Here is a 111729-nt window from a genome sequence, read left to right on the forward strand (position 1 = left end):
ATACATGTTACAAGTTGAAAGCAACTGCTGAAACTTAATCTTCCTTTGTGTTGCTTCAATACCTTTACTTTGATTTATTGCTTTATGAGTTAACTCTTATGCAAGACTTATTGATGCTTGTCTTGAAGTACTATTCATGAAAAGTCTTTGCTTTATGATTCACTTGTTTACTCATGTCATTACCATTGTTTTGATCGCTGCATTCACTACATATGTTTACAAATAGTATGATCAAGGTTATGATGGCATATCACTTCAGAAATTATCTTTGTTATCGTTTTACACCTTTCGGGACGAGCGAGAACTAAGCTTGGGGATGCTTGATACGTCTCCGACGTATCGATAATTTCTTATGTTCTATGCCATATTATTGATGATACCTACATGTTTTATGCACACTTTATGTCATATTCGTGCATTTTACGGAACTAACCTATTAACAAGATGCCGAAGTGCCGGTTCCTGTTTTACTGCTGTTTTTGGTTTCAGAAATCCTAGTAACGAAATATTCTCGGAATTGGACGAAACGAAGACCCGGGGGCCTATTTTGCCACGGAGCTTCCGGAAGACCGAAGAGCATACGAAGTGGGGCCACGAGGTGGCCGACACCACAAGGCGGCGCGGCCAAGGGGGCCGCGCCGCCCTGTGGTGTGGGCCCCTCGTCAGCCCCCGACTCTGCCCTTCCGCCTACTTAAAGCCTCCGTCGCGAAACCCACGATGCGAAAAACCACGATACGGAAAACCTTGCGAGACGCCGCCGCCGCCGATCCCATCTCGGGGGATTACGGAGATCTCCTCAGGCACCCTGCCGGAGAGGGATTCATCTCCGGGAGGACTCTACACCGCCATGGTCGCCTCCGGAGTGATGAGTGAGTAGTTCACCCCTGGACTATGGGTCCATAGCGGTAGCTAGATGGTTGTCTTCTCCTCATTGTGCTTCATTGTTGGATCTTGTGAGCTGCCTAACATGATCAAGATCATCTATACGTAATACTCTATGTTGTGTTTGTCGGGATCCGATGGATAGAGAATACCATGTTATGTTAATTATCAAGTTATTACATATGTGTTGTTTATGATCTTGCATGCTCTCCGTTACTAGTAGAGGCTCTGGCCAAGTTTTTGCTTTTAACTCCAAGAGGGAGTATTTATGCTCGATAGTGGGTTCATGCTGCATTGACACACAGGACGGTGACAGAAAGTTCTAAGGTTGTGTTGTCTTTGTTGCCACTAGGGATAAAACATTGGCGCTATGTCCAGAGGATGTAGTTGTTGATTACATTACGCACCATACTTAATGCAATTGTGCATTGCTTTGCAACTTAATCTTGGAAGGGGTTCGGACGATAACACTGAAGGTGGACTTTTTAGGCATAGATGCGGTTGGATGGCGGTCTATGTACTTTGTCGTAATGCCCAATTAAATCTCACTATACTTATCATGTCATGTATGTGCATTGTTATGCCCTCTCTATTTGTCAATTGCCCGACTGTAATTTGTTCACCCAACATGCTTTTATCTTATGGGAGAGACACCTCTAGTGGTTGTGGACCCCGGTCCTCATCATGTTGATGTCTTGAAGTAACTTGAGGGCTCACTTCATCTTCATCTTCAAGACATACTTGACACTTGATATCCTTCATCAATTTCTTCTTATTGCAACCTTGAAGCCAACATATGGTTCAAGAATTGCCTATGGACAACTCCTACAAATATAACTCAATGCAAACATTAGTCCATAGGGATTGTCATTAATTACCAAAACCACACATGGGGGCTACATGCACTTTCAACTGCCCTTTTTATCAGACCACTCCTAAACTTTTGCTTGGCATCTCGAAGCAAGGATCGCATTCCTCTCCCCAACCTGACTCCCCTGCTCTCCTAGATCCAGTTCCGGCTGCTAGCCCCTCCCCTTCTCCTCTCCAACGGTGGTCAGTGTTGAGATGGGACGAGGTCCCTCCCTGTACAGCAGTAGCCTAGTATTATTTAGTATCTAGGGTTCGTTTAGTCGTTTTTCCTCCATGGAGTCTAGCTATATGCCAATGTCGAGCTATTCTTCGTCATCTCCGAGAAGCGGCAGAAGAAGCCTCCTTCTGCTGCTCTATTGTTGTGCATGGTGGATGGGGGCAGGTTGCAGCGAATTTGGAGAAGGTGATGAGGTGATCTATTAAATATGCTCTAGCTATATGCCAATGTTGAGCTATTCATCGTCATCTCCGAGCAGCAGCAGAAGAAGCCTCCTTCTGCTGCTCTATTGTTGTCCATGATGGATGGTGGCAGGTTGCAACGAATTTGGAGAAGGTGATGAGGTGATCTATCAAATATGCTCGAAGACCCCTGATGGTGTGTAACTCACACGTTCGTTGGGAACCCCAAGAGGAAGGTATGATGCGCACAACAGCAAGTTTTCCCTCAGAAAGAAACCAAGGTTTATCGAACCAGGAGGAGCCAAGAAGCACGTTGAAGGTTGATGGTGGCGAAATGTAGTGCGGCGCAACACCAGGGATTCCGGCGCCAACGTGGAACCTGCACAACACAACCAAAGTACTTTGCCCCAACGAAACAGTGAGGTTGTCAATCTCACCGGCTTGCTGTAACAAAGGATTAACCGTATTGTGTAGAAGATGATTGTTTGCAGAGAAAACAGAGAAACAAGTATTGCAAGTAGATTGTATGCGATGTAAAGAATAGGACCGGGGTCCACAGTTCACTAGAGGTGTCTCTCCCATAAGATAAAAGCATGTTGGGTGAACAAATTACAGTCGGGCAATTGACAAATAGAGAAGGGCATAACAATGCATATACATGATATGATAAATATAGTGAGATTTAATCCGGGCATTACGACAAAGTACATAGACCGCCATCCAACCGCATCTATGCCTAAAAAGTCCACCTTCAAGGTTATCATCCGAACTCCATTCGGTATTAAGTTGCAAAGCAACGAGACAATTGCATTAAGTATGGTGCGTAATGTAATCGACAACTACATCCTTAGACATAGAATCAATGTTTTATCCCTAGTGGCAAAAGCACATCACAACCTTAGAACTTTCTGTCACTGTCCCAGGTGTCAATGAAGGCATGAACCCACTATCGAGCATAAATACTCCCTCTTGGAGTTAAGAGCAAAAACTTGGCCAGAGCCTCTACTAATAACGGAGAGCATGCAAGATCATAAACAACACATAAACAATAGATTGATAATCACCATAACATAGTATTCTCTATCCATCGGATCCCGACAAACACAACATATAGAATTACAGATAGATGATCTTGATCATGTTAGGCAGCTCACAAGATCCAACAATGAAGCACAATTAGGAGAAGACGACCATCTAGCTACTGCTATGGACCCATAGTCCAGGGGTGAACTACTCACTCATCACTCCGGAGGCGACCGTGGCAGTGTAGAGTCCTCCGGGAGATGAATCCCCTCTCCGGCAGGGTGCCGGAGGCGATCTCCTGAATCCCCCGAGATGGGATTCGCGGCGGCGTCTCTGGAAGGTTTTCCGTATCGTGGCTCTCGGTACTGGGGGTTTCGCGACGGAGGCTTTAAGTAGGCGGAAGGGCAACGTGGGGGGCCACACGAGGGCCCCAGACCATAGGTCGGCGCGGCTAGGGCCTGGGCCGCGCCGCCCTATGGTGGCGGCGCCTCGTGGCCCCACTTCGACTCCTCTTCGGTCTTCTGGAAGCTTCGTGCAAAAATAGGACCCTGTGCGCTGATTTCGTCCAATTCCGAGAATATTTCGTTACTAGGATTTCTGAAACCAAAAACAGCAGAAAACAACAACTGGCTCTTCGGCATCTTGTTAATAGGTTAGTTCCAGAAAATGCGTAAATACGACATGTAATGTGCATAAAACATGTAGATATCATCAATAAAGTAGCATGGAACATAAGAAATTATCGATACGTTGGAGACGTATCAACCCCCCCCCCAAAAAAAAATCAGGGGGTTATTGTGGTGGAGTTCGGGATTTCAGTACTCCTCTCGATCTCCGTCACAGTGTTGGTTATTGGAGATAGGCGGGCTGGATCTAGAGCTCCATGGGGTGTTCTTGCTACATGTTGGATATCATCACATGATGGCCCTGGATTGTATCCATGAATTTGGGCTGAGAAGGCAGCCTCTCCAAACGTCAAAGATGGCGTTAGTTCAACCTCCAAGTTTGGAGGCCCTCCAAGGGATTCCTGGCGGCATGCATCACCCTTCCTCTCCCAAGTGGCTTTGTCCCTGGCGAGAAAAAGGACAGACGGCGGTGGAGTTCTTATTGTTCTGGTGGAGAAGGATTCGATTGCTTGTATGTTTTATGTTTCAGGGTCCTTTGTGCTAAATTTTAGGAGTGTGATGTAATGTTAGTTTTCTTTGGGTTATTGTTTGTACTTTGTACCACCGACGATAAATATATTACAGCACTAGGCCCTTCTAGGTCTTCCCCTATTCAATAAAAAGTAAGTTAGCAGGTAATAAAAGTGTTTATAAAAAACAAGACTAAAGTGGGCTAGTCCTATTTTTAATAGAAGACTAGTAGTGTAGTACTTAGTACTCCCACTAGTAGAAAAAGGGCCTTTCGTCCAACCCTTTAGTACCGGTTTCGTTACGAACCGGTACTAAAGGGTGCATTAGTACCGGTTGCACTGCCAGATCTTTAGTACCGGTTCGTAAGGACCTTTAGTACCGGTTCGTGTCACGAACCGGTACTAAAGGGTTTGCGTCAGCCGGAAAAACCTTTAGTACCGGTTCGTGTCACGAACCGGTACTAAAGGTTTTTCCTGCTCCCCACGCACCTCCACACCCCCTTGTGGATCGCCTTTTTTTGCTTTGTAAAATACAAATGAAAATGATAGAAAATTCAAAAAATAAAATATTTTTTCAGATTCTTGTATGTTATGCAATCTACTATTCGGTGAAAATAAGAAATTTGAATTTTGACTTTTTTTGTAAAAAAAAGTTTGAAAAATGGTAAAACCGCATTAACTTTTGCATAAGACGTCGGAAAAAAAGTATAATATATCAAAATCATCGTGGGAAAAAATTACATCCGAATTCACCCGGGTTTACCCGGCTAGCTAATTTTTAGATTCTCAAAATTCCAAATGAAAATATGAAGGCAGGAAGATTTTAGGTTTTTTCCAAAAATTTAGAATTTTATTTTTTTTATTTTTTATAAATTAAAATTAATAATTATAAGATTTTTTGAATCCCAGAATATTACTATTACTTTTAGCAAATTATAAGATTTTCAAATTTTCAGGTTTAAGGTTTGGCAAAAAAAATATTAAAAATTTAAAAAATAAATAAAAATAATAAAATTAAAAAGTTAATTTTATTTATTCAACATTATTATTACATCATTAATTTTGTTTATTAAAAACATTATTTGCAATACAAATAATAAAGAAGTGTGACATTGACCAACATGTTAATAGGATTGATATGATAGTACTATCAACAACATGCGCGCGAAGCACTTGGAAGTGGAACGGAAAGGAACCCGGAAGTTAAGCGTGCTAGTGTTGGAGTAGTGTGAGGATGGGTGACCGACCGGGAAGTTTGACCAAGGGTAAGTAATTGACTAGAGATTAAGTGTAGTTAGAGACTAACGGAAATATTAGAAATTGCGAAAAAAAGGGAGTGAAAAAAATGGATGAAAAAAATAAATGAAATAGTCTTTTTGTGAAAATAAAAATAAAAACAAGATCTCCAGCCCCGCGGGCACCTTTAGTACCGGTTCGTAAGGAACCGGTACTAAAGGTTGGAGGCCTTTAGTACCGGATCTTTAATACCGGTTCCAAAACCGGTACTAAAGGCCCTTTCGAACCGGTATAAAAGGGGGGTTTTTCTACTAGTGTCCCTTCTATTCATATTACTTTCATTAAAATAGATATGTCTAGAACTAAAACGTATAGATACATATATGTTAGAGACAGTTAATATGAATTAGAAGGAGTAAGAAAAATCCAGATATTCGTTCCCTACAGCTTAATAGTCGATTATATGAGGCGATTTATCCACTACCATGATCATCGGCACAGTCTGGTTTTCTTTCCCAAAAATCATGCGCATGTCTTCACTCTTCCACTCCATGCATTTGATCGTTCCAGAATCTAGAGGGAGGGTCAGCAGATCGATTGCTTTACGTACGTGAGCAACCAGAAAGAGCACATACAAAAAGCAGCAACCCTTTTTCAGTTCACAACGTACGGAGAAACTTTTTTCGTTCGTTCAGAATAAAAATGGCAAAGCTATGGCAGCTTCCTGGCCCAACATATTCAACCAATTAATTTGCCAGCAATGCAAATAGATATACATCGATCGATGTACGTAGTGATGACGTGCGTACCTAACTCCACGCAGACGTAGGCCAAACTAAAAGTATACGTACAACGTAGGCAGTTTCATCTGTATCAGGTAAAGTAATCTCGTGCTTTCGTTGCTGAAGCAACAACGGTGATCCGAACGCGGATCAATTAAAGTCGGACGGCGTTGGTTTGTGCCTGATAAGGGGACGTTTATCCTCGACACATCGACGATATGCACATGTTCTTTTAATAAACTACTAGTACAAATACCCGTGCGTTGCCACGGATCTCATATTTTATTTTTCAATGCACATATATAAGATGACATTAAGCCCCGTCAGCAACATCTTTAACGAGAAAGGAATATCTCCTACACGGATACTAATCTGGTTCATCAGTTGAATCCTCAAGTGTTCCGATATTTCCCAGACCATATACCATATGTAGTGCCATATCAGCATCTATCAAGGCGATCATTTATGTCGAACATGCTCCAGTCTATGTTTCGTCACACACCAGGTTAAACTCCTTGCACTTGATGAAAACATGTGCTCCTTCCACCTCAGATAGTAAAATGTCTTGCCATGGTCCCGTGATATATTTAGGTTTTGACAACCATGTAGTTTGACATTCAATTAAAATGCATTTCGAGAAGTCATAATTTTCTAGCAACAAGTTTTCAAATGCATTTAGGATACTGATATATATTGAGAAGCCGTAATTTTGCAGCCACGTAGCCGTAATTTTGTAGCCACATATACGCATAATCAAACTTTCTTTTTAAGCCTTAATTAACTTGAAACTTTCCATGAGTCATGACACTGCGAAAAAATAAAAGAAACTCACACCCAAACTGGAAATAAAAGAAACTCACACCCAAACTGGGACACGGCCACCCTCTTAGTGCCTCTTGCATGCCTCCCCACTCTCGACCTTCCTTCTTTCTATCTCCCTCCATTTCCCTTTGGTGAAGAATCCTTTCCTTGCCTCCCCACTACTGGCGACCGGACTGCCAAGTCCCCTGCCTTCCAGCCGCTAGCCTCGATGAACGCCTTCTCCCCACCGCTGCCGCCATTACCTATCCCTGGTGGCACGCCCATGTTCTTCTCCGCCGCTTGTCGTTGGTTATGGTACTCGAGGGAGGAGGCTAGCTTGTGGTAGGTCCACAACCCAGCGCTTGGCGCCATGGAAGAGGAGTGACAGACCTTGTCTCAACAGGATATGTGGTACACGTGTAATCATCTGCATATGTTTAGCATAGGTTAGTCCTCACATAAGTTCAAGTATTACAATATGATTATTCAATAAGCCAAACATATACGCATATGCCATGTAAATGAAAATTATCCATTGTCACCAACAGATTTTCCGAAACAGAATCTCGTAATACTGAGAGAAGACATCATAGTTTGAGGTGATGATGGAAATATCCATTGTCATGCATACATAGGGAGGCTTTGCAGTATTTGGAACGTAAATTTCAGGGAGGTGAACCTTTCTCTCATAGCGCCATAGAAATTAAATTCGTGGGAAGGGGGAAAAATCAAGTACAGTTAGGTAGCAAACAACCAGTTGAGAAAAGTAAGTTTACAAAACCCAAAAAAAGCTCCAGCTCACAAATTGTCCATCCATGAACTTAAGAACATACATTTTTCTCCAACTGAGTTCTAGATTCATGAATATCAAAAAATTGCTTCAAATTGCACATTTCCTTTCCAGTCAAAAAGCAAACTATTTTCCAAAGATCCATCATTGTCATATATACTGTATCGTGAGGATCCAAATCCTTGTGGAATGCGCACAAAGTCTCAGATATACACGTATCATCAGGAAACCTTTCTCAAATAATGGCAGGCATGCAACTTTTGATGAGGAAGAGAATCACAACTGACCTCGTTGGAGGCCATGGCTTTGCATTGCTTGAACTGCCCTCCTTGGTGAAAACATGTTATATCTCAGCGTTAAAATAGTCTTTACCAAATAGAAGGTTCGGATCTTCTACTTTTGTTTTCTAACAATGGTGGAATTTTTTATTCCATAAGGTAAAACTACAGTGGCAACATAGCAGTATTCAATTTTTTCTCGTTATTACAAATTATTTACACAATAATGCAAGTAGTGAGCTACCTGTGATTGGGTTGTGCCTCTATGATAAGCTAATTTGTCCAGGCCCTATGTGTCTGATTGCCCTTACCTTTGTATGGTACATGAAACAAATATCAGATCAAAATTTTGCATTTTTCAGGAAAGTCTAAGAAATTCCGAAAGGGCAAGAGGGTCATTGCTCACCTTGTTTCTCGTCAAGCTCCTCCAGATTTTATGACACTCCTTGCCATGATATCGAATGTATCACCAAATCATGGAAGTCACGCATCATAATCAAAATACTATAGAGACCGAGAGGCGATAGTTCTGATGAGTACACTAAGAAATTTAGCGAGCATGCAGATTTGTCATGTTACTTGAACTTGAACAACAACATAATTTTTTTTAAAAAAAATGGAGGCAAAAGCTTTGCCTCATTCATTGATTAAGTAGAAGGTGCCCGGTTTTTAGAAGAAAACCGGGCGAAAACCTACAGGGTCAAGCCCACACTCACAACTGCCCACTCGCCACCACGAGGGGCACACGCAACCACCCCGGCTACCACAAAAGCTACACATATGCGAAGCTCAAGTTGACCTATGCCAAACAGATGGCTCTTCGAGAAGAGGCTGGCAGCTCCGATTCTGAAGACGAAACCCGTACACTTCCCAAAAGTAGTTTCGACTTCACATCAAGAGGAGACCAACCCGAAGACATTCGGACACGCCGGAACGGAGCCGACTAACATGGGCTTGTGCAACCAAGCCTTGCTCATCACCATTGTCGTTGCCTCGCAAAACCTCCACCCCGAAACACCCGCATCACCGGTTGACCACCAGCCAACCCAGATGCCGTGTGCGGCCAGCCCGACGGAGTGCGGGAAGGGGATCACCGGCTTCAAGACGACGCCCTCAAGAGGGGAAGCGACGATAGAACGACGCCGTCATCCGATCCCGCAAGGCAGGATCTAGGCTTTCACCCGAAGACGTGAACCCGGTGATAGCGAAGGTCGAAGAGCTCCACGACCGCCCCCCAAGAAGGACGGCGACGTCCACGGACGCCGCGCGGTCAGGCTTTCGCCTGGAGCAATCAAGCCTACAACATTCCCACGCAACCGGACAACAAGACGAAGCTTCGCCAGTCCGCACTCCACTGACACACACCTCCCATGCGGCGACAGCGCGACCGCCGCATAGGAGACACCGAAGCTTCACGCTGCCCAAGCCATCCGGAACCCAGCGAGGCCGGAAAATGACCAACACAGCGCGCCCGGACCATCCCTGCACCGCACATCAGCCAGGGACTGCACGCAACGCAGCCTGACCATCCACATGGCCCAAGCGTCGCCGCATCCGCCGGGCCGCCGCCACGGCCCGCCTCCCCATCAGACCCCAACGTCCCGGAGCCGCCCCTCCGGCGTCCTTGCGCCCACCTCCGCGCCACATAGCGCCCAACCTAGCCATCCTCGCACGCCCGCCTGGAGCCACCTCGCAGCAGCACCCGCCTGGCCACCCCCGACGCCTGCCCGGAGTAACCCCTCCGGCAACAGCAGACTGCTGCCGCGCTCCACCGCACCACCTCAGGCGCCCCACACCACCGCGGCCCGGATCGGGCCCCGAACGCCCCGCACCGCCGGCCGCCGCCTGCTGCTACGCCACGGCCGCGCCTCCACAGCCCGCAGCGCCCAGCCGCACCACCCCGCCGCCGCAGCGGACGGGACTCCGTGGCCGCCGCCCCGGCTTCCACCCTCCCTCCGGCGACGCCCCACACGGGCCGGCCACCCCGACGGGAAAGAGCTCGGGCCTCCCTCACCCCCTTTGGAGATGAGGCCCGCCGCCACCGCGGCGAGGGCCGGCGGCAGCGGCGGCGTAGGGTCGGTTGCTGGCGGCGCGGGTAGGGTTTGGCTCCCGGCGTCGCCTGGGGAGCGACGCGAGGAGCCCCTGGCTTCGTGAGATTTAGTTCACTTTTTGGCCTAAAGTAACAACATAATATAGAAGCTATGGTGTCCCGTACTACTACAGAGAGAGAAATATAATGTAGTTACGAAACTTTCAAATGTCAAATATGCATGCATACTGCAAAACAGTTACCACTGATGAAGCAATAGATTATTGCATACAAACAGCATTTTCGTACTTTATACTTAGAACGTAGCAACATGAACTCCTCAAAAATTTCTTATCAATGAGCACTATGTATGCATCCCGTTAATACACTTGTCAATATACAATCAGCAAAGAACTAAAGATGAAGCTCTGTATCTAGAAACTACCGAAGCAGTAATATCATTTTTTCCATGCGTTCCTTCAAACAATGCTCCTTCTTGCAGAACACAGTAAAGAAAACGGAAACCTAATGGAGTTTGATCTTACAACCAACCTCCTCAAGGGGCCTCAAGGCTGATGAACTCGTCGCCCTTGTGATCTGCCACCACAACCATCTGATTGGCCTCCATGTTCACATCATAGCTTCATCTCCACTAACATGGTTAGACATAAAGAAAGAAGAGAAATTGATAGAAAGACTGGAAGAATGAATCATGCAGTCTTAGACATAAAATTAAGAGTGGTGTGGAACAAGGAATCGATTCTAGAAAATAACTATGCAACATTCCTGGAATAAAAAGTATATATACAACATTCCTGAATTCATGAGGAAAATAAATTACCTATGCAACATTCGTGAATGGGAATTGTAGATTGTGTACAAATTGATGCTTGCTTTTGTGTTAAGGATTCTAACATTTATGATGTACTAAAACCATCGTGCAAGTAAGTCTCATATACTGGATATATCTTAGAACAGAATTGCACGGTAACTCTGATGTTGAAAAGAAAGTCAGCGTAAAATGCGATAATCTGATCGTTGTCTGCACAAAGTTCAAAAGAAAGAATAGGGAATTTTCGATTAGTATTTGATGTAAACATTAATTAGTACATAAATTTAGAAATGAAAAGTTTCTAGCAAGGTATGCAGTACCATTCGATAGAACACAAACTGAAAAGAAATAAAAAAAAACCGCGTCGCGGAAGCGCAGAATGGTTCACATCCCTTTGGTGACTGAAGGATCCTCGAGCCATTATAGGATCCTACTGCTATAGATGCCTTGACCTCTCTTATATCAACTCCAACACTCCCGCTCTTCCTCGCTATCTCAGGTAGGATGATGGGATGGAGGGCGACATCGTGCAAGCACTTACATCCAATCGAAGAGCCCCGTTCCATGCTTCCTGAAGATCCTTTCCATTGCTCTGGTCACCTCGAATCTTGGAGTCATGTCGCTACCACCTATCGACACCCCAATGATCTTGGCTCCGGGTGTTTCATCTGCTTGAGAATCTAGAACCAGGTTATTATGACTTGCTTCAAGGGCTATGATATGTCTCCATGCAACTGAACAGGATGTTACTTTGTAAATCAAGCAAGACAGCTCATAGCCATGTGAGCGCAAGAACCAACACAAGGAAAACAAATTTCTAATCTCCGTAGATAACCACCTACGCTTGAGGACGGCGACCATTGTGATGGTCTGAAGCACAGTCCTCCTGGTGGGTTGAGGTTCGGAGAGGCTTGAAACAGGCAGCTGGGTCATTTTCTGAGCAAACAAAGCGGACAATGAACCATTCTGTCTAGAAATACATGCACGATTTGCCAATAGCAATGAGTTTTCAAAATAATGCATGTGCATATCACTGCCAATACTAACTGTAAAACGGTTGCAAGCAATTTGCAATGTTAATCTCATTTCAAATACTGAACTGTAAAAAGGTTGCAAGATTTACAATGCATCAATCTAAGTGTTTTCCCCCAGACAATCATAACGATCCTAGCATGCTTATGTGTGCAAACATGCATCCATAGTTATGTGTTGACATCCATCCATAGGAAGAACCAAGATATAAAGAACAGGATCGCCTTTGTGCTTAAAGGCTTGGCCTAGCTTCAGGAGGTATCTACCGCAGGTTTGGAGGTTGGCATCGGGGAAGAACACGGGCACGAGATGTGTGCACTCTCTTTTCCCTGACTAAGATGAAGTGTAGGCTAAGCCTAGAATCATTGTTGTGAAGGAGCAAAAGAAATTTCTTTGTCAACAAATTAACATAAAACTGAGCTGATATGAGGATCTAGATAATATAGGAAAAATTAAGTGAGTATACTGTAGTAGTAACAACTAACTTGACATGGCATTCATCGGCAGGAACCAACTACATATTGCCGCATACTTCCGTGGTGCGTGTTAAGTGCCCTTAGACTTGCTTCATTTCCGTTCCGCGTTATGCGTTGGCATATTCTTAATACTACTGTTCCTGGACCCAAAAATCGTGTGTTCTGCCTAGACCGAAAAATGTGGGGAAATCATCCCTGCTGCTTTTATCCCCTCTGTTTTAGTTGAGATGCAGTGAATACTACTGCCTTTAGTTCAGGCGAACAGAGTAGAAGATATAGCTCGGACGGAAAACACATGCTAAATAAGTACAAGTCAGAGGGTAAGATAGATATGTCAGATAGTGATAGCTACCAACATCTTTTGGCCGCCAACTCTTGCTTTTGTTGGGCTACAGATCCCTCTCACCCAATCTACTACAGGCCTCACTCAAAATTACCTAGGAAAATTCGGTGCCCACTCATAATAGTGATAGGTAGCCTTCCACGGTAGACAGATGATCACCGTAGCCCGGAGGCTCCCTGACTCGCAAAAGAAGATCTTAAAATTTTATCATTGAGTTATGAGCTAGAAAGCTCTGTTTTGTTTCATTAGACTGCAGACACCAATTTTCACTTTGTGGCCATTTGTTTGATATATAACATAGTAAAGTTAGCTTTCTGTTGCTTTACTGAAGGGCTATGGAAGTGCCGTCATTGCGATTGGATGTACCGTTTGGCTAGTCCGTACGAAAGTGGTGTCCTAAATCATCAGGGCTATCGCCACCAGATTGATCGGAAATCGTTAGTTCAGAAAGAACGGTTTACAGTTCACTGAACAGGGGTTAGTGTCAGAAACTGAAACAATGAGGCGATATGAGAAGATTTAGCATAGCAGGGATCAACTTCAGTTCACCTAGCATATCTGCACTTGGGTTATTTGTGTTTCTTGTTATACTATTTGAAATTGTTTTGCTGCACAAAATAGTCTCATGTGAAAATAAACTGAAGAAGGTCCATCACTGCGTCTAACTCTGTACTGATATTGCTCTTTTTGTTTTTTCAGTTCCTCATATCATTACTGGAGTAAGCGCCAAATACCTGGTCACTGAAGCGGCACAATCAGGCCCTGAAGAGGAGGAGACAAATGGGACTCCGAGTCCGAAGGGCAGAGAAATTGAAACACATGAAAATGGCAGTGCTCAAGAAGCTAATGGATCACACACAAATGGTTCACACCAAGTCTATAAGTCTATAACGTCGACGAACCTGAGATTGCAAATCCTAAATAAGAATCCCAGCTTCAATCAAAACCATATCATAGAAATTAATCAGATTGGTCCGTTCTAGAGAGAGAGAGAGAGAGAGAGAGAGAGAGAGAGAGAGAGGAGGCACCTCACCGGCCGCGCGGGGCGGAGTTGTTCCAAGCGAGGTCGTCGAAGGCCTTCTGCGGTGAACTGGCCCCATGGAGAACGCCGTGAGCTGCATCGCCGCCGGCGCGTTGTGGTGGCCGGCTCGCCGTGGTGCAGCAGTAGCCCCCTTGGCCAAGCGCTCAACGCAGACGGGCGAGATCAATGGAGCCGTGGGTGATGTGCGCGCACACGCCGGCGAAAAGACCTTCCGCTCCGCCATGATTCATGGGCGACCGGCCCATCGTCTCCGTAGTTGTGGGGAGATTGAATGGGACAGGGGAGGGGGAGAGGGAAAATGAGCTAGGGTTCTGGATCGGGTCGTGGCTTTGTTTTGGCTGAGGTCAATCTAGAGGCCGATCGTTATCGGAGGGACCAGATGCAAAGCGAGCGGCAGAGGCCTTGGCCCATTCGCCTGACAGTGCGATGAAGTGCGACGACGAAGGGGTTTGACGTATCGGCAGAATAAGGAACATGTTCCTTCTTTTTAAGTAGTGTAGATTTAAGTCTTGGCCCTCTGCATTCATTGACACATAAGTATAGTGTTTTATTGCATTATTAGGATTTGGTCATATAGTCCCAAAAAGGCGATTTTTTTTAAAATAATACACATTTTTTTGTTTATTTCAGAAATAATACTCGGTTTTGAGATATTTCAGAAATAATACACTGTCGGGTTCAGGAAACCCGAAATTTGAAACTCGGGGTAGAGGAACCCGAAATTTCAAAAATCGGGGTAGAGGAACCCGACTAATCTCGTATCCGCGCGAAAAGAAGGAATTGGGGTAGAGGAACCCGAAATTTCGAATTAGGGTAGAGGAACCCGAAATTTCAAAATCGGGGTAGAGTAACCCGAAATATGCGGGAATCTCGGGGTCGCCTAACCCGATTCACTAATATCGGGTTTCTAAAACCCGATTCTTTCTTTTCCTTTTTTTTTCTCCTTCTTCGCCTCTCGCCAAAAGAGTGAGTCGGGTTCCTCTACCCCGATTTTGAAATTTCGGGTTCCTCTACCCCGAGTTTCAAATTTCGGGTTTCCTGACCCCGACGGTGTATTATTTCTGAAATATCTCAAAACCAAATATTATTTCTGAAATAAACAAAAAAAAGTGTATTATTTAAAAAAAATGCGCCCCAAAAAGAGCAGAGCTCAAAAAGTCACAAAGGGTATATGCATAGATCGAGCAACCATTTTAAAAAGGAAACAGAAAAATGTGGCCGTGCATCAACATGTGCGTCAAAATGTGAGTTGTCGATCAAGCCATCAACATGTGAATAAATATCATGCGCATGTGGAAAGTGAAATCGGTTGCTTCAAAGAGGATACCTATCCATCCATTCCATTTCAGAGCCTAGCCCACTTAATCTCCGGCCTACGACCTTTGCAAGACGATATCAATCGGCGTGGCCCCTTTGAACTCCTCGATCGCTGCCATAAAGTGAAAATTACAGGTCTCCATCTCGTCCTAGGTTTGGCCGGCCGGTACACCCACATATATTCCACAACGAATAGATCGAGCACAGTCACTACATGCCGTGGCTCTGTTCAGGAAAAAACGCGTAATCTGCATAGACCCCGTGCTACACATGCTCAGCATGTTAATGTCAGCTTAGAATTGGCAGGAGCAGTTTGCTCATGGTCATGCCGTACGTCCAAGTCCATCAACACGGTGACTAAATTGTTGTAACCTGCTCTATACCATCATCAGACAGCGTAGGTGTTTTATTTTCAGGGGAGAACGGACGGCCACTCTCCATTCTCCCTCTCGTGTCCCTCTTGGGCGGCACTGGAGTGTCCAGACTCCCCTCCCAGGTTTATCTCTGTCCCATCCCTTCCTCGCTTCCTCCTTCCTCCTATTGGAGCGCATTGCGGTTTCTTACGCTAGATCTGATAGTCGACATCGGTCCTCGACTACACTGCACCGCTCGTCGTGTGCCATGCTCGAGTGTGGGGCACCGAGATCTTTCGGTGGATCAAGCGTGCATGCTGGGCCAGGTCTCCTCCGACCGTCGTGGTCCCGCTGGTGGTGGTACCTTCATCGTTGGGGCGGCGTCAAAATTTGGGCCATGCCTGCCTAGGTAGCGTGGGCTAGACCACAACGCTTCTCTGGGTTGGTGGTTTGGAAGCGACATCTTGCTTTGTCTTATGGCGTCCTCGCAGCGGCGGTCGCGTTCTTGATTTGGATTTGTCTTGACACAAGCTTTGGCTGGTTTTGGGCATTGCTGGCGATGATGTAAGTATGTAACCTCCTTTTGTTGTTCCCTTGTAAACGGTGTCTCGATGAATACCCTCTTTTTCTAGATTGATGGTCTATGTGCCTCCGCTTTAATCTCCCTCTCGGTGTCCTCGCTTTGGATAAGCTCTTGTAATGTCTTGTGAACAATTCTTTGATCTCTCTCCATGGCAGCAGTTCTCTTGCGACCCCAACCTAGCTACTTATACACGGTGTCACCTTTTGTTGTTGGCAGCCTTCCTAGTGCTTGGGGGCTTAGGTTGAAGCCAGACCATAGTTCATGCCGGCGATTTCTTCCAACAATATTGGTTGATGCCTGTGATTTCTATGTGAGTATAAACCGGATGCACTTACACAATTGAACATAGGAAAAGATGGGCACCGCACCGTTACATGGTTCTCAATTCTCATAAGAAAAAAAAACTGTTATGGGACTATCGAGAATACCAAACAAAAAAATTTGTGAACGGGAATACCAAACAAATTAGGGACATCCTTAAAACATTACTTCTTTCGAACCAGTGGGACTAGTCATCATCATCATCAAAAAATTGTAAAGTCAGCATGCATGGGTAGCCACATATTTGCTCTAGGCTTGTTCAAGCTCGATCGCACACTCATGGTCACATCCGTGGACAAATAGATGCATGCATGATAGATGTACATCCAGAAGCTACAACTTGTGGCGACGGAGCAACCATGCAGTTCAGAAGCTTCCGAGGCAGACAGAGACACGGACCGAAATTAACAAAGGTCAACTAGCTAGCTATCCAGCTCGATCCGTCACATGGACGTTCGTATGCAGACGCACGGATTCTCTCCCCTTTTGTGACCTGCTGCAGATAGGTCATTGGTTGTTTACTTGTTTATTTAAGAGGTAGATGGATGATGCCCTTGACTTCTGGGACGAGTGTGCAGTACAGAGGCGATCAGTGTACACTACTATACTGCCTGGCTGCCTGCTGTGCATCGATATAATATCGCTCTCATTTTTCGTTCCATTCAATACCTAGACACAAGACTTTCTGTAGCACTTGAGACCATCAAGAGCCACCACGAGGTATCAACTTGTATAAAGTATGTTGGAGCTACAGGGATTTGGTGAACATGGGCACTGGTACTCTCTTTATTTTAATTTTTTTGAAATTTTAAAACCTACATACCATTTTTATGTTTTTAAAAATTATTGCGTGAAATATGTAGATAGATATGTACATGAGAAGTGCATACAAAAAAACCTGTAAAAAATACTTTAAAATTTTGAAAATACAAAAAAAAAATCTCTGACAAAAATATACACTATTGTAATACTATTTTACTAGCATTTGTTGTTAGAAATTTTTCTTTTTCATATTGTTCAAAATGCAAAATATTTTTAAACGGGACTTTTTTTATACACCCCTCTAGTATATATCTATCTATATATTTAACGTTATAATTTCTTGGAACTTAGAAACGTGAGGTTTTAAAATTTTAAAAAATCTGAAAGTGAAGAGCATTGGTGCACATGTGTCAAAGAAACTTTCCTATGTTGGAGGCCCTTTAAAATTGCTGATTGTCGATGGATGAACAATCTCGTTGTTTAGCTGCATAGGCAATCTTTGTATGAAACTACTGTTAAGGTCATCTCTTTTTTTATATTGTGCGTTTTAGCCATGTTTCATCCCCGCTCGACCCTTTATCGCCAAGATATGTCGTACACTGGGACACTGGGTTTTAGTGTTAATATATTTCTATTTGAAAAAAGAATAATTAAGCCAATGCAAGGCATGCATCAATGTACGTGTTGTTTATCTACCACTTGCTCTGCTGCCACCGCACTGCACTGTAGACGACGGCAGTGCATGCATGCATGTGGTGCAGTTGACCTTTGTGTCGATCGTTTTGCTTTTCACTTGAAAGCTACTACTACCAGCTGCGGCTGCAGTTGACCTTTTGTGCCGTTTTGCCATTTGGTAGAGGCAAAGCTCGATCATCAGGTCGCAGCAATGAACAAAACTGCCCTTGTGGGATGCAGATGCGTTCATGTTACGCGTGTGGCGGATCGGTGAGGTCAGTGCCGTTGCGAAGAAACCTTAAGAGGCAGCATCTAGTCAACGAGCTGGACTTTGTGGCCTGCCAGCCGGCCGGGGTAGGACAAGCTTGTCACAGGGCTCACCGCTGACGGGCACAAGCACACGGTACATGGAGACATGGAGTATGTGCTAACCATGATGTATTCACACTTGGTCGCTCTTGGAGACAACACGTTAGTTACCGAGGGTGCACGTGAAAGCCAAATTTACTAATACAACGTGGGATCACATGTTTAATTAACATAGCGGCGGAATATATCGGAGCAAATTAGTCCATCCGTTACCTGAAAATCGGTGACTAAAATCCCAAACATTTTCTTTAGTTCACAACCACGGCACTTTACATGACAAACAAAATGTGCAAATCTTTACAGGAGTCACCGGCCGCAGAGTTATTATCTTCTTTGCTTTTCTTGAATAAGTTGGTCATGTGCATCTGCGATATCTCGAGTATTTCATTGTTGGAGAACCAACCTGTGGTTGGATGGTTAGGAGGGCAGTGACACCCTTAATCCACCGGAGTTTAAATCCTAGATTTGACACTTTCGTGTGTCATGAAGGTGGAATATTCTTTAGTGGGAGGCAACGTTCCCGTCGATAGCGATGCGTCTGTGTTGACTTCGTCAACCTCAAGATCCCGCCGGATCAGTTCTTCGACGCAGTCTCATGGATGTGCTCATAGGATAGGGTGTGCGGTCATATGGGTGGGTGAGTGTGTGCGCGTATGTGTGAGAGCATCTTTGATTGTACTGTGTTTCGCAAAAAAAGAAAAATTTATTGTTGTGGAGTAAATTATAGATGTATCATTTTAATATTAATATATTGCCTGTTATTATACAACCATATCCGCGTTTGTTATCAACATTACGGTCATTCTGGGGAGTACTACAATATGTACATCACACTAGCTTTTTGTCACGTGTAAAGTTTTGTTTATTTCTCTCGTATTTTCAAGGTACCTATGCTCACAGACGCATGACCCGAGTCGAGTACTTTCTCGAGTGCTACAAAACCTTGAGTCGAGTACTTCCTCGAGTGCTACAAAATATGAGTCAAATAGTTCCCCGAGTGCTGCAACAACTTAAGACTATGCCGGCTACAAGTACCCGATGATAGACTTGAGGGCTACCCCCATCCGAAGAGCTCTTCGCGCACCCGATAGAAAGAAATTTTTTGAGAAAGAATCTGGCAAAAAAGATACATAAGAAATAACTTTGTTGAAAGCACCCAAACATAATCTCGGGTGCTACTCCCATCGGGAGTGAGGATTGCGCACCCGAAGAAAATGCCAAACAGCATACAAGCAGGAACTTGACAACTTCAACTAGCGTCATCCAAACAACGCAGTCGATATAAACTTCAAATTCTCAGTTCATAACATGAAGATAAGATCCCGGTATCCGTCAGGAGTGAGGATTGCGTACCCGAAGAAAATGCCAAACATCAGACAAGCAGGAACCCGACAACTTTAGCTATTGCCTCATCCAAACAAGGCAGTCGATATAAACTTCAAATTCTTGGACCGCGTCCGCCGTGATAGCATGTCTGAATGCCACGTTCATAACACGAATATAAGATCCCGGTATATGTCCTTTGAAGCCTGGCAATCGCAAAAGCTATGCTTTGCTGGGAAATTTCCATATCCACCATATGATGAAAAATTCTGACGTACACGTTAGTACCAAGACTACAGAACTGGAACTCATAATTCGATAAGACCTCCACGGCACGAGCTGAATTACACCAGCATATGCCAGATTCGAGTCCGGGGACTTGAGTTTGAGTAGGTCCAAGATGATGTTTTTGCCCAAGAGCAATTAACTGGTTCTGGATCCGTCGGATGCACGAGACTCATTATATCCCCATGGAAAAAAATATTTTGATTTCTTCTTGCACGTTAATGAATCAAGGTTTGGAGACTCAACCTGTCTGCGACTCGAGTAGAGTCGGGGGCTACTGTCTGGGCATACCCTTTCGGATACCCACTATTACTATACATAATTCGGCCCATTATGGATGGCCCAACACGACCGCTAAACAAGCTAGACCTGCACGTCATAGCCACTGCTTGGAGTACAAGAAAGAAAACTCACACTTGTAAATGCTAGCCTGGTTGCATATATAAAGCCAGGCAGGGACACCCTTTAGAGGGGTATCATCATATTAGAAAAATACAACTCCAGCTGCGGCGGCTCCATGTAACACAGTTATGATCATATATTGGATTGCTAGCAGGATGTAGCGATCCTTCTCCGAGGCGACGTGAATCTGGATACATCGTGTGCCACTCTCTCACCTGGATTCTCCTATCCTGCCTTCTTCCCCAAAACACAAGTCAGTAATCTATGGACACTATCAAGTTCACTCCTCGTCACTATCAAACCATGAATGATGTCACTCAGCATGTCATCGAATCATGCAACTAACTCATCTCCTCAAACCTTAATACATTTACCGGTTTCTCTGGTTAGGGTATGTGTCAAACCTTCAAGATTGATATAAAGGACCGAAGACTAGAAATGGATCTCTACTCCCACACTGCAGAATATCCCATAAGTAATTTATATACACATAGTGATGCGAGGCTAGGCCTCAGCTCATAGCCCGACATGATTACTCACACATGATTATATCAGCAATTATAAATCTAAAAGAGATGAATGATGATTAGTCTTACAATGCTGTCAATCGAATGTATCAAGATTACAAGTAGAGGGAGGGATGATAGAAATGATGATGACTATGAGGCGGTGAAGTCGATGGCGGCAGCGAAAGGGCTTCGGTGGAGATTGGATCTGACTATGACAGAGGAATGTGGTTTTTCCATTTGTGTGTTTACTCGAATGTCCTAGGTTCCTTCACAATTTATACTGGGTTTGACGAGGCGGAGCCATCGACACGTGGTACGGTCAGGCCGTACCAGCGGGGCTGACCATACAAGTGTTCGTTAAAGCTTTCGTGTATTATCTATAGATCCTGGTTGAGCTGGTGACAGCTCGTAATTCTTCCTTAATTGCTCTTGATTTCCTCCTAAACACTTCCATGTTAGCATAAAAAATAAAGAAGGAGCATTGCACATTTTGGCATTGATTAGCACTTATTATTGGGCATAGAAAGATATTTAATTCATATTGTAATGAAAATATCTTTGTTTAGATGTAGGTAATGTGGTCGTTTTAATGAGCAATCATACCTCTCCAACCCGCCCTCACTAATTTGGGCCCCAAGTGGTCAGGGTGCGCTGACTCGTGCTTGTGGCCTCCCGAATCCATGACGGCCGCAATTCATTGGCATGGTGGCCTGCGTGGGAAAAGGCCCGGCCTGGCGGGAGATCGCGACGGAAAATAGCGGCGAGGACGGAAAAATGCCGCGCGCAAGCAAGAGGGCTTGGCAGGAATCGGCAGGCACGGGCTGAAAACAGTGGAGCCGTCGATAAACTGCGATTATCATCATCGGCATCCATTAGCCATTGTTTAGGCAGTTGCGCGAACAGCTGGCCCCACAAATGTGGCGCGTCGTTGAGGGACCTGCCACCCGCAAACGGACATGGCCCGCTGGCCTGTGCGTGAGCGAGCACAAACAGACCGATTTGGGGTGCGAAATGCGATGGCATGTGGAAGATGGCCTAATAGTATATTGTGGCCCCAAATATATTAATACATTTGTATATAAAAGGATGTTGCAAGTTTATCTAAATTTAGATGTATCTACTATATTAAATTGTCTATAAATATATTTAAATTTAGATAAGTTTTCAATACTCCCTATGTCCTTGTATACAAGGCCGCAAACTTATATTCCAGATACCAAGAAAAAAGAAGCCAAGTAATAAATAACATGATTAATTATGTGGAAATGCTCTTGTGTATCAGATTAATTAAATGTGTTCCATTTGGTGTCTGCTTCTCTATGGTACATGCAACATTCACATTAATGAGCATCAGTCTAATCAATTTTTCTTCATTAGGCTAGCCATAGTGCTAGTATCATGCATCCTAACCCCACCAAAAATGCTGATATGGCAGGTAATTATGGATGAGAGAGGAGATTAGAGTATCATATGTAGATACTGTATCATAGCGCACATCACGAGAAAAGTTAGTATCAAATAAATCTTGTACACAAATTTGTATTGAGATTCTACAAATCAATTAATATAGCAAAACTATGATACTAGTCTATGATACTATGCATTATAGATCTAGTATCATAGAAAAGTATCATATACATGATACTACTATATGATATTATCCACTATGGCCAGCCTTAGTGTTAGTGGCTTGTATAAATAAAAATTATATTTTTAATAGTGGTCTTGTATTCAAGAACGGAGGGAGTATCTTTTTATGGATGAAGGAAATATGTTTAACGGTCATAGGCTATCCTGCTGAGATGGATGGCTGAGGCGGACTCGGTTAGGAAAAATTCAGAGAACCGGCGGTTGAGAAAAGAAAAAGCACAGGCACGCACGCGCACACACTAGCAGGGTCCAAACGCCCGAAAAGTGTTCCCCTGGCGGCAAGCCGTCCCGCGTAAATTGACCACCACGTCAGCTAATTACTCCGCTCACCAACTGACACAACAAGAGCTAATCGTCTGCCTGAAGCAACACCGTCCATCCGATCGGCATCTAACGGCCTGCACCGACCCCCAGCCCATCACGCCACGTCCACTGACAGCCGGGGCCCACATGAGCACCGGCCCCGCGTGTCAGCGGACGGAAGGATCGGCTTCGAAGCTTCCGGTATAAATCCCGAGGGGGAAGAAAAGCTCTCTTGAAGAGAAGAGAAGAGAACGCACCAACCTTCTCCCTCCCCGCCCGCCCGCCCGCCATTAATGCCCCCAGCTTCCTCCTCCTCCTACTGGGGCAAGTGGTGAGGCAGAAAGAAACGGTGCGGAAAAGGTCAGCCTCCATTCCCGTGATCGGCCGACCAAGACGACGGATAAAGGCGGAGAAGGAGGAGCTAGCTAGTACTCCGTCCGTAGTATATATCGAGCTTCCTCGGACGGGGCGGAAGGGGTGTCAGTTTCAGTCGAGCTCGTCCCGTACCTCGACCTCGCCTTCAACTCAGGGGGCTCCATCGACCTCCTTCCTGTCTTGGGAGCTCGACCTATATCGATCGCCGGCCGCCATGGGGAACTGCTTCGGGAGCAGGATCATCAGCTCCGACACCAGCTCCGCCTCCCCTTCTACTTCAGGTACGCCGGCGCGATCAGCACGCCTCCTTCTTCCTACCGCAGCACAGGCTGCTGTGTTCCCTTCCTGACACCATTTCCTCGCGTAGTTTTGGATTCTTGCACCACCAAACAAACACCTTTTCGGATTAGTCGTCTTCATCCGTAAAGTTGTTGTTTCTTCGTCCCCAAGGAGGAAAATTCAGACTTTTCTTCGATGTTTTCACCCGGCTCTGTTCTTCCCGGTCATAACCTAACCGAATCTGCCGTCGACGTTTGATCAGGGTGGAGATGGAGGAAGAAGGGCGCCGGTGGCCTCAGCGCCTCGAGCAGCCGGGTCTCGTCGTCGCCGTCCACAACCACGGTGCCCCCGACACCTAAGAGGAGCGAGGGCGAGATCCTGCAGTCGGCCAACGTCAAGAGCTTCGCCTTCACGGAGCTGCGCACGGCCACCCGGAACTTCCGCCCCGACAGCGTGCTCGGCGAGGGCGGCTTCGGTTCCGTCTTCAAGGGCTGGGTCGACGAGACCACCTTCGCGCCCGCCAGGCCCGGCACCGGCATGGTCATCGCCGTCAAGAAGCTCAACCAGGAGGGATTCCAGGGACACCGCGAGTGGCTGGTCAGTGCTCTGCTCTCTACCATTCTTCCCTTTTCTGCATGTCTACATTCAGAATCGATCTGTTAACTGAATCTTCTGAATCAGTTCTTACTGAGTATGTTCTCCTTTCTTATTCTGTCTCTGAATCTCATGTGCAGGCTGAAGTGAACTATCTGGGGCAATTGTCGCACCCGAACCTGGTGAGGCTCGTAGGGTACTGCCTCGAGGACGAGCAGCGCCTCCTCGTCTACGAGTTCATGCCGAGAGGGAGCCTGGAGAACCATCTTTTCAGAAGTAAGTTACCAACCAACCTTGACATCTTTCCGTCGGTCAGTTAATCCCACTTCGTCGAACCACTGAGAATGTGATGATGATGATGTTAACAAGTTTGTATGAATGATCATGCAGGAGGCTCCTATTTCCAGCCATTGTCATGGAACCTGAGGATGAAGGTCGCGCTCGGGGCGGCCAAGGGCCTCGCCTTCCTCCACAGCGACAAGGCCAAGGTCATCTACCGCGATTTCAAGACGTCCAATGTCCTTCTCGATTCGGTATGTTCCCCTGTTTTTTTGCCTTCTAATTTGGTTGATAAGATAAAAATGTTCAGTCACTTGTTGATGCTAATTAAATGTGTGATCCATGGATGGAATTGCAGAACTACAATGCCAAGTTGTCCGATTTTGGGTTGGCAAAGGATGGGCCGACCGGTGACAAGAGCCACGTCTCCACAAGGGTCATGGGCACACATGGATATGCTGCCCCTGAATACCTCGCTACAGGTATATTCAATGAAATGATAACATAGTTTTATTTGTTTTTCGAATCCATCATAGATACAGCATATAATTTGGTATTGCTGGAACACTTCCAGTATTGTTCTAGTACCAATTATTATTAGCATGTGGGAGATACTAAAAATGTGATGAGCTTTTGAGAGTGATAGTTTGCTTCTCAGGGTCCAACTATTGTTATTGGATCACACGAGGTTGCTTCCTACCAATAAAAGTCGCCTAACCCGGTTTGTCAGCTTGTGTGTGTCCATAAGCACCATGAGAAGCAGTAAAGAACACTACTCTTGAGAATTCTTTTGGGTGTTGAGGAGGTCATATTAGTTAGGTAGGTGTGCAGCACATACAGCTGGTCCGGTTTTGTCATGGTTTCAGACCTAACTTGACTGGACCCCTTGAGCACATGTGTGTGCTAGGCCAGATTAACTAATTAGGTATCACCGCCATCTACATACTAAATGTGCAAGCTCTGTTTAGTTTAGAGGAATAGCAGGTGATCACTGATCAGTCTGCAAAAGAATAGATATAATCTTTGGAGCTTAGATAAGTGTGCATGCACTTGTGCCAGCAGGTCAACAATGGCAGTACCACTTGTTCTTCCAGTCTAGTGGTTCCTAGGTAGGCATGAGCTGTGTACTAGTGTAATCACCACCATATGATATTATTGGTACGATTGCACTACGCTAATCCATTTTGGGTTATATCATAGTAATCTAATTTAGTTTAAGGGAATAGCAGGTGTGGAGTCCATAAAAGATTAAGAGATACAGTACCAGATTGGTGTGTATGGTTGCACTTGTGCCAACAGGTCAACAATGGTGGCATGTACTTGTTCTCCTAGTTTAGTGGTTCCTAGGCAGGGATGAGCTGTTGTGTGTAATCCCCATACAATATATTGTTAGTGATACACTAGACTAATCCATGTTGGGTCTATATCTAATCTTAATCCGTTTAAACCGGATCACTGTCTGTTCCTCATCATCTGCCCACATGAAACAAAAACTTGATGCCAGTGGAATCTGAAACCGCTGCCAATGGATTGGATGAAGTATCTACTAGGAATAAAATAAGTTATTTTCAGAATCGTGTCTGAACCTTCTCTGAATTGCTGGATGTGCAGGGCATCTGACGGCGAAGAGCGACGTGTACAGCTTCGGCGTGGTGCTGCTGGAGATGCTGTCGGGGCGGCGCGCGCTGGACAAGAACCGGCCCTCGGGTGAGCACAACCTGGTGGAGTGGGCGCGGCCGTACCTGACGAGCAAGCGCCGGATCTTCCGCATCCTCGACGCGCGCCTCGGCGGGCAGTACTCGCTCGCCGGCGCGCAGAAGGCGGCGGCGCTCGCGCTGCGGTGCCTGTCCGGGGACTGCAGGGTCCGGCCCGGGATGGATCAGGTGGTGGCCGCGCTCGAGCAGCTGCAGGACGCCAAGGACGCCGCGGGGTCGGGGGCGGAGCAGGGGAAGGTCGGTGGTGCTGGCGGGTTCGTCAGGATGCGCGGCGTCGTGGGCGGGAGCGGGCGGCAGCAGCGGCCGGAGCCGGCGGCGAGGCGGCATTATCCGAGGGCGTCGCCGCTGCCTGAGTGAGCGGTGGCATCGTCTTGATCGATGGATTGTTGTAAAAAAGGCAGGATTATCCTGATGTTAATCTAGTTTCTGAATGTTAATCTAGTGCTTCTTGCTTCAGGTCTCTGCCATTTTTGATTGATCCTTTAGTTAGCCAGGTGTGGTAAGATGATCGGTCGAGCTTTTTTGTTCCGATGAGGCATGTCGTCGTCTAGCCCGCTGAGTTCCCGCCCGCGAGAAATGAGCTGGAAAATAACATGCAAAAATTAGTGGCTTTTTACTTTGAAGGCTGAAGGGATCGATGTGTGGGGAATCAGTGAGCTGAACTTTTACTCTTTTCTCATGATCTTTGATGGCGTGTGCTTGATGGAAGATGTTGGAAAACCCCAAGAGTAAGGTATGATGAGTAGAGCAGCAAGTTTTTCCTCAGTAAAAAACCAAGGTTTAATCGACCAGTACGAGAAAGACGTGACTTCTGAAGGTATTGCTAGCTGACTAGTGGCAGGGCGCACTACCTGCGTCAGCAACAAAGTGGAACCTGCACACAACATAACCAAAATACTTTGCCCCAATTACAGTGAGGTTATCAATCTCACCGATTTTGCTTGAACATAAAGGATTAAATGTATCGAGTGGAAGGAGATGTTTGCGATAATAAAAGAGAACGAAGCTTACGAGTATGTAAATAGAGCAGGATTGCGAGTGGTTGAATTTATCGAGTATAAAGGAAAGGACCGGGGTCTACGAGTTCACTAGAGGTGTCTCTCCATAAAGATAAATAACATGTTGGATGAACAAATTACAGCTGGGCAAATGACAGAATATCGACCATACATGATAAGATGATTACTATAAGATTTTGGGCATTACAACATAATACATAGACCTAACTGCGTCTATGACTAATAATCTACCTTCTGGTTATCGTCCGAACCCTTCCAGTATTAAGTTGTAAGCAATAGATTATCGCATTAAACAATGTGTGTAAAGTAAACAATAGAACTACCCTTGGATAAAACATTATTGTTTTCTCCCTAGTAGCAACAACACATCAACAATCTTAGAAGTTATTGTCACTCTTCTAGAAAACTAGAGGCATATATGAACCTACTATCGAGCATAAATACCCCCTCTTGGAGTCACAAGCATCTACTTGGCTAGAGTATCTACTAGCAATGGAGAGCATGCAAGATCACAAATAACATATGACAAGAACATATAATCGATCTCAACATAGTATTCAATATTCATCGGTCCAGCAAACACAACATGTAGCATTACATAAAAATGATCTTGATCATGTAGGGCAGCTCACAAGATCTAAACATGGGGCACGAGTTGGAGAAGACAACCATCTAGCTACTGCCATGGATTCATAGTCTAGGGATAAACTACTCACGCATCACTTCGGAGGCGGGCATGGCGATGTAGATGCCTCCGACGATGATTTCCCCCTCCGGCAGGGTGCCGGGAAGAACTTCAGAACCCTCCCGACATGGGTTCTGCAATGGCGGCCGCGACGGAACTTTTCGTGGATGAAGGCTCGGGTATTCAGGGTTTTCCCGAGATCGTGAATAAATAGGCGGAGGGGCGATGTTGGTGGAGGCCAGGCTGCCCCCCTTCGACTCCCCTCTGGACTCTGTCTCCGTTACTAAAAAATATTGACTTCGGCTTTTGTTTCGTCCAATTCCATGAATATTTGATGTACAACTTTTCTGAAATACAAAACATCGGAAAACAAGAGACTGGCACTGTGGCATCTTGTTAATAGGTTAGTGCCGGAAAATGTATAAAATTGCAACGAAGTATGAGCAAAACATATATGAATTGGTGTAAAACAAGCATGGAACATCAAAAATTATAGATACGTTTGAGACGTATCAATCTCAAAACACCCACACAAGTGTATGAACCAAGGAAAAAAATAGCGCCCTAAATGAAATGGCGTGGTCATTCTCTAAACTCTATGCAAGTTGTGGGGAACATAACAAAGCTCGTATGATGCTTAACATGATCAATGTTGTTGTCTTATGGAGTATATGGCTTACCACGAATGATATGTGTTTTAATCGTTCCTCATGGTTGGGCTTACATGTCATCTGGCGGAAAGAAGCATATTTCCTTACTCAGTGGAGTGTTGTGCTGCAGGGAACAGAAACAGAAAACTTGAAAATGAAGGTGATTTCGTTGGAGGCCATGCTCATGCTCCACCTCTTACGTTACGGCTAGATACCGGTTGATGCCTATCAAGAAGTTGATGACAACTGATGAAGTGGAGCTGATGAACGCGTGGTGCTGAGGGTGAGCTCTCAAGATTACGGCTCCGGATCTAGCAAGGACCCAGGTGGCCAACGACGATTGGAGATGGTGACCAGTTCAAGATTATGAACAGAGTGTGATCATCTGCAAGTAGTTGGAGTTTAGTTGCTAGGGTAGCCTGTCTTTAGGATCTAGAACAACTGTGTTTTGGTGGTGTTTTGGGGTGTTTACTGGTGCTTGTAATGATACTTATCTCCCCCGGTGACAAGGGATTAACTTGTCAATGCTTACAAGTTGTAGACTTGGGTTTTCGTGGAAGTAGAGGGCTAGTAGATCTCGAAGGTTTCAGCACGAAAAAGGTGCTCGATCGCTAAAAATCTAGGGTTTGTTGACAATGAGGTTTATCCTCTCTTTGTCCCTCGACTCCCCCTTATATAGGAGGCGGAGCCGAGGGTTTCGTATTACACAAGTTACAAACTCCGGAAGACTCTTCGAGTTCGACCCGTAAAGTTACAAATCTCTTTATTCCTAATCTATCTCTTCTTGTCATAGTCAACGCTTTACTGGGCTTCCGGACTTCATAATCTTCGGGTTATGGGCCTTCATTAAACCCGGGTAACATCTTCGGCAGGCCCATTCGGGATGCCTATGTTACCCGGGTTGTGGTGTGTGTTTTGCAAAAACCTGGAATTTGTTGGATGGTTTCATGGAAATGGAACCGGGGCAAGGCCCTTTTCATCTTTGTTTTTTTTTCAAAATAGAGTTCCGTAAAAAAATAGAAAATTGATAGGTATAACATGTATATCAAGTATCTTATTAGCTAAAAAAATCCAGAGTAATACATGCATAACTAATCAACTAGTTTTGGCTGGATTATATCAACACTTTTTTCCCTTTCTCTCATAGAGATAAAACATGCGGGACGAAGACAAGAACTATGTAACTGAACTGAGCTAAGAAGTATAGAGCTAAACTAAACTAAGAACTATAGAGCTAAACCATGGTGTCTACGGGCTATGGATACCACTACTTTCGGTACTGGCCAAGTTGGAAGAGAACATGCAAGGATGAAACTAGATATGACGATCGTGTGTTGTGCAAGAGGTGGTGGCCTGGCAGCGAAGACCGACGTCAGAACGAGCTCCTGGTCGAGGCGCGCGTCCTCCTGTTGATTCCGGCCAGGAGATGCCACACTGAGGCAGTAAGGTTGAAAGGACACGGATGTCGCCTAGAGGGGGGGGTGAATAGGCGATTTAAAACTTTTACGGGATGGGCTTAACAAATGCGGAATAAAACTAGCGTTTACTTTGTCAAGCCCAAAGCCTATAAACTATGGTTCACCTATGTGCACCAACAACTTATTCTAAGCAATGGTTCACCTATGTGTACCAACAACTTATGCTAAGCAAGACAAGCAACTTATGTGATAGCACGATATATATATAACTTCAAGCACGATGGCTATCACAAAGTAAAGTGCATAAGTAAAGAGCTCGGGTATAGGAATAACCGAAGTGACGCGGAGACAACGATGTAGCCCGAAGTTCACACTCTTGCGAGTGCTACTCTCCGTTGGAGCGGTGTGGAGGACAAGTCACTCCAAATGCACGAGGGCCACCGTATTCTCCTCGAGAATTCCCACCAAAAGGGATGTCCTCGATCCACTATGGGACCTTAGGAAGGTCACCGAACCCGCACAAAGCTTGGGGCTATCTCCACAACTTAATTGGAGGCTCCCAACAAATTGCCACAAAGGCCTTGCCCTTGAAGATTCTCCACAACTTAATTGGAGTCCCCAAGAACACCACAAAGATGCCACAAAGGCCTTGCCCTTGAAGATTCTCCACAACTTAATTGGAGTCCCCAAGAACACCACAAAGATGCCACAAAGGCCTTGCCCTTGAAGATTCTCCACAACTTAATTGGAGTCCCCAAGAACACCACTAAGATGCCACAAAGGCCTAGAATCCGTCTAGGGTTCCAAGAACCCAAGAGTAACAACCTTCTTGCTTTCACCTCCACGAATCACCGTGGAGAACTCAAACCGATGCACCAAATGCAATGGCAAGAACACCACAAAGATGCTCAAGTCCTTCTCTCTCAAATTCCAACAAAGCTACAAAAGCTATTGGGGGAATAAGAGAGGAAGAACAAATAAGAGGAGGAACACCAAATTTCTCCAAGATCTAGATCTAGTGGATTCCCCTCACAAAGAGAGGGATTTGATTGGTAGGAATGTAGATCTAGATCTCCTCTTCGTTTTCCCTCAAAGAGATTCAAGAAGCATTGGAGGAGTAGAGGGAAAGGGAAGCTCTCAAGGTCAACAATGGTGGAGAGCACAAAGGGGAAGAGGTAGCTGCCCAAGGAGGAAGAAGGGGGCTTAAATACCCCCTCCCATCGAAATATGACCGTTTGGGTCAGCTCAGGCCGGATTTTCCGGGCCGGATATTTGCAAAATATCCGGGCCCCGAAAAACGGCTAAGGACATGAGAAAACTGCTCTCAGGATGGGGGCCGGACATTTGGCCGGATATTTGCCCGGTTTTGTCCAAAAACCGGATTTTTCCGGGGGGCCGGATTATCCGCCCCAAACTTGGGCCGGAATATCCGCCCCCCTGAAAACTGGCGAAACATCAAACTGAAACGGGCATAACTTTAGCATCCGGACTCCGATTTTGATGATCTTGGGCTTGTTTTAAAGCTAGGAACAAGCTCTACAAGATCATGCAGGAAACCATCATAGTCCAACAAGGGAGGATAGAAACAAATGATGAAAGGTTTGACCTATCTAAAAAAGACATACCGGTAAAACCTCCAATCTTGAAAACGCAATAAGTTGCCCGTGCAAAAACCATTCTTGATGAACTAGAGCTTGTCATGAGAATAAGCACAAGCTCTAAATCATCACATGGATAAGATCCAAATAATAACCAAGAAATATGATGCAAGGATGCAAAGGTTTGAGCTCTCTCCGAATGATACGATCGAGTTACTCACTCGAGAGCCCTCTTGATAGTACGGCAACTAAACTATAAACCGGTCTCCAACTACACTATGAGACCGGTGAGAAAGAAACCCTATCAAGAGCAAACCTTATACTTGCGCATTCCACTTGAGCTTGATGACGACGATCTTCACCTCAACAAGATGGAACACCTTTCTTGCTTGTGCTTGCTTGACGAAGTCTTGTAGATTGCTCCCCCATAAACCACCATGGGAGAGCTTCTTCTTCGGCGCATCTTCACATAAACATGACCACCATGTGGATTGCTCCCCCATAATCCACCATGGGAGAGCTTCTTCTTCGGCGCATCTTCACATATCCATGACCACCATACGGATGGCAAGACTCAAGCAAAGGATCTCTTCGAGATGGCTCATCTTTAACTTGCACATCATTTCTTCATTCTTCATCATGTTGATGTCTTGAAGTAACTTGAGGGCTCACTTCATCTTCATCTTCAAGACATACTTGACACTTGATATCCTTCATCAATTTCTTCTTATTGCAACCTTGAAGCCAACATATGGTTCAAGAATTGCCTATGGACAACTCCTACAAATATAACTCAATGCAAACATTAGTCCATAGGGATTGTCATTAATTACCAAAACCACACATGGGGGCTCCATGCACTTTCAATCTCCCCCATTTTGGTAATTGATGACAATCTCTTTGAGAGGGTTTATATAAGGAATTTAAGTAACAAATAAGTTGAATCTATAGAGCAAACTCCTCCATAATATATGCATGTGTGAATGATCTTGACTTTCATTGCATATATTGGCATTCAAAGCCTAGTGGAGTTTCCTCTAAATATTCAACTATGCAAAGCAACAAGATGCAATGCAATAAAGGCACATGCTTAAGCACAAAGCAAAGACATAACCAAATTCCCTTAAACCCTCCAAACTTCTCCCCCATTGGCACCAATTGCCGAAATGGGTGAAAAATTTAGAAGGCCAATATAGTGAGAGTTCCTCCATAGCGTGTGCATTTCTCATAATTTGAGTGGAATCAAATGCACATATCCAATTACGAATATTCGGAAGGAGTCACACCATAGATAGGATCAAAGATTGCAAAAAGATAACAAAGTCAACAAGCTTCAACAAATGAAGCAAGCAACCAAATGAACCACAAAGAAGATACCAAAAGAAAGAAAGATATTATGATAAGATCAAGAAGATTGCTCTAAATAATATGAGGAAGCTCCCCAAGGTTTGTGCACAAAACAAGACAATTTGCATTGGAGTATAAAGTGCACAAACATGGAATCATCACTCCCATAATATCATTCAAAAACAAAATATACCAAGTGAATCAAACTCTAATGATCACCAAAAGATAGTGCTCTAAATTAAATGAGGAAGCTCCCCAAGGTACATGCATAAATTAAAATGTTGTATTTGAATACAATATGCATAACATGGAATCCTCACTCCCTCATTACCATTAAAAACACAAACATTTGGAATAGATCATAGATAGAGAAATAAGCTTAACACTTGCAACAAACAAATAGTTGAGCAACAAGTAAGAGGCACCATTATAAAAAGGCTCAACCAAGAGGATATGTGAAAGGCATGATAAAGCATATTATAAGACTATTACAAGGATGAGCAAAAAGCATCATCATAGTCTTCAATGAATTATATTGCTTAGCATGACCAATCAACACGCAATAAATAAATAAGATATCAAAAGGAGATGTATCATCTCTTATGTGTATAAGTTTCTCTAAGTGGGCAATATCACAAAGATATTTATCCACAAAGAAACATGCACACATAAAATAGATACACAAGAAAAATAGTATGATATCCAAGACGAAGTCATGCAATATACCAATAAGAATTTTTGCTTAATAGCATGGCCAAAGGCTCAATTTTATCTTATTGTACATTCATGAACTTCAACCACAAACAACTAAAATACATCAAAAATATCAACAAGGGATAGAAGATAGTTGGGATGCATTTGAGAAAGGCAACAAGTATCACAAACGGGGATACCAAAAGAAGTAACTAAATTTGCACTTTCATCTATATTGCACATGTGAGAGCCTTGAGGAATTGATATGCAACAAAATTGCTAGATATGCATAGTTGGGATGGATGAATCATGAGCATGATTTAAAATACTTCCCAACAAATGCACTCATCTCAAATTACTCACATTCACAATAAAGAGGTTTCATTAAGACTTTTGCAAGAAGCACAACATTTGCAAATCAAGAGATTCATGCCAAGATGCAACCATAAGGTTGGATACAACAAAAGTATGCATGAGAAGATACTTGTTACCAAGATAGCATTGGTGTGGATGTAGTAGATATGTGTTCGTTGATCATCCTATCTTGCCTCACGTTACCATTGAGTCACCACTTCTTTCCAAGAGTGAGACAAGCATTCAATGCATATCCATTGTACCTAACACAAAGGTAAGTAAAAAATGGTCCCCAAACTAATTGGGTCCGAAGTAGTTAGACACACTACAACATATAGGACAAACTTCACAATTCTATGTGCATATAGATATGAAATTGAATTTCATGCACATCTTAGTCAAATTAGGATTTGATGGAGTTTACCCTATATATTGGATCAAAGAAAGTGACACATGCCATAAGATATACATATATTAAATATGCATGCACAATACTTTCAAGAACCAAAGGAAGATACAATTTGGACAAAACACCAAATAAACCAAGAGACAATGGTTGTCCAAATTATATCAAAGAATCAAATCAACACAAGATTGAATCCAAAGACTTATCTCATTATAAGAAGCTAATTAAACCTAAGCACAAAGGAATGAGATAACCAACTCCCAAGAGAGCAAGGTTCCAACAAATAAACCAAACCCTCGACACTTTTTATGATGGCACAAAGTACCAAAAAGAAAATTTATGACTCCCAAAACCAAATTTTTGATAAAGATCAAGAGATGTTAAGCATTCTAATAATATAGAAGAGCTCCCCCAAGTTTGGTGCATTATCAAGGATTTTTTATATGAATACAAAATGCACAAAACTAGGATCATCACGCTACCTATATCTTCTAACAATGCTAAGAAAGTTTGAATAGACAACTTAGATCCATAAGATGCAAGGAAGACACATGGGAGTCAAAGCACAACAAATTCATGGCAATAAATAAGGCAATATAAATACAAGAGCCAATGTAGATATGATCAATAAATATCTACCTCATAATTGATTACCAATTGTCCTAGGACAAGAGGTATTAGGAAATATTTCCCGGTGGTAGTTTGTAAGTATACATAAGATCATATTTACAATGAACAAAGCATATGGTAAAAGATAAGAGTTAACCATCATGCAAAGATAGTTTCTTGATAGCTTCATTTAGTCATACCAACATGCAAGGCAATTAATAGTATTCATACCAACATGCAAAGCAATTAATAGTATTCATACCAACATGCAAAGCAATTAATAGTATTCATACCAACATGCAAAGCAATTAATAGTATGACTTGAAGCACATGGTTTTCCAAAAATGTATTGAGGGACACGTTGTGAAAACCATGCCAAGAAGAACTTTCACAAATAAGATCCACAAAGATATTAGCAATGAAGCCATTTAAGCAAATTGGAGCTTGTTTGAGCAAACATGCCACATAGGAGAGAGATAATTTACGGTATCAATTCTATGTGACACAACCTCAAATGTTCACATTTTCTAGGCTTGTAATATGCACAAAGCTTATTACTCCCCCATAATGTGATAAGGAATTTATTTTCACAAGAGGCAAAAAAAGATCCAACTAGAGATATTAATGGACATTGGAATTTGAATTTCTCATGAAGATGACATACCACATAGAGACTAGATAATCTTGCAATATCAATTCTAAGTGATATTCCTCATGTACACACATTGTTAGGATCATGAAATTCCCAAAGGAATATCACTCCCCCAAAATGGGATAGTCCATTAATCGCTCATAAGAGCCATATAAGATACAACAAGATGCAAAGTGGCTCCAACACAAACACAAATACATGGTGTGCAACCCAACATACATAGACTTGATTTCTCAAGAAAAGCAAGTAGGAAGCACAACATATACAAACACATGCTAGGAACAAAACTAACACATGCAAAGGGGCGAGTAACTTTCAATATAAATGAGTTGAGAACATGTTACCGCAAGGAGGGACATTGGATATATGATAGTAGCAAGATAATCAAAAGACTTGGCTTGATATAATATAAATGATGAAGATCCCTTAATTCTTCATGATGTAGCCAAGTCTCCAATGCCCTCCAACATGCACCTATTGATCAAATTTTGGATTGTTGGTCCCCAACTAAGTTGGGTCCTAAGAGGTTAGTCACAATAGGCTTGGCAACCCAAATGGTTCTTTTCTTGACACCACTTTGAGCACCAACATATTTGGCAAACACATTGCCACCCTCATCCTTACGAAGAGAATAAACATCATCAATGGTGATAGAGTTGGATGAGGTACCAATAGTGCACAAGGAGGAGATGTGGCCCTTCTCACGGCATATGTAGCAAGTTCTTTTCTTCTCCTTCTTCTCACTAGGTTTCTCCACAATGGGAGCATTGGCTTGTTTCTTCTTGGGAAGTGGTATTTCTTCAACTTGAGGTTGAATATGAGTTTGAGCTTGAGGCCGCTTCCCTTTTTGCTTCTTCTTCAAAGGGCAAGATCTAACATGGTGCCCTTCAATATTGCACTTGAAGCAAACAATCTTGGCCGGGTCTTTGACTTGTACTTGGCCATTCTTGTTATTGTTGTTCTTGGACTTGTTCTTGTTGTTGGATTTGAATCCAAGTCCACTCTTGTCACTTGGGGATTGTTGCACACTCAACATCGTGTCAAGTTTGCATTTCCCTTCATGACTCTTTACCAAGTCATTCTTCAAAGAAGTGACTTGGGCCTTGAGCTCTTTGATTTCCTCTACATGGTTAGTAACAACACAAGTACTAGAGGAAGTAGAATCTTCATTGTTAAAGCAACAAGGCAAGGAAGATAATTCATCACAAGATTTAGCAATATTGTGAGTGGATGAATTACTAGGACTAGCACATGGTAATATAGCATTTTGAGTAGTAGTGCTAGTATCCACATGAGGCTCACAAGGTGTTTCCTTTGATATGATAGCCTCATGAGCTAACTTTAGCCTATCATGAGAGGCTAGAAGATCATCATGGGAGCTAGAAAGCTTTCCATGATTTTCTTCCAATTTCCCATAATTGCTAGTTAGCAAATCAAGTTGAGCCCTTAGCTCAACATTCTCCTTCAAGGTAGATGCTTCACAAGAAGTAGAGTTAGTAGCACAAGCATCATTATCAATAGCAATAGGAGAAGGCAAGTTGGCATGCGCTTTTAGATAAGAAGCTTTAAGTTGCTCATGCGACTCGGTGAGTTTGGTGAGCGCACTCTCAATGACCCTTGAGCCCTTTTTGAGTTGCTCAAAATCCTCAAAGAGTTTAGCATTAACAAATACAAGCTTATCATTTTTTAGCTTTAGTTCATTTGCCATCTCAAGAGCTCTATCATGGTTTTCCTTTTCTCTAGACAATTCTAGAGCAAAGGTCTCCTCAAGAGCTTCCTTGATGGTTTGTTCTTCTTCAAGTTCATTCTTTAATGATGCGACATCATCGGCATACTCTCGTTCAAGAGCACCCTTTTTATCAATGGTGTTCTCATGCATCCAAATAAGTTTTTGGCTCTCAATGGCGGTAGTCAAGATTTCAAAGAAGTGAGTGCTAGCAATTTTATCTTTGCAAATAACCTTGAATACGCTCTTACCCTTATCGCGTAGAGAGACAACCCAATCCTCTTCTTCATATTCATCCTCATCCTTATCACCACGAGACATATTAGGTTTCATGGTAGGAGGTACCGTGGAGCCCTTGGCCATAAGGCATATATGAGGACCGTGAGATAAAGAGGAGGAGTTACTTGAGGCTCCTTTCAAGATCTTGTCTTGACCAATAGAATCTTTGGTTTCCTCTACATTGTTAGACACACAACAACTAGAGGAAATAGAAGCATTTTTATCATGGCCACAAGACAATGCAAGCATATCATCATTAGATTTATTCAAGCAACTTACACATGATATGCAAAGACTATCAACACAAGCATGTAAAACATTTCTAGTGCTAGATGTGTTTGAGTCCGTAGATGAAGCATTACAATGAGATAGAGATGAAGAATCATCAATAGTAAGCTCAATATCAACATTGCAATTTTCATCACCACTCACCATATCATTACCTTGTGTCTTACCACACTTGGGTGAAGTGGAAGAAGATGAGACCTCATCACGGCCGGAAGTGGAAGCAATACAATCATCCTTAATAATATTGGACACATCATATTTATCTTGAATCTTTGTCCATAACTCATGAGCGCTCCAAAAAGGCAAGTATGGAAAGAGACCTACATCTCTCAAAGCATTCATAAGAACATAAGAAGCTTGAGAATTGAGATATAAATTTTTCTCATCCTCTAACGATAGATTTTGTGAATCCATAGGAGGAGAAAAACCTATATCTACAATTTTCTCCATATGAGGGTCAATGTCCCGAAAATGACTAAGCATGCAAATTTTCCAAACATCATAATTTGTGCCATCTAATATAAGAGTGTTATCATGCACTAATCCTCTAGCCGACATCTTTACTCTCACGGCGGTGAAGCCTAAGAATGAGAGACCTTGCTCTGATACCAATTGAAAGGACACGGATGTCGCCTAGAGGGGGGGGGGTGAATAGGCGATTTAAAACTTTTACGGGATGGGCTTAACAAATGCGGAATAAAACTAGCGTTTACTTTGTCAAGCCCAAAGCCTATAAACTATGGTTCACCTATGTGCACCAACAACTTATTCTAAGCAATGGTTCACCTATGTGTACCAACAACTTATGCTAAGCAAGACAAGCAACTTATGTGATAGCACGATATATATATAACTTCAAGCACGATGGCTATCACAAAGTAAAGTGCATAAGTAAAGAGCTCGGGTATAGGAATAACCGAAGTGACGCGGAGACAACGATGTAGCCCGAAGTTCACACTCTTGCGAGTGCTACTCTCCGTTGGAGCGGTGTGGAGGACAAGTCACTCCAAATGCACGAGGGCCACCGTATTCTCCTCGAGAATTCCCACCAAAAGGGATGTCCTCGATCCACTATGGGACCTTAGGAAGGTCACCGAACCCGCACAAAGCTTGGGGCTATCTCCACAACTTAATTGGAGGCTCCCAACAAATTGCCACAAAGGCCTTGCCCTTGAAGATTCTCCACAACTTAATTGGAGTCCCCAAGAACACCACAAAGATGCCACAAAGGCCTTGCCCTTGAAGATTCTCCACAACTTAATTGGAGTCCCCAAGAACACCACAAAGATGCCACAAAGGCCTTGCCCTTGAAGATTCTCCACAACTTAATTGGAGTCCCCAAGAACACCACTAAGATGCCACAAAGGCCTAGAATCCGTCTAGGGTTCCAAGAACCCAAGAGTAACAACCTTCTTGCTTTCACCTCCACGAATCACCGTGGAGAACTCAAACCGATGCACCAAATGCAATGGCAAGAACACCACAAAGATGCTCAAGTCCTTCTCTCTCAAATTCCAACAAAGCTACAAAAGCTATTGGGGGAATAAGAGAGGAAGAACAAATAAGAGGAGGAACACCAAATTTCTCCAAGATCTAGATCTAGTGGATTCCCCTCACAAAGAGAGGGATTTGATTGGTAGGAATGTAGATCTAGATCTCCTCTTCGTTTTCCCTCAAAGAGATTCAAGAAGCATTGGAGGAGTAGAGGGAAAGGGAAGCTCTCAAGGTCAACAATGGTGGAGAGCACAAAGGGGAAGAGGTAGCTGCCCAAGGAGGAAGAAGGGGGCTTAAATACCCCCTCCCATCGAAATATGACCGTTTGGGTCGGCTCGGGCCGGATTTTCCGGGCCGGATATTTGCAAAATATCCGGGCCCCGAAAACGGCTAAGGACATGAGAAAACTGCTCTCGGGATGGGGGCCGGACATTTGGCCGGATATTTGCCCGGTTTTGTCCAAAAACCGGATTTTTCCGAGGGCCGGATTATCCGCCCCAAACTTGGGCCGGAATATCCGCCCCCTGAAAACTGGCGAAACATCAAGCTCGAAACGGGCATAACTTTAGCATCCGGACTCCGATTTTGATGATCTTGGGCTTGTTTTAAAGCTAGGAACAAGCTCTACAAGATCATGCAGGAAACCATCATAGTCCAACAAGGGAGGATAGAAACAAATGATGAAAGGTTTGACCTATCTAAAAAAGACATACCGGTAAAACCTCCAATCTTGAAAACGCAATAAGTTGCCCGTGCAAAAACCATTCTTGATGAACTAGAGCTTGTCATGAGAATAAGCACAAGCTCTAAATCATCACATGGATAAGATCCAAATAATAACCAAGAAATATGATGCAAGGATGCAAAGGTTTGAGCTCTCTCCGAATGATACGATCGAGTTACTCACTCGAGAGCCCTCTTGATAGTACGGCAACTAAACTATAAACCGGTCTCCAACTACACTATGAGACCGGTGAGAAAGAAACCCTATCAAGAGCAAACCTTATACTTGCGCATTCCACTTGAGCTTGATGACGACGATCTTCACCTCAACAAGATGGAACACCTTTCTTGCTTGTGCTTGCTTGACGAAGTCTTGTAGATTGCTCCCCATAAACCACCATGGGAGAGCTTCTTCTTCGGCGCATCTTCACATAAACATGACCACCATGTGGATTGCTCCCCCATAATCCACCATGGGAGAGCTTCTTCTTCGGCGCATCTTCACATATCCATGACCACCATACGGATGGCAAGACTCAAGCAAAGGATCTCTTCGAGATGGCTCATCTTTAACTTGCACATCATTTCTTCATTCTTCATCATGTTGATGTCTTGAAGTAACTTGAGGGCTCACTTCATCTTCATCTTCAAGACATACTTGACACTTGATATCCTTCATCAATTTCTTCTTATTGCAACCTTGAAGCCAACATATGGTTCAAGAATTGCCTATGGACAACTCCTACAAATATAACTCAATGCAAACATTAGTCCATAGGGATTGTCATTAATTACCAAAACCACACATGGGGGCTCCATGCACTTTCAAAGGTAGAGCTGGAGGAGACTGCCGCCGTCTTTTTATGTACCTTCTCCCTCTTTACACCTTTTTTTCGCCTTACCGTCTAGAAAGACCTTAACAATTTGATGGTGTGGTGTGAGCTACCCACATGAAAACCACATCATTGGAAGACAACAAAGGCGCGCTACTTGATCAGATTTCCTAAAATCGGTTATCTTGTAAATAGGAAAACACTTTTGTACTTACACGCATGGGTGTGGATGTTTTACTCACCGTCCGTTGTGCTTTGAGATTCAGATAAAAGGAGGAGAGAGAAGGGAATATTTTCATGTACCATGGTGGGCACAAATCTCAAAAAATAGCTGAACGGTGATGGAAACACCCACCCCCATGCGTGTAAGTACAAAATCCACTCATTTTAAATATATTGGAAAATAAAAATACACAACTCATTTTGAATGATTACAAAATGGAAATAGTACCAACAAAATAGGCCGGGCATATGTTGGTAAAAAAATGGGCCGGGCCAGCCCATATGGCAGGATGAAAAGCCCAAAACAAGGGAAGTGGATGAGGTAATCCGTAGCCTCCCTCCCTCCAGGCAGCAGTTCCCAGCAAAAAATGGCCGCGCCGCAGCAGGTCCGCGCGGTGCCCCTCGCGCGCGCGCTCCGCCTCCGGGCACGCGCCTCCGCCGCGCCGGCCAAGCCTACCGAGACCTCCCGCCGCGCGCTGCTCGGCCTCACGGAGCCGGACCTGCGCCAGCTCGCCGTCGACCTCGGCCAGGTACGACGTACCCCAGCATAGCAAACCCACGCCACCTTTCCCTTCCCTTGACACGCGCTTCGCTGACTCGCTCGTTCGCTCACGCCGCAGCAAGGCTACCGGGGGAAGCAGCTGCACGACCTCGTCTACAAGAACCGGGCCAAGCAGATCGAGGAGTTCGCCTACGGTGAGTGCTGCATACCTGCACCGTGTTCCACGGCTCGTGCGCGCAAGCCGTTTGTTGTTTTGCCTCGATTGCACTTGACCGCATTCTTGGCGTTTCTGCAGTGCCCAAGGTGTTCCGGGAGGCGCTGGTTGGGGCCGGCTGGAGCGTCGGCCGGTCGCCGGTGCACCACGCCGTCACCGCCACCGATGGCACCACCAAGGTACGTCGAAGCTCACGCGCAATGTGCTTTGTAAAATAAACTGGAGTGGCATGTGAACTCTCTGTATGCTGGTCCTTCGCAGATACTTCTCAAGCTGGAGGACAACAGGTTGGTCGAGACGGTGGGGATCCCCGTCGACGACAGGGGCACGCCGAGACTCACCGCCTGCGTTTCATCGCAGGTGAATTGGGCAGCGGCGCTTCTCATGCTATTTGCTGGTTCGGCGTCCTTGGTGTTCTCTTGACGGTACCAATGGTGCTAATGCAGGTTGGCTGCCCCTTGCGCTGCTCGTTCTGCGCCACGGGCAAGGGAGGGTTCGCGAGGAACCTTAAGGGGCACGAGATCGTCGAGCAGGTTCTCTCCCTCACAGCATCCTGCGCCTGTCGCTATACCTTGCAACGAAAGATCATTGTAAACAAGCTGAGCTCGTGGTCTTACTTTTTGCTGTGTTGTGGATTGTTGGTCTGGCATTGCAGGTCTTGGCCATAGAGGAGTCGTTCAAGCAGAGGGTGACGAATGTGGTGTTCATGGGAATGGGTGAGCCCATGTTGAATCTGAAAGCAGTTTTGGAGGCACACACATGCTTGAATAAGGTCCGTTGAATTGCAAGCAATTTGGCTGTGCTCGTTTTATTTTCATGAAATATTTGGTCAAATATATTTCTTCAGATGTCCTGTTAAATAAGAAGCTGTTTGATGTGCCCTGTCATTCAACATGAATATATTTCTTTCAGGAACTAAAGATTGGCCAAAGGATGATGACAATCTCCACAGTAGGTGTTCCCAACACGATAAATAAGCTAGCAACTCACAAGCTTCAGTCAACGCTGGCGGTCAGGTACGATGTTAATAATCCGAACTTGGCTTATCAGCATCAATAGTAGATAATGTGGTCTTGGTTCATACTTACTAGGTGCCAATCTTACTTAATGCTCAATATTCCTTGTATGAACCTGCCACTTTTTGACATTGTCCACACTCTGAGCTTAGCTGAAAGGAACTGCCTACAAGCAGCATTTGCTTTGACAATTTCGTTGCTGACTATTCTGCTCTATTGGAATCAGCCTACATGCCCCAAATCAGACGCTGCGTGAAACTATTGTTCCAAGTGCGAAATCATATCCGCTGGAAGCACTAATGGACGACTGCAAGAACTATTTCCTCGAAACGGGACGCAGGGTATCCTTCGAGTACACTCTGCTAGGTAATCCAGCTATGCCTTCCCACTGAATGATCCATCTGTCTGACAAGGATGGATGTTAAAAACTGCATTATCACTTCAGCCATTGTCATCTGACATGTCTGAACCACTTACCCAGCTGGGATTAACGATGACAAGGCGCATGCTGAAGAACTCGCGGCACTGCTGCACGCCTGTGGAGGTGGGTACCACGTGAACCTGATTCCCTATAACCCAGTAGAAGGTTCCGAGTACAAGAGGCCTTACAGAAAAGCGGTACGCAATCTATCTCAGTCTTCATCACATTGCCCACTAGAAGTTTGAGATTGTTGGTATTCATGTTGTTGTTTTTTTCACAGATTCAAGCATTTGTCGATGGGCTGGAATCTCGGAAGATCACGGTCAGCGTTCGACAGACCCGTGGGCTTGATGGTAATGCAGCTTGTGGGCAACTCAGGAATGAGTTCCAAAAGAATCCACTGCTTGAATCATCTATGCCCTTGGAGCCGAACCAGCTGATCGAGTCGTCTACACCCTCAGAGCCCAGTCTCGTTGCTGCTTGACATTGGAGTTTTGTACCTGAATTACGTAGGAACTGAGTTATCTCCTGTGAAATTTTGCATTGTAAAGTTCACACAGGCCCTGAGTGGCTTTTTGCCGATACGTATATTACCAGCTCATAAGATGCAAGGTTGGTAAGAAATGCAGCCTTTAGCTCATGAGATGCAAGGTTGGTAAGAAATGCAGCCGTTTGTGGCCAACAGTTTTATTCCTATTTGGCTTGAGGCCCTGTTTCAGTTGAAGTACCAAGCGCTACATATATAAAGTAAATCTGTTCGATGCAACTTCTATAGAACTGGTGTATAACATTTTGGAAGAAATCAGTCAGTATGCATGGATAAGGAAGATACCAAACCTTACATAACCTGAAAATGTTGAAATAAATCCAAGAAGAACAAGATTGCCATCAGGTAACAAAAAGATCAATCTGATAATGAAGGAAGATAAGGTAGTACCACATCTTTTTCTTCTCGGGAACAGGAGCAATAGTTTCATTACATAGCAGGAATGTAGTCATGCTGGATACAAGTGCATGGGTAATATGTAAAGCGATCAAATTCCTGCTAAACTCTAGTACATAAATTCCTGCTAAACTCTTGTACATGTTTCAGAACTGGCACAAGACTCCGTCCCGTGATCGAATAACAATAGACTACAGCGGTAACAAATTGTTGCGTTATTCTAAACCCTCAGCATTCACAATAATGTACAACAATTTACAGTATCGACAAAGTAGCATCTAAAACCAAATGTGAATTTTTTTTCCAAAGTGCCCCCTTCATTCTATGATGGCTACAACTCTGTTCAGGAGGTTCAGGCCAAACACCGTGTCTTCACAGTTCACCTTGATGGTCAGATCCAGTGGTCCCGAGGCGTGCCCTTCTGCCACAACGGTAATCAGGCAGGGGTATGAATTGCTCAGGATCTCGCTGCAGAATCGCCAGCACAGGCCGGAGGCGTCGTCGATGCTGAAGGTTACCGGCATATCCATCGACACTAGGTGAACATTGGCGTTGCTGAGTAGTTTAGATGCGAGACTCTGGGCTACAAGAAGGTTCTTGTCGGTGTTGTCCGCGCTGTCTTCAGTGTGCTCAGGGTTTTGAAGATGATCTTTGAAGGTGCACCTGTTGCAATTCCAACAGATTAAGTTCATGCACACATGATCATCAGACGTAACCAATAAAGCCTGATTCCATACTAAGAAAATGGACAAGCAAAAAACTTAGTAAGCAAGTCTTGAGGAACAACAAATCAAGTACATACTGATGTTATGGGGAGAGTTCCATTCTGAGGCTGTAGGCTCATATTATGCAATTGATTTACCATGAGGATGAACACTCAGATACATTAGTGCAGATGAAAGTAATCTTAATTTGGATTTGTGTTCCTAAGCATGGTGCAAACTGCAAAATAAGTATCATGCGCCTTACTTTCAGTCTGATAGACTGATGGTACTCATCAAATGCAAACGAAAAATCCTAAAATGATACTCATTTGTTAAGATGTTTCTACTGGCGGATTTGAAGTCATGAATATTTTATGTGAAAGGTTGAATTGTTATAAAATTGAGAACATATTCCTAATTTCTTTCTCCTTTTTTGTGTGTACTATCTATCAATTGAAAACATAATGACGATATTCTTTTTGAATAGCACATGATGTATTAGAAATACTACTCTTTGCAGCAGATCCTCTTAACTTTTTTTAGTCAATAATAATGACCGGTGACAAAAAAAGCTGATTTGCTTTTTCTTTGTTTTAGTTTGCTAAGATCATGAACACAATTCTTAAGAAAAATATCATAGCATACTGAGCATTGAGCAAAGTAGCCAGGAGGTCTTCTGCAGTTGTTAACTAATAATTCAGAAACTATCACTCAGACTATTTAGAGGTACTTTTGAATTATCAAACATACTCGTGAGGGAGGCTGCAGTATCAGTGCATCACCTTACCTTACCAGTTCAGTAGAAATAAGATAAAGCTTAATGTAGCTGTTAATTGTAGAAAATTACTTCATCCTTCATTAGTTACTTCGGAAGTTATTTCCCTGTTTCTAAAATCTTGACCTTTTCTGGCCTCTTCTCCACTGTGATTTATTAAAGTCAATGGTTTTCACTGGTTTTGGCTATGTAGCTATATGTACATGGGCTTCTGATGCTAGCTCTGCTTTTCATTTATGAGCATTATAGTATTCATTTTAGTTCCTAAAGGATCTGCTTTTCATCTTTCATTTTGTAGCTTATAGGTTGTGTATTCAGGATGCGGCAGAAAGAAATCGAGTAGGGGGCATCGAGAGAATCTCATTCCGTGGATGCTGCTCCGGAGATTGGCTGTAAAAGTTTCGCATCATGCAGGAGTCTCAAGAGAAGCCGAACTTGCATGACAAGCTTCTAGGGTGATTCATATACATGTGACAACTGTGCTTTGCATGTTTGCAAATCGCTTCATAAGCCTGTATAACTTTGTTGAACAAAGCTTAAAGAAAAATCAAGAAACGCTGATCCGGTGACGTCATTCAATGACCCTTGGAAGCATCAGAACTACTGACAACAGTAGCACATGCAAGGAAGAGCAAGTGTGATATCCTCACAACTTGAAGTAGAGGTTAATCGCACAACGTTTTAAAATATTATATCCTTTGCTGTTCTATCAGATCTGTGTGTTGTTTTTTGATAATAACTTACATACATAGTGTTCCGACATACTGGATTGGTAACTAGTAACTGCAATTTCCATGAATGTCGGGTAGGAGTACTACAATTATTTCTATTCAGAATCTTCTGTGGAATTTTTCAGTTTTCTGATCTTCAAGATTTATCCAATGATTTTGCCAATGTTTATGCTTGGGATTTTCTTCCCCTGGGGTTTGCTTGTTCTGAGCAACTCTAAATGTTCCCTCATAAAAACATGAGCCCGAAATGTTGAAAAATGAGTATCCATAGATTAAAATAATCCAATATTCTTCAGCTAATTACTCTTCATCCTGTTTTTTCCTTCATCAACTCTTGTGGCATGAAAATAAGTTAACTCAGTAAAGATAAAAAGAGTTTGGTTACCTTCTAGCGTATTCGAACATTCCCCTTAGCTGGTTTTCCTTGCACAGAAAAGCATTTAGATCCATGGGTAGTGGCCGTACAAAATAAGCAATGTCTGGGTGAAGCTTGGCTGGATGTCTTTTCCCATTGCAAAAGACAGACAGCTTCATGGGCAAGATATGGTGATGGAAGTGAACCTGAAGAACCCTCTTAGCTGTCTGTTGCGGAGCCAAGGACTGTATCTCTTCCATTGGAACAGGAGTTGGTATGCTGCACGTAGAGATGATTAACATATATGAGCTGAGAAGTTAAATAAGTTGACCAAGAAAATGTGGTAACACAATTTTATCATAGGCATCTGGCAATATAAGTGATAGTCTAATTTGTTTTCTTTACAGATGGTGCATACCTTGCAGATCCTTCTGATGTTTCCATGCCATGCTCACTAGTAGAAGCCTCTTCAGATTTGATGGTTATATCTACGAGTTGGTCTGGTGTAACATTCTCAACGAACAAGTCTATACATACTAGCAACCGTGAGTTGGGTGAAACCTCCGATGAGAAGGCATATAGAACACTCAAGCCATTACTGTTCGATGGGTCTAATAATACATGCAATTTAGGTTTTCGCTCAAAGCTGCGAGTGGTAAAAGAGACTCTTGCGCATGACGCCTGTATCGAATTCTGAACAAGCGGTGTAGTGGGAGCCTCATCAAGCCACGACTCCAAGGCTGACTTTGACATTAATTCAGTTAAATCCGTGGAGATGAGAGATGCCAAATTTTCATCATCTTGACCTGCATGGCCTTGGCCTACACTACCGTCGTACATATTAACCAGGGGAGCTTCCTGATTACCTTCTTGACGATGAAGGTTATGGCCATCATCATTTGAATATTGCTTAGATCCAGTGCCATCTCTGTCAAATAAGTCACCACCTTCACTTTCTGAATCATAAAGGGAGCCACTCTCATTTGCTGAAGATCCAGATTCAGCATCAGAATTATTACTATCGGAGGAATCAGCTACGCCTCTGGTTGATTCCATTGTCTTATGGATTAAAACCATACTTTGGGGTTTTGGAAGTGGTGCATAACCAGGAGCTGCATGAAGAACAACTTGTGACAGAGAACCGGGAAGATAAATCCGGTAATTGCTGTCTGAATTAGATGCAGAATGTATCTTCCCATCGAAGATATGATCAGCTAGTTCCTTACAAACATCTGCATTCTGTGATCGACATGAGGAGTCATTTTCATTAGCACAGAATGGCAGAAGTCCTGATAGAAAACGTGCACGATCACGGACATCATAATTCATGTCACATGCAGCAAGCTGAATTACATATGCCACTATCCTTTTGAACTCTTGTAGGTGTTCCCTTTTGAACTCTTGTAGGTGTTCTTCTGCAGCATGTATGATAACCTGAAAAGGTAAACCTATTACCGATCTCCATTTAAGTGTAGGAACATTTAAGTTAGAATATACCTTTGCACAAGTATTTAAGATCTGAAGCTTTGTCTCGAGCACTTCAGCAGCAAAGGACCATGCCAGATACTTGAGAACAGCTGGAGCAATCCTCAGGATGAGATTCCCAGTGGAGCTATACTCGCCAAATATCCAAATAATTAAGGATCGTGCTGCAGGCTCCTTAATTACATCCAGAGTACGAACCAAACGGATAATCACCTTTTGAGGCAAAAAAAATTAATGAGCATGTGAAATAAAAATGTAAAGAAGGAAAAAATCCATTCTAACAATAGCACAAAATTACATTGTATATTCCACAATAGGAAATCTACACATCGTCTTAAATTCCATCGCAAATATGTACACAGGTCCACCATGCTTCAGTAGGGGCATTATTACTAATAGAGAAACATGAGCAAATGATCCCGAGCTGATATATGAGAAGAGTCCGGATTTTTGCCCCCTGTGGGCTATACTACCACATGCATGACAATCCAATTGATGCCTTACTGGCAGATTGCATTAATTTCACTCGCATAATTATTGTTTGCTAATTAACACACTAATGCAACCTCTATACAGTTCAATATGTCAAAACCAAGTAGCAAAGCTGTCAAATAACTAGTGCCAGCCAGGTTTGCCTCCCATTTTCTTAGTGACCCTACATTTCTAACCCAAAACTATGACATGCTTGGTTATTAGTTTGGGTGACTTGATGGTTCAAATCTGTATCTAGCAGCCTTTACCGGGTGTCAACAGTGCATGACGCTTGAATCTAAATGTAAAAAATTAGTTAAAGACAGCAGCAATTTTCATGTACTACATCTGGCCGGGAGACAATCAATTCATGGTCTGCCCATTGTTTTTTGCACTAGAAGAGAGTTAATTCTCTTGTCCAATGAGTAAGGTTGTTGGATTGAAATGCACGGTTTTTTTCCATGCAATGATGTCCTCAGATGCATGCAAGAGATTACCTCTAGCTGGGGTAAGATTGTGCTGACTGTGCACTGTATTCACAATTTCACATAAGCGCCCCTTAATCCTTTTTATTCAGTTAAAAAAGTTAATCCTTTTGACGTTACAACTATGCAGTGTTAAATAAAGCGCCCCTAAGCACACGCTTACAGTCGCCTAAGAGCTGAGCGGAGGCAAAACTCCGAGTGCTTAATTGCGCTTAAGTGTGAGCTTAATTGTGCTTAGCACTTTAATCCTTCAGAAAAGGGAAAGGCGGAGGCAAAACGATCGATCAGCGCTTAGCGCTTAACAGAACCTTGCAACTATGGATGGCTATTACTCCCCATGTATTTGGAATGTGGCATAGCCAAGTAAAAAAGTTTCATATCATATATCACCGAGCTATTTTCCATGATAAAAACCTTCAACTAGTAACAAAATTAACAGTCCAGCATGCATGCTCAGGCTTCCAACTTCAACAGATAAGCACAAAATTACATGATCTTTTTCTAGCAAAGTTTTGATGGTAAGCCCCTATTGACTTGCCCTCTAAACCTTCAAGTAGTAACAGTATAGCACTTCCTATGCATGCTCATAGTTTTATGTGTCTGAAATACAAAGTGTGCATGTGTCTCCAAAATAACAGTAGCACAAAGACTTAAATGTTGCAGCTTGATTCTTGAGAGCAATTAGCAACCAGGTAGCCATCAGCTTTCCATAATTAATGAACAGTAAACTATACATTGTGGGGCCAAATGGCCATAACTAACACCTTGCTTCACATATTATAGCCTAACAACACGCTAGCACTAGCAATCAATCATGTCATGCAGCATATGGTTCCAGATCTCAAGGACTGAGTGAATGATTGACGGAAGGCAGGTATGCTCTACCAGGGGCAGCCACATATTCCTATATGAAACACCATAAGTTTTACAGCAGAGCGTACATTCCAGGCACTGATGTGACTGATTTATCAGATGACAATCATAACTTCTCGTAAAATGCATTAGCCATATATTGAGAAGCATGCAACAACAAAACTAGTTCATTCAAATGTGAAAGAAACAAAATATAAAATTATGTGGCAGTACAGGATTAGGAGCTTATATAAAGTAAAATGTGCAGTACCTTTTCGTGACATGCTGCATCTATTTTCACTATTGCTTTGATTGAAAGGATAGCTTGGACTAACACAACATCTTCTCCATCCAAGTGAACTGAGTTTGCGATAGATGATTCTGTAACATGGTGAAATCAAACATTACTCTTCAAGAAGATAACCAACCACATAACATGCAGAGAGAGCAATTATTACCATAAAATACAAGTGCCAAAAGCCCTTCAAGGCAAGTGGAGGTGACAGAGGGGAGCTTTTCGGCACACAGTGCAATTGCAGCAACTGTATCGGCCACAAATCTCCTATTCGGGTCTTTAATATAATCCTGCCAGCAATTACAAAATGGTAGCATGAACTGAATGGCGGATAACTACATACTAATTCTGATAGCTGTTTCCTGAATTATTTACAACAACAAAGCCTTTTGTCCTAAGCAAGTTGGGATAGGCTAGATACGAAACCTAACAGAAAAACAAATAAACTAAAACGTGGAAGAGAGAGAAAAATAACACAGGATGAGTAAACTACTATTCCAGTACAAGAATTGCTGATTTCCATGTTTCCTCAATTATTTTCATAATAAAAATAACCAAAATTAAACACAAAGCTGCTTAAAGAGTCCAGGAGAATTTAGAAAGATGTATTTACCATGGTCACTACAACACAGAGAATGCTAGGTTGATTTCCGTAACTATAGTGGCTAAAAGAAGGCCGAGCTACAATCAGCTCTTTAGTTTGAAACCTGGAAAAAAATCGTAGTGGTAGCCAATGATGTATACTGCAAACGTTAAAATCTCAATACGAACTACTTTTATATTCTAGGCTACAGAAGAAAGACAAATCTGACAGATATTGTCATTTTTGTGTAGCCTAAATTACAAAGTGGTTCCCATTGAGATTTTGCATGTATGTAGTACACATCATTGGCTACCTATAGAATTATGTTCCAGATTTTTTGAAACTTTGAAATACGAATTATGAGTGTTTGAAAATAAAGGGCTACGTGTAGCTCGGCATCCATTTTGAGTTTCTCAAGTGTGTGATGATTATGTAATCATAAATATGATTATGTAATCATAAATAGAAGTTTTATCTAAGATTTGCATGTGAGAAGCAAATATAACAATGCAAGTAATCATGACGACTCAAATGATAAAGTTTATGTTGCACTACAAAAGAATACCTGAAATTCTTCAAGAATGGCTGGAATAGACGACTCTGTAGCGATGGTGGTGATTATTTCAAGCTTCAAAGCCCTAGTCTGATATGGGTCTGAAGCACATATGAAGAAATCTTCATAATATGGAGCAAACAATAAAGGAGCAGTCTTGGCGAAAACTAGTATGTTGCCAAGCATCTGCAAGAACAAAAGTGTTAAGTCAAGAAAAACAGGAACTTAGAAAAAACATACAAATGAAGCTTATGTCTGCACAGGGAACTCAATTTTCAGATTTCTAGATTATCATCCAATTGTTAGTGGAAAGTTGTGTTTGTGCTCGATACACAGTTCAACCAATCAAGTAAACACAACTGAAGCATGGACCAGTCTACCAGTAGCACATGGGCATTACACAATTGTTATTCAGCTCACAACTATATGACATTTACATTCATAAGTTGATTGCTAACAAATGTTACTTATGTGGAATTAGAAATGATTAGCATGCTACCATATTTATTTCTTAGTGAAATCCAGGACACAAAACAAAGAAAAAGTATCTAGAAAGTACCACATATGTTGCATCAGGAGACGAGCGTAGGGTAAATAAAATCGGGCCAACAATTATCTTCACTTCCTGAACTGGAGCCATTATCCAATGAACACTTGCTGCTGCAAGTATCACTCCACTATTTTGGCTCCACAGAAGAGGCGATGTGCATTTTAAAAGAATTGTGACATCTTCATTTGTGCTAGTAGTGACAGGTGGACTTCTGATTTTATCACCCTCTCCATCAAAACATGCTGAATATTCGTCAATGTAATGCCGAAGCAACGTCATGCTTGAGATAGTGCCACACGCTCCATTAACAACAGTTTCAGCTTGGATGCAGGACATATTATCAACAGGAACTGAATCTTTAGCACCCTGGATCTCCCAAGACAAATTTGAAGCAAATATTGCAGACTCCTTAACCAATCCATGTCTAGCAATCACATATCGCAAGAGGATCTCAATTAGAGTAATCTGATACCATTCTTCAATATCGGGGAGTGTCTCACAGAGCTTTCGGAAATGCTTTGCTATCAGCGCTAAACCATTTGGACACACTGAATTAAATGCAACAGCAGCAGCTCCCACTACACCAGAGGAACTGTCACCGAGCAAGACATCCACAACCTGCAAAAACATGGGCAGGCTTCAGATACACATAACTCTATTCAAGCAGAGCATCAATGCGAAAAACAAGAGAAGCAGGTTGCGCAAATCAAACCTCCTCCAAAGTCGTGTTTTCCTCTGGAAGCAAGTCGTAGAGCTTACAAAGTGCATAAGCCGCACATTTCCTGACATATGGCGATGGATCCCTGGCACATTTCTTCACAGCCACTAACACGAGTGGAGCGACAACGTGCAATCGGATACCAGCCATAGTGCGGAGGGCCCAAGCCCTCACTAATGGGTTTATGTCTGATAAATCCTTCTGGAATATGTTGATAGAAAGGAGAGCTTCGTTTTGGCGCCTGCAGCAATAGCGACATTTTTTTTACAATCGGTTTGAGTGGCAGATGCCAGCACAGAAAGAAATAACACTCCTATTCAAAACTCCACTTGTCGACCAAGATTGAAACTACGAAATAGCACGATCCTTGTCTACAACAACATAATGGAATTTTTTACATATCAAACATTGGGATGTAAAGCATCGACAAATTTAAGAATCTGTCTACATTCTTATCCAGGGTCCAATTCAAGCATCCAAAAATTTGCTTTTACTGAAGAACAGATTGTTTCTCTAACATCTTGTTCCACACATAACCCGTACCTACTTATCTACGATCTGTTTAATCTAATCACAGGCAGGAAAAAGATGCAGATGAATCTAGCTGAAGCAACAGCAGCCCTCGCCACATTCTACTTAGGATCTTGCTCTACTAACAGGCAGGGAGAATTGCATGCTAGATTCTCTGTTCCGCGGATTGACATGCTTTGCGTGCATTTCTAGCACCACTACCATGGGTTTGTTCCGTTGTTTATGGATATCTTTTGAGCATTGTGTCTTAGGCCAGACTATGTTGTTTCTTTCGCTTAAAATCTGGGTGCACTGACTGCAGGTGAATTTAGCTCTGATCGTCTAAGCATATCACAGGCGAGGCAAAGTGCAGATGAAAATTTAACTGAAGCAACAGCAGCTCTCGCCGTGCTACTTAGGATCTGGCTGGGCTGGACTAATCCGCAGATGATAGCTTAGTTCTCGGCGTAGTGGAGGAGGTAGAGGTAGACGAGCTTCTTGACCTCCAGCGACTGTGCTGCCACGTTCTTGACCACCTGCCAGCCAGCCAGCAGTGAAAAAAAAAATCCAGTCAGGATCCGTGGCGTGGCGTATGGAGTGAGAGGAGGGGAATTGAATTTCCCAGAGGAACCTGCGGGAAGAGGTGCGCGACGTCGACGCCCTGCGCGATGAGCGCGAGGAGGCGCTTGAGCGCGTCGACCTTGTCGCCGTCGAAGCTGTCAGGATCCCGATGGATCTGACCGAAGAGGATCACGAAGAACACAGATTTGAGGAGAATTCGAGATAAAAGAGATAAATTGCTAAAACTAAATAAAAGGTAAATTGCAGGAAAGTAAGATAAAATTAGGGTTCATATTTCTTGGTTGATTGCAAGGGGATACAAGGGTAGGCTTATATAGACCTAACCAACTACAACATGACAACATAGGTGGAATACCGATACTACCCTTACAGCTAATAACCCACTACTCCATAGCACTACTAGTCCCTGACATTACTCCCCCCTCAAGACCATTGCTCAGCAATGGACAAGTTTCTTCAGAAACTTTTATCATTTGTAAATTATCCTTCCGAATGCATTCACTATCAAGGAGGGAGAAATGTAATGAAGATAATATCCATTTCCCTGTACTGATATATATGTGAAGATGGCAGCAAATGTTTTGTACTGTCAGTCTCATGGACACCTTGCTGACGGACAAACTCCAATTGGCCATGAAAGAATATCAAGATGTATGGATATTGAGATAAGGAGATGCCACTATATGCCATACTAATCCAACCCTTAATCTGAATCAGCTCTGTTATGTTCAGCCGGTTGCATGAAAAATGGAGTGATTCAATACCAGGATCCCAAATATGAGAGGTGTTGCTCGTTGGTAGTTGAATTTTTAAGACTTTGTACAAAACTGCTGCATCTCTTCCTTCTTGAGATATTTTTCCAGAACACAAGACCACTATCGCACACACACTAGTGGCAGTTGACATACAGATTGCAGAGAGAATAGCTTCTGTCCAACTGAACATGCAAGAGTAGCAGGCAAACTGCAGAACTGTTTCTGAATGTGGGCAGTCCAAAACAATTGCCAAGGAACAATAGTGTACCTGGAGGAAATCAGCCGAAGTATTGTACCAGGAATGAGACTGAGACCAGAATTGTGCCCAGAAATGCCTCAGGTCCATTAGAGTTGGCACTGCAGTTTTGCTTGACACCTTATCCATTGAGAACTCCCACAAAAATGCATACCATGGATTCCAAGACAAAATGTGAATGCCCTTTTTCATTGATGAATCAAGAATATGCTGAGCTCCAAATATTTTATCTCCATCCAGAGTTGTATTACGCCAGAGAGCTGATATAGCCCAATTGCCAAGACTGAGAGCACCTCTTTGCCACGATTGGGTGGCTTCAGGAGAGAAAAGATTACCCTGTATAGTCTGTATAGCTGAGAATTGCTTACTGTTGCAGCTCAAGAAGTTGAAATGAGTATGTACAGATAAGTTCACAGCCTTCTGTACTTCCAACAGAATAACCGGCAGTAATGAAGCAGCGATACCATACATATCGGGAGGTTTAGCTGGTGGTTTATTTAGCATAACATCCTCAAATACTCTAATCACAACGGACCGATATTCAGATTGGGACCATAGGTCAGTCGTACCAAGGAAGTAAAAATGACCTGCACTGCTGACTAGTTTCCCAACATGTCCATTGCCAATTGGGTCGTTGCTGCTGTCGTCATTCTGAGGGGTCATTAGAAATATTGAAGCTCCTGGATCCCATTCTTTTCTTCTCTCATGAATTACTAATACATTTGACTGTGGGTCGCTCAGCTGTTGTACATGTACTGATGCCTTCTCAAACTTGTGTTGCTGCTGCACATCAGTGAGATAATTCAGACAAGCAAGTGTTTGTTCAGTTTCTGGTGCCCTGCTGACACACTTGAGAATATGTTCAATGTCTTGCTGCTCTTCTGCATATGACCGCTGCTCAGGAGTGCTAGTGAGCACATGAACAAACTCATTTGAGCGGCCATCTGGATTGTCGTCGTCAACAGCGAACACTGACTCAGGAACGACTCGCTCTAAGGCATAATTATCTGGTAGCGCATAGTAGCTACGCTCAGTACCATCTGCTAGGAACAAACTTTTGTGGTTGAGATTTTGAAAATCATATTGCTGTGACATTTCATCGAACAATTGCATAGCGGTATCTGCAGTAGCTGATTGTAGTGTTGGTGCACTTGTTGCAGAAACAGGGCACACCAGTGTAGGAGCAGCAAAAGATTCGCCAAAACGGGAGCCAAGAGGAATTTCTGATGAGCTTGCTGCTGCACACGTAGAGGACCTTGAGGGAGCAGAAAAGGTCACCTCAGGAGTGCCGTCGAAGACGTCAGTGAGGAGGCCGTCGAGCGGTGGAAGCCTGGGCGCGGAGGTGTAGTCAGTGGCCTGCCTCTCGGAGTTGGCCGAAGCTTGATCTCCATGGTGAGGTCCCTCTTGCACAAATTGGAGCGGAACATGACCATCTTGGCGATCTGGATGCAGGGGGGCTGCACATGATGGCGCAAGGCCATCTCCGTGCACATGATGATCTGGATGCATGGGGGTTGCACGTAGTGGTGCAAGGTCTTCGTCGGGATGGTGTGGGAGCGCCCTGGTCGACCTCATTGCTGAATGAGACCGTCGGCGTCGAGGGGTTCGAACAACGACGTGTGGTCGGGAAACTCGCGCAGGGTACTCGCCCACTTCCTTGGGCGACGACGACGTGTGGTGGGCCGGTGACGAGGAGGTCTTGGAGGAGATGTGGCTCTGGATCGGGCGGAGGTCTCGATTTGGAGTGGTCGGGGCGGTGTCGGGAGCCGGAACTGGATGGTGGTCGAAGCCGGCGGGATGCAGATCTGATGTGACTGGAAAATTGGGAGGAGAGGAAGTGCTGGTGTATGGAGTTGGGTATGGAGCAGGCGGTGGCCAATTTGGCCAGTTTGGGGAGAAGCCATATGCGGGCGTGTACGCGGAGGCGGGAGGTGGGTAGGGGTAGGTGCCGGCGTAGGGGAACGCGGGTGGGTAATAGCCGCCGGGAAAAGGAGTAGGTGTGCAGGTGGCGGCGGGGGAGAAACTGCAGGGGGCGTATGGCGGCGCTCCGCAGCCACACGGGGGTGGGGGAACCATGGTGGTGGGGAAGAAGGGGGTGGGCACGGTTGCCATGGATGAATCGGAAGAGGAGCCGCCGGTGGAAATTTTGGCCGGGAATCGCTCGCTCTGATACCACTTTGTCAGGATCCCGATGGATCTGACCGAAGAGGATCACGAAGAACACAGATTTGAGGAGAATTCGAGATAAAAGAGATAAATTGCTAAAACTAAATAAAAGGTAAATTGCAGGAAAGTAAGATAAAATTAGGGTTCATATTTCTTGGTTGATTGCAAGGGGATACAAGGGTAGGCTTATATAGACCTAACCAACTACAACATGACAACATAGGTGGAATACCGATACTACCCTTACAGCTAATAACCCACTACTCCATAGCACTACTAGTCCCTGACAGAAGCGGGAGTCGAGGAGCGCCGGGAGGGCGGCGTCCTCGGGGTCGTCGTAGAGGTGCGCGTCCGTGCCCATCCGCCCCACCATCCACGACGCCGCCGCGCCGCTCGCCTGCAGCCCGAACATCCCCATGCCGGCGGAGGCGGCGGCGAGGGTGGCCGGATCTCGACGGCCGTGGCGACTAGCCGGAGAAGAGAGACGAACGCACGGGGCGCCGCGATGGTGTACACCGAGTGGGCCGTATTTCTGGTTCGTTTATTCCTTGGACACAAAAGTTGGAACTGCTAAGTCCCTTACTGTGGACAAGGCTTCTATCTTCTTTTTCGAGCCTGTGGATGGTTGTGTACTAGCCATGTATAGACGGTAAACGGGCTGAGTCGAATACTGTAGATTTCTTCGGGTTTGTTCGGGTGCTCCACCAAGGAGGGAGTCGGTACTTTTGATGACATCATCGCCGACGTAGCAACCGCTGCGGCGCAACTGACGGGACATGATCTGGTGGGCCCGACCCACGACTGGGCGGTCAGTTTGGAAAAGACCGATCAATGCGCGTTGACCGAGGCGTTTCCTCGATCCTCGTGCGTAGTGGAGGTAGTGGGCCGGCCGTTTTCTCTCCCACTGTGACACGTGTAGGGTCAGATTCTCTTCTCGGTTTTAACGGCACCGATTTAATGGCTTAGATTGAGGATTAAGGCTCTTTATAAACGGAAAGGAGAGGCCGGTTCATCCCCTTCATCTTCTTCCACCCAACTCCACTCTTCATTGCCACCACACCGAAGCTCTCGGAGCAGTGAGGAAAGCGTCCTCCGGCGAGATGGGGAAGAAGAGAGTCGACACCTCCTCCAGCGCCGTCGGGTCGAAGCCGACCGCCGCCGCGCCAAGGTCATCCACCGTCGTGGATGCCGCTGCCAAGGTTCCACAATGCGACTGGGAGCGATCTACCATGACCAAGCGCGAGGAGAACAAGATGCGCCGCTTGGGGTTGATCTCCAGCAACGAGAAGGACATCAAGTTTCCAGGTGCGGAATCTCGCTCCAAGCCTCCCGCCGGGTTCGTTGTGATGTTTGCCACTTTCTTGTACGTGGGCTCTCTCTTCCAGCCCACGAATTTCTTCGCTGCCTTCTCTTAACCTACGGCATCCAGCTCTGGCAGCTGACGCCGAATTCTATTTTGCATCTCGCCATTTTTATTACCATCTGCGAGAGTTTCCTGGGCATCGAGCCGCACTGGGGCTTACCATAGTATTAAAATGAAGCTCTAATAAATAAACATCTCTGTAGTCAAACTCATATGACTAGACACTACTTGCTCTAGGACCGTAGTGGCGTGCTATTCTAGCCAAGGCGTCCATGATGAAACTGCCGCAGAAGACATATATATACAAGCCAGTAAATCCTCTCGTTTCCTTCATTGCCTCCCCTTCTTCACCTTCATCATCGTTCTTCACTCGCCAACTGCGCTATAAAACATTTTCATCGTCTGGATCTCCTATTTTCACAGATTTCTCTCATCACCCCGTCCGCAACATTGTTCCTTGCATAGCACTCCCTCTTACAAAACTCCAATCACACACTTGCATCCACTCTCCTCCTAAATCAATCTGGATTCGATGGAGTTACACATGTTTGGGTGGGCAACAATCCTTCAGGAACAATCTTTCATTCTGTAAGCTTTGCATAGCCACGGGATTGGGGTGGGGTCTATTTTGTTCTGGGATACATAGCAGGTCCATTCTGGGATAATTGCACATACTTCCTCGGTCTCAAAATATAAGGCCACAACACATTTCGAGGCACAACTTTAACTAACAGTTTGACCAACAAAATATGAGTTATATGTCATCAAAAGTATACCGTTGGATTCATATTTCAAAGATATTTCTAACTATATATTTTTTCTGTCATATAACTTATATTTTATTGATTCAATTATTAGCCAAAGTTTTGGCTCAAAATACGAAGTCTTCTTACATATAAAAACGAAGAGAATGTCAAGTTATCAACCAGATAGAGTTTTTTGTTTGTTTGCTCGGACCCACTTGAACCAACTCGTGCATTACTTTGTACAAGCTTTCTCTGTCTGTTGACAAGAAAAAACAGAGCATGTCAAGCTGCTTGCTCTGCTTCGGCCACTGCCGGTTCCCGAGGATTTGGCACGGATATAGCCATGCTCGACTATCTCGAGGATTTGCCAAAGTGCAACTCCTACACCACCATTCTGGTTGACATCGACTTATTCTCTAAGCATGCTCACTTCATCCCCCGCACCAAGCTATATGGATAACATATGCCGACGGTGTTGATTTCAGACAGGGCGCATCTTCACTAGCTCCTTATGACAGGAACAATTTCATCATAAATCTTACTAGCAAGGATAGGCGCGGCGCGCCCAACCTGGAGTGAATGAATGAAGGATGCTTAAATTTTTGTTAGAATACGGTAGTTTGCTGCGACGCCCAGCCTAACCTGGAGCGAAAGAATAAAGGATGCTTTAAATTATGTTACATTACAGTTGTGATGTGGAGGTCTGATAGTAACAAATGGTAAGCAATGTGCTAAAATACTTAGAAGTGAGTGGACTATTGTTCTGTATGATGGGAATTATTTTCAGAAATAGCGGGTACAATAGGGACTTGAGTACTTGACTTTGGATTTTACTAAGTTCGGTATGTAAAAGCAGCAACAATAACTGCCTTGTTTCCTTTGAATAGTTCTTTAGCGCAAGTTGTCATCGTCCTTATTGCCGGATGATAGAACAATGACTTCTTGGATCTTGACATGAAGGCTGGAGCTGGTGTGGCTCCTGCTCTGCTAGAGGAGGGCCCTGGCTCGTCGTGGGTGCCAACAGCGGAGAAGATATCTCTGGCACACTGAAGTGGGCTATCCGAGCAGTGCTCTCCATGCAATGTCATTCAAATATTCTTTTGAAACTAATAACCATGCTTCTAGTTTTCCATTGATTCGTTCAAAGCGATCCGAAGTGGTGTTTGTGGTCTTGTGGGCCTATCATCATATTTCATAGAAAGAAATCATCAAATTACCACAAAGCAAAAGAAGTAGTGCGAAGATATGAGCAAGGAAGAGATTTGTAAAAGTATACATTCTTATTAAATCATGTCTATTTCAAAACACACCTAGGTCTATCCTGCAACTATGTCCTTTTATCATAGGCTTGCCGTTGCAAACATAGTTCTAGAATACATCAAAATAACCATACAATACAGCTTATGGGCTAAGAGTATTGTAGCTCTGCATAATCAGCAAACCTTAGAAGGAATGACTGACAAAAATCCAAATTAAGCACTCAAATCAGAAAAGGGTTCTCTACAGTTTATACAACACATTCATTCAGTTAGTTGTTTCTATATCTCTGCAAATCGTGTGTTCTAAACCTGCAGAAATACACCACATAAGTTTCCCACGGTCGCCTTTCACTGAATAGGTTCCTATGCATTTAGAGGATTTTTTTTATAGCAAAGGAGAGTATGTACTAACTGAAATAGCATATATAATATAACAGGAAATTTGTGACACTCAAAGAGCTCTCCTTGGATAAACACGTGACACTGGGACTGTTGCTAATTTATTACTATGTAGCACTCAAAGAGGACTACTACTAATTTGTTTCGCTAAACATTCGAACACATAGCAGCACGATAGAATAAGATGATATCATATGGAAGCTAGCACAATTCAATCGGCTAATTTTACTTTCAGTGAACTATAAAATAAGTTGGCATCTACGTTACTTGATGTCAAACGTGAAAGGTAACCTGAAAGAAAGCATCCATTTGATGTAGAATACAGTTGATGAGAAAAAGAACATACTGTGCGCACAGATTGCTTCCATTTGCAGAGTGTTTCTCCTCTTCATGCTTCCTGGAATGAAGGTAAATGCATGTATTCGGCGTTTGAAGCAAGTCACTGAAGTATGTACTTGACTTGAATGTTTTCCCAACACATGAGTGGATGTCATAGATATATGAACTACTCTGAGAACACGTTGTCTAGAAAACACATGGAAATAACTTTGTAACCTGTGTATCAAGGAAGAACAAAAAATCAGTGATTTATACATCAAAGGAACCCGCAAATCTATTTATGAACCCTGTAGTAAAATTTACCATAATCCATATTCTCTGCAAGTAATTCAGGTCACATACAATACAAACCGGAAGATAATGAGAAAGGAAGATACATGTTCAAGCTTCTAAAATTACTCAGATATTCAGATGTTATGAGAACGGATCCTAGAAAAAAGAAATATTTCCATGCGAATTGTTAAGTGAGTGGCTACACTGAAAAAGCAAGCTGAGAAATGACCAAACCTAACAGCGCCTTAAAGCAATTCAGAAGTTTAAATGTTCCTTAGCAATTGTATTCAAGGATACGAATCCATAGTGCAGCTAGAAGGGAAAAGAATTAAAGGGATGCAATTAACATGTAGGGAGAAAATGTAGTCAAGTACAATGTTTCTGAATTTCTCTCTATTTCGCTTTGGTTGACCGTTGGACCCTCAAAATGAAGCTTCATTAAATATTTTTTAAGAGAAGGCCGGGATGACACACCTCTAAGGAGAACTTGATTATTGTACAATATTGAACCTTTATCTATATGATAATCTTGTTCATGCCAACTGAATCATCGAAACAAAGATTATATAATATGGAAAAACTTCTACAGGCTAATTCTGAAGGAAGAACCAATCCTTATAATAGATAATTATCCTGACATATAAAATATAGCTGCTAAATAATATGAGTACTCTGGTAAAGAAGTGATATTTAAAATTCGAGCAAACACTGGATGAGTCCCTCATTGCACTCAATATACTACTGTTCCGACGCATCAATGCCCAACGAAGAGTAGCAGAGGAAGTACAAATTTTGACAACCAGCAATCAGACCTGAAAAAAATGCCCTTACAGAACCAGAAAAGATAACATCCCAAACGGCAGAGAGAGAATAAAAGCAGCAGCCACCAGCAGCTCTGTTCGACAACCTGAAAACAGAACACATACAGTCAAGACTGAAGAGAATTGGCCGAGGCAGCAGACCAATTCACTATAAATGATATAAATAACAGGAAAATCCAGGTAATTTTAACCACGCACTTACAAATTTTATTTCAAGAATAAATCTATATATAATATTGGTTGGAGCCATCTAGTTCAGTTGGGAAGGAGAGCGAGAGAGAACAAAATAGAACACACAAAGATGCATTTTATTCTCTTTAGAACTTTGGAAAATATTTTGCAGGCTAACAGAAAAGACCAGTTGGCTTTTCAAGAAGCATGCCCATAGAAGTTAAGAAAAATAGCAGGAAGGGCAGGCTAAGCATTATTGCTAGATACCAAACTGTCGATTCCGTTATGCAGTTCTTCTCTTCCAGTGATCTGTTCATTACAGAATCCGTTGGATGGCATTCTAATTTTTACAACTGGACAGCTAAATTGTCAAAATCTCTAGAGGTGCAGCTAGACTGAATCCACAAAAATCAATGCTCAAGAAGCATCTGGAAGGTACAAAAGTACAGGCTAACTTAATCCACAAAATCATTCTGATGGTTGGCATCTTTGGGCAGGAACATGAACATATCAAAAAAGAGTCCATATTTTCTAGCGTACTGAACCTGTGTAATATCATCTTGTCTTGTCATAAAGAGAAAGATCCACCTAGCGTATGTAAGTTTGGAAGATAGAATAAGAATAATTATTTCACCATATCAAAGTCTATCATCAGAAAAAGGATACTGTCATCATTTGAAACAATTTATTCAATATTTTCTTTTCAGCTTGGCTAGGAAAATATGTCTCTTTAGTTCAATTCCTTCAAGTTTAGAGTTGTGAGAGGATGATCAGGTTTCACAGTATGAACATATGAAAGTGCTACACAAGAGGGAAGAATTAAACGTGGCATCTAGTTAACTGTACATCAATACATTACTATTAGGATCTATAATTGCTCACAGCCAACGGCAATAAAGAGGATCACAGATACGGAATACAGGGACAGTTCTACAAATCAGAAAAAACCCAGAACCAGTCCAGTTGAGGGTATGGATACCTAGCCTGGCCCAGGCATCAGAGCGACCAAGGCCAACCTCGAAGTGATGGAGTTTGAGCAACTCACCAGGGTACTTGAGAATAGCTAGGTGTGGACCAACGGGTGGCCAATATTCTTGAGCTGCGCGTTCCACAGAGGTCTTGAGGCCAGACCACAAGAGTGATCACAGCGACGGCGCTGTAGAACGCATGCGAGAGCGAGAGGAGCGGAGGGAAGACCAGCTGGTGCTGGACTGCTGGTTCTGGCATGGATAAACATGATGGTCAGCACTGCCCGAGGTACGTCGTCGCCGAGGATGACCGCAGTTCATGGCCGGTCCAACTAGCCCCGGAAGGTTCAATTTCGGGCCTGAAATTAAACGGCACCTTGGACGGAATCGGGGGACCTCGAGAATAGCAGAGCACATCAGCGGGCTCTGCCGCCAAGTCCGGGAAGGAGCTTCTGGAGGCTGGTCGCTGGGGGGATCAGCTTCACGCCTCCCGCGACCGCGACCGCGCCCGCGCCCGCGCCTGGAGACCACCCATCTACTCGCGCGGATCTTATTGCGGGTGACGATCTCGTTCGTATTCGTCTCCTTGCGATGTTGACTTTCCTGACAACGTCCGGTGGCGATGGAATCAGAATTTAGATCGATGAATTACTGTTGAGAGGAAGAAATAAGTACGATATAGATACCAACCCGTAGGTTCGCTCGCCGATTTGATCAAGATTGTCGAAGCAGTCGACGCCGCGATGCAGGCGTGGGGCGTCGCGGGCAACGGCGGCGCCTGCAACCACCATCATGGGCACATCCACCAGCAGCACCTCCACCACCACGAAATCGACAACCACCACGGGATCCTCCACAAGCAGTACCTCCATCGCCATGAAACTGGCCACCGCCACGGGCTCCTCCACCAGCAGCACCTCCACCACCAGAAGGGCGACCACGGCGCAGGCGGAGCCCCACGGAGAGACCCACACGGAGATCCCCGCACCATCAGAACCGACAAGAGGGCCGGACTGAGAGAAGGAGAAACTCGGACACGCTGGTGTCGTGTCAGCCGGAGAAAAGACAAAGGAGAAGATGCTCGAGATAGGTCAGTTGGTCACTGCGCCGCTTTGACCGTCGAGGAAAATCCAACATCCGACAATCTAAACAATATTGGCCCACCACGTTCTAAACATCTAGCAGCTAGAGTCACACCAGAAACGCACCACTCCACAGCTTCACCAAAGAAAATACAGATAGACACACGTGTTGTTAGCAACCTCAAACCCAGAATAAATAGCACGTAGCACCAACAATGTACACAAGAAAGAATCAGACGGAACCAAATCACCAAAGAGCATGCGTGTTAACAACACCACGTTAATCCAAAGGAGAATTCAAAACTCTGAGAAAAATTGAGGCTGTTACGGTTTTTTAATATAGTACTTATATAAGTACATGGAGCCTTTCGAACAAAAAGAAATCAACGTGGAGTGAAGTGAGAAATTGATGAAATGGTTCTGAAATCCACAAATAGGGAAACTAAAACAGATATCACAAATATAGAGGAAAAGAGTCATCTTGTTAATCAAAAGGCAGCGGTCCTGGGCGTTGATCTATAAAAAAACGGTGCCACGGAGGTGTAAGCAGAGTGGACTTCTGAGTTTTGATTTGAACTTTCCATCAGGCGTCCTCTACCTCCATGTACGGCTCCTGATCATGCAAGCGCCCACAACTCGAGAGGACCTCAGCTGCAGCCGCGAGGAAGAAGCCCACCGAGGCGAGAGATGTGGCCATGGAGCATCATGAGTCTGCACAATAGTTGCTCCCTCTCGATCGCCTCCAAACCTGGTTCCTGCCTCCTCCCGCCGGCGGCGATGTTCCTCTGAAAGGGAGGCTGGCGGCGGTGGGGTGGACATTTTCGAACGCATGGACACTCGGATCTTGTCTCCTATATATATAGCAGCGTTAAATGGCCTTCTAATTTGGGAGATTGCTTCTAGTCTAAGGCATGCACCTGTTGATCAGGACGAGCGTGGTTCCTCCGTCTTCAGCACAGGCTTTCTTGGATGGCTGGAAAGCTGGCGCTCCAAGTCTTGCTTGAGATCGTCGTGGTAGAAACCGCTCAGCCACACTTCCTTGAGCCCAATTAGATTCTCTAGGAGAGAAATCTGCAAAGACGACCCACTGGAGCACTGAATCTTTAGCACCTCGACCTTACCATGTAACTCCCCAAAACTAAGCTCTAATCTCGAGGTGCACTCAATCTCGAGGACCCGGGTCATGTTCCAATACCCATTTTCAATTCTTAGTGATCTATATAAACCAAGTTCTTCTACATCCCGTTGTGTTAATATGCTCAACGAAAACTTGACCTTCTTGATATTCTGAAGCTGAAGCAGCCAGACAGGGGATATTTGGACATGCCCGTACGCCTTAAGGCTCTTGAGGGTCTTGGGTGGTTTAGAGATGCCACCGAAACGAGCGAAGAGACCACCCTTATCCTGATCAACTCGCACTGACAGGGACTCCAGATGGGCATAACCCGAGATGGCCGAACAAAAGTCCGTCCAGTGCTCTCGGTTGATGCCGGACACCCCGAGCTTGCGTAATTGGGTAAGGTTCTTAAGCTCCTTGATGACGGCCTTCCCAGCTGCAACATTGACAACACCAATAGTATGCAAGGCCGTCAGGTTTCCAATCCCTGCAGGGACCTTAACACTTCCATTATCTTGTCGGGGCTTCTGGAACTTAGAGAACCAACTGGATACCAAAGTCTGTGGCCTGCTCCATGATGATGTTGTTGATGCCCGGACCCCATCTGATACTGCTTCTTGGACTCTGGCTGTGTCCTCGGCTGGTGTTGATATCTGGTCCACATGTTCTGTTTGTGAAGTTGCAACTGTGTCATCACCTTCATCCTTTGTCAAGATGGTGCCCGCACGAATGTATTGCAGTTTCTGTAGCTTTGAGATACCCAGCGGCAGCTTGATTACCGAGGTGCCTCTGACGTCCAGAGTCTGCAACTGCCTCAGGCCACACAATGATTCTGGTAGAAGGCTGATCTTCTTGTGTCCTCGCAGGGAGAGGAACTTAAGGCGAGGCAGTAGCTTCCTAATATGCTCAAGATGATCATTTGTCACATCCGTTGCTTCCTCCAGATCCAGCACCCGAACCAGCCTCATCTTTTCAGAGATGAGGAAGGGTTTCCAAACACCAAACACTGTCAGCGACCTTAGCCGTGAGACATCGATGCCCCTGAATACAATCTCATCTCTGTCCCAGCTGCTCCTTATGGTGAGATGCTGTCCTGCATGCTGCGAATTGAGGCTACAATGCCCATCCAGTGCAAAGACAAGGTTATCTTCCATTTGCCGTGAGATGATGTATTCATGGAAGAAAGCATTAACTTGGCAGAGGACGCTGGACCCTTTTTCTTCATATGGATGTAACGCACTATTATTGGCTTCTCGATGCTGGACTATGCTCAAGCTGACAAGCTCCAAGAACAATCTTTCCCCATTCTCCTCAGCTACCCTATCGGATGTGTCCCGAGAGTAACCTTCCGCGATCCACCGCCGCAGCAAACGCCTCCGTCTGATGTTGCGTTTTGCAGGGAAAACAGACATATAAAAGATACATGGCTTGAGTGAATCGGATAAGGTATCGAAGTAAGACTGCATCCAAGCAAATAAGCCCCTTAAACAGTGGAATTTTGGGTCCTTCTCCAGTGTTCCCATAAAGTCACCATTTATATCATTCAACAATTTTTTTGTTTCTCTAGACATGTCCTGAGATTGGCCTCCTGAAGGAATTATTTCTTTTGCGAGGAGTTTTCCAATAACATCTATAACTTTGATAATCCCGCCACACTTGGCTACGATATGCTCTAAAGTCAATTCCCTGCAGCCCTGAGTCATCTTCACTCCAGAACAACAGTTAATGTTGGGAACAGTAATCACTTAAGAAAAAAATACACTTTTAATTATCTTCATTCCATCACCAAAACTCTATCTAGGAAAGCTGAACTGGGCTATATATCCCATCCGAGCGAACAAACCTAATGCCTTCCATGCGGACAGAGATTTTGTGCACATGGGCACTAGTGATCTCATTTTTTTAAAATAATCAAAAATCATATTTTTCAGTTTTAAAAAATTCTGAAAAAAAAATCCGCATACATATAATGATGTATCCCACAAAGGTGCAAAATATCAATTTCAAATATTTAATATTTTGACCTACACAAAAATAACAAAAGTGTAGATCTGAGTAGTCATTTTCAAATCTCCAAAACATATCACATTTTGTCATTTTTGTTTAGCATAAAATAAAAATAATTTTGGGTTGACATTTTGCATGATTGTGGGATGTATCACTGGCAGTCTCCAGAATTATTTTCATATGTTTTTAATAACTTGTAAAAATATCTTTTAATTTTTTAAAATGGCGAGAGCACTAGAACTCGGGAGGCAAAATCACTTTTCGCTTCCATGCACCATATTTAGATTAGATCTAGTCGAGTAAAATAGAATAATAAAGGTCCACATTTAAACAAGTAAATCAGTATACTTTTATTGAAACATTAATCTCGAACTTTGATAATCTCGAACTTTAATTTTTGCGAGCATGTCAATTAGCCGCAAGACACGCACTACTTACGAAGTAAGCTAGCTACTTAGAACCTTGATGGATTTCTAGCACCAGCACACTGCTTAGTATAAGAGCATCTCTAAGCCAAAAAAATCTTCAGCGGAGCAAATTTGTTTCTCTAACGACGGAAGTGACACCTAACCGAAAGCTAAAAAGACTTTATAGGAACAAAAATACGAATCCGGCCCCAAAAATCACCCCCTCTCCTATATTTGCTCGGCCACGAGGCCGATGTGAAAAAATCCCCTCCCTTCCGCCGCTTACTCTCCCGCCGCCGTTCTACTCCCCACCGCCCCTCCTTCCACCCAAACCAGCCGGAGATGGCCGGATCCCGCCGCTGGTCACCGCCGCCTATCCGCAGCGCCTTTCGTTGCCGCGGCGTGCCTCGTGGCCGTAGATCTAGCTCTCCCGGCCTCCCATCGATGGCGGCACCTCACGGCTAGTAGCACAGCGTGCGGCAGCGGTAATGGGGGACCTGGGTGGCCGAAATCACTGACCGGAACACTGGCCAACACCACTAGCTAGGTATGTTCTAGTCAGCGCGGCAGGCGGCGTGGGCGCACGATGTCACCAACGTCTAGTTCCATGGCTCCGACCGCGGGCCGCTCAACTTCCCCCTCGAGTGTGAAGCCGTGTCGGAGCTCTTCTCCCCTCCGAGCCACGGCCGCGCCGCGCGCATCGCTCGGGAGGACCGAGAGGCTCGGGTGCGAATCGAGGCTGAGGCCGCCGGCGAGAGGTATATGGCCGAGCTTCGTCGGCTGAATCCCGGCCGCGTCCCGGTGGAGGCGCAGTGCTTCGCAGAGTTCGCCGCGTGCCGCGGCCTCGCCTCTTCAACGGCATCGGTGGCGACGGGACCTTCTTCTTCGACGGCGGCATCGTGTTCCTTCGCGACGGCGGGTGGCGTCTTCCTCCGCCCTGGCGCAGGGCGTCATCGACCTCTGCAACAACGACGACTCCTTCAACGCCTGGCTCGAGAGCCTCGACGACTAGGTGGCTTGAATTTGGTGTTTTTTTCGTTTGATTGCAATTTGTTTGATGAAATGTATAGTAGAAGATTGAGATATAGGAGTTTAGATTTAGAAGATCAATTCCGGCGGCTGAAGTTTAGAGGAGCAAAAAAAATTCTCATCGGTTAAACAATGCACCGTTTTGTCCTATAACATTTAGGAGTTGGGCTAGAGATGCTCTAATGTTTTTATCTCTCCACTAACAGAACCCTTTTACTGGCCGCGGGCACATACTGCCGGTCACTGATGATTCCGCCTTTCACTACAGTACCGAAGACCCCCCCCCCCCCCCCTCCTCAAGCAAAAAAAAGTTATAAAATTCCTATGAAAATAAAATTTCGAATTCTTCATTTTGAATTAATGCTTAACATGGAAATAATAATATCATATGGTTCAGCAATAAAAATACACTAGTTGCTACGTACTCTTGTACTGCTTGCACTAATTAACTTGTCAAAAAATAACTTGTAAAAATAACTGCAGTTCTTGCAGGTTATTAACTTTTCAAAGTAAAACGTGAATGACTAGTTCTATTTCCTTCCCTTGCCGAAATTGCATATAAAATTTTCGAAACAAAAAGTGCATATACTAGCATGCATGCATGAAACATAGTATGAAATTAGCTAGTAGCTGGTTGGGATGAAGTATATATAGCTGGCCAATAGTGAGGAGGAAACACACCTTGTTGAAGAGATTAAGGGCCGAGTCCGAGTTAAGACCTTTGACATTGACTAGTTGTGCTTCCTTGCCTACACAATGCATGGCGACTTTTTTCTCATTTGTAATGACGATTATACGTGACTCCGCACTATCTGGTAAGAAGGCGGCTTTTATCAAGTCCCAGTCATCTGTGGACCGTAGACCATCCATGACGACGAGGCATTTATGTTGATGCATAATCCTACGACAAGCTTGAATTGGGTCTTGGCCTTGCACAATGCCAACGGCCGCAGCTTTCTTGGCTTGGAGATCATCCGAATAGAAATCCAAAAGTAAGCAGCGAGAGAAATCCGTCAAGTTGAACGGATGGGGCACATCTACCCAACTGTACATTGTAAATCCATGACGAGCATGGATGTGCGTACATACAGTGCCAGGCACCTGGACTTTTTGCTGCAAACCAAGCATTGCGTGGCAGAAGACGCTTCTGACGAGAGTTGATTTGCCAACACCAGCAATCCCCCACACGGAGATCACACCGTTGCACGTGCCTAGAACTTCTCCAAGGTCACGCGCCGAGCTCGCCTGACGCCCAACAAGTGTATATGTGTTGGTCCAGTTACGCGCCTCTTCGCTTCTATTGGAGAGTACGGGGATAGTACTGCCCTGCATGTCAGAAACATAATTGTTTATTTTCCTTTCTTTAATGATTGGCATGAGTTTTTTTTTAAATGCACATTAAATAAGTTAAACAAAAATAAAATTATAGACGGGAGAGGGAATAATAAGCTACTCAAGAGCCCCTGGCCGGCAGAGGCTCGCCATGGCGCCCAGCCTCGCCACGTATCAAATATGTAAGATTTCAAGTTTATTTATATTTTGGTTGTATCATGCATCAATGTTTTGAAAATATGTTGGTTTTCATACGTATATTTCAATTCTCTTTACTACCATCCGTGATTCCACAAGACGTGGCACACGTCTATGTGTTTACCTGTGTTATAAAAGCGACAAACAAATAACGAAGAACGAAAAAGAAAACGCATCGGAGACACAAGATTTAACGTGGAAAATCCCTCCAACATAGGGGAAAAAAACCACGGGCGCCAGCCAGCAAATACTTCACTATATCGAGAAGTGTTTACAAACGCCGTGGGTTATCTTATAATCTGATAAACCCTAACCGGGAACTTACAAGAGGTATATATAGGCGGTGGCATCGATCCGTACTTGGATCACAATATAACAACCAGTGTGGCCCACTATTTAATAAAACCATTTTTTTCTTATCTTCCACCTCCCCATCCCTCTGTCCCGTACATCTTCTCCCTTTTCCGTTTCTCTCGAGTTGATGTTCCTCTAGATCTCCAAATCTTGCATCTCAGTTTTTTTTAGAATTACTTGCATCTCAGTTCAGTTCTTGTAGAATTGAAATCCTATTTTCCATCCATGGCCTATACAAAGGCCACTAACCGGTCAAGTCCCACCCGGCCCAAGCCACCTAAATCCTATCTCTAAATGCAGCCATGCACTTTCTTCCCTGGGCGCTCGCTCCCCCTTCCTCGATGGCTACCAGACCCGACGCGCCACACATCGGCCGGCTTGCCTCGCCGCTCCATGTCTGAAGCTCCCTCTCCTCCATCGCACGCGTCCCTGCGGGCCTTGCCCGTTGCCGCCTTCTGCAGTTTCGGTCGACGCCATTTCCGCCCTCGCGCGCGTCCTGCTGGCCCTTGCCTGCCACCGCCTTCTGCAGTTCCGGACAACACCGGTCACCGGCCACACCAGGCCCTTACGCCCGCCGGCAAGGCGCCATTTCGGACCTGCCCGAGATCCTCGCTGCGGGGTGTGGCGGCGAGACCGACCTCGCTGCGCCAGCCTACCCATAGCGCTCGAGCGCCTCCCTTGCACTTGGTTCCCTGCAACGCTCCATCTTCCCATCGCTCGCGTCCGCGTCAAGCATCTCCTCTACCTCCTCGTTCTTCCTCTTGTTCGTTCGGGTTGGGAAGAAACAAACGACCACGAACCGGTACAATGGCGTTCCCTCCCCGTTGCCATCGATTTCACTATTTTCGGACGGTCGCTATCGTAATGTGATGTTGGAGTCTTATTCGATCGGGGAGAGTAGAAAATATAAACTAAACGGTAGGGTGGCCGGGTGGGAGGGCAAATTTTAGTAAAAAGAGGGTAGACTCGCCAAAAAATTGGGGAGGAAACACTATTCCCTTTATTATTAATATACATAGATATAGATATATAGGTATAGATTTGGAGATGACTAAGAAGGGGGACTTAAGTGGGATTCCACTTTAAGCCCTACTAGGGGAAATTTTGGTATCTTTGCACTGGGTGGCCTGGTCTTATCCCCTTTTCTTGCTAAGGAATATCAGTCTCCAAACCATTGTGACTCTTCCTTATTTTTTGGTGTCCCCTCTTCCCCTTCATCTGCTGCCACCATGAGTGACATTGGAGAAGTGAGTGGAGAGCATCTTGGGCTCATGCTCCAAACTATTGTCGAGTTGTTTATGTCCACTGAAAAATAGAATCAACATGCTCGTGGGGAAACTGCTCATTGAGAGAGGGGATTGTGACTCGGGTTCTTTTCGCCAGGGATGTTTTCTCCATGGTCAACTATCGATGTGGATGGAGCCTGTCTTGTAGCATATGCGATGGGAAACATGGCTAGGGGCCCATCGAGCATCGTGTCGCTGATTTCATCACCAGTAGTGGAACCGAGCGAATTTCAAGATATGTGGACTACCCCGTAAAGAACTGTTGGCGGCATGTTCGGCAGGGCACCACTTTGGTCTAAGGACTTGCCTAAGGAATTTCCATCTTGACAGAACCTTGGAGGTGGCAAAACCCCCTTGTTGGCTCCTTCTGGTGCCTAAATGTGATGCTTCCAAGAACCAATGCTGCCATGGGTGGGGTAGTGCGTTGTCTCTGCGCCCATCCTCATCCAACCCGGGAGAAGGTAGGAGGAACAAGAAGCGGCATCATTGCCATAATATATTCCTTAGCGGCCCAGTCAGTTAGCTCGAGGAGGAAATCCTACATCTGGCTATTGATGGAAAAGGCGCAACCAAGGCTATGAATGCCATTCTCAGCCATCGCAAGGGAAAAATTGTACTGAGTGTTGGAAAGGACAAGGATCCTGACTGGATGATGTTGTTCATTTAAGAGGTCATGATGCAAATGTTGGTGAAGTGTTTTTGCTGCGGGTGAAGTTGGTGTATTTTCAGTAGGTTTAGGTCCAGCTTAGTTGTTTTCGAGCATGCTCGAGGGTCCAAGAAAGGGTTGTAATCGACTTTCTTCAGGACTTATCATGCTGAGCTACAAGGGCGGAAAGCATATACTACACAGCTCTGTGCGGCACTAGTAGGTCACGCCACCAAAAGCGGTGGCTTCATAGGCCGGCCCGTTTAGGCGGGTTTTTCTTTTTAAATTCTTCTATTTCATTTTCTATTTCTTTTTTATTTCCTATTTTGATAGTAAAAAATGTTCATGGCGTGAAAAAATAGTCATATTTTCAAAAAGGTTGTTCATAGTCAAGAAAAATGGTCACGGTATTTTAAATAATTGTTCATGGGATTAAAAAAAAGTTCACATGGTTAAATTGAGTACTTTTATGCAATTAAAATATGTTCATTTGTTTCTTAAAAATGGTTATGGATTTGAATTTTTTCTACAACGCTGAACCACCTTTGTATTAATAAATGTAACTTGATAAAAATTAAAAGATTTTTCAAAAATTAAAAGTACTCCCCTGTGAGGGAAGAACTTTATTTAACAAGCCCCCCTGTGAGGGAAGAACCATCTACAAGGGCTTACCGAATTGGGCTAAAAAATGCTTGTTTTCTATTACAAGAATCACCATTCAGTTGGGGGAACGCAGTCATCTTTGTGACGTAGAAAAAAACTCTATATGTTACATTTCTTAAAACTGTGTTGTGTTACTTCCATCCTTCTGAACGGAAGGCTGACATCATCTTATTGCATATGCTCTAACAATTAACACAAAACACGTTGTGTCTTTTCTAAAGTAAATGTACGCATACGTTAAGGAAAGTAATTAGTAAACAGACTCTAGAAAGAGAGTACTCGTAGAAGATAATGCCATGAATAAACATGCATATATACCTTTATTAACGGGTGAAGCATTGTTTCCTCTTTTATATCTTGGGCGTTGAAAGCATGCTGTTCCTCAGATACAACATACTTGGCCACATTTTCATTATTTGTGATGACAATGATACATCCTTTTGTAGGTTCGGATAAGAAGGCATCTCTTATCGAGTCCCAGTCATCCCTGGACCCCAGACCATCAACAACAATCAAGCATTTGTATTTCCGTAGAAACTCACAGCACCCTTGAATTGGGTCTTGGCCTTCCATAATACCAACTGCTGCAGATCTCTTGTACTGTAGATCATCTGAATGAAAATCTAAAAGCAAGCGCCGGGAGAAGTTAATCAAATTGAATGGATGCTGCACATAGACCCAGCTAAACATTCTGAAATTCCATCCTTGAATTCGGTGAGTTAACTTGTCATCTTCATCAGCCCGTTCCAATGATTCTTCAGACCAAAAAATTTCTACATAGTATTTGTTTCTGACAATATCTGATTTCCGCGAACAGGAAGTCCCCCACACAGAGGTGACGTGATTGTGACACAAATTGTGAAATACACTCCGATGTTTCTTGAGCCAGTCACGTGCCTCTTCCCTTCTAGCGGAGAAAAAACGCCCCGTGCGAGAAGCCTGCCTGTCATCAACTCCGTAGTACTCACAACCCTGCAAGTAAAGACACATGATCGTTACACATTGTTCCTTGTATGATCCGACCTCCACGGCCCTTAACACAAGCCAACAACAGTATGACCGTGAGATCAAGAAGAGTTATAGTTTGTGGTGAGTAAATATGCATACCTTTATCAAGGCACGAAGAACCGGGTCCGTTTCTAGATCTTTGATACTGAGTACTCCATTTTCATTATCTATACAATGTGCGGCCACCCTTTCTTCATTCGTAATGGCGAGGATACAACCTTTGATTGGCTTGGATAAGAAGGTAGCCTTAATCATGTCCCATTCATTTGTGGACTGCAGACCATTGATCACGACGAGGCAGTCATTCTCACGCAAGAATTTACAACACTCTTCAGTTAAGCCTGGGTCTCTCATCATACCAACCGCTGCAATTTCGTCGACTTGGAGGTCTTGCGAACGAAAATTCAAAAGTAAGCGTCGGGAGAAGACCTCCAGATTGAAGGGAACGGGTACATCAACCCAGCTATGCCGTTCAAATTCCACTCCCTCAAATTGCTTGGACTTGTACATTATGCTGGTGTACACTTTATGGACGATAGTTGATTTGATATCACCAGTACTCCCCCACACGGAAGTCACACCGCGACATCTGATTTGCCAAATAAGTTCACGTGTTCCACTACCGCGCCCAGACTGCAAGTACGAAATGTATTCATCAAATTGGATTCCAGCTAGCTGTGCATTCAAGATACATATCTGAAGGACATTTGTCTGTGTAAAAAGAAAAAAACCACATGCACACAAAAGAAGAAGATACATGCTCAACCCATTCAACAGAACGGTCCCAACTACGTAAAGTCATCATGAATACCTTTAATTGCTCTGTGGATTCGCTCACACAGTATGTGATCAGTGATGGTCGTCTAGTACATACTGTGACGCACACTAGTATATATAGTGCCCGGATGAAACAAAGAATATAAAAATGTGTGCCATCTTTTGATGTAGAATATGTCAATAGATTGTGAAATGCATGTTTTATGATTCACGATTTTCATGATATTAGTTAATTTCATTCACAATTATCAAAAGGTATTTTATTCGTTTAACTTCTTGTTCAGTTCAGTCAATTGTCATGATAATTTTTTTTGAAATTTCATATATCCACTCTAGGTAATGGCTCAGTTCAGATTTTTTTTCATGATATTAAAAGATAAATTATGCATTTACATAGTTAATGTATCAGACTAGTTATTACTAGCTATTTTAGGGCGGTATTGGCCTATGGAAGTCAAGCCCACTAATATTATGTGGAAATTTAAAGAGCAAGCAATATATATTTGTAACTATTATTGCTTCAGACCACATAGCTATTAAGTAGTTATCCTCCATTTTAAAAAGAAAAAGAAAGCTATTAAGATCTATATTTTTCCAGAAAGATTTTCTTACGGTTAGGATTATATAACTATGGACATATGTAGTGTTCAAATAGAAATTCATAATAAAAGTTTTAATTTAGGACATTTAAATTGCACCTTACATAGATCAACGTCGTAAGGAACAATATGGAGAGTACGAAAAAAAAAAATGTACTTATGTGAATAATTTTCGTTGTAGTATATCTAATGTTGTCTCCGACTTACCTTCTTGGAGAAGGCACACAGTGATTGATCATCAGAGAACCGCGTGAGCTCTGATACTTGATATGGCTTCCCTGTGCAGAGAAGTGCAATCTGTAACTGATTTGTTGAGACGATGAGACGGCTGCCGTTGTTACTGTCCGGTAGGTACGATTTGATAACATCCCATTCTACCACAGTGGATACCTCTTCAAGGATGACCAAGTACCTCAGCCCACTCATCAATTGCCGCATGAGTTTAGCCTTGAGGTGAGCATCTTCCATATCCACTGCCGATTTCATCCTTGCTAGGAATTCTGCACCTACGTTATCTTCGCTAGACCTCACACAAACCTGAATCAGCATGCTCTTGATAAACTCATCAGGTTGAAAAGGAGTCATCAACTTTACCCAGGCACGGGTATTGAATCTTTCGCAGATTTCTGGGTCATTATATGCCTTCATGAGAATGGACGCCACCCCAAGATCAGCTGTTCCTGCGCTTCCCCAAACCGAGATCACCTGAAGATCACTGTCTTGACTCTTGATCAACTTCTCAAGGTCGGCCATGCTGTTGCTGCGACACTTCCCCATGTCCTCCCACACCTCTCTTAAGATGTGGAATGCTGATGGGCATGTATTTGCCCGATCTGGCTGTTCAGCCAGTGACATGGGCTTGGTGGAGTTGGAGCCAGAATCCACGATGAGGTTGTAGCGCACGTTCCTCTGGCATACATCCTCGACCCTGGCCTTGATATCCTTTATATCGTTGACCGCCTTGTCCAGGGGCAGCGGTGGCGCATCGCAGGACACCACCATGAGCCCGAAGCGCCACAGCCACCCCAAGGACGTCTTCTTGTCCAGGTGGACAACAAACTCGACGCAGTCCTCAACGTCAAAGGCGAGGTCACGGATCTGCCTCACCCAGGTCCTCACCACTTCATTATGGGCACCCTTCACATTGGCGACTTTGAGAAAGGATTGCATCATTTCGAACTCACCGGTGATGAACACCAGGTCGTTCTGCACCTTCACCCTCAGCTTCTTCTCCTCCTCTATCGCCAACTTCACCCTGCTCACTGTCCCCTCCATTGCCATCTTGGTCAGCCCAAGGGCGAAGTCCGCCATTGTTTGAGCTTCTGGATCTGGAAGCTCTCTACACTACAGGAGGTCGGGCGTTTGATGCAAGTGATAAGATGTTACGGGTGCTTGAGACACGGCATCAGCCCGGGGAGAGGTTTATAACAGGGAGGGAGAGCCCCCAGCCTCCCGTACCTCCAGCCTCCCAGCCCTAGCCGCCGCCGCCGCCGCCGGTAGCGCCTCCGGGGCAAAGACCCACGGGGCGTGGCGGCGGCGGGGGCCCTTCCTCGTCGACGCATGGTGGACGGCGGCCGGATCTCCCTCCCTCGAGCATGGCGGACGCACGGATGGGATGGGCAGCAGCGGCCTGCGCTGCGCCCCCTTCTCCCGTCGGCTCTCCCCTAGTGGATCGGCCGGCGCGGTTGGGATGGGCGGCGGCGGCCTGCCTGCGCCCTCCTCCCGTCGGCTCTCCGCAGCACTCCGGCAGGGGCTGGTGGTGGGCGGCGGCCAGGCCCATGGCCTGCGCCATTTTCCCCCGCCTCTCGCCGGTGAGTGGAGGCGATCTCGGGCTTCACCCGCGACACGAGGTCGCCCGGGGCAGCAGCCTTGGGTACGACGGTGGAGGTGGCCCTCTTCTTCGCCGGAGAGGGTCGGCTTGCGGTTGGTGGTGGTGGATCTATAGATCTATCACCGCGTTCCAGCGGCGAGATGGAGATGCATGGAAGCCGGCGACGGAGTCGCCGGTGGAGGGTTGGAGTGGCCAGCCCAGGATGGTCGCCGACGTGGGGGTCCGACCTGAATAAAGGCGGTGGTCCTAGGGTCTCTCTTGCGTGAAGAGGAAGACCTACCGGAGGCCTGGACTCGTTATCTAGCCGGAGTGTTGAGTTCCGGAAGGCTCCGCCGGCGAATGTAACAATGCTTTTTGCCTGGAGTTTGCTGGATCGGTGGTATTCGGTCGTGCGCACCCATGCTTTTATTCCGACCGATTGGTTCCGGAGGGAGCGGCGCGAAGCTCTTTTTCTGTGTTGACATCAAGTGACTATGGATCCATGATGAAAGTCGGAAGAAGAGAAGTTCATGAAGGCCGGAGGGGAGGACTAGCTAAGGGAGGTTCAAGTCTCCGCGCTGTTGAGGGACTTGCTTGGTGTTCCGGGCTTCACAGCAGCGGTATGAAAGTGGGGGCGATAACACATGTGAAGTTCAGAGTCCTACCTTTCAGGGTGAAAACCCAAGGTCTGACCTTAACTGGTTGTGCCTGGCAATGACCTTGTTGGAGGCATTATTTTGAGAGCGGGGACTATCTTCAGGGTGAAAACCTAAGATCGTTGATCGGGCGACGACGGTGTTAGAGCACCTGTTCCCTTCTTGGAGGCGTCGTTTTTGGAGAGTCTCGTATTTCAGGTGTTGTTTTGGCGGTGGATGTATTGCTGTTGTTAGGCCCGAGATACTGTAGCGGGACTTTTGTTTCTTAGTTTTCTTTTCCTTTTTTTGGCTGTGTGCATCCGTAGTGCCATTAGGGTGGTGCGTTGTTGCAGAGGCTGGGTGTAATTGGTATCTTTTTGATATTAATATATTCCCTTTATCGAAAAATCTGTGCGGTTGATGCCGGTGGTGACTTGGCCCAGTTCTTTTGGCGGCTTCTCGGAGAAGCTGCTCTCTCCTAGCTTCCTGGAGAAGCCGGTTTTAAAATTTTCCGAGGCTTCTAAAATAGCTAAGGCTAAACTAATTTGGAAGCCTCACAAAATTTTGTCATCGGCTTCCCCAGGAAGCTGGGGGAGGGCAGCTTCTCGGAGAAGCCGCCAAAAGAACTGAGCCTTAAAGGTCGCTGGACCAATAAAGACGAATTCAAGTTGGTCCCATGTACTCCCTCAGCTCGAAATTATAAGACCAGAACGTATTTCTTTTTACGATAAAGAGCATATATTAATATCGTGGAGATATCGATTACACCTAGCCTCTACAACAACATCATGCCCTAATGACATAAAAGATCCACATAGCCAAAAAAAAAGAATAAAAAAAAGTCATGCTATAGAGATCCAGAACTTGAAATAGCAACACTGACACCACCAAGACAACACCAGAAGATCAGCTTCTCCATAAGTGACGCCTCTAAAAAGAATGCACAAACGCTATCGTCGCCCGATCATAGATCTTAGGTTTTCACCCTGAATAAAGTCCTCACTCTCAAAACAATGTCTTCAACAAGAACATTGCCAGCCACAACCAATTAAGGCTAGACCTTGGATTTTCACCCTGAAAGATAAGACTCTGAGCTTTTCATATGCAGTCGACCCCACATACCAGTTGTTTTTTCAATTCACGAAGCACCAAGCCAATTCCACCTCACAACCAAGATCCGACCACCATTGCTATTCCACCGATCTCGGCTTCATGACCTTCTCCGCTAGCACCATGGAAAGAAAATGAGCTCCATGATATTAACAGCCAGCAGAGCTTCGAAGCGCTCCCTCTGAAACCAAACGGCCAGATAAAAAACATAGGTGCGCACGACCGAAACAACCCAATCCAGCAATCTTCAGGCATTATTCGCACAATGAATCTCGCCACCAGGGCCTTCCGGAACACGACAATCCATCCAGACTGGTGGGAACAAACCTCCGACAGATCTTCAACTTGGTGTGAGAAGAATCCGAGGACCGCCGCCTTTATTCAGATCGGACCCCAATGGCACCGACCATCCCGGGACGGCCGAGGCAAAGCCGGAGACACTAGGCGAAGAAGACCTCGGCAACAGCGCCCTGCAATCCAGCAGTCGACCCTCCGCCGTCGATAGCCTAGACCTCGGAGAGGACAAGGGTTGAAACGATCTAGGGTTTGCCCAAACGGCCCAACCCCCCGCACCTCCGCCGCCGGCACGGCGCGCCACCGGTGGCAACCACCACCGCCACCCCGACCCAGGGCTCCGCCCAGATCGCCTCGCCATGGACACGCCTCCCACCGCCGCCCCAGCAGCCCGTGCAGCCGTCCATGGCGACCACTGACCCCAGACCACCGTTTGGTGGCTGGGCCCGCCACCACCGTGGCCGAGACCGGCGGGGAGGGCCGGCGCGGGGGACTGCTGGCGGCGCAATGGGGGATCGCCCTGGGGTACGGCCCGAGGGGTCTTTCCGACTCTCCCTAAAAATGGGGAGCAGTGTTCTGTAATATTCTGATTAACTCACCAGAACGTATTGCTAGATCGTAAATTTAACCAACGTTATACAACATATATATTTTAAAATGTATATACCCAATGTAACGCGGTCCACTAATATATAAAATTAGAAAGGCAGTCACATATTCACATCTGCAACAGGAAACCCAAGCCAATGTTGGCCAGTTATACTTATAGTACATAGTAAGTTTGTTTGGATTGTACAAGGTATAAAACACGCAGGCACATTTGCTCCATTTAGTAATTCCATATATACTTGAAGGCACATTTGCTCCATTTATTTTATACTAGCACACGTATTCGTGCGTTCCAACAGAAATAAAAGCGATATAGAACATGATAAGTGTCATTTTTTTAACGCAACTTTTATGCAGTATAGTATAACCGAGATTGCCACACGGACATAGTGGACTTCTCTAAAATGAAAAGTGAACTTTTCCGGTAAAGAAATTGAATAACGCAACTTTTAAGCTTTTATATTGTCAGACACATATCAACAAGGGTAACCAGGTCTTATTTTGGATAAAATGAAAATAGACAGGAACGCAAGTTAAAGAGAAAAAAGGCAAAAAGACGAAAGATAACATGTTAGGCAACGAATTTTCAAAGCCAAATTTACAAGGAAAGGAAGAATTGGATTCTTTAGTGTGAAAATAAGCAAAATTAAAGGTGACTTGCACATGCATATGCAACGTCCGGCCATTAACTCATGCATGCCATTCTTTTCCTTCAAAGAGAAACTACATCTAGCTTGCAATATAAATTTAATTATACATACTGATGCAGTACTTATGTGGAAATCAATGTTAATAATTGCCAACTAAATTACAAATGATAGAACATGTCTCCCACATGACTGATTTTCTGTAGCATAATATTTATGGTTGTTATAGAACCATATTAGTAATCATCTCATAATACAAATATCATTAGAACCATAGAAAAGTATTTGGACATATTCAGACAATACCCCTCGTATTTGCGAAGGTCACCGTGCTAGTTCAAATAAATTACATAGAAGTTTGTTTGCGTATGTACACGTAGAGATGCACATATGCTCCGTTGAAGGCAAATCATGTCCTATATTCTTAATTTATTTTCTAGGGAAACCAGGTCATATTTTAGCATAAAATGGAAATAGACCAAAAACCAAAGGTACAAGGCTGAAAAAAGGAAAATACCAAAGACAAGGTGTTAGGCAAAGCATTTAGAAAGCTAAATTAACAAGCAAAGGAAGAATTGGATTCCCTAGTGTGACAAAAAGCAAAGGTGAATCGCACATGCAAGCATGCAACACATCCGGCCATTAGATCATGCACGCAATATAAATTTAATTATACATATTGATGTACTATCACCATGTACGAAATGCATAGATAATCACTAATATACTCTTTTTGTGGCAATCAATGATAACTATTCTCAACTAATTAAATTACAAATGATCGAACATGTCTCCCACACGATTGATTTTTGTTTAGCGTAATATTTATGGTGACTATAGAACCATATTAATAATCATCTCATAATACAAATATTAATAGAACCATAGACAAGTTTTTCGACATATTCAGACGTTGCCCATGTATTTGCCAGGCTCACTGTGCTAGTTCGCATAAATTACATGGAAGTTTGTTTGCGTCGTCACATGTAGAGATGCGCATTTGCTCTGTTTGAAGGCACAGGCAGACGGTATATTCTTAATTTATTTTCTAGGGAAACCAGGTCATAGTTCAGCATAAAATGGAAGTAGACCAAAAAAACAAAAGGTAAAAGGCCGAAAAAAGGCAAAGACGAAAGACAAGGTGTTAGCCAAAGCATTTTGAAAGCAAAATTAACAAGCAAAGGAAGAATTGGATTTCCTAGCTAGTGTGACAGAAAGCAAAGGTGACTCACACATGTCGGAATGCAACGTCCGGCCATTTACTCATGCACGCCATCCTTTCCTTCAAGGAGAAACTACATCTAGCACGCAATATAAATTTAGTTATAAATATTAATATAGTATCACCATGTACCAAATGCATAGATAATCACTAATATACTCTTTTTGTGGCAATCAGTGTTAACTATTCTCAACCAAATTACAAATGATCGAACATGTCTCCCATAAGATTGATTTTTGTTTAGCATAACATTTATGGTGACTATAGAACCATATCAATAATCACCACATAATAAAAATATCAATAGACCCATAGAAAAGTTTTAGGACATATTCACACGTTGCCCCTCGTATTTGCGAGGGTCACCGTGCTAGTTCGAATAAATTACATAGAAGTTCGTTTGCGTCTTTACACGTAGATATGCCCATTTGCTCCATTTGAAGGCATAGTCAAGTCCTATATTCTTAATTTATTTTCTAGGAAAACCAGGTCATATTTTAGCATAAAAAGGAAATAAACCAAAAGACAAAGGTAAAAGGCCGAAAAAGGCAAAGACGACAGACAACGTGTTAGACAAAGCAAGCAAAGGAAGTATTGGATTCCCTAATGTGACAAAAAGCAAAGGTGACTCACACACCCAGGCATGCAACATCCGGCATTAACTCATGCACGTCGTCTTTTTCTTCAAAGAGAAACTACATCTAGCTTGCAATATAAATTTAATTATACATACTGATATAGTATCACCATGTATGAAATGCATAGATAATCACTAATATACTCTTTTTGTGGCAATCAATGTTAATTATTCTTAACCAAATTACAAATGATCGAACATGTCACCCACACGATTGATTTTTTGTTTAGCCTAATATTTGTGGTGACTATATAACCATAATAATAATCATCTCATAATACAAATATCAATAGAACCATAGATTTTTTTTTGGATATATACAGACGTTTCCCTCCTATTTGCTAGGGTACCGTGCTAGTTCGAATAAATTACATAGAAGTTCTTTTGCGTCTTTACACGTAGAGATACACATTTGCTCTGTTTGAAGGTACAAGCGGGTCCTGTATTCTTAATTTATTTTTGAGGGAAACCAGGTCATATTTTAGCATTAAATGGAAATAGACCAAAAGACAAAGGGAAGAGGCCCAAAAAGGTAAAGACGAAAGACAAGGTGTTAGGCAAAGCATTTTAAAAGCAAAATTGACCAGCAAAGGAGGAATTGGATTCCTAGTGTGACATAAGGGCATCTCCAGCGGGTGGACGCATTGCGGACGCCTAAAATGTCAGCGCGCGTCCATTTGCGTCGGCCTGCGGACGCAAAAATGGTCATGCGTCCGTTTGCGTCGGGTTGCTCCAGCGGCCCGACGCATTTCGGGCGCGGGCCATTTTTTTCAGAAATTTTCGAAAACAGCTTAAACAGTCAAATTGCACGAAATTATAGCCATCATATTGGCTCAAATAGAGGTCTGAAATAAGTTCATCACATTTTGCACATGGTACGGCGCAAAATGGAGTCCAAAAGGGGCATAACATGGCCGGAACATCAAATCTAGTCCAAAAGGAGGCCATGTTGCTTGACAAATTGCGCTGCAGATCAGGTGTCTCGCGCGCATGATCCTTCTGTCCTCTCCATGGGTCTTGGCCTCGGTGTCCATCCTTCTGACCTCGGCGTCACGCAATTTGGCCTCGGTGTCTGCCTTTTTGGCCTCGACGTCCATCCTTTGGACCTCAATGACCTCTTTGGTGAGGTTGAGGTAGATGGCAGTTGCGGCCTCTTTTTCCAGACGCTTCTTCTCGTCCCTTTTATCCATGGCGGCTTGATTCTCGGTCATCATCTTCTCCAAGGTTTGTGTGAACGCAAGGGCTGCTGTGTGGCGCCCCAAAACCGGTACTATGCGGATTCAAGCGTTCCCGCCAAAATCCGCACAATATCGATTTTAGGAGATGCACCACCAAGCGCCTCGTACACGCCGAAGCATGCACGCGATGTGGGTGGAATCATTCACAAGTAGTAATCATTACAACAAGTCACGACAGAGCCCACAAGAGGACTTATATTACAACAACGACTCCAACGAGCCAAGAATACAAATAGATACAATACAAAGATCCATATCATACAGAAAAGCCAAATACATCCAAGTACGGATAAGAATACAAATTGGACTAAGAGTCCTGAAGATAATCAAGTAGCGTCCATAACCCTGCCCAGGCCAAACCAGAAGGGTAACCTCGCTAGCGTCGTTCTTCATCGTACACGTCTTCATATGTGCCCGGTATTGTTCGAAAGCAGCAATAAGTACGGGTTCATACTTAGCAAGACTTCAAGACGTATAAGTATTCGTCAACCAGTCGTCATTTGTACTTGAGGCACGCATGGGACTTAGAGAACGCAAGAGGACGTCATAGGCAATATGGTGGGGTTAAACGGCAGCGCGCAAGCACTAAAAACCTATAGAGACACTCACATCTTACAGGTGCTAGAAATAGATAAGAGAGCGCACTAACAGCTTTATACTCTGCAAACGTAACCCAGCCGATGCGTTCCCCCCTTCGCAAAGGAAGTACTTGCAAGGGCACTCACACGGTTGACAAATTTTAACCATTTATTATTAACATTGTGCTAAATTACTATGCAAGTTATTATCAATGAAACAACAGGTGTAAGTTGTCTATGATCGAGTCATACAGCTCCAAGTCGTCCTTAACCGCGGACACGGCTTTTCGAAAAGATTTAACCCTGCAGGGGTGCCCAAATGTGCCCACACGCACGATCAATCCTTCAACCGGGCGAAGAAAGGATACCACGATACGCACTCTACTTCACGACAACAATGTTCAGGAAGCTACCTAACTAAGTTAAACCCGTATCGAAGTTCGGCCATATCTCCGAAGCGGACATAGCTGTTTGCGACAGCGTACTAGGTGGTTTAACACACACTATGGCGATAAACCACTTCGCAGCGGCTTCGCGACCTATACGTGCATACCAGAAACAAGGGATACAAGGCACCCTAGGGCTTCCCAAAGTAAATAAGTAACAAGCTGACATGCACGCAATAACCAACAAAAAACATTACGAACTAATTGTAGCCACTGGACAAAGCTGTAGATTTCGGCAATGGTCGAGGGGCGACCCATAGGCATACTCATGTGTGGTTAGAGCGCTCGGTCTCGGAACAGATAACAAGAACTCGGGGTCCTAAGTTTTAAAGAAACACAAGTGAGCCGTCACAAAACAAACAGCTGACCCACCGATGCCTCCGCTAACAACTACTAACAATTAAAGTAACCATGATACCTCCAACAGATATATCCATAAACCATGTGTCATGATCCCCCAACTGATAATCCGATAAGATAACGATAACGGTAACAAGATATAAACGGTACTAAGCATGCACTACGACTCGCAAGGCAGACCCGATAACCAAACAACAGCTGTAGGAGGGTGGTGGAGGCAATATGGGCTGCTTGAGGTAACAAGTGGATAGGACACGTGACAAGAACGCAACTCAAGGCTAGCATAAGAGAGAAGGCAAAATAAAATAGGTAAGAGACTCCCGCAGAGATAGGAGTGTGGAAATGCTTGCCTGTTAAAGATTGTCGATGAACATCTGGAGAACTCGTCGTAGCTCGCATCAACTCAACGGCCTATCCGTGAAGAAGCAAAGCACTGGAACAGACAGTGGATGCACAACTTACTACTACGGCAAAAGAATCGGTATGATCATGATATGGTATGCATGGCATGGAAACGATGATGCGATGCAACTTATCCATATTAAGCGGAATCAGAATCCCGACAATTAATTATTAGGTTCAAGATATTTATCTACCCCGCATATTAAATGTTGATTAGCATGGCAACACATGACATGGGTGAGCTACACAAATTAAATGGAACCGGGATAAGATAATAGAAATCCCGCACAATTCCATATTTAAGTATTGGGTGAATCGCTATTTACTCGAATCCACAAGATATGCGATGCGATGAAACATGATAATTTTAATGCAACAAGACCGATGCCACATTTATAAAATAGTGTTATTTAGGGTTGGGGTCTCACCGTACCGGAACAAAAATGGTCACCGGATTCGGATTCGGAGAGGAAGAAGATGAAACGGGGTCTCGGCCTTCGGATCCGGGAAGGAGGCCTTGAGGTTCCATGACGAAGGTCTTGGGGTTCCAACTTCGGTGTCAGTGGCGAACTAGTATTGGCGCCTTCGGCTTCAATCGGTGATGGAGAACTTGAAATGGAACCGATGGTCTTTGAGTGGCATCATACCATCTTCACACGGTTGACAATCTGTCTCACCACACCACCACAACATCATCACATCCACCACGGCACACCAATGGATAACACCGGGAAACTGAGTAGCTGCAGCAACATATCAACGATTTGAGTTCGGGGAGTAGTACAACGTAGAGCAGCTCGAGACACGCACTGGCGCGGGGTCAACTGCAACACAACAGCGAGCAGAGGTGCCACGCTCGCGCGCGGTGACGAGGGAAAATGGCGGCCGGCCGTGCTTGCGTGAGGAGGAGACAGGGGCGTGCGGCCAGGCGACGAGGGGCGAGGCAGAGGAGGCGCCGCGGCACGCGCAAGGCGTAGGTGGAGCCATGGCTGCAGGAACCCGACAGAGGCCGAACCAGGAGCTCGGGAGGCGCCATTAAAGGGGAAGGGGTCGACGGTGTCGTTGCCTATTCGACGGTACCTCGGAGGAGGGATCCTCACGAGGGGGAGAAGAAGTAGGGGCCATTGGGCGGAGAGTCCTCGGGACGGTGGTACGCGATTTACCCAGCTTCGGAACACCTGCTCGAGGACAGGGCCTACTGCTGCTTGTCTGGAATTATCTGGGAGCTTTCGCGTTGTTACAATGAGTTGTGGTTGTGCCTCTAGGGCTCCCGGGATCTGGCTTATAAAGGCGCCAGGATCTAGGGTTTACACGGAGAGTCCTAGCCAGAATACAAGATGCCTAACTACGGAATATTACATTGCCGTGCACGTCAAGGATCCACCTTTCCTTATACGCCGTATTGGATCCAGATACTTCATGGGCCTCCACGGATCCGACTACTTGTATAGGTCGGTTGAGATCCGGCTCCTGTTCCTGGGCTGGACTTCATCCATCTTCTATCAACAGCAACTGGGCCGCCCAATGGGCCATATGCCACCATCACCATCTGTGGGCCACCCGGGCTTGCCGGATCTAGACCACGTCGTTGATATACCCATAAAGTATACCCACAACAGTAGCCCCCGAAGTTCTTCAAGATTCATCATTCCTCCGCCTAGCTTTGTCCGGATCCAAAGAGAATCTCGAAGAGCTTCCAAAACTTCATCGTTTCCGACTTCATCCAACCAGAAATCATTCGTTCGCTTGTAATGGTAACTTAGAAGATTTCTCGCCCACGTCGCACATAACTTCCCCTTTTCCCGCGCTAAATTTTCGGATCTGCGAATCTCCTAGCCGGAAATTTCGGAGGTGTGCAGTTAGGTCACCACTGCGTCAGTTTCACCGCTTTTGACCTAGGACACGTGGCGGTTATCCAACGGCGCGACCATTCCGCTTCTACCGCAAGATCCGACGCATGCATCTCCGCGCTGGGCCTATAAATACCCCAACGTCACGATCACTTCCATTCTTTCACCGCATCTCACCACTTCATCTTCTTCCTCGCGCCAGCGCCGCCCGACAGATCTCACTCCGGCGAACTTCTTCCCGGAAAGCTTCAAGCGCCGCTGCTCCAAGGTCTTCTTCGACCCGAGCTGCCCGCGTTTGATCGGGAAATATTCTCCGCCGCCGATTCGTGGTCGCGCCGGAGGTCTGCGCGTCAAGCCCGCGTCCTCCTCCTTCGCCGGCGTCACGGGGAACCGCCACGCCATTGCCGGTAAGTCCACCGGACTTGTAGAAGATAGACCTTAGCGGGGATCCGGCTTCCTAAGTTTTTACCATATGCATGCAGCCGGAAACATGTCCACTAGCTCACCTAAGTTCACCGATAGTTCTCCGAGTAGCCCAACACAAAACTCAGTGGAACCGACCTTCGTCGAACCTTTAGCATTCCTTCCGCCAAATATTTCCGATACTAGGCTAGCTCAACCTTACTCCGCCTCTTCCAGCAATATTCTTGGTCGGATTCCAACACTCGAAGAAATCCAAGCGGAGCTAGAAGGGCAAGCTAGGATGGCTGCTAAGGTTCAGGAGGCGGAAAAGAAGAAGGGATTAGAGGCTCGGAACCGTGAGGGGGAGAAGGGCCAATGGTGGCCGAGCGAAATCACTGATTCTGAGCTTAAAGCCTTCGAAAAGGAAGGACTCATAGCTCCGGATACCTGGAATTTCAACAAGGACTCCACCACCCCGACTCCGGAACCCGACGAACGAGTCTTCACCAAATCCTGGGTGTTGTGGGTATACTTCATGGGTGTACCATCGACAGTGCCTAGATCCGGCAAGCCCGGGTGGCCCATAGACGGTGATGGTGGCATGTGGCCCATCGGGCGGCCCAGTTGCTGTAGATCAAGATGGATGAAGTCCAGCCCAGGAACAAGGAGCCGGATCCACCGACCAACTCTAGAAGTCGGATCCGGCCAGGCCCATCAAGGGTAGCCGGATCCGGTACGACGTATAAGGGAAGGCGGATCCTTGACGTACACGGCAAGATAGTATACCGTAGTTAGGTGACTTGTATTCCAGCTAGGACTCTCCGTGTAAACCCTAGGTCCTGGCGCCGTTATAAGCCGGATCCCGGGAGCCCTAGAGGCACAACCACAACTCATTGTAACAACGCGAAAGCGCCCAGATAATTCCAGACAAGCAGCAGTAGGCCTTGTCCTCGAGCAGGTGTTCCGAAGCTGGGTAAATCGCGTACCACCGTCCCGAGGACTCTCCGCCCAATGGCCCCTACTTCTTCTTCCCTCCATGAGGATCCCTCCTCTGGAGTACCTTCGAATAGGCAACGACAGTTGGCGCCCACCGTGGGGCCAGCGGCGTCTGGAGGCTGGAACTGGGAGGGTTCCGCCATGGGAAGCTACGACGAATCCATCGCTGTGGGGCGTGTCCTTTACGCTGGGAACTTTCCGATCGTCCCTCAAGATGAGTGCTGGATTCTGGCTAAAACCGACCCCGTCAAGCTCTCCATCATCCCAATCGGCGGCATCCACATCTTCATCGGGGAGACCGTCGATTCCGACGGAAACGCCCTGGTAAGTCACGCTGACGCGACCGCCGCTGAGCAGGACGCAGTCGCGAAGATCCGATATGAGACGCAGGAGCTTCCTAAGGAAGATTCCGCCTTAGATCTGAAAATTTCAAAGCCCGCCCAATCCGCCCCTGAGCAGGAAATCACGGTGGAAGACCAATGCAGATCCGCCTGGGTCTCCCAGGTGTTAGAGAAGCAGAGGTGTCACTTCGTGCACTTCGTCGCACATACCGCTGGAACCGCCCCTCCTCAGGAAGGTGCCGGACCCATGCAGGTTGAGGCTTCCGGAGACAGCGATGTCCCGGATCAGCAAGAGACTATCGGAGACAGCGATGTCCCGGATCAGCAAGAGGATGCCGGAGACAAAGAAGAATCAATCCTTGGCAACTTAAGTCCAACTTCCGATGATGGCTCCTCGATGGACACAGAAGAGTACAATCGCCTGACGAAGGAGCTCGAAGATGGGGGGAAAACTAAGGTAGAGTCCGCTCCGCCTAAAGAGGTCCTTGCGACCATAACTGGGCTGGATCAGGCTGACGATGAAACTACTCCGACTGACCCCAAGCTTCCGGGCCCGTCCAACTCGGAAACTCCGCCTTCACGGTCTCGTCACCGTGCTGCGCAGGACTCCAGAGAAGGACACGGGGAGTACCTGTCCCCAGAAGAGCTAGTTGAGCAAGCAGGCATAGACGCCATCGCGCATTTGGCAATCCTCAACAAACCAATAACTCCAGATGATGCCGCAGATCCGGAGGCTCTAGAAGCCAAAAGACAGGAGATGCTGGCCACCGCCAAGACATTTTCAAACACCGCAATGGCGATGCTGGAGGAAAGGAAAGAGGCTGAAAGCGTTATGAATAATTTCCTCAAAAGAGAGCGCGAAGCTGTAGAATCGCTGCAGAAGGCCAAGCAACTCCGACAACAATGGGAATCCATGATGGGCGATGCCCACAAGGAAGCAGATAGGATCCGGCGGGAAGCTATTGCCCCTCGCAAGATCAACTTTGCAACCCCCACTGATCAACAGCCGCTCACAACTCCAAAGGATAATATGAAGAAGGCTGCGGAGCTCTTAGCCAAGAAAGATGAGGAAATCGATATCAACCACATCCGTACGCTCGTTGCGTCAGCAATGAAGCAACAGAGCAAGGCAGACACTTCGCGCAGGTTGGAATCCAACCCGGAACATTGTGTGTCCACCGCGCAGAAGGACGCCCCCGGAAGACAGCATCGTGATGATGAATCGCGCACCGGATCCACGAAGCGCAGAAGGAGAACCAGAGAACATCCAAATCCGATCCCGGTTCCATCGAAGACACCTCCGGCGGACCCAAGGAAGGGAAAGGATCCAATGTACACTGGCAGGGACAAGTACCGGAACCCGTCACCGCCGCCCCGGATCCCGCGTCCTCCTCCGGCTCCTCGCCGCCGTAGTCCCGCCGGAAACACACGACCCCATGGGCTTGGTGGAATTAATATCCGCGACAACGTGGTACCGCAGAGGAACAGGAACACGGAGCGCACGCCGGAGCCTCGTCGGAGCCGGAACGAAGAACGCGAGCCTGAGCCCCGCCGAAGCCGGAACGAGGGAGACGACCGCCATCACGGAGAAGGTAGTCACCGAAGCCGGAGTCAGCAGCAAGAAGGGCACGGAGAATCGGAGGGCGGAAGCAAAAAATCCCACAGGCCCCCTCGCAAATCTCCCTCCCCACCACCCAGTGGAGGAGGTGGAGGCGGAGGCGGAGGCGGAGGCCGGAGATCCCGCTCCCGCTCAAAATCCCCTCGCAATGGCCCGCGTGATGCATGGGAACGTCTTAATGAATACAGATCTGACTACATTGGCCCAAAGTGCTTCGGCAGGATGATCCGAGAGGAACCAAAGCCAAAGAGCCTGAACCTCAAGCTACCCGGAAACCTGAAGCATTATGATGGCACTGAAAGGCCGGATACCTGGATCGAGGATTACTACAATGCAGTGATCTTCGCCGGAGGAACCCCTAACATAGCTTGCCACATGCTCCAGTTGTATCTTGTGGGTCCAGCCCGTACCTGGCTCAGTGACCTCGAGAAGAACTCCATGTTTTGCTGGTTTGACCTGAAGAGTGCCTTCGAGAAACACTTCAGGGGCACCTACAAGAGACCCGCCACTACAAGCGATCTGCAGGCATGTATCCAGAAGAAGGGTGAAACATCAAGGAACTTCCTCACCCGGTGGTTAGCAACCAGAAACGAGTGCGAGAACGTGGATAACCGCACAGCTATGCACGCCTTCATAGGTGATTTGCAGAGGGGAGGACTGCTCCGGCATAAGCTTACCTGCTTGGTCAATGCAAACAAACTGACTTTGGATGACATGATCACCATCGCCAGTGACCACACCGCCGCCGATGATGACACAGGCGGAGACCTCGCAGCCACAACCATACCCCTGCACCCGCAAAAGAAGAACCGTGACAACGGCGGCATCAGCAACAGTAACAAGCGGAAGAACCCCTCCGAAGACCAGAAGGGCGGCGGATCCGACATGGTCGCCATGACGTTCCAACGAGGAGGTCAAGGAGGCGGAAGAGGCCGTGGTGGCGGAGCCGGCAGGGGCCAGCAGCGAGCTGACGAGGTCACCGCAGCCGGAACCCGCGCTCCCCAAACGTACGAAGAATACAGGGATATGCCATGTCTAGCCCATATGGATCCGGCTACTGGCAAGTCCTCCCACACCAACCGTAACTGCAAGTGGGTCAATGATCTCAAAACTGACCCGGAAGCAGGATACAAGCGCGCCCGGAAGCACCGCCCTCGTGGCAAAGGAGGCAAGGGCAAGAACAAGGAAAAGGACGAGGATAGTTCCGAGGCAATGGACGAGGATGACGCTTCGCCGGATCCCAAAGAGGCTTCCGCAGCTAACAAATCCAACCCCTTCGTCAAAAAGAACACTGGTGCATACCACACCTTTCTCGGAACACCAACGGTCTGGGCCAAGAAATCGGCCCTCCGGATCCTGAACGCCACAGTTCCGGCTGTGCCGCAGTACGTCAAATGGTCAGAAAAACCCTGCACCTTCGACAGGGCGGATCACCCGACCATCATCCCAAAAGAGTGCTACGCCCTGGTTGTGAGTCCCCGCATCGACGGGTATGACTTCTCCAAGTGCCTCATGGATGGCGGAGCCAGCTTGAACATCATGTACCTGGAGACTCTGGAGAGGATGAACCTTACCAAGGAACAGCTTAAGCACAGCACCACTGAGTTTCATGGTGTGGTTCCGGGTAAAAAGGCAAACTCCCTAGGCAGCATCAAACTCCCCGTGGCCTTCGGCGATGTTAATAATTTCCGCGAAGAGATGATCACGTTCAAAGTTGTGCCCTTCAAGAGCTCCTACCACGTCATCTTCGGCAGGCCCACCTACCACAAGTTTCACGCAAGGGCATGCTACATCTACAATAAACTCAAGATTCCGGGTCCTAACGGTTGGATCACCGTATCCGGAGATTACAAGAAAGCTCGAGACTGTGAGGAGGGCGAAGCCGCCTTTGCAGAATCAGTCATATCTGGAGAGGAGCTGCAAGGCTACAGGGCCGCGGTGGATCCGACAGAGATGCACACCACCAAGAAGCAGGTCTCCGAACAGAAGAACTCGTTCAAGGCCGCGATAGACACCAAGAAAGTTGACCTCAAGGAAGGCGATGATTCCAAGCAGGTGTCTGTCGGAGCTGGCCTGGACCCCAAATAGGAAAGCACGCTCGTCGAGTTCCTCCGAGCTAACATGGATATCTTCGCATGGCAACCTTCTGACATGTCCGGAGTACCAAGGGAACTCGCCGAGCACTACCTCAACATAAATCCGGGTGCAAAACCGGTGAAGCAAGCTATGCGACGCTTTGGAGATAAGAAGCGCCGCGCCATAGGGATGAAATTAGCAAAGTTACTAGAGGCAGGTTTTGTAGTAGAAGTTATCCATACTGATTGGGTCGCAAACCCCGTCCTTGTACCCAAAAAGAATTTTGAAATACTAAGAATGTGCATCGATTACTCCGGCTTGAATAAGCACTGTCCGAAGGACCCGTTCCCCTTGCCGCGCATTGACCAAGTCATTGATTCGACGGCGGGGGCGGAACTTCTATGTTTTCTTGACGCATATTCCGGGTATCATCAGATCCGAATGAAGAAGTCCGACCAAAAGGCGACCTCGTTCATCACACCCTTTGGCACTTACTGCTATGTTACCATGCCTTTTGGCTTGAAAAACGCAGGTGCCACCTATCAACGTACGATGCAGCGATGCTTGAATGACCAAATTGGCCGGAACGTGCACGCCTACATCGACGACTTCGCGGTCATGACCCGGAAAGGATCCGACTTGATCAGCGACCTCAAGGAAACCTTCGATAATCTCTGACAATACAAGATGATGTTGAATCCACCGAAATGCGTCTTTGGCGTGCCAGCCGGAAAACTCCTTGGCTTCATTGTGTCTCACAGAGGCATTGAAGTGAACCCGGAAAAAATCAAGGCTATCCTAAACATTAAGAGGCCAACTTGTCTCAAAGAAGTGCAACGATTAACTAGTTACGTTGCTGCAATCAGTAGATTTGTTAGCCGTCTTGGCGAGAAGGCGCTACTATCGTGGTATCGTCACGGCATATGCCATAGGGTGGCTAACGAGAGTGGTTCCTAGTATGATCTACGGCGGTATCCGGATGCGGGTATGGGCACGAGCGACACAGCGACGTACCCAGGTTCGAGGCCCTCCTGTGGAGGTAACACCTCTACTCCTGCTATGAGTGTATAAGCGATATCACAGTACAATGGTGCTCCTTGAGCTGTATCCGGCTGCTCGGGGAGGCTAAGGTAGACGAAGGTCTCTCTCCCGGAGTAGCGCTAAGACTAGGATGGCTAGAGGATCGATCGTCCCCTCGCGTAGGAGGGGTAGTGAGGCTTATATAATGCCTGCAACTTTACAAAGAGGCCCCTACGGCCTACTAGGAGGGTGTGCCGACTCCACCTGCTCCGCTCCTTCCCATGACGCTGGCGTCATCGGTCCGCATCCACAGGATGTGTGAAGCGACGTGGGGGAGGTGACGGCGGTCAGCGCCCATGGCCTACGGCGCACGACGCAGCTCGGCCATGACGCCGGTCTGACACGGGGGCACTATTGCTCCACGGTGCCCCCACTTTACACTCGGAGATGAGATCAGCGTGGACTTTCGCACCCGGATCACCTTTCCAGTTCCTTCTCTGCAAGGCTAGCCAGCCTCGAGCCGGTCGGGGAGAGACAAACCAGCCGGATATGGCACGTAGAAGCCGGCCCAGCCACGGCGCGGTCGGCCGTGGCCGGACCAGGCGTAGACTTTGAGCCAGCCGGCTCCCAAGGCAGCCGGCCACGGCTCCAGCCGGCTGCTCCTCAGCCGGCCTTTGCCGCGGGCCAGCCGGCCTGAGCCGGCTGCTCCTAGTCCTTTGCCCTACCCGGGGTCTTCCCCCCGACAGCTACCTTTGTACAAACTGCTGAAGAAAACAGACAAATTTGTCTGGGACGACGCAGCGGACGCAGACACTTCGGGGGTTGAAGGAAATCCTCTCTTCCCCACCTATATTGGCATCTCCGGAAGAGTCGAGCCTATGCTCCTCTATCCGGCAGCTTCCAATAAGGTCATTAGCCTCGTCATCGTGGTGGAGCGAAAAGAAGAAGGATACGAGTATGGAGTCCGAGAGACCGAGTATATTACATCAGCGAGGTCCTGACGGAATCCAAGCAAAGATACCCTCACTTTCAGAAGCTAGCCTACGAAGTATTCCTAGGTAGCCGAAAGCTGAGACATTACTTCCAAGAACATCCCATGACAGTTGTGAGCAAAGCTCCATTGTCGACGATCATCAACAACTCCGACGCAACAGGGTGCGTAGCGAAGTGGGGAGTAGAACTTTTCGCCTTCGATATAAACTACCAAGCCAGAACTTCAATCAAGTCTCAGATTTTGGCGGACTTTTTCGTCGATTGGACTGAAGCGCCAGAGGGCACCTGTGCCGGAACCTGAGGCCTGGGTCATGCACTTTGACGGATCCAAGCAACATCAAGGCTCGGGGGCTGGAGTTACCCTGAAGTCTCCAACCGGAGAATAATTGCAGTACGTCCTGCAGATTCACTTCGAAGCTACAAACAATATGGCGGAATACGAGGCTCTACTACACGGTGCTGCGCATCGCTAAGGAGATTGGGATCAAGCACATCATATGTTGCGGAGATTCCGACCTGGTGGCACAACAAGTAGCCGGAACCTGGAACGCCAGAAACCCCGTTATGGCGGCTTACAAAGACGAAGTTGACGAGATCGCCAAGAGCTTCCTCGGATATGAAGTCAAGTACGCCAGGAGAGACGATAACACAGCGGCAGACATGCTATCCAAGCTCGGATCCGGCCGAAAACCAATTCCACCTGGAATCTTCCTAGAGCACTTACGGATACCCTCGGTGAAGGGCGCTAACCCAGAAAACCCAGATGTGGCAGTGTCTTCAGCTAAGGAGGTGATGGTCATCATTCCGGGTTGGACCCAGCCATTCCTGGATTACCTTATCGATCGAAAGTTGCCGGAGGATGAAGTCCTCGCGCGACAGATCATCAGGCGAGCAAGGTCCTACACAATCGTTGATGGGCAGCTCTACAAACGAAGTGCAAATGGGGTATTTCTAAAGTGCGTCTCAAATCAAGATGGCATTGAAATCCTCAGAGAGATCCACGCAGGGGATTGCGGGCATCACGCCGCTCCCAGGTCCCTTGTTGAAAAAGCTTTCCAGCTAGGATTTTACTGGCTCACAGCTAAAGAAGATGCTGATAAACTAGTGAAAACCTGCCGAGGTTGTCAGTACTACGCTACTCAACCAAATGCTCCAGCTCAGGAGCTAAAGACCATCCCTATTACATGGCCGTTCGCGGTCTGGGGGCTCGATATGGTCGGGAAATTAAAGAAATCATCTCCTGGCGGTTTTGAGTACCTCTTGGTCGCTATTGACAAGTTCAGTAAATGGATCGAGGCAAAGCCAGTGAGAAAAGCCGATGGTGCTACGGCACTGAAATTTGTTTGTAGCCTCGTGACGAGATTCGGCATCCCACACAGCATAATCACAGATAATGGCACGAACTTTGCGCAGGGAGAACTCAAGGATTATTGCAATGACGTAGGGATCCGGCTTGACCTTGCATCTGTGGCTCATCCACAATCTAATGGTCAGGTCGAACGAGCCAATGGTCTCATACTAGCCGGAATCAAACCTCGCCTTGAAGAACCGCTGCGGAGCGCAGCCGGAGCTTGGGCTGAGGAGTTAGACTCTGTTCTGTGGAGTTTACGAACTACCCCTAACGAGATCAAGCTGGATTTACTCTGTTTTTCCTGGTATACGGATCCGAAGCTGTGCTCCCCTCCGACATCATCCACGATTCACCGCGAGTTTCCGCCTACAATGAAGAAACTGGCCGACGAGGCTCGACAGCTATCTGTGGACCTGATTGAAGAAGCTCGGAACTTGGCCGATCAACGTTCCACCATTTACCAGCAGAAGCTCCGACGCTATCATAGTTGTCGAGTTCGGAACCGCTCGTTTATGGCAGGTGACTTGGTTCTCCGCCTTCGTCAGGTAAAAGACCATAAGTTGCAATCTCCATGGGAAGGACCTTTCGTCATCAGCAAAGTGCTTCACAACGGATCTTACTACCTCGTCGATTTCCGGGAGCTAAAGGATAGACCTGCCAATTGGTACCGGAAACGCAAACGGGAGGATCCGGATGACATATACGATGAAACGGATCGTCCTCGGAACATAGCACAGCTACGTCCTTTCCACACTTAGCAATTTCCGCATTACATATCTTGTTATAACCATGATACATGATCAATGAAATAAAGCATATGGTTCACTCTTTGAGTCTTTTGCCTCCTTTAGTTTTTCATTTTTGAATCGTGTATGTTTTCCGACTAAAACCGCAGAGCTGGATATTTCCGCCTAGGCGTGTATGAAAGTTGTGATTTTCAAAATCGTCCTTTAGGACGTAAGCTTAAGTTTTCTGGTGGATAAGTTTTTTGTTGCGAACTCACGGATTCCTGGTAGCAACTTCCGGCACCTAGGCTGGGGGCTTGTTTTCGCGGTTATTGACGGATCGCCATTGGGCTTCGTCGCCGCAGGCAGCGTCTCCGGCTAAAGGTCTTCCAGCTCGTGGAAGGTCAAGTGAGCAAGCCGGAAAACTTAGAAACTAGCACTTGCTTTCTCAAACGAATGAAACATGCATTCATATATATTGAACGGATAGCAGGATAAGTTTTTTCCGCCCACATGCAGTTGTTTCGTCCCTAGCTACTTAAGAATATTTAAGTTATATTACAAACCCACTCCGGGGCCAAAATGATGCATCTCATTGTTTTTACAGGATTCACTCGGAGGATTGTCCTTCATCCTCCGAAGCTTCATAAGCAGAGCCCTCGCCGGAACCGTCGCCGGAGTCTTCGTTTGAGCGGTTCGCGCTGGACGCGGAGCCCTCCTCGACGTCTTCATCGTCTTCATCAACCTCGGCGTCGGAAAAACCCTCGGGAAGCGCATGCTTGTTGTACCAAAACGAGTGATCAACTCGCCCGGCAAACAGCCTGTCGTGCCCTTGGGAACTCCGCGCGCAACACTCGCAAAGCTCATGGTGGGAAAGTGCGCTTTGCACATCGCCAAGGTGATGGAGGCAACTCCGCGGGCTGAAGATTCCTGCCAGTCCTTGATGAGATCCGGCACCATTCGCATCAGCTTGGTCATCCGGTCGATGAGCGTGGTGCTGGCTCTCTTCAGGGATAGGGACTTGGCGATTCCACGACAAGCCTCGAAGAGATCGTCAATGGAGTTCCGCGCTTCTTCATATGCCTCCGTCCTGCCGAGGGAAGACTCCTTGGTCCATTAAAATCCGAGACATGCTGCAAAAAGGCATGATCAGTTTTTCCCGTGAAGTAAGGCGAACGAGCATAGTGAAGAAGCCGGAAGAAATGTGAAGTCCTTACGGAAGATCATCTTGTCAATGTTTTCCGCCTCCGTCTCGTAAGCCTTTGCCTTTGATGCCGAGTCTTAATCCTCTGGTTGCTCTTTTTAAGCTTCTCGGCAAGTTCTGACATGGCCTGGGCATGCTTCTCCTCGAGTTCCTTTCTCTTTTTGGTCTCTTTCTCGGAGGACTCCTTCAGGAAATTTTGGAGGGATTCATTCTCGGTCTTTAGCACCTCGAGCTGGGCGGAAATGTCGTCGATGGAAGGGCGCTTGGCAAGTTGTTCTAAAAGACGGAAAGTAAAGAACAAAGTAACTATCCAAAATACGAGTTCACATAAAGAATGCGTTGAGAAGCTTGGGGCAAAGTCGGAATCCTTACCCTCGTGGTTTTTCAGACGAGTCTCCAGGATCGAAATGGCCTTCTGGCTCTCCGCACAACTTTTGTGCAGCCCTTCAATCTCCGCCTTCTGCTCCAGCACCAGTACGCGCAGATCTTCATGCAGCTTGCGGGTGTTCTGCGAAGCAGATAGAAAAGATTAGCTGGAAATTTAAAATCTGGGGGGCTGGACGCGAAGATAAAATCCTTGTGCTGGAAAATTTTAAGTTTCCGCTAAGGTCACTTGACCGCGCTCTCGGCGTTTCCGCAGTGCCCAAGGTGTTCCGGGAGGCGCTGGTTGGGGCCGGCTGGAGCGTCGGCCGGTCGCCGGTGCACCACGCCGTCACCGCCACCGATGGCACCACCAAGGTACCTACATCAAGGTTCACGTGGCATTCGCGAATCAGAAGACCAGCTCTGTGTCTGGTAAACTAGCTAGAGGGGTTTCTGACTCTCTGTATTCATGCGGGTCCTTCTTCGCAGATACTTCTCAAGCTGGAGGACAACAGGTTGGTCGAGACGGTGGGGATCCCCGTCGACGACAGGGGCACGCCGAGACTCACCGCCTGCGTTTCATCGCAGGTGATTTGGGCCGTGGTGCTGCTTTTTTATGCTATTTGCTGGTTCAGCGACCTCAGTGTTTTCTTGACGGTGCTAATGCAGGTTGGCTGCCCCTTGCGCTGCTCGTTCTGCGCCACGGGCAAGGGAGGGTTCGCGCGGAACCTTAAGGGGCACGAGATCGTCGAGCAGGTTCTCTCCCTCCCAGTAACCTGCGCCTGTCCCTATACCTTGCAACGAAAGATCATTGTAAACAAGCTGAGCTCGTGCTCTTACTGTTTGCTGTGTTGTGGATTGTTGGTCTGGCGTTGCAGGTCTTGGCCATAGAGGAGTCGTTCAAGCAGAGGGTGACGAATGTGGTGTTCATGGGAATGGGTGAGCCCATGTTGAATCTGAAAGCAGTTCTGGAGGCACACACATGCTTGAATAAGGTCTGTTGAATTGGCAAGTAATTGGGCTGTGTTCCCTTATGCCCGGTTAATTTTCATGAAATATTGGGTCATAAATTACTAAAGATACCTCAAATAACAAGTGTTTGATATGTGTCCTGTCACTCAACGTAAACATATTACTTCCAGGAACTAAAGATTGGGCAAAGGATGATGACAATCTCCACAGTAGGTGTTCCCAACACGATAAATAAGCTAGCAACTCACAAGCTTCAGTCAACGCTGGCAGTCAGGTACGATGATGATAATAATCCGAACTTGGCTTATTAGCATCAATAGTAGATAATGTGCTCTTGTTTCACACTTACTACCTGCCAATCTTACTTAATACTCAATATTCCTTGTATGAACCTGCCCCTTTGTAACATTGTCCAAACTCTGAGCTTAGCTGAAAGGAACTGCCTACAAGCAGCATTTGCTTCGATTATTCTTTCCTGACTATTCTGCTGTATTGGAATCAGCCTACATGCCCCAAATCAGACGCTGCGTGAAACAATTGTTCCAAGTGCGAAATCATATCCGCTGGAAGCATTAATGGATGACTGCAAGAATTATTTCCTCGAAACTGGACGCAGGGTATCCTTCGAGTACACTCTGCTAGGTAATCCAGCTATGCCTTCCCACTGAATGATCCATCTGTCTGACAAGGATGGATGTTAAAAACTGCATTATCACTTCAGCCATTGTCATCTGACATGTCTGAACCACTTACCCAGCTGGGATTAATGATGACAAGGCGCATGCTGAAGAACTCGCGGCACTGCTGCACGCATGTGGAGGTGGGTACCACGTGAACCTGATTCCCTATAACCCTGTAGAAGGTTCCGAGTACAAGAGGCCTTACAGAAAAGCGGTACGCGATCTATCTCAAGTCTTTGTCACATTGCCCACTGGAAGTTTGAGATTGTTGGTATTCATGTTGGTGTTTATTCACAGATTCAAGCATTTGTCGATGGGCTGGAATCTCGGAAGATCACGGTCAGCGTTCGACAGACCCGTGGGCTTGATGCTAATGCAACCTGTGGGCAACTCAGGAATGAGTTCCAAAAGAATCCACTGCCGAGGTGGCTGCAGACCTGTCCGTGGCCCAAGGGGAGGCCACGGCGGACCCGGTCTTGGCCGAGGCAGGGGCCTCGACGTCCGCCACCCGGCGTGGTGGGTATGGAGCGGCAAGGTCGCGCCCCGTTCGCTCTTGTGTTAAGGCATCTGTGAGGCCTGTCTCCACGAGGCAGTACAAGCGCCGCTCAAAGAAATGAGAGCTCTCTTTTACAATCTGAGAGGTTTTGGGGGACGAGGGCGTCGCACCCAACTACGGGACTATATGCAACATGAGCGGATTGACATTCTGGGTCTCCAAGAAACGGTCAAACAGGACTTTTCGACTGCTGAGCTTCGAAGCCTGGAGCAGGGCGGCCAATTCAACTGGAACTGGGTTCCGGCTAACGGCCAATCCGGGGGGATGCTGCTGGGATTCAGAGATGACACCTTCGAGGTAGGGACCTGGAGGAAAGGTAGATATTTCCTTAGCGCAGACATTTATCACCGCTGCAAGAGGTTAATCTGGACTTGTATTCTTGTCTATGGCCCTGCTGACCATTCCAGGTCGGGAGAGTTCTTGGACGAACTGGTATCGGAGGTGCTAGCTTGCCGCTACCCTTTAGTCGTGGGGGCGACTTCAACCTCATCCGGGGAGCGGATGACAAGAATAATTGTAACATTAACTGGCCTAGGGTGCGCCAGTTCAATGACGCTATTGCTTCAATGTCCTTACGAGAGATTAATAGGACTGGTTCTAGGTTTACTTGGTCCAACAAACAGCTCTCTCCAGTTCGCTCCGTCCTGAATAGGGTGTTTGTCTCACCCTCGTGGGAACAGATCTTCCCGCTTTGCTCTCTTTTGGCGGTCACAAGGGTGGGCTCGGACCACAATCCTCTCCTCCTTGATGATGGTGAGCAGGGGCTCCGGAGGCCTGCGAGGTTTATCTTTCAGACTTGGTGGCTTAGGGTGGCCGGGTTTGAGCAAATGGTCAAGGACAAGCTTGACCACTGCATTCTTGCGATGGGGCCGCATCGCAGCAGCGTCGACCTCTGGCAATGCATTGCGAGGTGCCTTAGGCAGCATCTCAGGGGCTGGGGTGCTAACCTGGGCAAGCTGCGCCGTCAGGCGAGGGTCGACCTCATCTGCCGGATTCAGGAGCTGGACAGGACAGCGGATTCGGCGGGGCTCGACGAGGAAGGGTGGGCCCTCCGCTATTTCCTCGAGGACCAGGTGGTCCATTTAGATGGGCTGGAAGAGGAGTACTGGAGGCAACGGAGCAGACTCCAGTGGACCCTCAAAGGGGATTCTTGCACAGCCTACTTTCACGCCTTCGCTAATGGGAGACGAAGGAAATGTTTGATTCCCAGACTTGTCACTGACGAGGGTGAGCTAACCGCCCAAGAGGACATGATGGGACATGTCTACCATTATTACCATGGCATGCTGGGTACTGAAGGGGAAGAGAGGGCCTTCTCCCTTGCCCACAATCTTTGGCCGGATGACAAAAGGGTCCGGGATGACGAGAATAGGGCTCTCGAACTTACATTCACTGGGGACGAGCTAGATGAGGTCCTGGCCGGCATGAAGCGAGGACTCGGCACACGGCCCGGATGGCTTCCCTGTCCTCTTCTTTAAGATGTTACGGGGAACTCTTAAAGCCCCCATCCTTTGCTTGCTCAACGATTTTGTCCTAGGGAGGATAGACGTTGCCCGCCTCAACTTCGGGGTGATCTCCCTTATTCCTAAAACCCAAGGCGCTGATAACATCAAGCAGTTTAGGCCTATTGCGCTTATCAATGTTGTTTTCAAATTCATTGCTAAAGCATACGCCACTCGTCTTGCTCCGATTGCGCTTAGATCTATCGACCGTAGCCAAACCGCTTTCATCAAAGGTAGAAGCTCTGCACGAGGGCGTGCTGGCCCTACATGAGATTGCTCCCGAGTTGAGAATTAAAAAGCTGAAGGGGCTCATCCTTAAGCTTGATTTTGAGAAGGCCTTCGACCAGTGTGAGCTGGGGCTTCCTGAGGGAGGTCCTTCTCCGCAAGGGTTTCTCTCCCATGATTGTACATCATCTTCGCGAGTTGGTCTCGGGGGCCGGACTGCAGGTTAATGTCAACGGTGTCATCGGTGGATACTTCCGAAATGCCGGGGAGTGAGACAAGGGGATCCTCTCTCCCCGATTCTTTTCGACTTTATGGTGGACTCTCTAGCGGCCATTATCGCTGGGGCCTGCGAGTCGGGGCACCTCCAGGGGGTTGTGCCACACCTCATTCCAGGTGGTGTTACCCACCTCCAATACGCTGATGACACCCTGATCCTCCTTGATCCCTCGGACGTTGGGGTGGCTAACCTTAAGCTGCTGCTTCTCTGTTTCGAGAACATGTCAGGGCTCAAAATTAACTTTGCGAAGAGCGAAGTGATGGTGACAGGGGTCACTGACCGCGAACGGCTCAGGGTAGCTGACGCCCTTAACTGCAAGATAGGGAGCTTGCCGTTTATGTACCTTGGCCTCCCAGTTAGCGACAAACCGCTCTCTGTGGCGGACTGGAACTTCCTCACAGAGAAGGTGGGCCACAGGGTGGAACCTTGGCAAGGATTGTTCCTAGCCTCCGCGGGGAGGCTTGAACTTACCAACTCTTGCCTCTCTAGCCTTCCATTGTTTGCAATGGGGCTCTACCTCTTGCACGATGCGACTCATGGGGCGATGAATCGGCATCGTTCCCGCTTCTTTTGGGAGGGAGTGGGCACCAAGCGCAAATACCACATGGTTGACTGGGCGACGGTGTGCAAGCCTAAGGCGTTTGGGGGATTGGGTATCCTGAACACCAAGTCCATGAATATTGCTCTCATGGTAAAATGGATTTGGAAGATCTACCAAAACAGCGAGGGGCGTGGGCAGACCTGCTAAGGGCCAAATACCTGGGGGACAATGACCTGTTTTCCCCGGAGGTGCCCACCAAGGGCTCCCAGTTCTGGAATGCCATCCAAAAGATTAAATGGTACTTCAAGATGGGGGCCAGGCACAAGGTTCGCAATGGGAGGCGGACCTATTTCCAGCTAGGCGGGTGGACGGGTTCGGGGCCCTTGCGTCCGACCTTCCCGAGGCTCTTCGCCTGCTGCGACAACCACTTCGCTACGGTGGAAGGCGTCCGCAACAACGATGGCTGGCGGATCAGATTCGAGACGCTCATTTGGTCTTGCTGAGATGGTGGAATGGGAGAACCTTTGCGGGATCTTTGATCTTAACCCGGTTTTGGAGGGTGAGGATGAAGTTCGCTGGGCATTGGAGCCTTCCGGGGAGTACTCCACCAACTCGATGTACTGCAAGCTGTCCCAGGGGGGGGCAATCGCGCACTTCAAAGAGGTTTGGCACACTAGGGTGCCGCCCAAGATCCGTGTCTTCCTCTGGCAACTCATCAGGGGTCGGCTCCCAGCCGGGATCAGGCGGTGAAGCGCAGGGCCCGTCCAATGGCAGCTGCGCTTTCTGTGGGGAATGGGAAACTTGCGACCACATCTTCTTCGGGTGTCATATCGCTAAATTCATGTGGGCAGGGATTAGGGAACTCCTGCCTTGCACTGGAACCCGGCAGGGGCCGCGGATTTCATTGCCATTGTTAATGGCCTTTCGGGTCGTCTCCGTAGGTTAGCGTGGTATACCTTCGCGGCTCGAGCTGGGCCCTTTGGAACATCCGCAACAAGCTAGCTATAGAGGGATCCACGATCAACAATCCAGCTGACGTCATCTTCAAAATGTCTATTCATATGCAGAGCTGGAGGGTTCTGGTCAGACAGAGGGACTTGCCGCTGCTGGACGCGGCGCTGGACGAGGTTAGGAGACTACATCGGCGACTCCGAGATGATGATGGTGGATGATGCAGACGGTCCGGAGGATGGCCGCCACCTTGTGCTTTCTTGTTGTCGCGGGATGCTCTTTCCTCTACTTCATAGACTGGTTGGCATCTGTGTGTTTTGTAATAACTAAGGCATCAGACTATTCGCTTCGGTGTGTGTGTTGTATCGCTACTATGTTGTGAGCTTTATATATAAAGCTGGGCCTAGGGCCTTCCCTTTAAAAAGAATCCACTGCTCGAATCATCTATGCCCTTGGAGCCGAACCAGCTCACCGAGTCGTCTACACCCTCAGAGCCCAGTCTAGTTGCTGCTTGACATTGGAGTTTTGTACCTGAATTACGTAGGAACTGAGTTATCTCCTGTGAAATTTTGCATTGGCCCTCAGTGGCTTTGCCGATACGTATATTACCAGCCCATGAAATGTAAGTTTGGTAAGAAATGCAGCCTTTTGTGGCCAACAGTTTTATTCCTATTTGGCTTGAGGCCCTGTTTCAGTTGAGGTACGAAGCTCTACATATATAAAGTATATCTGTTCGATGCAACTTCTATAGAACTGGTGTAGAACTTTTTGGACTTTTTGGAAGAAATCAGTCAGTATGCATGGATAAGGAAGATACTAAACCTTACATCGCAGTGACTTATACATAACCTGAAAATGTTGAAATAAATCCAAGACGAACAAGATTGCCATCAGGTAACAAAAAGATCAATCTGGTAATGAAGAAAGACAAGGTTATGATCAGGTAACAACAGTCAGTAAGACACCTTTTTCTTCTCGAGAACAGAAGCAATAGTTTCATTACATAGCAGGAATGCAGTCATGCTCGATACAAGTACATGGGTAATGTGAAAAGCGATCAAATTCCTGCTAAACTCTTGTACATGTTTCAGAACCGGCACAAGACTCCGTCCCGTGATCAAATAACAACAGACTACATCGGTAACAAATTGCTGCGTTATTCTAAACCCTCAGCATTCACAATAATGTACAACAATTTACAGTATCGACAAAGTAGCATCTAAATCCAAATGTGAGTTTTTTTTTTCCAAAGTGTCCCCCTTCACTCTATGATGGCTACAACTCTGTTCAGGAGGTTCAGGCCAAACACCGTGTCTTCACAGTTCACCTTGATGGTCAGATCCAGTGGTCCCGAGGCGTGCCCTTCTGCCACGACGGTAATCAGGCAGGGGTTTGAACTGCTCAGGACCTCACTGCAGAATCGCCAGCATAGGCCGGAGGCGTCGTCGATGCTGAAGGTTACCGGCATATCCATCGACACTAGGTGAACATTGGCGTTGCTGAGTAGTTTAGATGCGAGACTCTGGGCTACAAGAAGGTTCTTGTCGGTGTTGTCCACACTCTCTTCGGTGTGCTCAGGGTTTTGAAGATGATCTTTGAAGGTGCACCTGTTGCAATTCCAACAGATTAAGTTCATGCACATATGATCATCAGACGTAGCCAATAAAGCCTGATTCCATAGTAAGAAAATGGACAAGCAAAAAAACTTAGCAAGCAAGTATTGAGAGGAACAACAAATCAAGTACATATATGATCTGATGTTATGGGGAGAGTTCCATTCTGAGGCTGTAGGCTCATATTATGCAATTGATTTACCATGAGGATGAACACTCAGATATATTAGTGCAGATGAAAGTAATCTTAATTTGGATTTGTGTTCCTAAGCATGGTGCAAACTGCAAAAATAAGTATCATGCGCCTTAACTTTCAGTCTGATAGACTGATGGTATTAATCAAATGCAAACGAAAATTCCTAAAATGATGCTCATTTGTTAAGATGTTTCTACTGGCGGATTTGAAGTCATGAATATTTTGTGTGAAAGGTTGAATTATTATAAAACTGAGAACACATTCCTAATTTCTTACTCCTTTTTTGTGCACTATCTATCAATTGAAAACATAATGACGATATTCTTTTTGAATAGCACACGATGTATTAGAAATACTACTATTTGCAGCAGTTCCTCTTAACTTTTTTTAGTCAATAATAATGGCCGGTAACAAAAAAACTGATTTGCTTTTTCTTTGTATTAGTTTGCTAAGATCATGAACACAATTCTTAAGAAAAATATCATAGCATACTGAGCATTGAGCAAAGTAGCCGGAAGGTCTTCTGCAGTTGTTAACTAATAATTCAGAAACTGATCACTCAGACTATTTAGAGGTACTTTTGAATTATCAAACATACTCGTGAAGGCTGTAGTATCAGTGCATCACCTTACCTTACCAGTTCAGTAGAAATAAGATGAAGTTATATGAAGCTGTTAATTGTAGAAAATTACTTCTTCCTTCATTAGTTACTTCGGAAATTATTTCTAAAACCTATCTTGACCTTTTCTGGCCTCTTCTCCACTGTGATTTGCAACAAGTAAATGGTTTTCACTTATGAGCATTATAATGTTGGAATCTAAGATTAGTGTAATAGTACTCTAGTAGAGTCTAGAATGCTCTAGGGGAATTGGAGATTAGTAGTCTCCTAGGAAAGTATAGAATATTCCAGTAGTGTGCTAGAATCTAAGTTAGTTTATTAGCAAAGTCTAGAGTATTCTAGGGAGTGTTAGTATAGTAGTAGTGTCTAGACTATTCTAGTGTATGAGTTAACATGTAAGCCTAAGTTGAGCTATATATATGAGAGGGTGTGGAGGTCCAAGGGACCAACCCATCCACAATTTCCCCAAAGCCTACATGGTATCAGAGCTAGAGGCGGTGATGGTGTGTGCTACGGGCTGCTCTGTGGTGATTCGGTGGAGTGAGGTGGAGTTCGCAAAATCCAGGGGAAATACAACAGACAGGCAGAGGAGTGGAGTGCTGCCCAGGTAGAAGTGTTGATGTGAGCTGTTGCAGAGGTGCGGAGCCAACCGTCTGCAGCGTTTGGAGTGGTGGTGAAGGGAGCAGCTGGGTGAGGTGCAGCTGCTTGTGGCTTGACAGTGAAGAGGGAGAAGCAAAGGTGCTGATTTCCGCGTGTGCGAGTAGAGGACAGAGGAGAGACCTAAGCTGCGTGTGCAGCAGAAGAAAGATCCGGAGGGGTCGAGAGATCTGCAAGAGTAGGTCAAATATAGCAGAGAAGAGAAGAAGCACATAAGCTGGTTTGTTGGTGATTTTCAGCAATATTGATCAATGGGGAGAATCAAACAATTGAGAAGCTACTTCGAGAAAATGACTCAATTGCTCAAGGAGATTGAGAAGTTGAGACAATCAAGGGAGAGTGCAGAAATTCCAAAACAAAGTGGAAAAACAACTGTCCTAGGAAATTGTGTGAATCTTGCACAAACAGAAGAAGCAATCTCAAGTCAGGCTCACGCATTAAATGGAACTTGTTCAAATTGGATTCGGATTCGGGAGCATCAGCATATGTCGGGGGTAAGTGGAGTGAGTTTGCATCATATACTCCACATCCACCCATGCATAAAGAGACAATCCAAACAGCCGATGGAACTTATCAACCTTGTGAAAGGAGTCGGCACGAGTGAAATGCACTCCGTCCATTACATTGTCTTCGGTATTATATGCTCCATCATTTCAGGTGAGTTTGGGTGTCTATGAGCTCTTTGGTTGATGATATTGATTGTCGAATAATTGCCGATCGATATAATTGTATAATTGAAGAGGAGGAAGGCTGGAAGGAGGCTTGGGATAGGTGTGAGACATAAGGGATTGTGGTACTTGGATAGAAGGAACCGATGAAGCGTTGTGCTTTGCTCTCACGGTTGTTACCAATGATGATGAGGCAAGGTTGATACTCCAACATTGTCGATTGGGCCATATGTCCTTTGATACTATGAGTAAGATATTCACCGAAGAAATGAAGAAGGTGGACAAAGAAAAACTTGTGTGTGATGCATGTGAGTTTGGAAAACACACCGGGGACATCATATGTGAGTCGTGGACTGCAGGGCACGTTGCCCTTTGTCTTGATTCACTCGATGTATGGACTTCCCCGGTGGGTCTCACGTTAGCGGGATGAAGTATTTTGTCACCTTCATTGATTGCTACTCCCCGAATGACTTGGATATATCTTCCGAAACATAAAAGTGAGGTGCTTACATGCTTCCAAGGACTTCTATGCATATGTCCAAAATCGCTTCAACGCTAGTATTCAAATTATCGGGACGGATAATGGGACGGAGTATGTGAACAATGAATTTGGCAATTTTCTTTCCCAAAAGGAATACTTCATCAAACTTCATGTCGATGACTTACTCCTAGAATGGAGTATTTGAAAGGAAGAATCGCTCATCTGTTGGAGGTGTGCTCGATCACTTATGTTTACCATGAATGTGCCCAAATTCTTGTGGAGTGAAGCGGTTATGAGCTGCTACTTATCTCATCAACTAGGATGCCCTCAAGAGTGCTTGGGATGAAGACTCCATATGAAATGATCTATGGCCAAAATGAGTTCATCGTTCCGCCAAGGTGTTTGGGTGTACTTGCTGTTGTTAGAGACCATAGACCTTAGCGGTGGGAAAATTGGATCCTCGTCTTTGTGAAGTGCATCTTCATTGGATACCCATACTGGACAAAGGGGCTACAAGTGTTGGAGCCCTAGTGAGCGAGAGAACATTTGTTAGCATGGATATGACATTTAGGGAGTACGAGCCGTTCTATGGAGAGAAGACGGACCTCAGCTCGTTGTTTGACTTTGACTCTCCTAGCACAATCGAAGCTAGTCGAGAGGGGAGAGTGAACTTTTGAGGACAAAGGAACATGAACCATCCGAGTTGTTGTTGGTTCAATTCCATCTCCTACGAGTGAAGAGAGATGGACAAAGCCAAATGAGGAAGAAAATCTAAGGGTGTCTACAAGGAGACAAGCTACAAGTGAAGAGAGATGGAGAAAGCCAAGCGAGGAAGAGAACTTGAAAGTGTATACACGGAGAAAATCGCAACATGAGCAGCAGAACAACAACGAGTTCCCACGACAAGTGACACACGAGTGCGGGGGAGCAACATGTGCAACAACGAGGTTCCCACGACAAGTGACACACGGAGTGCAAGGGGAGCAACATACTCCAACGGAGTGTTGAAAGCCGAGTGAATTGTCGATGGCGCGTGGTCCATCTATTACGAGGGATTCAATGGACTTGCCCATTGCCTTAAGAAAAGGAACCCAGACTGCACGGCTAGAAAACCTCCAAATTGGTACCGGAGGAGGAGCATGACATTGCCTAATTATGTATCATATGCATCTCTATCTACGAACTACGGGGCCTTCATCGCATCATTGCAATGCGTGGTGAATCCCAAGAGATTGGAAAGAAGCAAAACAAGACCCAAAGTGGTGCAGAGGCCATGTTGGAGGAAATGAAAGCTCTTGAGAAGAACAATACATGGGATCTTGTTACTCTTCCGAATTTGAAAACGTCAGCAATCCCCGGAAGGGAAAATAGAACGATACAAGGCAAGGTTGGTGGCAAGGGGTTACGGTCAAACATATGGGATTGACTATGGCCGAGACCTTTGCGTTTGTTGCAAAGATGAGTACTATAAGAACTCTTATTTCTTATCTTGCTAACTTTGGTTGGCCCTTGCATCGGTGGATGTCAAGAATGCTTTCTTGCATGGAGATCTCCTGGGAAGAAGCTTATATGGACATTCCACTGGCTTTAGTAACTCCAACACCCGGGGAAGGTGTGCAGATTGAAGAAGTCTTTATATGGTCTCAGCGGTCACCAAGGGTATGGTTTGATAGGTTCCGGAGAGCCATGCGCAATATGGGTTACAAGCAATGTAATAGGGATCATCACCGTGTTCTGTAGGCATTCGGCGCGTCGTATTACCATCCTTGCGGTTTATGTAGGATGACATTGTTATCACTGGAGACGATAATGATGAAATAAGTGCAGTGAAGATGAGATTGGCTGAAGAATTTGAGGTTAAGGATTTAGGACAACTCAAGTATTTCTTGGTATTGAGATTGCGAGATCTCCTAAAGGAATAGTTATCTCTCAACGGAAATATGTGTTGGATCTACTCAATGAGACTGCAGTATGCTTGGGTGTGTCACAACTTCAACTCCTATTGAGCAAAATCACCGGCTATGTGCTCGGTCGAGGAGATCCGAGTTAATAGGAGAGCGCTACCAACGGCTTGTTGGTCGACTTATCTATTTATGCCATACGAGACTGATATATCTTATGCGCTGAAGTGTGGTGAGCCGCTCCATGCATGACCCAAGAAGTGGACATCTAGAGGCAGCTTATAGAATTTTACAGCTATACGAAGGAAGTCCCTGGAAAAGGTCTATGGTTCAAGGCCAATGGGCACTTGAGTGTGGAGGGATATTGTGAGTCGTGATTGGGCAAGTTGCCTTGATGACGGAAGGTCAACATCGGTTTTTGTGTCTTCGTAGGAGGAAACTTGGTATCTTGGGAGGAGCAAGCGGCATGTGGTCTCAAGATCAATCTGCAGAAGCGAGTATAGAGCAATGGCGGTGTGTTTGTGTGAGATGTTATGGATGAAAGGCCTCCTATCGAATTGAAGCTACGCGTGAGAGGGCCATTGAATCTTTGGTCACGTGCAACAAATCGACAATAAATATTGCTAACAATCCCGTTGACATGACCGAACAAAGCATGTGGAAATAGATCGATTCTTCATTAAAGAACGGCTTGACGAAGGAACCTTGAAGTTAAGCCATGTAACCTCTAAGAGAACAAATAGCAGATGTCCTAACCAAAGGATTAGGTAGTAAGGAATGTTTGTTTGGCATGTAACAAGATGGGAATGATGAATATCCATCGCCCATCTTGAGGGTGAGTGTTGGAATCTAAGATTAGTGTAATAGTACTCTAGTAGAGTCTAGAATGCTCTAGGGAATTGGAGATTAGTAGTCTCCTAGGAAAGTATAGAATATTCCGAGTAGTGTGCTAGAATCTAAGTTAGTTTATTAGCAAAGTCTAGAGTATTCTAGGGAGTGTTAGTATAGTAGTAGTGTCTGAGACTATTCTAGTGTATGAGTTAACATGTAAGCCTAAGTTGAGCTTATATATACGAGAGGGTGTGGAGGTCAAGGGACCAACCCATCCACAATTTCCCCAAAAGCCTACATATTCGTAAAATACTATATCCCTTGCT

At 45.7% G+C, this 111729-nt stretch overlaps 6 protein-coding genes and 1 long non-coding RNA gene across 7 annotated transcripts; 3 read left to right on the forward strand and 4 right to left on the reverse strand.

The window, feature by feature from the left end:
• Window positions 1-7071: 7071 nt before the first annotated feature.
• LOC124660826 lies at window positions 7072-11404 on the reverse strand. Its single transcript, XR_006989974.1, has 3 exons — window positions 10778-11404; window positions 8206-8641; window positions 7072-7555 (listed from the first exon to the last, which is right to left on the reverse strand). It is a non-coding gene; the product is annotated as an uncharacterized LOC124660826 (long non-coding RNA).
• An 11971-nt stretch (window positions 11405-23375) lies between these two features.
• LOC124660823 (receptor-like cytoplasmic kinase 176) lies at window positions 23376-26504 on the forward strand. Its single transcript, XM_047198663.1, has 6 exons — window positions 23376-23458; window positions 23719-24053; window positions 24191-24326; window positions 24441-24583; window positions 24688-24811; window positions 25941-26504. Exons 1-6 carry the CDS (start codon window positions 23392-23394, stop codon window positions 26399-26401), a joined length of 1266 nt encoding a protein of 421 aa, XP_047054619.1. The 5' UTR covers window positions 23376-23391; the 3' UTR covers window positions 26402-26504.
• A 14904-nt stretch (window positions 26505-41408) lies between these two features.
• On the forward strand, window positions 41409-43789 carry LOC124661222 (probable dual-specificity RNA methyltransferase RlmN). The gene is made up of 10 exons (XM_047199084.1): window positions 41409-41570; window positions 41661-41736; window positions 41838-41935; window positions 42018-42116; window positions 42203-42289; window positions 42412-42528; window positions 42669-42772; window positions 42999-43138; window positions 43254-43390; window positions 43474-43789. The coding sequence occupies exons 1-10, from the start codon at window positions 41409-41411 to the stop codon at window positions 43675-43677; spliced, it is 1224 nt and encodes a 407-aa protein (XP_047055040.1). The 3' UTR covers window positions 43678-43789.
• A 664-nt stretch (window positions 43790-44453) lies between these two features.
• On the reverse strand, window positions 44454-57380 carry LOC124662173. Its single transcript, XM_047200049.1, has 14 exons — window positions 57220-57380; window positions 54809-56993; window positions 54694-54762; window positions 53835-53939; window positions 53662-53739; window positions 52688-52933; window positions 51985-52593; window positions 51438-51611; window positions 50453-50579; window positions 50266-50375; window positions 48199-48399; window positions 47120-48135; window positions 46732-46980; window positions 44454-44799 (listed from the first exon to the last, which is right to left on the reverse strand). The coding sequence occupies exons 1-14, from the start codon at window positions 57378-57380 to the stop codon at window positions 44454-44456; spliced, it is 5676 nt and encodes a 1891-aa protein (XP_047056005.1).
• Window positions 57381-60682: 3302 nt separating this feature from the next.
• LOC124662175 lies at window positions 60683-65080 on the reverse strand. Its single transcript, XM_047200050.1, has 5 exons — window positions 64982-65080; window positions 63977-64314; window positions 63678-63697; window positions 63379-63553; window positions 60683-61284 (listed from the first exon to the last, which is right to left on the reverse strand). Exons 1-5 carry the CDS (start codon window positions 65078-65080, stop codon window positions 60993-60995), a joined length of 924 nt encoding a protein of 307 aa, XP_047056006.1. The 3' UTR covers window positions 60683-60992.
• A 227-nt stretch (window positions 65081-65307) lies between these two features.
• On the reverse strand, window positions 65308-77117 carry LOC124662176 (disease resistance protein Pik-2-like). The gene is made up of 7 exons (XM_047200051.1): window positions 76014-77117; window positions 74530-75063; window positions 74290-74394; window positions 73820-74088; window positions 70935-70976; window positions 69625-70141; window positions 65308-67203 (listed from the first exon to the last, which is right to left on the reverse strand). The coding sequence occupies exons 1-7, from the start codon at window positions 77115-77117 to the stop codon at window positions 65308-65310; spliced, it is 4467 nt and encodes a 1488-aa protein (XP_047056007.1).
• Window positions 77118-98777: 21660 nt separating this feature from the next.
• On the forward strand, window positions 98778-105179 carry LOC124662177 (probable dual-specificity RNA methyltransferase RlmN). The gene is made up of 10 exons (XM_047200052.1): window positions 98778-98844; window positions 99011-99108; window positions 99223-99321; window positions 99403-99489; window positions 99612-99728; window positions 99876-99979; window positions 100208-100347; window positions 100463-100599; window positions 100683-100791; window positions 104858-105179. Exons 1-10 carry the CDS (start codon window positions 98778-98780, stop codon window positions 104950-104952), a joined length of 1053 nt encoding a protein of 350 aa, XP_047056008.1. The 3' UTR covers window positions 104953-105179.
• Window positions 105180-111729: the final 6550 nt, after the last annotated feature.

This window comes from Lolium rigidum, chromosome 6 (genome assembly GCF_022539505.1).
Source record: "Lolium rigidum isolate FL_2022 chromosome 6, APGP_CSIRO_Lrig_0.1, whole genome shotgun sequence".
Classification (NCBI taxonomy): Eukaryota; Viridiplantae; Streptophyta; class Magnoliopsida; order Poales; family Poaceae; genus Lolium; species Lolium rigidum.

Bases quoted from the DNA above. Each gene is read 5' to 3' on its own strand.
- LOC124660823 (XM_047198663.1), top strand. From the start codon at position 23,392: ATGGGGAACTGCTTCGGGAGCAGGATCATCAGCTCCGACACCAGCTCC. The intron at 24,054-24,190 runs GTCAGTGCTCTG...TCTCATGTGCAG, and splicing joins AGGGACACCGCGAGTGGCTG to GCTGAAGTGAACTATCTGGG. The intron at 24,327-24,440 runs GTAAGTTACCAA...ATGATCATGCAG, and splicing joins GGAGAACCATCTTTTCAGAA to GAGGCTCCTATTTCCAGCCA.
- LOC124661222 (XM_047199084.1), top strand. From the start codon at position 41,409: ATGGCCGCGCCGCAGCAGGTCCGCGCGGTGCCCCTCGCGCGCGCGCTC. The intron at 42,290-42,411 runs GTTCTCTCCCTC...CTGGCATTGCAG, and splicing joins GGCACGAGATCGTCGAGCAG to GTCTTGGCCATAGAGGAGTC. The intron at 42,773-42,998 runs GTACGATGTTAA...TATTGGAATCAG, and splicing joins CAGTCAACGCTGGCGGTCAG to CCTACATGCCCCAAATCAGA.
- LOC124662173 (XM_047200049.1), bottom strand. From the start codon at position 57,380: ATGGGGATGTTCGGGCTGCAGGCGAGCGGCGCGGCGGCGTCGTGGATG. The intron at 53,940-54,693 runs GTATGTCAACTG...CTCTTCGGTCAG, and splicing joins AGCTATTCTCTCTGCAATCT to ATCCATCGGGATCCTGACAG. The intron at 52,934-53,661 runs TAAGCTATCATC...TATTGCTGCAGG, and splicing joins TCCTCCACTACGCCGAGAAC to CGCCAAAACGAAGCTCTCCT.
- LOC124662175 (XM_047200050.1), bottom strand. From the start codon at position 65,080: ATGGCCACATCTCTCGCCTCGGTGGGCTTCTTCCTCGCGGCTGCAGCT. The intron at 63,698-63,976 runs GTACTTATTTCT...GCTATTCTCGAG, and splicing joins TACGGGTTGGTATCTATATC to GTCCCCCGATTCCGTCCAAG. The intron at 63,554-63,677 runs GTGCCGTTTAAT...TATCCATGCCAG, and splicing joins GTCCCCCGATTCCGTCCAAG to AACCAGCAGTCCAGCACCAG.
- LOC124662176 (XM_047200051.1), bottom strand. From the start codon at position 77,117: ATGGCGGACTTCGCCCTTGGGCTGACCAAGATGGCAATGGAGGGGACA. The intron at 75,064-76,013 runs GTAAGTCGGAGA...TCGTACTTGCAG, and splicing joins TGTGTGCCTTCTCCAAGAAG to TCTGGGCGCGGTAGTGGAAC. The intron at 74,395-74,529 runs GTATGCATATTT...CTTTACTTGCAG, and splicing joins TTCTTCGTGCCTTGATAAAG to GGTTGTGAGTACTACGGAGT.
- LOC124662177 (XM_047200052.1), top strand. From the start codon at position 98,778: ATGGCCTTCTGGCTCTCCGCACAACTTTTGTGCAGCCCTTCAATCTCC. The intron at 99,490-99,611 runs GTTCTCTCCCTC...CTGGCGTTGCAG, and splicing joins GGCACGAGATCGTCGAGCAG to GTCTTGGCCATAGAGGAGTC. The intron at 100,600-100,682 runs GTACGCGATCTA...GTTTATTCACAG, and splicing joins AGAGGCCTTACAGAAAAGCG to ATTCAAGCATTTGTCGATGG.